The following is a 144,179-nucleotide window of genomic DNA, read 5'->3' on the forward strand; positions in this document are numbered from 1 at the left end:
AGCCAGACTACAGTTTGCAACTGCACATGGGGACAAAGATCGATCTTTTTGGAGAAATGTCCTATGGTCTGATGAAACAAAAATAGAACTGTTTGGCCTTAATGACCATCATTATGTTTGGAGGAAAAAGGGGGAGGCTTGCAAGCCAAAGAACAGCATCCCAACCGTGAAGCACAGGGGTGGCAGCATCATGTTGTGGGTGTGCTTTGCTGCAGGAGGGACTGGTGCACCTCACAAAATAGATGGCATCATGAGGGTGGAAAATGATGTGGATATATTGAAGCAACATCTTAAGACATCAGTCAGGAAGTTAAAGCTTGGTCGCAAATGGGTCTTCCAAGTGGACAATGACCCCAAGCATACTTCCAAAGTTGTGGCAAAATAGCTTAAGGACAACAAAGTCAAGGTATTGGAGTGGCCATCACAAAGCCCTGACCTCATTCCTATAGAAAATGTGTGGGCAGAACTGGAAAAGCATGTGCGAGCAAGGAGGCCTACAAACCTGACTCAGTTACACCAGCTCTGTCAGGAGGAATGAGCCAAAATTCACCTAACTTATTGTGGGAAGCTTGTGGAAGGATACCCAAAACGTTTGACCCAAGTCAAACAATTTAAAGGCAATGCTAACAAATACTAGTTCAGTGTATGTAAAGTTCTGACCCACTGGGAATGTGATGGAAGAAATAAAAGCTGAAATAAATCATTTTCTCTGCTATTATTCTGACATTTCACATTCTTAAAATAAAGTGGTGATCCTAACTGACCTAAGACAGGGAATTTTTACTATGATTAAATGTTAGGAATTGTGAAAAACTGAATGTAAATGTATTTGGCTAAGGTGTATGTAAACTTCCGATTTCAACTGTATGTATTTTTATACAGTTGAAGTTCTATGTGTTTCCATCCCATTTGTAACTCTGTCAATTGATTTGGCACAAAAAGATAAGAGCGAGATCATTTTTATTTGTCAATTGACAGCCAAGCAACGATCATCATGCCACACCCATATATTTAAGACCCTCGATATTTATTGGGAAGGAGCATCAAGCTCATACAGATGTCATAACTTATTTAATCTGCAGCCTAATAAACTTTGCATGCTTTTCGAAGTCGTAGTAGGAGGACCACACAACATATCATCGTGTGACTACAAGTTTACTGTGACATGATGGTTATTCTATCAACATTCGCAACAAAGCGTTTCCACTGCCATTTGTTGAATGATCTATTTCACCTACAAAAAATATCCACCCCTGTCTAGGGTATTATGTTCTGTCGATATTTGGAAAGTTTACAGGCAATTGTACTGTTTCCATTAAGCCTGTCGTGATTTTTTTATCCGACAGGTACTTGCAGAAAGATGGTTGAATGTAAATATGGTTAGGCTACTAATACCCTGTGTGATACGCAGTTACAGTTCTGGCCCAGATTGGTCTGTACATCACAAGGAGGGTCTTATCGCAAAAAAAAAACTTCATTGCAACCATATGGCACTCCCATATATTATATATGGTACATGCACGCAGTCATGCACGAATGCACTCACGCACACACACACACTGCGATGAAGGTACGCACATAAACACACCAAGGTAAACACACGGTCACTCATGTATATTCATACACACAGATGCACACACACAGGCAGGCACACACACAGGCAGGCACACGCACACACACACACACACGTGAAAGGTCATTACCTGGCCTCAGCCACAGTACAGCAGTAGCTGCCACTCCGTGAGCCCCTCCCCCCCATCTCGTCATGTGACTTGCGACGGTTAAATTAGTCTGTAAGTTTCCCAAAACTCGCCATCCTCACCTCCCAGTACCCCTGCCTTTGTTCGTTTTTCTGCAGCCACACTCCTCTGAGAGGTGGCTGCAAGCTGCAGTCTACCTGGGATCTACCTGTACAGTTGTTAGGTCCGAGTCTACAGCTACATCCTCTCCCTCATCCTCTCAGACGGAAAAAATTATGCACAGCAGAAGTAGCCAAACACTCCTCTCTCTCTCCTCTCAGTGCTCCTGCACTCAGTGCAGCGAACACACACACACTTAATCCTTTTCTAAATAGCAGCGTTTGTAACTGGCTGCCAATCACCACAGCAGCTGGGAGTACCCTTGCTGTTAGCCTCTGCAGTGGAGAGAGAGAGAGAGAGAGAGCGAGGGATGGAGGGAGAGAGAGAAGGGAATGGAGGGAGAGACAGAGAGAGAGATGGAGAAGAGAGAGATGTGGGTGCTGCGTTCATTTGGCTATGGATGCTTCTCTCTCTCTCTGTTTTTAGAGCGCCCAGAACTATAGCAGCATCTATCTGAGCTGCCTTGTACCCTCTCTCTCGCTCTCTCTCTCTCCCCCCTCTCCCCCCTTTCTCTCTTGCTCTCTCAGTAACCACTCACACAAACATTCACACACTCCCTCTTTAATTACCACGCATGTACACATGTATCATCTTCCCCATCTAAAATATTTGATGGCTGGATGGATTTAAAGAGCCAGAGAAATGGTATGGTGGGTGGTGTTGTTAGGGACAGATCGACATTTTGTGTGTATTTTTATTGGGCACAGGGGAGGGTTGTGCGTTTTTTTCCCTGGTTTACATTCACTGTTTTGTAGGTTTTACCAGTGTTGTAGTACTTGAGACCGAGTCCTGTCTCGAGACCACATTTAGAGTGTCTCGTTCTTGTCTCAGATACATTTGTACTAGGTCACAACTTGGTCTCGGACAGTGAGGACTCTTAATTTCTTCCCAATACCAGCAGAGTAAAAAACTCATAATTATCAGCTTCCGTTCAGTCAGTGCATAAAACCGCTTTGCCAGGCCAAGTATATTTCCTCCTTTCTTGAAAAATTATCTTAATAGCCTTTATATCTATTATGTTTGCACATTGGCAAACCTATAGGCCTTCAGTGTGTGACAGGTTCGTGATTCTGAATGGACTGCAACCGTAATACCAGCGCACTCATGTAGGAGAGTGCACTTTTGTAAAACACAAAGGGCCAGTGGTGTAGTGGAGCGGATACGCAGGTATAAGCCGTATACCCACTTTTTTTTTCAGTGGGCATTGCCTATACTCACTTCTTAATCCCTACTGCTGGATATCAAAGTAGTGTATGGAGGTATACAACATATCAATTATTTACATTTAAGTCATTTAGCAGACGCTCTTATCCAGAGCGACTTACAAATTGGTGCATTCACCTTATAATATCCAGTGGAACAACCACTTTACAATAGTGCATCTAAATCTTTTAAGGGGGGGTTAGAAGGATTACTTTATCCTATCCCAGGTATTCCTTAAAGAGGTGGGGTTTCAGGTGTCTCCGGAAGGTGGTGATTGACTCCGCTGTCCTGGCGTCGTGAGGGAGCTTGTTCCACCATTGGGGTGCCAGAGCAGCGAACAGTTTTGACTGGGCTGAGCGGGAACTGTGCTTCCTCAGAGGTAGGGAGGCGAGCAGGCCAGAGGTGGATGAACACAGTGCCCTTGTTTGGGTGTAGGGCCTGGTCAGAGCCTGAAGGTACGGAGGTTCCCCCCACAGCTCCGTAGGCAAGCACCATGGTCTTGTAGCGGAATGTAGTACAATAGAGAAATCATGTGCAATGTAGCCCAGCAAACACACCCAGGTTGGCACCGTAGGGGTCCACTTTGGGCTGTAATAAAGGCCCGCCTTGGGCTACATGCACTGTGTCCTTGGGTTTTTGCTCAAGGGCAAATAGTTGACCCCTAATTGCTGGCCCTGTGCTGGCAGCCCTTATTCAGCCCCAAGTAAGTGTGGGCAGCCCAGTACCAGCCCACAAGAAGCCCTTATGTTATTTGGCCTACCCTCGTGGGGCCCATTACGGTCCAAATGAAAGTTTATTGATGGCCTAGTGATAAATTACCAAGTATTACCCGCATTCTACCCAAACAGCTGCAGTAAACCTGTTAATTCTACAGGTATAAAATATATATTTTAGTCCCAAAAATGTAATAAACATGAATTAAATACCACAACATGTTCAAATTCAATAGATTTTATTGTCAATATTAAATAACACTTAAGTACCACAGGGTCTGAATGGATTCTTAGGTTAATATCCAGTAAATATAATACAATTATAAGGGCAAGATTTTCTAACAATTGGCTAATATAATAAAATGTATGTAAATATACAATCGTTTTTTAGATAAATAACAAGCATAACATTCTGAATATTTAAGTAGAAAGACTTGAATGGAGTCTTTAGCTGAAAAGTACAATCAAATATTAATTAAGAAAGTGTGCTTTCAAAGTGAGTTTACAACTTCAACATGCACAACATTGACATTACATGAACATAACATGAACATTTCATGGTTTAAATATACAGAGACACACCACAGACAATTACAAACACATCAGCTGCTGGACAGAGTATACAGAACGTATGATTCTCATGTATACCCTGTCCAGCAGCTGTGAGAGCTGACAGACAGTTTCTCAGGCTGTGTTCACATCAGAAAAAGCTGAGTTTGACTGTAGGGCTAAAATGTAAATACCATCCCCATTTTGACCTTGAGCTTGGGTCCAGCAACCAAACGTTTAGACGTGAACCTCAAGGACTAGGCTGAAACTGGGCTGTGGTCCAGCAACCAAACGTTTAGACGTGAACCTCAAGGACTAGGCTGATACTGGGCTGTGGTCCAGCAACCAAACGTTTAGACGTGAACCTCAAGGACTAGGCTGATACTGGGCTGTTACGTATTTGTACACAGACAGCCTCCGAGACAAAGTAGTTCCAGTGTGTTCTCTCTCCATGTTTCTGCCCCTACTGTTTCTCCTTTGACCTCTAATGTGTAGCAACATCTCAGCTTTGACTGTGCTCCCCTTGCTTTCTCTCTCAGACAATCTTAATCCAGTATTGACGCTTTTCTTGTTTGATGGTTCGTCTGAGGGCATAGCGGGATTTCTTATAAGCATCCAGATTAGTGTCCCGCTCCTTGAAAGTGGCAGCTCTAGCCTTTAGCTCGATGCGGATGTTGCCTGTTATCCATGGCTTCTGGTTGGGATATGTACATACGGTCACTGTGGGGACGATGTCGTCGATGCACTTATTGATGAAGCCAATGACTGAGGTGGCATACTCCTCAATGCCATTGGATGAATCCCGGAACATATTCCGGTCTGTGCTAGCAAAACAGTCCTGTAGCGTAGCATCCGCGTCATCTGACCACTTCCATATTGAGCGAGTCACTGGTACTTCCTGCTTTAGTTTTTGCATGTAAGCAAGAATCAGGAGGATATAATTATGGTTAGATTTGCCAAATGGAGGGCAGAGGAGAGCTTTGTATGCATCTCAACAACTACAGACCAGTATCCCTTCTTTCTTTTCTCTCCAAAACTCTTGAACGTGCCATCCTTGGCCAGCTCTCCTGCTATCTCTCTCAGAATGACCTTCTTGATCCTAATCAGTCAGGTTTCAAGACTGGGCATTCAACTGAGACTGCTCTTCTCTGTGTCACGGAGGCTCTCCGCACTGCTAAAGCTAACTCTCTCTCCTCTGCTCTCATCCTTCTAGACCTATCTGCTGCCTTTGATACTGTGAACCATCAGATCCTCCTCTCCACCCTCTCCGAGTTGGGCATCTCCGGCGCGGCCCACGCTTGGATTGCGTCCTACCTGACAGGTCGCTCCTACCAGGTGGCGTGGCGAGAATCTGTCTCCGCACCATGCGCTCTCACCACTGGTGTCCCCCAGGGCTCTGTTCTAGGCCCTCTCCTATTCTCGCTATACACCAAGTCACTTGGCTCTGTCATATCCTCACATGGTCTCTCCTATCATTGCTATGCAGACGACACACAATTAATCTTCTCCTTTCCCCCTTCTGATAACCAGGCGGCGAATCGCATCTCTGCATGTCTGTCAGACATATCAGTGTGGATGACGGATCACCAGCTCAAGCTGAACCTCGGCAAGACGGAGCTGCTCTTCCTCCCGGGGAAGGACTGCCCGTTCCATGATCTCGCCATCACGGTTGACAACTCCCTTGTGTCCTCCTCCCAGAGTGCTAAGAACCTTGGCGTGATCCTGGACAACACCCTGTCGTTCTCCACTAACATCAAGGCGGTGACCCGATCCTGTAGGTTCATGCTCTACAACATTCGCAGAGTACGACCCTGCCTCACACAGGAAACGGCGCAGGTCCTAATCCAGGCACTTGTCATCTCCCGTCTGGATTACTGCAACTCGCTGTTGGCTGGGCTCCCTGCCTGTGCCATTAAACCCCTACAACTCATCCAGAACGCCGCAGCCCGTCTGGTGTTCAACCTTCCCAAGTTCTCTCACGTCACCCCGCTCCTCCGCTCTCTCCACTGGCTTCCAGTTGAAGCTCGCATCCGCTACAAGACCATGGTGATTGCCTACGGAGCTGTGAAGGGAACGTCACCTCCATACCTTCAGGCTCTGATCAGGCCCTACACCCAAACAAGGGCACTGCGTTCATCCACCACTGGCCTGCTGGCCCCCCTACCTCTGAGGAAGCACAGTTCCCGCTCAGCCCAGTCAAAACTGTTCGCTTCTCTGGCACCCCAATGGTGGAACAAGCTCCCTCACGACGCCAGGACAGCGGAGTCAATCACCACCTTCCGGAGACACCTGAAACCCCACCTCTTTAACCTCTTGGGGCTAGGTGGGACGCTAGCGTGCCACCTGTGGTGCACTCCATCAACAGCAGGTGCATTTCAAGAGCGGCAAATTTGAATCCAAATAAATGTCAAAATTCAAATTTTTCAAAAATACAACTATGTTACACCATTTGAAAGATAAACATCTCCTTAATCTAACCACGTTTTACGATTTCAAAAAGGTTTTACGGCGAAAGCATAAATTTAGAGTATGTTAGGACAGTACATTTACAAGAGTTGTGTGTAATGTTTTGTCAAGTCAAAGACAGGGTCACCAAAACCATAAAACCAGCTAAAATGATACACTAACCTTTTACAATCTCCATCAGATGACACTCCTAGGACATTATGTTAGACAATGCATGCATTTTTAGTTCTATCAAGTTCATATTTATATACAAAAACAGCGTTTTACTATGGCATTGATGTTGAGGAAATCGTTTCCCTCCAATAACCGGCAGTCAAGTCAGCGTCAGAAATTAAATAATTAAAATTAGAAAACATTGGTAAAATATTATATTGTCATTTAAAGAATTATAGATTTACATCTTTTGAACGCAATCAACTTGCCAGATTTAAAAATAACCTTACTGGGAAATCACACTTTGCAATAATCTGAGCACTGTGCCCAGAAAAATACGCGTTGCGATACAGACTAGACGTCATGTTGGGGAGATCTAAAATCGAAAATACTATGTAAATAATCCATTACCTTTGATTCTCTTCATCAGATGTCACTTCCAGGTATCACAGGTCCATAACGAATGTAGTTTTGTTCAAAAAAGCTCATCATTTATGTCCAAAAATCTCCGTCTCGTTAGCACATGATGTAAGCCAGCCGGACTTCTCGTCATGAACGAGGGGAAAAAATATATTTCCGTTCGTTCAAACATGTCAAACGTTGTATAGCATAAATCATTAGGGCCTTTTTTAACCAGAACATGAATAATATTCAAGGTGGACGAATGCATAGCCTTTTATAACGTATTGGAACGAGGGTACCCAACATGAAGTAGCGCGCCAGGTGTCTAATGGGACATCACCGTTCCATGGCTCTTGTTCGGTCAGATCTCCCTCCAGAAGACTCAAAACACTTTGTAAAGGCTGGTGACATCTAGTGGAAGCAATAGGAAGTGCCAAAATATTCCTAAACCCCTGTGTTTTTCAATGGGAGAGGTTTAAACTCAATACAACACATCAGGTATCCACTTCCTGTCAGAAAATGTCTCAGGGTTTTGCCTGCCAAATGAGTTCTGTTATACTCACAGACACCATTCAAACAGTTTTGGAAACTTTAGAGTGTTTTCTATCCATATATAATAAGTATATGCATATTCTAGTTACTGGGTAGGATTAGTAACCAGATTAAATCGGGTACATTTTTTTTATCCAGACGTGCAAATGCTGCCCCCTAGACCCAACAGGTTAAGGAATACCTAGGATAGGATAAAGTAATCCTTCTAACCCCCCCCCTTAAAAGATTTAGATGCACTATTGTAAAGTGGTTGTTCCACTGGATATCATAAGGTGAATGCACCATTTTGTAAGTCGCTCTGGATAAGAGCGTCTGCTAAATGACTTAAATGTAATGTAATATAATGTAAATCTCTGTTTGTGGAGTAAAGGTGGTCTAGATTTTTTTTTCCTCTGGTTGCACATGTGGCATGCTGGTAAAAAGTTTATCTGCATTATAGTACTGTTGTGGAAAATTGCAAGATTATGTTATAATGCTTGTATTGTATTATAATGGTTGTTTTATTCGACAGAATAGAGTATTCTGTTAACTATTGTGTGTGTGTTTTACTGAGGATGTGGCTCTATGAGATAGCACTGACAGAGGAGATTTACGATGTCTTTGGGTAATAAAGCCTAAAGAGCATTTCAGAGAACATGAGCTAATGGTTCTGTTCTATACCGTACCAGGGAGAGACGGTTCCAGTTTAGAGTAGGAGGACCAGACACTGGTCTATGCAATGAAAACTGTTGACACAGCAGTTGCTGTCTGCTATGTTTTATAGATATCTTTCATACAAATCTTAACCTTGTGACCATTCTATGTATCTGTTGTTCGTCATGTAGGTTGAGAGGGGTGTATCTTGGCTATAAAAGATCTTTGTACTTTTGTGTTGTCACTTTCAATGGCGCATCATTGAAAGTCAAAGGGCTTTTGCAAAGCTCTTATTATTAAAGATGTAGTTTAAGTATAACTCTGACTGGTGTGTGAAGTTTGTAACTCTCCTCATTTGGTAATGCAGAAATTAGCCACCACAGTACACAGCCACTAGAAGCGCCGCTTCTGGATGAGCATTTTCTTGTTTGCTTATGGCCTTATAGAGTTGGTTGAGTGCGGTCTTAGTGCCAGCATCGGTCTGTGGTGGTAAATAGACGGCTACGAATAATATAGATGAGAACTCTCTAGGTAGATAGTGTGGTCTACAGCTTATCATAAGGTACTCAGGCGAGCAATACCTCGAGACTTCTTGAATATTAGACATCACGCACCAGCTGTTATTGACAAAAAGACACACACTCCCACCCCTCGTCTTACCAGATTTAGCTTAATTCTCTGTTCTGCTGGTGCATGGAAAATCCCACCAGCTCTATATTTTCCGTGTTGTCGTTCATGCACGACTCGGTGAAACATAAGATATTACAGTTTTTAATGTCCCGTTGGTAGGATAATTGTAATTGTAGGTCATCAATTTTATTTTCCAATGATTGCACGTTAGGCAGTAGAACGGATGGCAGTGGGAGTTTACTCGCTAGCCTATGGATTCTCAGAAGGCAGCCCGACCTGCGCCCCCTTTTCCTCCGTATTTTCTTCATGAAAATTACGGGGATTTGGGCCTGTCCCCAGGAAAGCAGTATATCCTTCTCGTCTGACTCGGTAAAGGAAAAGGCTTCTTCTAGTTCATGGTGAGTAATCGCTGTTCTGATGTCCAGAAGTTATTTTCAGTCATAAGAGACGGTAGCAGCAACATTATGTACAAATAAATAAATAAAATAAGTTCCAAACAATGCAAAAAAAAAGAACAAAATGGCACATTTGGTTAGGAGCATGTCAGCCATTCACTTCAGCACCATCTTATCCCCATGCTCCCTTCACTTTCTCATCTCAGATAACAGTCAACACATACAGATCATAAAGAACCGTTCAAGCGGAAAGAACCACAAAGGCTCTTTATTAAAAATGTGTTGTTCACAACATTTGCATTCATTTTAGACCTTATAGCTGGAGTGGTGTTTAACCACAAAATAAATGTCATGCTATCCAAATACAGTGGCAAGAAAAAGTATGTGAACCCCATGGAATTACCTGGATTTCAGCATAAATTTGACCTGATCTTCATCTAAGTCACAACAATAGACAAACATAGCGTGCATAAACTAATAACACACACGATTGTATTGTTCTTGTCTATGTTGAATACATCATTTAAACATTCACAGTGTAGGTTGGAAAAAGTATGTGAACTCTGTGGTGGTTAATTTCTTTACTATCAAATGAGGAGAGACAAACTTATCACACAAGTCAGAGTTATACTTAAACTACATCTTTAATCACTTATTAATAAGGGAGCAGGTCAATACAACGCACACATATAAAATGAATCGATTGAGTGCTCTATGATAATGATGGCTGGTCATGGCTGGTCGACAATTCACGCTCAGATGATTTGTTGAGAGCCCCGAGACAAAAGTACAAAGGTATTTTATAGCCAAGATACACCCCTTTCAACCTACATGACGAACAACAGATATATAGAATGTGTCACAAGGTTAAGATTTGTATGAAAGATACCATTAATACATAGCAGACAGTATCTGCTGTGTCAACAGTTTTCATTGTGTAGAGACCAGTGTCTGGCCCTCCAACTCCAAATTGGAGCCATCTCTCCCTGGTACGGTATAGAACAGAAACATTAACTCATGCTCTGGAATGCTCTTTAGGTTTTATCACCCAAAAGACATCGTAAATCTCCTCTGTCTCCTCTGTCTGGCCCATCCTCAGTAGAACACACACACAACAGTTATACGAATACTCTATTCTGTTACATAAAACAACTATTTGATGCAATAAAAGTATTATAACATAATCTTGCAATTTTCCACCATAACCACTAGGCTAATGACTTCTCCAAAGGCTAATTGTCCAATCAATGAGACGAGATTGGAGATGTTGGTTAAAGCTGCCTTGCCCTATAAAAAACACTCAAACAATTTGAGTTTCCTATTCATGATGTGAACCATGCCTCGAACAAAAGAGATCTCAGAAGACCTAAGATTAAGAATTGTTGACTTGCATAAAGCTGGAATGGGTTACAAAAGTATCTCTAAAAATGGAGAAAGTTCAACACTGTTGGTTCTCTCCATAGGAGTGGCCGTCCTATAAAGATCACTGCAAGAGCACAGCGCAGAATGCTCAATGAGGTTAAGAAGAATCCTAGAGTGTCAGCTAAAGACTTACAGAAATCTCTGGAACATGCTAGCATCTCTGTTGACCAGTCTACGATACGTAAAACACTTAACCTCTTGGGGCTAGGTGGGACGCTAGCGTGCCACCCGTGGTGCACTCCATCAACAGCAGGTGCATTTCAAGAGCGGCAAATTTGAATCCAAATAAATGTCAAAATTCAAATTTTTCAAAAATACAACTATGTTACACCATTTGAAAGATAAACATCTCCTTAATCTAACCACGTTTTACGATTTCAAAAAGGTTTTACGGCGAAAGCATAAATTTAGAGTATGTTAGGACAGTACATTTACAAGAGTTGTGTGTAATGTTTTGTCAAGTCAAAGACAGGGTCACCAAAACCATAAAACCAGCTAAAATGATGCACTAACCTTTTACAATCTCCATCAGATGACACTCCTAGGACATTATGTTAGACAATGCATGCATTTTTAGTTCTATCAAGTTCATATTTATATCCAAAAACAGCGTTTTACTATGGCATTGATGTTGAGGAAATCGTTTCCCTCCAATAACCGGCAGTCAAGTCAGCGTCACAAATTAAATAATTAAAATTAGAAAACATTGGTAAAATATTATATTGTCATTTAAAGAATTATAGATTTACATCTTTTGAACGCAATCAACTTGCCAGATTTAAAAATAACCTTACTGGGAAATCACACTTTGCAATAATCTGAGCACTGCGCCCAGAAAAATACGCGTTGCGATACAGACTAGACGTCATGTTGGGGAGATCTAAAATCGAAAATACTATGTAAATAATCCATTACCTTTGATTCTCTTCATCAGATGTCACTTCCAGGTATCACAGGTCCATAACGAATGTAGTTTTGTTCAAAAAAGCTCATCATTTATGTCCAAAAATCTCCGTCTCGTTAGCACATGATGTAAGCCAGCCGGACTTCTCGTCATGAACGAGGGGAAAAAATATATTTCCGTTCGTTCAAACATGTCAAACGTTGTATAGCATAAATCATTAGGGCCTTTTTTAACCAGAACATGAATAATATTCAAGGTGGACGAATGCATACTCTTTTATAACGTATTGGAACGAGGGTACCCAACATGAACTAGCGCGCCAGGTGTCTAATGGGACATCAACGTTCCATGGCTCTTGTTCGGTCAGATCTCCCTCCAGAAGACTCAAAACACTTTGTAAAGGCTGGTGACATCTAGTGGAAGCAATAGGAAGTGCCAAAATATTCCTAAACCCCTGTGTTTTTCAATGGGATAGGTTTAAAGTCAATACAACACATCAGGTATCCACTTCCTGTCAGAAAATGTCTCAGGGTTTTGCCTGCCAAATGAGTTCTGTTATACTCACAGACACCATTCAAACAGTTTTGGAAACTTTAGAGTGTTTTCTATCCATATATAATAAGTATATGCATATTGTAGTTACTGGGTAGGATTAGTAACCAGATTAAATCGGGTACATTTTTTTTATCCAGACGTGCAAATGCTGCCCCCTAGACCCAACAGGTTAACAAGAATGGTGTTCATGGGAGGACACCACGGAAGAAGCCACTGCTGTCCAAAAAAACCATTGCTGCATGTCTGAAGTTTGCAAAAGTGCACCTGGATGTGCCGCAGCGCTACTGGCAAAATATTCTGTGGACAGATGAAACTTCAGTTGCGTTGTTTGGATGGAACATATAACACTATGTGTGGAGAAAAAAAGGCACAGCAAATCAACATCAAAACCTCATCACAACTGTAAAGTATGGTTTGGGGCTGCTTTGCTGCCTCAGGGCCTGGACAGCTTGCTATCATCGACGGAAAATGAATTCCCAAGTTTATCAAGACATTTTTGCAGGAGAATGTTAGGCTATCTGTCCGCCAATTGAAGCTCAACAGAAGTTGGGTGATGCAACAGGACAATGGCCAAAAACACAGAAGTAAATCAACAACAGAACAGCTTCAACAGAAGAAAATACGCTTTCTGGAGTGGCCAGGTCAGAGTCCTGACCTCAACCCAATTTGAGATGCTGTGGCATGACCTCAAGAGAGAAGTTCACAGCAGACATCCCAAGAATATTGCTGAACTGAAACAGTTTTGTAAAGAGGAATGGTCCAAAATTCCTCCTGACCGTTGTGCAGGTCTGATCCGCAACTACAGAAAATGTTTGGTTGAGGTTATTGCTGCCAAAGGAGGGTCAACCAGCTATTAAATCCAAGGGTTCCCATACTTTTCCCACCCTGCACTGTGAATGTTTACACGGTGTGTTCAATAAAGACATGGAAATGTATAATTGTTTGTGTGTTAATAAGGGACAATAACACTAAACTGACTCCATGCGAATCCTTATCTATAGACATGCTATTGGCCATGCTATTGATAATTTGAAGCAGAGCCGGTGCTGGTTACAGACACAGACTGTGTCCAAAATGGCACCTTATTCCCTACAAAGTGCACTGGTGAAAAGTTGAACACACTTACTATACATGTCAGACTTCATTTGACCCCTTTTGAAAATGCCTCTGAATGCACTATTTGGAATCAACCAAGTCATATGATAGCATAAAAGCACATAGAAGATCTCAACAAGGGGACCAGTTTGGGGGCGATTGAATTGAGTTCAGTGGACCCAGATGATAGAAAAGGTTTTCCAACACAAAATTAAAATTCACACATTGGACAGGTTCCTAAACAATCTTCCTCAGTTTCAACCAGTTTTTCCTTGTTTCATGCCTAATACGTCACCCCGCTCCTCCGCTCTCTCCACTGGCTTCCAGTCGAAGCTCGCATCCGCTACAAGACCATGGTGCTTGCCTACGGAGCTGTGAGGGGAACGGCACCCCCGTACCTTCAGGCTCTGATCAGGCCCTACACCCAAACAAGGGCACTCCGTTCATCCACCTCTGGCCTGCTCGCCTCTCTACCTCTGAGGAAGCACAGTTCCCGCTCAGCCCAGTCAAAACTGTTCGCTGCTCTGGCACCCCAATGGTGGAACAAGCTCCCTCACGACGCCGGGACAGCGGAGTCAATCACCACCTTCCGGAGACACCTGAAACCCCACCTCTTCAAGGAATACCTGGGATAGGATAAAGTAATCTTTCTAACCCCCCCTTAAAAGATTTAGATGGACTTTTGTAAAGTGGTTGTTCCACTGGATACTATAAGGTGAATGCACCAATTTGTAAGTCGCTCTGGATAAGAGCGTCTGCTAAATGACTTAAATGTAAATGTAAATGTAATATCATAAGGTGAATGCACCAATTTGTAAGTCGCTCTGGATAAGAGCGTCTGCTAAATGACTTAAATGTTAAATGTAATTCATATCCTGTTTGTAACTGTTGCAGTCAGATTGGATACAGGTCTAAACCGTAACAATGATAAAATCATTTTATGAAGGACAAAGGAAAGCCTCTTGTGAAATGGCATCCCCTCAGGGTAGTCCATAGCCCTGTAATCTCAGCGAACCTCCCACGAACACAAACGGTTTCTTTACTGAAGACACACTGCCACAATGACATACAAACATGGTCCACCCACACAGACAGTGTTGTGAAGAAGGCGCAACAGTGCCTCTTCCACCTCAAGACAGTGAAGAAATTGGGCTTGGCCCCTAAGACACTCACAAACTTTTACAGATGCACCATTAAGATCATCCTGTCAGGCTGTATCACGCCTGGAAGGCAGTCCAGAGGGTTCTGCGGTCAGCCCAACGCATCACTGGGAGCTAGCTGACTGCCCTTCAGTACATCTACAGCATCCGGTGTCACATGAAGGCCAAGAAGATCATCAGGGACCTCAGCCACCCGAGCCACAGCCTGTTCACCCCGCTATCATCCAGAAGGCAAGGTTATTACAGGTGCATCAAAGCTGAGCGAGAGACTGAAAAACAGCTTCTATCGCAAGGCCATCACACTGTTAGTCATCACTAGCCGGCCTCCACTGTCATGTCCTGACCCTGGTATGAGGTCATTTTCCCTAGTAGATTGGTCAGGGCGTGACAGGGGGGTGTTTTGTCTATGTGTTTTGGGTTTCCTGTTTTCTATGTGGGTTGTCTAGAGTTTCATTCTATGTTGTCATTTTCTATGTTGTGGCCAGGTATGGTTTCCAATCAGAGGCAGCTGTCTATCGTTGTCTCTGATTGGAAGCCATACTTAGGCAGCCTGTTTTTCATGGGGTTTTGTGGGTGGTTGTTTCCATTTAGTCTAGTGTACCTGACGGGACTGTTGTTGGTCATTTTGTTGTTTTGTTGCTAAAGTGTATTTATTAAAGACAAAGAATGAGCACTACACACGCTGCGCCTTGGTCTCCATTCAATGACCCCTGTGACATCCACCCAGTACCCTGCCCTGAACTTAGTCACTGTCACTAGCCAGGTACCACCCCGTTACTCATACCTGCACTTTAGAGGCTGCTGCATTCAAAACGTATTCAGACCCCTTGACTTTTTCCAGATTTTGTTACAGTAGAGCTTTATTCTAAAATGTATTAAATCGTTTTTTTCCATTCATCAATCAACACACAATACCCCATAACGACAAAGCAAAAACTTTTTTTTGCTAATTTATTACAACAAAACTGATATATCATATTTACATAAGTATTCAGACCATTTACTCAGAACTTTGTTGAAACACCTTTGGCAGCGATTAGAGCATTGAGTCTTCTTGGGTTTGACGCTAAAAGCTTGGCACACCTGTATTTGGAGAGTTTCTCCCATTCTTCTCTGCAGATCCTCTCAAGCCTTGTCAGGTTGGATGGGGAGCATCGCTGCACAGTTATTTGCAAGTCTCTCTCTCTCTCTCGATGTTCAAGTCCGGGCTCTGCCTTGGCCACTCAAGGACATTCAAAGACTTGCCTTGGCCACTCAAGGACATTCAAAGACTTGTGCTGAAGCCACTCCTGTGTTGTCTTGGCTGTGTGCTTAGGGTTGTTGTCCTCTTGGAAGGTGAACCTTCGCCCCAGTCTGAGGTCCTGAGCACTCGAGAGCAGGTTTTCATCAAGGATCCTCTGTACTTTGCTCCATTCATCTTTCCCTCGATCTTGACTAGTCTTCCAGTGACTGCCGCTGAAAAACATCCCCACAGCATGATGCTGCCACCACCATGCTTCAATGTAGGCATGGTTCCAGGTGTCCTCCAGATGTGACGCTTGGCATTCAGGCCAAAGAGCTCAATTTCGGTTTCCTCAGACCAGAGAATATTGTTTCTCATGGTCTGCGTCCTTTAGGTGCCTTTTGGCAAACTCCAAGCGGGCTGGCATGTGCCTTTTACTGAGGAGTGGCTTCCCTCTGGCCATTCTACCATGAAGGCCTGATTGGTGGAGTGCTTTGGGGTTGGTTGTCCTTCTGGAAGGTTCTCCCATCTCCACAAAAGAACTCTGAAGCTCTGTCAGAGTGACCATCAGGTTCTTGGTCATCTCCCTGACCAAGGCCCTTCTCTCCCGATTGCTCAGTTTGGCCGGGAGGCCAGCTCTAGGAAGAGTCTTGGTGGTTCCAAACTTCTTCCATTTAGCAATGATGGAGGCCCCTGTGTTCTTGGGAAGCTTCAATGCTGTAGACATTTTTTGGTACCCTTCCCCAGATATGTGCCTTGACAGAATCCTGTCTCGGAGCTCTACAGACAATTCCTTTGACCTCATGGCTTGGTTTTTGCTCTGACATGCACTGTCAACTGTGGGACCTTATATAGACAGTGTGTGCCTTTCCAAATCATGCCCAATCAATTGAATTTACCACAAATGGACTCCAAATCAAGTTGTAGAAACATCTCAAGGATGATAAATGGTAACAGGATGCCCCTGAGCTCAATTTTGAGTCTCGTAGCAGAGTCTGAATTCTTTTGTAAATAAGGTATTTCAGTTTTTTTTATAAATTTGCAAACATTTATAAAAACCTGTTTTCGCTTAGTCATTGTGGGGTATTATTGTAACGAGTGCGCTGAGAGTCGGGAAGCAAGTTCAGGGAGTGAGTGTTTTAATAAATAAAAGAAACAATGAACACAAAACACAAACAACGCACCGACATGAAAACAGAGTCAATAACACCTGAGGAAAGAACCAAGGGGAGTGACAGATATAGGGAAGATAATCAAGGAGGTGATGGAGTCCAGGTGAGTGTCATGAGGCGGTGGTGTGCGAGACGATGGTGACAGGTGTGCGGGATAATCAGTAGCCTGATAACCTAGAGGCCGGAGAGGGAGTATACGTGACAGTACCCCCTCCCCGATGCGCGGCTCCAGATGCAGGACTCCGTCAAAGGGCACGAGCCCGGGGATCAGGAGCGGACCGGTCACCCCTGCTGATGCGCGAGAACCTGTCACACCAGCTGAGGCACGGGAACCTTTCGAGTCAGCTGGGGAGTGGGAACATGACAGATTGGTTGAGGCAGGGGAGCCTGGCTATCTGAATGAGGCATGAAAAGCTGATGAGCCGGTGGAAGCAGGGGAGCCCGGAGATCCAGTGGAGGCATGAAATCATGACGAGCCGACTGAGGCAGGGGAGCCTGGTGATCCGGCTAAGGCACGAGAGCTGACGTGCCGGCTGAGGCAGGGAAGCCTGGCAATCTGGTTGAGGCATGAGAGCCTGTAGCAGTTCCCGGACCCGATGTCATTACTCTGACACCAAAAAAATTATGAAAGAAACACTCCCTGATGCTTCCCTTAGATGAGGTGTTATTCTGTAACGAGTGCGCTGAGAGTCGGGAAAATAAACAATGAACACAAAACACAAACAATGCACCGACATGAAAACAGAGTCAATAACAATTTCATAATTTTAGACGTCACAGCAGTATGCCCACATACTTCAGTATAGCTGCGGGGCTTACACAAGTCTGAATCCTTATAACCTAACCTTTCCTAGACATCAATGTATAGCAACATTTTTAGATGACACTGAAGAACACCAGCCACATGCATATGCACACATACTCAGCTGTGGGGCTTACAAGACCTTTTTAAAGCCTCCCACAATTACTCTCCCCATGTCAAGTCCATTTAACTCATGAGATTCCATTTCTTGCTAAAAGCCATGAGCGGGCCTGTGGCTGTGACGTTTGCCTCCTCCTAATATTAAATTATTAAATTACTGTGGAAATGACTGTATTAAATTACTGTGGATTCCACCCACTCTGTTACTAGTTTAATCCCTCCTGTTGTTTCTAGACCTAAGCTTACTACCTTTTGCATGTTGTACAGCCCAACTCTGAATTTCGCATGACAAGCCAGGGGTTATACGTTTGCTTGTTCTTGAACTGCAAATTGCACATGCTCCTTGCACTTCGTCGGTGGATGCATTGCCCCCCTCCCCCCAGTTCCCCGTCTCCTGCTGAGTGTGAATCTGCTAGTGGAAGTGGCGGTGATGATGCTGAACTGGCGGGATTAGCATCTTTGCTAGCTAAGTCATCGCCATCAAGAACAGTTTGCCCCTCACTCCTCTCCTCTGGCACTGACAGATCTCTGGCTCATTCTGGGTTCGATTCACCATCTTTCTCGGGATTTTTTTATTTTTATCCAAATCGATTGCCTTTTCTTATCCATTTTTAATGTGACTTTCCCACAATTCAAATTCAATTGGGAGACGACTAGCCTGGGCTATGTGACGTGATTAAGTAGGGATCTCTTCACTAGCTGTCAACCACTACCAAGACCTGTGTCAAGATCAGTTACTTACCCCACCGGCCCTCCCCATAACCTCTATATACAAATAAGAGAGCAGGTCTGGAATCAGTGTGGCAGGATAGGATGATTACACAGAAGGATCATCTCGCTTTTACATGATGGTCTTTCTGGGGGGCGGGAGAAAGAACGAGGAGGTAACTTGATTTAATGCTGATCGCTTTTATTCGAATGTCTACAGTGCAAACAGTTAAACAATTAATAAATCATGCTGCGAGAGGTACCGGATCCGGGCAAATAGGTGCCGGAACAAACAAAGTCAAATCTGAGAGGTGCCGTATCCTGCCGGCTCAAATGAAGCACTGGCGGCAGGGACTAGGAGACTAGTCAGGATCGAGGCAAAGATGAACGGAGCAAAGTACATAGAGATCCTTGATGAAAACCTGCTCCAGAGTGCTCAGGACCTCAGACTGGGGCGAAGGTTCACCATCCAACAGGATGACAACCCTAAGCACACAGCCAAGACAATGCAGGAGTCTCTGAATTTCCTTGAGTGGCCCAGCTAGAGCCCGGACTTGAACCCAGCTGTGTAGCAACGCTCCCCATCCAACCTGATAGAGCTTGAGAGGATCTGCAAAGAAGAATGGGAGAAACTCTCCAAATACAAGTGTGCCAAGCTCGTAGTGTCATACCCAAGAAGACTCGAGGCTGTAATCGCTGCCAAAGGTGCTTCAACAAAGTACTGAGTAAAGGGTCTGAATTTATGTAAATGTGATATTTCAGTTTTTATTTGTAATGTATTTGCAAACATTTCTAAAAACCTATTTGTGCTTAGTCATTATGGCTATGTAGATTGATGAGGGGAAAAAACGATTTAATACATTTTAGAATAAGGCTGTAATGTAACAACATTTGGAAAAGGTCAAGGGGTCTGAATAATTTCCGAATGCACTGTGTGTGTGTGTGTGTGTGTGTGTGTGTGTGTGTGTGTGTGTGTGTGTGTGTGTGTGTGTGTGTGTGTGTGTGTGTGTGTGTGGTGTACAATACCAGTCAAAAGTTTGGACACACTTACTCATTCCAGGGTTATTCTTTATTTTTTATTACTTTCTACATTGTAGAATATCAGTGAAGTTATCAAAACTATGAAATAACACATATGAAATCATGTAGTAACCAAAAAAGTGTTCATTTAAGACTGTTGGAAAAGCATTCCAGGTGAAGCTGGTTGAGAGAATGCCAAGTGTGTGCAAAGCTGTCATCAAGGCAAAGCGTGGCTACTTTGAATAATCTGAAATATAACATATATTTTGATTTGTTAGACTTTTTTTTGGTTACTACATGATTCCATTTGTGTTATTTCATAGTTTTGATGTCTTCACTATTATTCTACAATGTAGAAAATGGTAAAAACAAAGAAAAACTCTAGAATGAGTAGGTGTGTCCAAACTTTTGACTGGTACTGTATTTTTTTTTTTTATACTCCGTACTCGGACACTACTCACCCGAATATTTCTATACTTTTACTTTTAGATTTGTTTGTATTGTTAGATATTACTGCACTGTTGGAAGTAGGAACATAAGCATTTCGCTACACCAGCAATAAAATCTGCTAAATATGTGTATGCGACCAATTTGATTTGATTTGAAACTCAGAGACACACACACACACACACACACACACACGCGCGCAAACAGACCCCTGGATTTCCTTTTTCCTCCAAGCAACTAGCCTAAATTCTTTCCTGGAATTATTGTAGAGGCTGTCACTTCCACGTGTGCTGGCTATTAACAAGAAGATAATGTCAGACTAAAAGCATCCCTTTGCTGACTAGCGGGGTCACAAGCTGTCCCCAGTCCCACGTAAACCCAAAATAACATTCATATGTAAAATATTTGGCTTCATGAACCATGCCATTCTAGACTTCATAGCCAATGTAAGTAGCGCTATTTTGTAGTGAGAATGGACTTCTAAACTGTCTGTAGTAGAATAGTTTAATATAAGTTCCACGCAGGAGCGCCTAACCTATTTGCCATGCGCTTTTTCCCGTAGCATTGTCATGACAACAGTGTGCACCTGGAGCTGCTGGCCTTTGAAGACGATACACACACTAAAATCCGAAATAAATGATTGCTGTGTTTCGTTGTTTGGTCTAAAAAAACATTGGAGCAATGGCTACTATTTAAATGTATGAAAAGTGAAGCATAGCTATAGCTCTGGATTGTCAAACAAAGGCAGAACAAGTGCACTGTCTTTCCAAGTGACAAGCACAATAAAGAACGACCAAATCCGATTTCATCACATACCTTCTTTACAAAGAGGTCTTCCAATCCAAGTAGATAACTCCAGACCGTTTTGGAATGTTCGTTTATGTAGGCTACTTTACAGAAGCCGAATGATTCTAGGACTATTATTCAAAAGACTGTACAAGTCAAATAAATATCCACTGTAGAACAGCTGTCATATTAGTCCCAAAAAGTACATTTAACATAACCGACGTGTGAAAATCAACAGTCTAACTCAACAGTATATCCCGCTATTCTTGATCCCACGTTTCACCTCTGAACGGGTTGCTCGCCCCGCCTCACTCACTTCACTGGAAATCCTACTAAACAACGATGTTTAATCCCCACCGCTCAGGGTCACCATATGCACATTATCTCAAACCCTTATTTAAATGTTTTAATTGCCTTGCCCAGTTGACCACGGTGCCATTCTAGTATTGAGAGAGGGTTAAGAGATGTACGTCAGATTATTCATAGTTCAAAATGCACAATTAATGTAGAATTAATATTATAGCCCCTGTTCAATCTCTCATGATACACTTCAAAGTCCTAACTCTGACGAACATAAATAATTATTTGAACACTCCATGGTTCAAACACACCGAGTGACATGTCAATGCAAAAGCTCTGTGCAGTAGTTTATGCAAGGCATTTCTTTGGTATATGATGATAGCTTAGAAAACCCCTGCATTATTGATGTATATAAACTGTTTATGTTAGTTATCCTCTAATATATTGTAAAAACAAATACATAATATGAAAAATGTGGCACTGTAATAAAGTATAAGCTACACCCACAAACAATAAGTCTACCCAAGCCTACCCCACTGTTTGCATATTTTGCATTACTCATCTCATGTGTATATACTGTATTCTATACTATTCTACTGTATCTTAGTCTATGCCGCTCTGACATTGCTCATCCAAATACTCATATATTCTTAATTCCATTAATTTACTTTAGATTGTGTGTATTCTTAGATATTACTTGTTAGATTTTACTGCACGTTGGAGCTAGAAACACAAGCATTTCGTGCAATAACATCTGCTAAACGCGTGTATGTGACAAATACAATTTGATTTGATTTGAAAAATATGACGCTAAGAAATTCATACTTAAAAGTTAAGCTCTGTTTATGTTTTTCTTGTAGAGGCTACATGTTCATCTTGCTGTTACATGTTTGGCTACCTAATCCGAATGCCAGAACTGAAGTCCCTTCTGGGGGGAGAAAAAGTTGTTCTATTGTATTCTATATGCATTTACTGAGTTGGGAAAAGCGTATTTCTTAAATCTAATGTCCTTTACCCAGATCAGTTGGTTTTCTCGAAAGGTGCACGTTTGCGTAGTGCCGCTAGATGACAGCAGATGTCTGCAAAATAATAAGATTAGGCGGGACAGTTTATTTTGGCGTTGTTTCTGCGACGCTGTGATATTCATATAACATAAAATAAATGGAATAGAAACAATGGAAAATAAAATAAATTCTACATTTGACTGGTATTCGTAAAACGTGTGTATGTGAGTTTTTGTTTGTTTTTGATGTTTTGTGTGACTATTGATAGGTTGTGTAAACTGTTGTTGCTTAATAAATTAGATGTAGGCTACCTGTATCAATAGTCATAATAAAATAAATTGTAAAACAAGAATAAGTGATATCAGTATGCATAATGTGCTTAATACAATAATAGAAAAACATATTTTTGAGATCTAACCTTCATATACAGTGATATTTAAAAAAAATAAAAGGTTGTCAAATTCAACTAACAAATTGTGTAAAACAATTACAATAGATTTGCAATGCACCGTGGGAAACGTAGTTCTTATGGCCATATTCCCGAATGAATTATACGCATACTGAACTTGCTTTGGCCCCTTGGAGATTCCCTTCCTGGGGTGTTTGATGTAACGTAGGCTACATGATGACTGTATTCAGTACCTAACCTAACTCAATGAATGATAAATGAGAGCTAGTAAAACAAATAGCTCAAGGATACACTGGAGTGAGAAGGTAATATTGAACAGTGTACTGTTGTTGGCAGCTAACGCTCGTCAAAGTGCAATTTCTGAGATAACTTCTCATTTGGCTAATACAGAAAAGTAAACACGTTCGAAAATCAAGAAAGGACCAGCTTGTCCTCAACCTTACATCACCAGCTACGCGTTTTGAGGTAAGAATCCTTTAGACATTGATTGTAGAATCAAAAATAGAAAACCTGTGACAATATCGATTATTTCAATATATATTCGCGGTATACGGTTGTCTTTGTTTACAATTGTCACCCGGCTTCCTTGTCTCCCGCTGTCCCGCATCATCCCAGTATGGGATTTATTGCTGCTACATTGTAGCTAAACTGACAAACTCGTGCTGCTTTCCTGTGAAACTTTGTTGCGAGTTGTTTTATTTTGCCGCGGTAGGAACATGATGACAGTTGAACTAGCCATTGCTCTCTAGCTAACCCTCATGGCTGTGAGCAACATAGGATATGGTTAGACTGTCTGTCTGTCTGCCCTGTATGATTAGTCTAGCATGCCATAGAGAAGAGTAGAATAGACTAGCCTATAATTCATTCCTAAATGCTAAATGGAACTAAAATGTGACATGGCCTATGGAAGAAACGTTGTCAAATAAATGACTGTAATGCTTTCCCAATATGTATGTGTCTTGCACTTTAAAACTGATGTTTAAAGACTGCACTGTAGCCATAATACTTTGTCTACTGAAAGCAGCTTTCTGGTTGTGTGCTTGGGAGATGAGGATTAAAAGCACTCCTTGATTTAGGGAACATGAAAATTACTCCTATGACAAAGCTTGTGTTATACTTCACAGTCAGGACAATATTCCATGCTGGCAACCTAAATGTAAATCATATTGATGCCATTTGCCTCACTGGGTGGGGACAGATTGTGCTTTCGTTTGTGACTACTGAATGAACCAAATCTCTCGCTGGTACTGACTCTCTCTCAAATGCACACTCTCTCTGTGTCTTTTGCTCTGTCTTGCTCTGTCTCTGTCTGAGACCCAGCTGGTCTGCCTCACTGACAGGTGTCTACAGGAACAGGTGCATTGTAAGAAAGGGTTACAGTTATGGCTGTGTGTTTGGTAGTGGGGTGGGGGGGGGGGGGAGAAAGAACATGCTGGGTGTGTTTTTTTCTTTCTTCTTCTAATCAGCAATGCTGTAGATAAACCGCAGGGTATTCGATTGTTGGCTACTTGTCATCTGTTAAGTGTCAATGTAATGTTGCAACAGCCTACAAGGCTTACTAATGCCAATGCAATGTGTTCTCAGTTTATCTTTGTGCAATTGGGGAAGTGTGTTGTGTAGGCTATAGCTTTTGATCGACACAAATGTCAGTATCATGTTTTACATTTTCATACAGTTGGGCTTTGCTATGTAAATGATCCAGTATTTGACAAGTCGGACTAGTTTGGGTTCTTCTTTCAACACGTGGCAACAGGAAGAGGTCTTCCACAGAGGCCCACACACACAGAGAGAGAGAGAATTACTGTCAGCATCAGACAATTATGGGCAAGCCGAGTCACCACTCCCTGTTCTACTAAACCAAAAATATAATATTAGGATGAGCAATGTCAGAGTCCAGAGTATATGTATGTATATTGTCACGTCCTGACCATAGAAAGCTGTTATTTTCTATGGTAGAGTAGGTCAGGCCGTGACAGTCTTCTAGTTTAGTTTTTCTATGTTGTCATGTTCTAGTTTTGTATTTCTATGTTGGGTTTTGTTTGGGATGATCTCCAATTAGAGGCAGCTGGTCCTCGTCTCTAATTGGAGATCATACTTAAGTCGTTTTTTTTTTGTACCTGGGTTTGTGGGAGATTAATTTTGAGTAGTGTGTTTCACCTCTGCGTCACGGTTTGTTGTTTTGTCATTCAGTTTATTTATGTATTGCATAGTTTCACAGTATAAATAAAATGTGGAACAACACACACACTGCACTTTGGTCCGCTCCGTCCTACGACATCCGTGACATATATATATATAATATATTTTACTTATTTATACCCCAGACTCCAACATTGCTTGTCCAAATATTATATATTGCTTAATTCCATTATTTTACTTTTAGATTTCTGAGTATTGTTGTGAATTGATAGATATTGATAGATAAGTATTTCACTACACCCGCAATAACATCTGCTAAATATGTGTATGTGACCAATAGGATTTGATTTGAAACTATGAAGAAGAAAAAAACATGTGTATATATATATACACAATACCAGTCAAAGGTTTGGACACACCTACTCATTCAAGGGTTTTTCTTTATTTTTACTATTTTCTACATTGTAGAATAATAGTGAAGACAACACTATGAAATAACACATATGGAATCATGTAGTAACCAAAAAAGTGTTGAACAAATCAAAATATTTTAGATTCTTCAAAGTAGACACCCTTTGCCTTGACAGCTTTGCACACTCTTTGCATTCTCCCAACCAGCTTCATGAGGTAGTCACCTGGAATGCATTTTAATTAACAGGTGTGCCTTGTTAAAAGTTCATTTGTGGAATTTCTTTCCTTCTTAATGCGTTTGAGCCAATCAGTTGTGTTTTTTTCTTAAACTATGAATTAACACATATGGAATCATCTATTATGTCTTCACTAGTATTCTACAATGTAGAAAATAGTAAAAATGTAGAACAAACCCTTGAATGAGTAGGTGTGTCCAAACTTTGGACTGGTATGTGATGCATAGACATTATGGACAGTATGTGGATAGAATATTTAGTATATCTGTAGAATACATAAAATATACAGCAATAGTTGAATAGCACATAGTATATACATATGAAATGAGTAAAACTGTGTGTAAACATTATTAAAGTGACCAGTGATTCCATGTACATAGGGCGGCAGCCTCTAAGTTGCAGGGTTGAGTAACCGGGTGGAAGCCGGCTAGTGACAGTGACTAAGTTCAGGGCAGAAGCCAGTTAGTGATGCCTATTTAACAGTCTGATGGCCTTGTGATATAAGCTGTTTTTCAGTCTTCCTGTCCCAGCTTTGATGCACCTGTACTGACCTCTTCTTCTGGATGATAGCGGAGTGAACATGCCATGGTGGTTGATGTCCTTGATGATCATTTTGGCCTTCCTGTGACATCGGGTGCTGTATTTTTTTATTTTTCCTTTATTTAACTAGGCCAATCAGTTATGAACAAATTCTTATTTGCAATGACAGCCTAGGAACAGTGGGTTAACTGCCTTGTTCAGGGGCAGAACGACAGATTTTTACCTTGTCAGCACGGGGATTCGATATCCTTGAGGGCAGGCAGTGTGCCTCCGGTGATGCGTTAGGCAGACCGCCAGTCATGAGTAGCCTAGCCTACTGCAATTTACTTATAACAATACAAATAGGATACAGTATTTGTATAGTATTTATCCGTTTTGATCTCTTGAATGCAGCCCTTCGCGTTCTCTGCCCAACATACCAATGCGCATGCGCACTGCTGACTCGCTGTAATCCTCTTTTAGGCAGAGATTGCATCTGCATCACTGCATTTATCAGAGAGGGAGAATTAAACCCCATGGGGAAAAATATATAAATATAATGGAAAACAGCCCCCGGTGCAAAGACATTCTGTGGGCCCAGGATAGAGCATTGCAGTATGGGTAGTCATTTATTTCTGAAGCGACAACGGGGCCGAAACGAGGATCAGCGTCATAAAACACCGGAATTATGAGATGAGCACACGAGAATGGACCAGGAGGAAGAGAGTGGAATTTGCGTTTAATATCCATTCTGGATGAGACTGTTTAATTCAAATGTCACGTTTTTAATAACCTGTTATGTCGGCTCAGTCCCTTCCCTCAATACCATTTAGTCAGCTCCTGAGTTAGTCACTGGAAACTGGCAGCTTTCTACAATTTTAGCCTACATGGTTTATTCTGAATTCGCCCGTTTTGCAGCTCTGGCACCGACGGTAATTCGATACATTGTTAAATGTTTCTGCACGCATTTGTAGGCAAAGCTTTACCACATTGTAGTTCGCTACATTTTAATAAGCAAGGCTGTATTGGCATAAACAAAATATGTGTCATTATCAATATTGGCGCGGCTCATCTGATAGGGACGGGTAGCCTATAACTATGAGCCATTGTAGAGACTTGAGCTTTTTTATGGCGATAATTAATATAAGGGAGATTGAATAATAGAAGTGAAGTAGCCTATTGTAATATTTACGCGTGTTAGAGGCACCAGGCAGCCAACGGTTGTTGTCTTTGGAATAAAACATGCATGTGCATATAATTAGACTTCACGCCTTCGTTGGACTCCTCACCCGGAATGCACCATCGTAGTTCCCCATACCTACTCGCTATGACAGGTTGGCACACACAAAGCCTACTGTACACACAGATGAACCACCAGACCGGCCGTATCATCAACGGGATCATCAGACTGAAGTAAAGCTCCGAATAGGCTACCCGACATCTCCCGTGTTGTAACAGGGCCGCACCGGCAAAGGACTGCAGACCATAAGAAGGTTGCACTTGTCGAATATTTATTAGAACTTCTCTGTCAGTTGGGACTGGGAGCAGTAGCCTATTCCAATTTTCATTGTGGTCCGTTCGTGTTCTACACTGCACTCTATCGCAGACACGTTGTCTTTGGGTTGTGTTCAATTTCGAAGTTCATGTTTGTTTTAATGTTAAAGTAGCTAGCTATTCGGGACATTGTTTCAATCAGAGTTGCCAGTTGTGAATAGTACGACGTTTCAACCACCAAGAAATGGTGGTTCGAGTATTCTGCTGTAGTAGCTGTAGGCAAGTGTCAAAATTTGAAGGATGAGCCTTGGATATTCGATTCAGAGCTTCAGTCAGTGTGGCAGCAGTGCCTGCACACAGAATCACTCACAATCTGAGACTGCTTCTCAGATAAACATTACAGTAAAAAACAATACAAAACGAAATTATTTTTTAATTTTGGTGTATTGAGTTAAAAGCTTATTTAAAGCCATATTAAAAGTATGAAAGTATTTGAAAATAGCAAAACAAATCTAGATTATCCATGTCATGGTTTGGTCTGAATTTGACAAACTCATTCTGGCTCAAGTGCTAAAAAAGAAACGCCCCAGACATCTGCCAGTCACTTTTCAGTTCCTATTTGGTTCTGTTTTTTTATTCCTGTTTTGTCCAGCACAACAAAAACAGTCGAGTGCCTCAACTGTGCCATATTATCTCAGAGATGTTGATTGACGGAGGACTACGTCATCTCTGTGTGTGTCACACATGGACACAGGAAGTGGCAAAGGGTTCAAGCATGCTGGACCAGGTATGAGACTGCACATGCCACGGAGGAACACTGCAGGTTGTGCAGACAACATGGCCCTCATAGTTAGTTAAGAAGGCTATGACAGAGAGAATTAGTACACACTTCAGAGAAGAGAGGAGTATGTGAGTTATTTTCAGTGCCACATTGGAATCAATGCTCGGGGCAACCAATTACAGTTTTGATTGAACACTTCTTCCTGCTCGCTGTGGGAAATCCACCCTGATCTGGACTTTGAGACTTCCACTTGTTTTTTTGATTACTCCTGATATCCTCGTTATTGCCTTTTCCATTCGATATTTTTGGATATAGCCATCTTCAAGCACATTTGGAGTCACATAACAGGAAAAAATAGGGGTTGTTTCGAATCGTGCCAGTTGGAAGTTTGGCAGGACTAAGAACACATGAACAGGGTTTTCATCGTGCCTAGACTACCTTTTTCTCCTATCCCCACCCTCAAACTGTAATCCTGAGACTGAGACATAAGGCACTGTCACTCCTCTACTCCCTGTCCCACGCACTTTGCGGGTTCAAAGGGTGAGAACCCCAGTAGACTGAAAAAGTTGTCGCCGTGGTGATGGGGAGTTCTGCCTCCTCTCTCACCGCAGAGACCGAGTCGGACCACGGGTTCCGGAGCACCCCGTACCCGTCGTCGCCTCCTATGGGCTGGCTTAGGAACAGCCATAGCAGCCCAGTGTGGGGCACCACCTTCATTACGCGCCAGCAGCAGCCACCACTTCCATACAGAGAGCGCAGGTAAGAGCCAACACCTTAGTCCACTGCACCTGGGCGACAGGGCCAGACTGGTCAGGCCTGTTGATGGCCAGCAAGCAGAGAAATGGGCCATGCTCTGCAACACTAGGGGTTGTATTACACAGGGATTGATGTCACTGGGAGCAGTTAGAGCGAGCATAAAGGACAGATGGCTTTGTTGTGCAGATCGCGATATTGTGATAGGTGTTGTGTGTTTTATTTGAGTGGTATCCTAAGGGTGTTTTGACATTTTTAGTGTGGCAATTCTCAGAGCTCTCAGATCCACTTTAAATCGGACACCAGCCGCTGCCTTAGACACGATCTACTGTAGACTATTATGTCATATTCAAGCCTTTTCAATAAAATCGCTTTATATGCACTGACAATATTAGGGTATCATTAAATCTTACAAAATATTATTAAATCAAAAGTATTATTCCAAATTTGATCTAAACAAAGTTCCACTTTGATATTTTGATATCCAATATCATATCCAAAATCCACTTGTGCTGGATTTGTCATCTGACAATCTCACCTCTTAGTACCTCCTACAGCTCTATGTGCCGAATTGGATTGGTGTACCAAGTTGATTCCACCCATGGAGTGACCTAGGCACGAGCGACCCAGGCACAAACTCTCTCGCTGGGTTGATTGGGGAGCTTGTATCATGGCAAATACTTTGGAGGGCGACCAGACCAGAAGACTTTTGATTCCATGCCATCGTCTTCGCTTGAGAACACGATGGCCGCCACTGTGCAGATGGCAGAGTCCTACCTGCAAACTGACTGACCACCTAGTGTAATTAATAGTGTTGTAGTCTATAAAACCTTGGAGGATTCTCCAATCTCATTCCACATTCCGTTAGCTTAGGGGGGAAGAGGCCTGGTCATTTTCTGAGAAGGACGTGAATGTGAAACCGGGCGACGCATTTCTAGGTGTGAAATAGGTTTGTATGTCAGTTCTCCAGGAAGGAGAACAGTGGAGCTGCTATCGGCTTCCTCCTCCGATGTATTGAGGTTATTGCTGAGTCACTACAGGCATCAAGTCCAGTTGTTAGGTATTGAGTTTCAGAAAGCCTATCAAATATCCTTACAATGGATGTCATTGTTTATTCAGCGTGGGCCTCCTCTATCTCTCATCTCTTGCTACTCTTGTCTGTGCTTGTCAATACTTTGCAATTGCCCCTCAGTTAACAGTCAAACTTTAGAATCTCTTGGAGAGGTCTTGTAGGGTTCCGATTTAACTGTGCATAAGGTAGGTTGTGCCTGCTTGGGCTGAAGGAAGTGCCTGTCTTTATTATTAGTAGGCCTATTTTATACGAGTAATGATAGAAAGTCTAGTTTCCTCTGCCAGTATCGGTTTGCATCATCATACACTGACCTCCTTTATTGTTTTGGGAGACCCTCTTCCACGGTGTTCATGTGCATCCCCATAGCAACAAGCCTCTGTCTCCATCACCAATCAGACTCCAGCCTCAGTCAGCTGAGCTCATAATACATGAATGCACATCTCACCACACGTACAACCACTCGATGCGTCACGCGATGCCTGCGCCCCTGCCACCTCTTCTTTCTCCCGAAAGCCAGGGCTTATTGCCCCATCCGTCCCTGCATGGTTCTCTGTCTCTGCAACACTTTATCTGCTGAAACCCAGTCGGACAGTTTCCTCTGTTTAAAGATTCAAACGTCTGCAGCTGTCTTCCCCACTGACAGATTCACCCATCAAATATGAGCGCCGGTCATGAAATATTCAGAGGGTACAGCCAGAGGTCAGGTGCTTTTTTTCTCACAATGTTGTGTTCGAAAAACCACAGATTCCCGTCCAGCTCGTAAAGCTCTCATCCGGCAAGAACATGCTCAGGCCTTGCTACTCTGCAAGGTTGCTGTTCTATCTAGTGTTTGCACTACACCAAATACCCTAGTTTCAGACTCCTAATTATCCTTACACCTCTGAAGACTAGCCACTTCCATGCCAGTCAGAAGAACATAGGTGTTTTATCTCTGAACACTCAAAAGCTGGTTTCTACACCGACTGTTGGATAAGGGGAACCATGGAGTGTTAACAACACTCGTGGAGACTAGAGGTCCAGGCTGCCGATGTGTCCAGCCAGAGACATGCCATGTACAGTGTACTGTATGTGAACCCTTTGGATAGAGCACCCCCGTATCCACTTCGACAGAGCATTAGTGGATAAGGTGGAAGGTTTTAAGCTCCTCGATGTACATATCACCGGCAAACTGAAAAGGTCCACGCACACACAGTGTGGCGAAGAAGGCGCAACAGCGCCTCTTCAACCTCAGGAGGCTGAAGAAAATGTGGCTTGTCACCGAAAATACTTTTACAGATGCACAATCAAGAGCATCCTGTCGGGCTGTATCACCACCTGGTACGGCAACTGCACCGCCCACAACTGCAGGGCTCTCCAGAGGGTAGTGTGGTCTGCACAACGCATCACCAGGGGCAAACTACCTGCCCTCCAGGATACCTACAGCACCCAATGTCACAGGAAGGCAAAAAAGATCATCAAGGACAATAACCACCCGAGCCACTGCCTGGTCACCCCGCTTCCATCTAGAAGGCAAGGTCAGTACAGGTGCATCAAAGCTGGGACAGAGAGATTGAAAAACAGCTTTGATCTCAAGGCCATCAGATTGTTAAACAGCCATCACTAGCACAGAGAGGTGGCTGCCTACCTACAGACTTGATATCATTTGGCCACTTTAATAAATGGAACACTAGTCACTTTAATAATGTCACTTTAAGAATGTTTACATATCTCGCATTACTCATCTCATATGTATATAATGTATACTGTATCCTTTACTATCTATTGCATCTTAGCCGTTCTGTCACTGCTCATCCATATATTTTATACTGATATATTCTTATTCCTTTACTAGATTGTGTGTATTAGGTTTTGTTGTGGAATTTGTTAGATATTACCTGTTATATACTGCTGAACTGTCGGATCTAGAAGCATAAGAATTTCACTACACTCGCAATAACATCTGCTAACCATGTGTATGTGACCAATAACATTTGATTTGATTTGTTAGGGGAGAGACATTTTGAATCAAGGCACTGCAGATAGTGCTGATGACTGGGAACTTGCCCACAGTGATGAACTGTTCCGTCCGAACCACGCATGAACAAGATAATCTATATTTGGAGAGCCTGTTCCTGTCCTGCCCTTGACTTTGGTGCAGGGCATGTGATGTCCATAGCCTCTTCGTCGCAAAACTCCCGGATCTTCTCAAAAAGAAACGTTTGTCTAGCTGTGTCCCATCCAGGTGGTGCTTGTACAGGCAGACCATCTATGGGAGGAAGGATGTCAGCATTGTGCAGCAGCTGAAACCTGGTCCCGACTGAGTCGGAACACTCCTTGGTGACAATACCAGGCTCCAGAGCATCGAAGCTGTAAAACAGGAAATACATTTTTTTTTTCTTCTGTGAGATCAATAAAAGTAGTGCCAATAATGTTGGAGGTAAATTAAATAATCAAAAACGTGTTTATGCTTTACATACCAAGTGTTGTCATCGATTCCTTAAAAAGATGCCACACCGCTGCTTTTGTCACATGGGATGGCAGCATGTTTCCATCAAAGTGTTTGTGTCCTGGGTGACGTCCTGGTATTACTATTGCATTATCCTCTGCGTAGTTGTTGATGAAGTTCACAACTCGCTGCAAGACCTCATGCTTCAGATGTAACCTGTGTTGGGCCAGCTCTCTTTTTGATGGGCGGCATTAGACCATTCTCCTTGTATGACTGGTGGAGGAAAGTCGGGCGTGTTCTACTGATGCTGAAAGACAAATTCCAGATACAAATATTTTGGCATTATTATACAATAGATGGCCGTAATCACCGTCAGACAGACCTGGCTAACTTTATAGATCATGTAATCATCTGGCAAAGTGGAGTCTTTTGTTTAGACATGCTAGCTAAACAATTAACCATAATCCTAATCCATAGTGTACTAGTAATACAAACCGATTGTCATAGCTAGCTAAAGTTAACCAAATAGGTTCAATGTTATCGAGTTAGCTAGCTAACATTAGGCTATAGCTAGCAATGCAAATGGGATTCTGAGAACATTACTACACACAGATCATAAACGTAATGTTAGCTAGCAAGCCAGCCATCTAACGTCAGCTAGCTAGCTAACAGTAAGCAATGAAAACAACTTTCTGACAAAATTAGAAACGCATAATATCTGAAACTGTAGCTAGACTCTTACCCGTATACATGGATGAACGCTTCATGACAGACTGCAACCCCTTTCATTAAATAAGACCTCCTGTGTTGTTTTGTTTGTATAGCTTGCTTGACTCGTTGTTGGCTCGTGGTTCACACTGACTGTGTGCAATGCCATAATAATCATAAGCTTTAGCCCCCACCCAAACTCTGACCATTTTACTCGCCCTAGCAGAGCTGGTTAGGCTGTTTTCATGTCATCCAGAGCGTTGGTGACTGTAACTGCATCTGGCAACAATTGAATTACGCTTTTTTTTTGTTGCCTTAACCAACTAGGCTCCTAATTTAACCATTTTATTCATATTTACAGATGGCATACAAGTTTGTTATTAAGGCACATGAAAGTTCACGTGTTTGAGATGGCATTTCTGCCAAAAAACACATTTTGATAAAAAAAAAATAGTTTATGTTCAAACGGCTCTCCTGTGAAGTAGTGACCCGCGACATATGCCTAGTTTCCTGAAACGTGTCCCATATTTCATGTCTATAGACATGGCTGTAGTGGACCCAATGCATAATCTTTTACTGGGGACAGCAAAACACGTATTTACCATCTGGAAGAATATTGGTGTGCTGGATGAATACTGGAATACTAAGAAATATTAAGCTTAGCATGCAAACCTCACCGGCCACATTTGTCAACCAGCCTTTTTAGCTTGTTCTTTAATCAATGACACCTTTTGTGTTTTATGTTTTTTGATAACATTTGATCTATTTTATTGCCGTGCTTGTTTTTTCCTTTTATTGTTTTAAGTGTGTTGCTATTTTAAATGCACTTCAAGCAAAGCTTGAATTGAGGTTTGATTTGATATTGGATCTTTAAATGATGATTGAATGAATATAGACTGCATTAACTTTGTAGTTTATTATTCTTATTATTAACTTCTTATGGCTCAAATCCCGTTAACGGGATCGATTTGACAACATTCGGTGAAATGGCAGAGCGCCAAATTCCAAAACAATTATTAAAAATATTTAACTTTAATACATTCACAAGTGCAATACACCAAATTAAAGCTGAACTTCTTGTTAATCTAGCCACCGTGTCAGATTTCAAAAAGGCTTTACGGCGAAGGCAAACCATGCTGTTATCTGAGGATAGAACCCCATCAAACACAGACAATCATATTTCATCCCACCAGGGGCGACACAAAAGTCAGAAATAACGATTTAATTCATGCCTTACATTTGAAGAACTTCTTCTGTTGGCACTCCAATATGTCCCATAAACATCACAAATGGTCCTTTTGTTCGATTAATTCCGTCGTTATATCTCCAAAATATTCATTTATTTGGCGCGTTTGATAAAAAAAACACCGGTTCCAACTCGCGCAACATGACTACAAAATATCTTAAGTTACCTGTAATCTTGATCCAAACATTTCAAACAACTTTCCTAATACAACTTTCGGTATTTTTACGTAAATAATCAATAAAATTTAAGATGGGATAAACTGTGTTCAATACCGGAGGAAAACAAAGTGGCGCGTTCCAGGTCGTGCGCATCAAAACATTAGAGAGCCCTAGGCTGGACCCTCGTTCTGGACAGCCGTACTTCTTCATTTCTCTAAAGAAAAACATCAACCAATTTCTAAAGACTGTTGACATCTAGTGGAAGCTATAAGAACTGCAAGCATATTTCTATTAAAACAGGTTTACCATAGAAAACCAATGGAAAACAGATTGACCTAAAAAAAAAATGTCCCTGGATGGATTGTGCTCGGGTTTTCACCTGCCAAATCAGTTCTGTTATACTCACAGACATTATTCAAACAGTTTTAGAAACGTTAGTGTTTTCTATCTAAATCTACCAATTATATGCATATCCTAGCTTCTGGACCTGAGTAGCAGGCAGTTTAGTTTGGACACACTTTTCATCTGGACGTGAAAATAGCGCCCCCAAGCCTAGAGAAGTTTTAAGCCATTTTTTGAATGTATGAACTAGGTTATAGGCCTACTAAATAGATGTTTGGAGTAGGTTTCCTGCTGAGCTGAACTGGGTGTGATATGGGGATAATAGACACGGTCTTAGGGGCTATTATTATGTGTAAAGATCCATGGCCTTCCAGAGCTGACTGGTCAAGTTCTGTTTTTATTCTAACTTCTCAATACTAAGCTTCTACTTCTTATCATTAAAGATATTCTGACTTTCATGTACAGACGCGGAAACAGGCCATTTTTACGAAGTGTTGGATTATTTATTCATCTGCATATAGGGCAAGAGCTGATGAGTTTTGCCTGTATAATATCACCAGAGGCCATGGGTTACGTTATACTGAAATAAATCCAGCTGTGTACACCTAGACAAAGAAAACAAACAGATCTAGGCCTTGATATGCTATTAATTCTCTCATATGACCTGGTGTTCTCACACAGCCCTATTTGTTTTTGACACTTACCACATTGCCCTCTTTAGAAGAAATGAATGGGCCATTATTATGAAGTGCAGGATACTTCTGTCTTCTTCTGTTACCACACAGTCAGTCTTGTGGTTTTGAGTGTTTTCACGTCTAAGCATACATGTTGAAAAACCTCGTGAATGTCTTCACTTCTTTTACTCTTAAAGCTTTAGTCTTTATCACTTAGTCAAATTGTCACAAAAGCTTAGGTGTCTTATCCCGAAAACTGCAGTTTCTTTTCATTCCTCAAACTTATCACCAAAGTGTCTCTTACTACTGACCAAGGTCTCAATGTCACCAAACTCTCTGTTATCATGTAACCAAAGTTCAGTGTGCCACACCTGACGTTTTGTCTACTATCACTGAAGTACTCAATATCTAAAGCTTCATTCCTCTGATCATACTGTAGTAGAGAGATGTCTGCCATCACTAGTGCTGGCTGTAGAATCAGATGAGTAAAGTAGAGAAAATGTACTTTTATGTCCCTATCTTTCTTTTACTCAGCTCTGAGTCATCAGTCTTTGCCTCACTCATCAGGGAGTGGAAGGGTGGGAATGAGTAACGCTGTTAAAAATAAAATAAAAAAGTAAAAATATATACAGGACCAGTTTGGACAAACCTACTTGGCATTCTCTCAACCAGCTTCATGAGGAATTAGTCTTGAAGGAGTTCCCACATGCTGAGCAATTGTTGGCTGCTTTTTCTTCATTCTGCCGTCCAACTCATCCCAAACCATCTCAATTGGGTCCAGGTCAGGTGATTGTGGAGGCCAGGTCATCTGATGCAGCACTCCATCACTCTCCTTGGTTAAATAGCCCTTACACAGCCTGGAAGTGTGTTTTGGGTCATTGTCCTGTTGAAAAACAAATGATAGTCCCACTAAGCGCAAACCAGATGGGATGGCGTATCGCTGCAGAATGCTGTGGTGTGACCTTAGTGTCTCCTCCAGAGGAGGCTACGCTAAGCAAAGGTAACTCGGGCTAATTACCTGCTGAAGCGCCAGTCTTATCTGGGCACAGCTCACCATGACTAGGCCGCCGCTGTCCGACTTAGCCCCAGTGGGCACCAGAAAAAAGGCCTGTGTCATTTCTGAAATATATTGTGCCCACCAATGCTAAAGTGCCATACTAAAGTAGTATCTAGCATGCTGATAGACTGAAGGAATAGAAACCGAAGTCATTCCTGCTGTCTTCAGAGATGATGTAGCCTAGTATGCCTCTATTTGTTCTAGCTGACTACCTCCAAGGCATTGTAATAAACCTCTTATTTTGCTTCTACGTCGTTGTCCCACCTCATCCCTGATTCTACATTTCACAAAAACAATCCCCAACACCAGGATCCTTGATGTCAGACCCCGGGGCTGTATGGATTACCTGCATTATTAGTAGCAGCTAGCCCCCCAGGTGAGTGAGGCTGGAAACAACACACCACCATATCCACCCAATGATCGGGCCAGGTAGAATTGTAGCTAGCCACAGGGGAACCTAGGAGGAAACTCTTTTAGCAGTGCAGTGGTCACACAATCTTTTCTCTACTGAGTTAAAAAATAAAAAATGTAACCCCTCCACCCCTTTTCGGAGGACAAATATCTTTGTTTTTTTACAGCTTTTTTGCTACATATACATTTTACATACATGGTACTTTTATACAGTTGAAGTCGGAAGTTTACATAAACTTAACTCGTTTTTCAACCACTTGACAAATTTCTAGTTAACAAACTGTAGTTTTGGCAAGTCTGTTAGGACATCTACTTTGTGCATGACAAGTAATTTTTCCAGCAATTGTTTACAGACAGATTATTTAACTTATCACAATTCCAGTGGGTCAGAAGTTTACATAAACTAAGTTGACTGTGCCTTTAAACAGCTTAGAAAATTCCAGAAAATGATGTCATGGGGTCTGAAGCTTCTGATAGGCTAAATGACATCATTTGAGTCAATTGGAGGTGTACCTGTGGATGAATTTCAAGGCCTAACTTCAAACTCTGCCTCTTTGCTTGACATCATGGGAAAATAAGACCTCAGAAAATAAATTGTAGACCTCCACAAGTTTGGTTCATCCTCATCTGTACAAACAATAGTACGCAAGTATATACACCATGGGACCACGCAGCCGTCATACCGTTCAGGAAGGAGATGCACTCTGTCTCCTAGAGATGGACGTACTTTGGTGTGAAAATGCAAATCAATACCAGAACAACAGCAAAGGACCTTGTGAGGATGCTGGAGGAAACAGGTACAAAGTATCTATATACACAGTAAAATGAGTCCTATATCGACATAACCTGAATGGCAGCTCAGCAAGGAAGAAGCCACTGCTCCAAAACCGCCATAAAAAAGCCAGACTACGGTTTGCAACTACACATGGGGACAAAGATTGTACTTTTTGGAGAAATGTCCTCTGGTCTGATGAAACAAAAATAGAACTGTTTGGCCATAATGACCATCGTTATGTTTGTAGGGAAAAGGGGGATGCTTGCAAGCCGAAGAACACCATCCCAACCGTGAAGCACGGGGGTGGCACCATCATGTGGTGGGGGTGCTTTGCTGCAGGAGGGACTGGTGCACTTCACAAAATAGATGGCATCATGAGGAAGGGAAATTATGTGGATATATTGAAGCAACATTTCAAGACATCAGTCAGGAAGTTAAAGCTTGGTTGCAAATGGGTCTTCCAAATGGACAGTGACCCCAAGCATACTTCCAAAGTTGTGGCAAAATGGCTTAGGACAACAAGTCAAGGTATGGGAGTAGCCATCACAAAGCCCTGACCTCAATCCTATAGAACATTTGTAGGCAGAACTGAAAAAGCTTGTGCGAGCAAGGAGGCCTACAAACCTGACTCAGTTACACCAGCTCTGTCAGGAGGAATGGGCCAAAATTCACCCAACTTATTGTGGGAAGCTTGTGGAAGGCTATCCAAAACGTTTGACTCAAGTTAAACAATGTAAAGGCAATGCTACCAAATACTAATTGAGTGTATGTAAACTTCTGACCCACTGGGAATGTGATGAAAGAAATAAAAGCTGAAGTAAATCATTCTCTCTGCTATTATTCTGACATCTCACATTCTTAAAATAAAGTGAGATAACTGACCTAAAACAGTGAATTTTTACGAGGATTAAATGTCAGGAATTGTGAAAAACTGAGTTTAAATGTATTTGGCTAAGGTGTATGTAAACTTCCGACTTCAACTGTATATAACAACAATACATTACCAAACAAACTCTTTAATACCAACCCTCTGCCACTCTCAGCCCATCCCACCTATCACCATAGACCGCCCTTGTTTTGGTTTCTCTACTGAGCTTTCTCCACTGCTAATTAGGACTAGCACGTATAGGCTAAGTGGATTTGCATCCTGCAAGATTAGCAACATGTTCACCATGCCAACCAGACCGCTGTTTCTCTAGGATTAGGCCTAGATGTTCGTTTTATTCTCAAGTGTTATTGTAGTAGAAGCCTATGTCATTATTTTTTAAGACTGTAATGTCAAATGAACTGTCAAGTGGCGCTAGTTAAAGGAAACCTCCTTGACGATTATGTAAGAGATGATTCACAACAGAGGAGATCCGTGTCGTCTGAAGAGCGACTCTATTAGCTTTGTGTCCCAGGTGAGGGCTCTCAGAACAAGACAGCTTTTTTCCCCAAGCTTTATTCTTTCATGATAAACACAAGCCTCGGAAGAATGACTGCCTTCTCCCTGTTATTGTTTGCCTGGTCTTCCTTCTCTTTGTGTCTGATAATATTTTTTTGCAGCAAGTGGAACCTGTAAAACTGGAGAGGAGGCTTATACTGCTGTGCATATTAACTTTGAAATTGCGTCTGTGATTTCTCCATCTCTTTCTTCTTTGTTTCGTAGAATAATAGAGGCTTGGAGAATTGACGGCAGAAACTGACTACGCTCTCCCTTTCTTCCAGAATATAGTACATGGAGCTAGCTATTTAAGAAGCGTTATCCAATTTAATTTATGTTTCATCCAGTATAAAAGGGTGGGAAAGTATATATTGATTGAGAACCTGAAAATAACCATCTCTCTGGAAGATGTGAGTATGAAGACGTTACAAAAACTAACTTTAAATTCTAAGAAGTAAAGTAAATAAATACACTACATGACCAAAAGTATGTGGACACCTGCTCGTCGAACATCTTATTCCACAATCATAGGCATTAATACGATATTGGTCCACCGCCTTTGCTGCTATAACAGCCTCCACTCTTCTGTGAAGGCTTTCCACTAGATGTTAGAACATTGCAGCGGGGACTTGCTTCCATTCAGCCACGAGCATTAGTGAGGTCGGGCACTGATGTTGGGCGATTAGGCCTGGCTCGCAGACAGCGTTCCAATTCATCCCGAAGGTGTTCGATTGGGTTGAGGTCAGGGCTGTGAGCAGGCCAGTCAAGTTCTTCCACACCGATTTAGACAAACCATTTCTGTATGGACCTTGCTTTGTGCATGGGGGCATTGTAATGCTGAAACAGGAAAGGGCCTTCCCCAAAACTTTTTGGTACCCTTCCCCAAATCTCTGCCTTGACACAATCCTGCCTCAGAGCTCTACGGACAATTCCTTCGACCTCATGGCTTAGTTTTTGCTCTGACATGCACTGTCAACTGTGGGACCTTAAAATAGACAGGTGTGTGCCTTTCCAAATCATGTCAAATCAATTGAAATTACCACAGGTGGACTCCAATCAAGTTGTAGAAACATCTCAAGGATGATCAATGGAAACAGGATGCACCTGAGCTCAATTTCGAGTCTCATAGCAAAGTGTCTGAATACTTATGTTGAAGAGGGGGACATTATATGCTGAAGTATGTGAGAAATACTTTGCAAACAGTTCTCTATCTAGGGCTAGGCCTAGGGTAAGCATACATATTAAGCCCTCTTCCATTTTTGGATTTAAGTGTGTGTGTGTGTGTGTGTGTGTGTGTGTGTGTGTGTACACACTACCATTCAAAAGTTTGGGGTCACTTAGAAATTAGCTTGTTTTTCGAAAAAAAAATAAAAAAATTGTCCATTTTTAAAATAACATCAAATTGATCAGAAATACAGTGTAGACATTGTTAATGTTGTAAATTACTATTGTAGCTGGAAACGGCTGATTTGTTATGGAATATCTACATAGGCGTACAGAGGCCCATTATCAGCAACCATCACTCCTGTGTTCCAATGGCACGTTGTGTTAGCCTTTTAAAATGATAAACGTGGATTAGCTAATTGACCATTAAAAAACCCTTTTGCAATTGTGTTAGCACAGCTGAAAACTGGCCTTCTTTAGACTAGTTGAGTATCTGGAGCATCAGCATTTGTGGGTTTGATTACAGGCTCATAATGGCCAGAAACAAAGACTTTCTTCTGAAACTCGTCAGTCTATTCTTGTTCTGAGAAATGAAGGCTATTCCATGCGAGAAATTGCCAAGAAACTGAGGATGTCGTACAACGCTGTGTTTATACTCCCTTCACAGAACAGCGCAAACTGGGCCATTGTCCTGTTTTTGTCTTTCATTCATCCAGTTGATTAAGTTTTTTGGCCCACCACCTGTACCTTTGTAATACAACAGTAGAGATGGAGATTTTTAACCGTCAGCTAGGCTTTAGGAGAACAAGTTTAACTAATTAGTTTAACTAATTAACCAGAATAGCAGTACAGCAAATGTGACTCTGCTATCAGATCATTCATTGAAACTTGTGTGTGTTATGGTCTTTGTGCATGGCCTCTTATCCACGGAGGGATAACCAAGCAATAACACACCTGATTTAACTAATCATGTCTTGATTGAAGTCTATGATTAGTTGATTTGTTCAATCAGGTGTGGTAACCTAGTGTTTAGAGCTTTGAGCCAGTAACCGAAAGTAACTGAAACTTTGCATAACATTGTCTTTTGTGTATTTTTATAACCCAAACCATTGGGTTACAAATGCAGAAGACACATTTCAGTTGAAGTCATTCTGTTGTACAACTAACTAGGTACCCCCCTTTCCTTACAAACAATAAGGGAAAACAACAAAGAAGGCAAAGCGAGCACCAGAAAGAAAATGTTCCAATTCTTGCAAGACCACAAATATCTGCATACTTGATCTGCACAAACATTAGTGAAGCGCGTGGGCTCTCCTCGAAGAGAGAAGTTTGTCCTGCTCAGTAAAGCCTCAAACATAAATTGTCCACAACGCTGAAATGTGCTACTTCTATGTGAATTAATGAGGAGGCGGAACACACCTCAATTCAAACTCTTTTTAGAAAACACAACTTGTTAGAAAATAATTAGAAATTGACAAGTGGAAACACAGCCTATAGATAATAAGCAGGCAGTGTGTGTTAACTGTCCTGTTCCGTAATAGTCACATTTTGGAACAGTGAGTGCATTCTGACATCAAACAACTACTGCTGGGGCAACCATTAGAGATATTTAGAACTCACGTATGACAAGGTTGAAGGGTACATTCGGTACCAATTAAGCCCAGTCCGGACTTTTCACGTATTTTATCAAATGTTTTTATCTTATAACACATTTTTGTAAGTAAAGTCCTAAAACTTCACATGAGAGATTACTCTTTCATTTTATCTTACAGAAATAAGGATAGTATATGTTAGAAATGTCTAAACTTAGATTTTGGTAGGCTTAGTAGGTACACTTACCCTATGCCTTTTTTTCTGACATGGCAAAGATAGTATGATTAGCCCAGTCCTTCGGTGTGAGTAGTGGTGTTTGTCGCTTTATGTTGTGAATAATAAAAACAAATAGTGCCCCCGGTGGCTATGGGAGGTAATATCGCTCCCAAGGCTGATGCACTGGGCTGTGGGCCAACCTTGGAAAGGCAGCACTAATGACTGTCACACAAAGGCCAAATGTCTAACGGCGAGGCGGGGGAAGCCGGCGGCGGCTTGGCTCACGGCTTGACTCTCACACCGGCGCTCAGAATGTGGAGCACAGCCAGCCGGCCATGGTGGCATACTCCATCATCACTGCCTGCAGCACTGACCATACCGCCTCTAACTTGGCCCTCTGTCCTTTAACCGTTGCCCTCTTATCTGCTCTCCTCTTTGTTCCTCCCTTTATTCATAGTGTTCACTACCTTTTCTGGATATAGTCACCCCCCCCCCCTGCTATTCCTTATGCTTCCTTCCTCTGTTCACCTACTCCTAACCAGTAACCCTAAGCTCTCAATCTATTTACCTTTCCCTCTCTTCATAACAGGAGGGGAGCCCTCTGCTCTTTGACTTTCCTAGTTCACTTTTGTGCTCAGTGATTGGTTAAGGTGATACAGTAGCATCCTCTCCTCAGGGCTACAGTGAATGAAGATGAGGAGGAGTATAATGGGCAGCTTGGCTGCAGGGTGTCTAGTGGAAACAAATGTGAATGCAGCAGGGTTTTGTGCAGGAAAGTGGTTATCTTGCATTTCATTGCCACTGAGAGCTCTTGGCCCCAAGCCTAGGTCTGCCACACTAAGAAGCTGAAGTGGGCCCTTTTTGAGCAGCTCCACAGAACACAAGGCCAAGGACAGAAGAAGGTGGGTGGGTGGATGGGGGTTCCCGCAAGCATACAGGAAAGAAGTGATAGTTGGTACCACAGGCTATGCCAGATCATGATCTCTTCATTAGTTAGATGTAATAATGCTTCAATGCAAAAACTTTTACTATTATGCATACCGAAACGGATTACTGTTTAAAAAATGTAATAAAATAAAATGTTATGTCACATGCGACAAATGTATTTATTTATTTATATATATATATATATTTTTTTTTCTTTAACCTTTTTAACGAGGCAAATCAGTTAAGAACAAATTCTTATTTACAATGACGGCCTACCCCGGCCAAACCCGGAAGACGGTGGGCCAATTGTGCACCGCCCTATGGGACTCCCAATCACCGCCAGATGTGATACAGCCTGGTACAACAGGTGTAGACCTTACCGTGAAACGCTTACTTACAAGCCCTTAACCAACAATGCAGATCAAGAAATAGAGTTAAGAAAATATTTATTAAATAAACTAAAGTAAAACATTTAATACAAATTAACAGAATAAAATAACAATCAATACAAATCCCTCAATGGCTGCTACAGACCAGTAACATTGAATGAGTTCATCATGTTGCTCCAGCGAGCACCAAAACAATATATTTTACAGTGGCCTTCCTTTGCCAACAGTTTGGGTTTTACTTTTGGTGATGAAGAAGGAGGTCTGAAAGTTATTAAAATAACTGCCGGGGAAATTCTGTTTGAAAAACATGAAGTGTCCCTTTGTTGTTGTTGTCTTGTCATCCTCAGAGTGGAAGCATACAGGGCTGTGGAGAGGTGTCTGTCTGTAAGGTAAATCCATTCAAATTCAATCACTTTTTGAGAACATCCCTTTTGATTAAAAAAAAACTTCCAATACATGTTTGCCCATTTGAAGAAATGGTCAGAAAGTGACTTTTTGGACCTGAATGCCAAAACATTCAGGAGATAAAGGTGCTCAAAGTTGATCCATTTTGCATACCCCACCATACCATGAGACATCCATGTCTTCATCACTGGAAAAGATAAACGGTTGAGTGTGATATCATTTATAAGTTTACAAACAGGGTTGTCAAACTACATAATAACATTTTCACAGCCAAAAAATGTTTTAATAAAAATTAAGACATTTTTCTGCCCTTAATGTCAGTTATCAAAAAATGTGTAAACGACTATTTTTTTCATATTCACATATGTTGTAGATTAGACCCTACTTTACATAATCTGAGGTTATATTGTGTTGTGCTCGCCATCGGTTGTGGCACAACATGCTCTTGAATAAATGGTGGGTGTCATTTCAATCAAGAAATATAATTAATAGAATGGAACTATCCCTTCAGACCACTGCAATTTAGCTGGTACACCATTGAAATGTACATTTTTACTTGAAATTACTAACCCACCCTATGTCGATTTGTCAATTTACAGTGCCTTCAGAAAGTTGAATGGCTGTGATAGGAGAAAACTGACAATAGATCAACAATGTTGTAGTTAAGCCACAATACTAACCTGAATGTCAGGGTGAAAAGAAGCCTGTACAGAATAAAAATATTACAAAACATGCATCCTGTTTGCCATAACGTGATTCTAACATGTGTAGGCGGGTGATGATACATTTTTTTTGATTTAGTCCATTTTGGATTCAGGCTGTAACACAACAAAATGTGGAGTAAGTCAAGGGGTATGAATACTTTCTGAAAGAGGATTGACAGTATAATTTAATACAACAGATGTTCCCATTCAAGTCAATATTCTCTGTGTGGACCTCCAACTGTAAAAAAATGTGCCAAAGAAACGTACTTTATGTCCTGAATACAAAGTGTTATGTTTGCGGCAAATCCAACACAACACGTTAATGAGTACCAGTCTTCATATTTTCAAGCATGGTGGTGGCTGTATCATGTTATGGGTATGCTTGTCATCGGCAAGGACTAGGGAGTTTTTTTAGGATAAAAAGAAACAGAATAGAGCTAAGCACAGACAAAATCCTAGAGGATTGGTTCGGTCTGCTTTCCAACAGACACTGGGAGACAAATTCACCTTTCAGCAGGAAAATAACCAAAAACACAAGGCCAAATATACACTGGAGTTGCTTACCAAGACGGCACTGAATGTTCCTGAGTGGCCAAGTTAAAGTTTTGACTTAAATTGCCTGTCTAGTAATGATCAACAACCAACTTCACAGAGCAAAAAAAAATGTACAATCCAGGTGTGCAAAGCTCTTAGACTTACCCAGAGCTGTAATTGCTGCAAAACGTGATTCTAACGTGTGTAGATGGGTGATAATTTTTTTTTATTTAGTCCATTTTGAATGCATGCTGTAACACAACAAAATGTGGAGTAAGTCAAGGGGTATGAATACTTTCTGAAGGAGGATTGACAGTATAATTTAATATAACAGATATTCCCATTCAAGTCAACATTCTCTGATGTGTGGACCTCAAACCATCTTTGTGGTACCATTTGAAAGTAGAAATGTACATTTTATACCCATTTTAGTAGGCTACCTTTTATCAGCCAACATGTATTCAAGAGCATGTTGTGTCTCAGCCGATGACGAGCACAACACAAAAACCTCATTATGTTAATTAGGGACTAAGCTACAACATGCGAATATGATTTATTTAGTTGTTTAATGTGTTTTTTTTAATCATTGACACTAAGGGCAAAAATGATTCTTAATTTTCATTAGAACATTTTTGGGGGTGAAAATGTTAATATAGTTTGACAACCCTATATGGATACACTGAGTATACACAACATTAAGAACACCAGCTCATTCAATGACATAGCTTTCACCTGGTCAGTCTATGATCCCTTATTGATGTCACTTGTTAAATCCACTTCAATCAGTGTAGATGAAGGGGAGGAGACAGGTTAAAGAAGGATCTTTAAGCCTTGAGACAAGGATTGTGTACGTGTGGCAGGCAGAGGGTGAATGGGCAAGGCAAAACATGGAAGTGCCTTTGAACAGTGTATGTTTGTAGTCACGTCGTAGCCTCTACAGGCACAATTCTCACATGCACACATTGACTCGAGTGGCCCTGTTGCCACAGTAACCTTAAAGGGGCTGCTGAAAATTTGTCTCATCTGTGATATTTAGCTTAAATTAGTAATATACCACATTGCATCTTAATAGTAATACATTCCTTGTTTTAGAATACATTATCAATTTTTTGTTGTTGTTGTGTAATCAATTAATTAATTAATTAATTAATGCAACCAAAATATTTTGATTGGTAGAAAATCTGAGTGGTAGGCACTGCCTTTATCTCTTGAATGTTTTGGCATTCAATAAAAAAAAAAGTCAATTTCTGAGCACTTATACAATAAGCAAATATGTATGGACGGTTTTGTTCAAATCAAAAGGTGTGCTGTCGAAATTGATTGAAATCAAATAGATGTACCCTTTTGACTGTGTGTGTGTGTGAACATGGTCTTTCTCCCTAGCAGTGGGCTGCTCCACTAAGCCATAGAGAATTGAGTGAACAGCAGAGTACCGTGGGAAATGCACTTCACTTCAAATTGCAAGTGTAACGGTAGGGTCGTGTGAGGACAGTTTCTGCTGTCATTGTTTTAGGGAGAAGTGCCCTGATCACAGTTTCTGTCTTCGTTGGAGTTGGACTATGAGTTAGCAAAGTGGTTTTAGAGATGGACCTAATCCCCAGACCTCTTGTTTTTTAGTAATGGATACTTATTTCTGATTCATTTTATGCGTTTGAAAGATGAATACTGTGAATGTTCAAGTACTTACTGCCTGATTGTTAGTGTTTTGAGGTTTCTTAACCAGGCTCTCTGTTACTCTTCTCTAAGGGTAGCTTTTTCCTAACTTCTCTGTGTTAGTGTTGGAGTGTTAACTACTGGACAGTAGCTAAGTCCATTCCCAGTTGGAGAGTTTATCACTAATGGCTTCTGAAAGCAATGGGACTTCCTTTCCCTCTCACTACCCTGGGCTACTAGTGGGTACACTCACATGGCCACGATCACACACAGAGACACACCAGGGTTCTATACAAAATTTTACACCGGTGCCACAAACTTTTTCAGATGTTTGACAGCAGCGCCTCTCTCTGACTGACAGATTATATTTAGGCTGTAAACTGAAATAAAAGATCCTAGAATGTTTCATACTCACAAATTTCTCTCAAATGTTGTGCACAAATTTCTGTACATCCCTGTTATTGAGCATTTCTCCTTTCGCCAAGATAATCCATCCACCTGACATGTGTGGCATATCAAGAAGCTGATTAAACAGCATACTCATTACACAGGTGCACCTTGTGCTGTGGACAATAAAAGGCCAGTCTAAAATGTGACTCACCACCTGGATTAGGTCTTATATAGCAAAATGTTTTTTCTACACTGGATAAAAGTAGAGACTCGGAGCTACGAAATGGCATATCATACACTACATTTGAGGATCAATGGGAAAGTAAATCTGCTTTGAAAGTTGATCAACTTGTAAACTCGCTTTTGAGAGAATTGCATTTGAATGTTTTGGTAGCTAGTGAAGAGCTCTTCTTTATCTACACCCATTCAGCATCGTTCACACTCTCTTAAGCTTTAGCCCCACCCATCTCGTTTCACACTCGGAGCGCACACCTGATGCTCTGGCCGATGATTTGTTTACCTATGGATAACATGAAAACAGCCTAAACAGCTCTGCTGGCAACAATTTCATTACGCTTTTTTGCAGACGTTTACTGACACTTACCATATTCAACTGGTGTTGTACACATGTCATGTAATGTTAGCTAATGAGCCAGCCAGCTCACGTTAGCTACGTTAACAATGAACAAAGTTCCAACAATGCCTAACATTAGGCTCCAACTAGAAAAGCAAACTTTTTTCAGTTGCTCGTAATTTAACAATTGTATTTGTGTTTACAGAGGGCATACAAGTTTGTTATTAAGGCACATGAAAGTTCACATGTTCGAGAAGGCATTTATGCCCAAAAAATGCATTTTGATTAAAAAAAAAAGTTTTATGTTCAAACAGCTCTCCTGTGAAGTCGTGACTTGCGACATACGCCTAGTTTCCTGATTCGAGTCACAAGTGCACCTTTGTCACACAACGCAATGCCACAGATGTCTCAAGTTGAGGGAGCGTGCAATTGGCATGCTGACTGCAGAGCTGTTGCCAGAGAATTTAGTATTTATATCTACCATATGCCACCTCCAACGTCGTTTTAGAGAATTTGGTAGCATGTCCAACTGGCCTCACAATCGCAGACCACGTGTAACCCTGCCAGCCCAAGACCTCCACATCCGACTTCTTCACCTGCAGGATCAGCCACCCAGACAGCCACCCGGACAGCTGATGAAACTGTGGGTTGTGCAACCGAATCATTTCTCAGAGAAGCTCATCTGCGTGCTCGTCATCCTCAAAAGGGTCTTGACCTGAATGCAGTTCGGTGTTGTAACTGACTTAATGGGCAAAGGCTCACCTTTGATGGCCACTGGCATGCTGGAGAAGTGTGCTCTTCAAGGATGAATCCCGGTTTTAACTGTACTGGCAGATGGCAGACCGCGTGTATGGCGTTGTGTGGGTGAGCGGTTTGCCGATGTCAACATTTTGAACAGAGTGCCCCATTGTGGCAGTATGCTTATGGTATGGACATGCATAAGCTACAGACAATGAACACAATTGCATTTTGTCGATTTTAATGCACAGATATACCGTGACAAGATGAGAGGCCGATTGTCATTCCATTCATCTGTCACCATCACCTCATGTTTCAGCATGGTAATGCACTGCCCCATGTTGGAAGGATCTGTACATAATTCCTGTAAGTTGAAAATTTCCCAGTTCTTCCATAGCCTGCATACTCACCAGACTTGACACCCATTGAACATGTTTGGGATGCTCTGGATCCACTTGGACGAAAGCGTGTTCCAGTTCCCGCCAATATCCAGCAACTTCGCACAGCCATTGAAGAAGTGGGACAACATTCTACAGGCCACAATCAACAGCCTGATCAACTCTATGCGAAGGAGATGTGTTGCGCTGCATGAGGCAAATGGGGGTCACACCAGATACTGACTGGTTTTCTGATCCACACTCATACCTTTTTATTTTTAAGGTATCAGTGACCAACAGATGAATATCTGTATTCCCAGTCATGTAAAATTCATAGATTAGGGCCTAATGAATTCATTTTAATTTACTGATTTTCCTTATATGAACTATATAAAAATTGTTGCCTGTTGCATTTATATTTTTGTTCAGTGTGTGTGTGTGTGTGTGTGTGTGTGTGTGTGTGTGTGTATAGTGTATATATACACACACACATACACACACACTCACGCACCCTTGCACTTTGTTCAAATAATGCAGCATTTCTTCCAGAAAACTGTTGAAATTTTGGTGTCCACATATGTATGTTTTCAGTGTCTGAATAATTTTACTAAATCTTAGTTAATTCCACAAAGAAATCCAAAAATGGCCCAGACAATATTATTTGCACCATCTAGAAGTATTTAGAAATAACTAGATTTCAAGCAGGTGATTCTCATTTACTTTGGAATTGAACTCACCTGTGGTGAGTTGAAGGTGCCTGCAGTATAAACATCACATATTCAACCAGTTTAAATAGAGAAAAGGACTCATTCTCCTGTTTTGTGGCACTGTTTGTACCACAATGAGCATGGACAAAAGAAAGAACCAGAGAATTATCTGAGGATGTTAGACACAAGATTGTAGCCAAGCATGGACAATCTCAAGGCTACAAGTCCATCTCCAGAGACCTTGATGTTCCTGTTTCCACCGTACGTAATGTTATCAAGAAATGTAAGGCTCATGCCACTGTAGCCAACCTCACTGGACGTGGCCACAAGAGGAAACTTGATGGAATATTGCAGCGAAGGATTGTTTGAGTGGTGGAGAGAGCACCTCGGTCAACTGCCACACAGATTCAACCTGACCTTCAGACACAAGGTACTACAGTTTCAACTCGCACCATCCATTGCCAACTCAATGAAAGGGGGTTATATGGTAGGAGACCCAGGAGGACCCCACTGCTGAGAGAAAGACATAAAGCCCGACTGCAATTTGCCAAAACACACTTGAACATGCCAAAATCCTTCTGGGAAAATGTCCTGTGGACAGATAAGACCAAATTAGAGCTTTTTGGTAAAGTACACCATTTCTATGTTTTGGGGTTGCTTTGCTGCCCCTGGGTGCCTTGAACATGTGCATGACATCATGAAATCAGGAGAATACCAAGGTATTTTGGAGCGCAATGTCATACCCAGTGTCAGAAAGCTGGGTCTCTCTTCCAGCAGGACAGTAACCCCAACACACCCAGAAGTGGTCAGCAAAAAAGCACCCTTCTAATCTGGGAGAACTGGAGCAGTTTGCACAAGAGGAGTAAGCCAAACTGCCAGTACAGAGGTGCAGGAAGCTCATTGATGGTTATATGAAGCCCTTGGTTGCAGTTATTTTGACCAAAGGCTGTTCTACTAAGGCTGTGCTGTGCTGTGCTGCTATTAAGTCTAGGGTGTCAATGCCACTTGTTTATTTTATGATTTAAATGGATATATTAACTTCTGAATCAAAAACAAAGGTTCTGTGAAATAAAGAATTGTGGAGACAATACTTTGTTCAATTTCAACTTTTTATGGAAAATTGTGAGTTACTTGAAAAAAGTGCAAGGTTGCCAATATTTTTGGCCACGACTGTGTATGTATATATTGTGAAAGGCTGTACCTATTCACTGACAAAATCCTAAGCGGGACAGCACGAAATGAAATGCAGAGACGTTACTTCAACAAAAAGAAGGAATAGTCTCCGGCTCATAGGAATAGTCTCACTCTCCCCCCTCAGTCAGGCACAAACAATAATCAGTCAATTGGCCTTAGGTGAGCTCATCAGTAGTGGCTGTACTGCGGCCCACATCCAGGGGAGGGTGCAGTCGGACCACTTCATCCGGCTGATCACTCACAATTCCCTCACTATATATATATATATATATATATATATATATATATATATATATATACAGTACCAGTCAAAGGTTTGGACACACCTACTCATTCAAGGGTTTTGTGTGAAGACATCAAAACTATGAAATAACACATGGAATCATGTAGTAACCAAAGGGTTAAACAAATCAAAATATATTTGAGATTCTTCAAAGTAGCCAACCTTTGTATTGACAGCTTTGCACACTCTTGGCATTCTCTCAACCAGCTTCATAAGGAATGCTTTTCCAGCATTCTTGACGGAGTTCCCACATATGCTAAGCACTTGTTGGCTGCTTTTCTTTCACTCTGTGCTCCAACTCATTACAAAACATCTCAGTTGGGTTTAGGTTGGGTGATTGTGGAGGACAGGTCATCTGATACAGCACTCCATCACTCTCCTTGGTTAAATAGCCCTTACACAGCCCGGAAGTGTGTTTTGGGTCATTGTCCTGTTGAAAAACAAATTATAGTCCAACTAAGCTCAAACCAGATGTGATGGCCTATCGCTGCAGAATGCTGTAGTAGCCGTGTTGGCTAAGTGTGCCTTAGATTCTAAATAAATGATAGACAGTGTCACCAGCAAAGCACCATCACACCTCCTCCTCCATGCTTCACGGTGGGAACCACACATGCAGAGATCATCCGTTCACCTGCTCTGCATCTCACAAAGACACAGCGATTGGAACCAAAAATTGCACATTTGGACTCATCAGACCAAATTACAGATTTCCACCGGTCTAATGTCCATTGCTCGTGTTTCTTGACCCAAGCAAGTCTCTTCTTATTGGTGTCCTTTACTAGTGGTTTCTTTGCAGCAATTTGACCATGAAGGTCTGATTTCACACAGTCTCCTCTGAACAGTTGATGTTGAGATGTGTCTGTTACTTGAACTCTGTGAAGAATTTATTTGGGCTGCAATCTGAGGTGCAGTTAACTCTAATGAACTTATCCTCTGCAGCAGAGGTAACCATGGGTCTTCCTTGCCTGTGGGGGTCCTCATGAGAGCCAGTTTCATCATAGCGCTTGATGTTTTTTTTTGCGACTGCACTTGAAGAAACTTTCAAAGTTATTGAAATGTTCCAGATTGACTGACCTTAATGTTTTAAATTTTTGATGGACTTTTGTCTTCTATATACCACCCCTACCTTGTCACGACACAACTGATTGGCTCAAACGCATTAAGAAGGAATGAAATTCCACCAATTAACTTTTAACAAGGCACACCTGTTGATTGAAATGCATTCCATGTGACTTCCTCATGAAGCTGGTTGAGAGAATGCCAAGAGTGTGCAAAGCTGTCATTAAGGCAAAGGTTGGCTATTTGAAGAATCTTAAATATAAAATATATTTTTATTTGTTTAACACTTTTTGGTTTACTACATGATTCCATATGTGTTATTTCATAGTTTTGATGTCTTCGCTATTATTCTACAATGTAGAAAATAGTAAAAATAAAGAAAAACCCTTGAATGAGTAGGTGTTCTAAAACTTTTGACAGGTAGTGTAGCTTAATGCTATTTTGTAAGATGCAGGTGTTGGTATCACGACATGTCAGTCTGACATTAAATGGTAGGCGACAGGATACGATGTAGGCGTCATGCAGGCGTTTAGTCAGGCGGTGGTATCACAACATGTCAGTCAGATGTTCAATGGTAGGCGACAGTAGCTCATTATTGACTCTTTTCTCTACCTGCTGTATCGCTCTCTTTCTCTCTCAATCTCACACACACATACATAGCACTACAGCAACATTTGCACTCCTCCCTCTTGTCACTCCTCCTCTCTCACCTCCTCCGCAGCTCAAAGTGACCCTTCTCTCCACCTCTGGGACCCATGGGTAGAACAGGAGCAGAGAGATATGTCTTGGTCTATTAAAGGACCTCTTCGGTTGTAGCTGTGCTCTTGCCTGAAAGGGTTTAATGGAGTTGAACTAAGGGCAATTAGCTGGCCAGGACACATGGTGCTCCAGTGGAGCTGTAGTGGAGCAGTGGGACTTACCCGGGCCAGTCCAATCGCCGTCAATCTTAGAGAGAAGGCTTCTCATATTCCCCGTACTACATAAAAGCACACAGTACAAGGCATAAGGAATATAGACTCACAATGCTTTTCAAAAGAGTGCACAGAATCATATTAAAAGGGAGATACACACCTCTTTGGATGTAGTCTACAGTCAGTTCTGCTTCATATGCCTTTACAATGAACTGAATGGACATACTCTGTCTACCACCACTCTTAAAACTAGGCTACATTTCATCAGAATTGCGAAAGAATGTAGAATCCAGTCAATTCTACTACACTTTTACACGGACAAAGACCGAGATGGATGTATTTCCTACTGTGTAGCACCACTGTAACACACATTGAAATTGTATAACGCTCTATTATTAATAGTGACAGATGTACCCTGGCTAGTGAGTGCCGGAGTCGGTGCTAGTGGTGCTAGCTCTTAGCACCTGATCCATTTCTCTCCCCATGTCTGTGTTCACACATGAGTGCTTTGATTGACGATGACATTTATGGGCTCCGCTTGAACAACACCCCGTGTCGAGTGTCCCCAGGGGCATCCCGATCCCTCGCCTCCATCAGCCTGGCACACTCTGGAGTTGGTCAACCGTGCCAGTCCCCGTGGATGGGCCGTATGAACACATCTAGTTAGAACAAATCCTAGTTAAAAACACATCCTAGCTTGATTTGTTTTCAGTTGGAACACACATCCTGTTCCTAGTTGGAACACACACATCCTATTCCTAGTTGGAACACACACATCCTATTCCTAGTTGGAACACACACATCCTGTTCCTAGTTGGAACGCACACATCCTGTTCCTAGTTGGAACGCACACATCCTGTTCCTAGTTGGAACACACATCCTGTTCCTAGTTGGAACACAAACATCCTGTTCCTAGTTGGAACACACATCCTGTTCCTAGTTGGAACACACACATCCTGTTCCTAGTTGGAACACACACATCCTGTTCCTAGTTGGAACACACACATCCTGTTCCTAGTTGGAACACACACATCCTGTTCCTAGTTGGAACACAAACATCCTGTTCCTAGTTGGAACACACACATCCTGTTCCTAGTTGGAACACACACATCCTGTTCCTAGTTGGAACACACCCATCCTGTTCCTAGTTGGAACACACCCATCCTGTTCCTAGTTGGAACACACACATCCTCTTCCTAGTTGGAACACACACATCCTCTTCCTAGTTGGAACACACACTTCCTATTCCTAGTTGGAACACACACTTCCTATTCCTAGTTGGAACACACACTTCCTATTCCTAGTTGGAACACATCCTAGTTAGAACACATGCTAGTTATTCTAGTTCTAGAATTCCATTCTAGAAATGGCCTAAACACACCAGCAAGGCCAAAGCCCCAATCCAAGATGAAAACACAACAGTCAGTGCCTATTTAAATAAATGTAGTGCTTTGATTCTAACTCACTCTATTTGGCCCTCCCCTTCTGTCTTCTCCATTAGAATTTGCCAGAGGGAGGACGATAGAAGTTGTTAGATTAGATGGTCCCGGTGTTTCACCATTCCAATAAGTGTCAGTCAGGTGGATGGTTGTGAGAGGGTTGTATATGGTTGTGAGAGGATTCACTCTGTATTCTCCTGCAATAGAAGCAGCAGCTTCTTCTGCTGTCTCTGTCTGTCTGGTTCCTTTCATCACAGGGGCATTGTGTATGGATTTACTGCCCTCAATGCCCCCAGGGGGAGATTTGATTCCACTGCACTGGCTAATCTCTGTCTCCTCTCTCTTCCCCTCTTTATCTCTCTCGCTCTCTCTCTCTCTTTCCATCATTCTCTCTTTACTCTCTCTTCTTTTTTTCTACTACTTATCTCAAATCTTCTTTTTACTGTCTGCTCCTTATATCTCCCCCCCCCCCACCTTCATACAGCCACTCTCACTCCCCGGGCTCCATGGCGGCGGCGGTGCAAGGCAGCGAATGGTCTTGCGGCCGATGCACCTTCCTGAACGCAGGGGCGGCTCCGCGCTGCTCCATCTGTGAGGCACCTCGCCAGAAGCCTGACCTAAACCAGATCCTGAGGCTGAGCAGCACCGAAGAGCAGCAACGCTGGGCCTGCCCCCGCTGCACCCTCAACAACCCCCAGGGCTCCGGCGCCTGCACCATCTGTGGCTTTGGACCCTCGCCAAGCACCCCCACGCCGACCACAACCATGGCCACCATCGCCAATGGCCTCGTGCCGCCGGAGACTCCCACGCCTGTCATGACTCCCACGGTTCTCCTGGAGCCACGCGGGCAGCAGCCGTCCAAGGAGGAGGCACTGAGGAGGTCAGAGAGCAACGGGGAGGTGGGGGGCCTGAGTGGCCCGGGTGGACCCGAGGGGCAGCAACACCACCACTTGGGCTGGGCGTGCCCGCGATGCACACTTCATAATACTCCTGTTGCACTGTCGTGTTCGGCCTGCGGGGGACCAAGGAAACTGTCGCTGCCCAAGATCCCCCCCTGAGGCGTTGGTGGTGCCCGAAGTGCGCACACCCGTGCTAGGGTTTCCCGTCCACGTGGCCCCTGCCCCCCCGCTCCTCATTGACTTGACGGATGACTCACCCACTGCTGCCGCCCCCTGCGAACCCCAGGAGCCCCCCCACAGCCACTTGCCCCCACCGCCACGCTCCTCGCCTTTCATGCCCTTCTCTTCTCTGCAGAACAACCCGGTGCCCCGCAGCAGGAGAGAGGTGCCCCCACCGGGGCGTCCGCCCAACCCTAACCCCAATGCCCCAAGCCCAACTTCTCCCTCCACGGCCTGCGTGCTGCCCCAGCACTGCCCTGCCCTCTGCCCTGCCAAGCCCAAGCACGCCCAGCCCCAAGAGCCCTCCTTCCCCAGCAAGCGCCACAGCATCCTGGAGGAAGAGGACGGCACCCACCCCCCTTCCTTATCACACCTCCCACACCCCCGTCACATCGCCACCCACCTGGAAGTGCCATGGATGCTCCCTGCCCAACCTGAGCGACTCGTCCAAGTGTGAGGCATGCCACTCGTCGCGGGCCGGCACCGACCTCATCGACCTGGTGGGCTGCGATTTGGTGCGCTTCACACCAGCAAACCCCTCCAGTCCGGACTCCAGCACCTGGGCCTGCTCCAAGTGTACCCTACGCAACCCCACCGGGATGACCAAGTGCTCGGCCTGCTGCTCCTCCAAGCCGCACGGCTTCCAAGAGCCTAGTTCTCACTGCTGCCTGCACTGCAGGCTCCCCGGCCCCTGCTACTGCTCCTCAGCCTCCTCCACATTATCTTCTGGACACAAAGCCAGAAAACAGGCCCGGGTCTACCCCTCGCCCTCGGCCACCAACACCTCCTCCTCCTCATCCTCGTCCTTCTCTTCCTCGTGCACACTGCTGCAGGAGAAGCAGTGGGCCTGTCCGGCGTGTACGCTACTCAACGACATCAAGTCGAAGAACTGCGCAGCATGCCACACACCTCAGCAGTACCTGACACTGCGCAAGGTGGCCAAGCCGCTTAAGAGGAGGGAGAGCATGCATGTGGAGGCGAGGCGGCGCAACGACGAGGGCGAAGCCAAGGAACTCTGGGAGAACATCACTACCTTCTGTCGAGAGGTAAGCCATCTGGAAACATGACTTTGGGAAATTGATTGTGTTTATGATTTTCAACAGCTAATAGTTTTCTTAATAAAGAGCATGGGTCAAGACAACTGACATAATATGCTAGCAACTTAAATCAGTTTCCATGTACAGAACACAATTTTTTTCCTGCTGGGTGGTGCCTGGTAGCCATTTTGTTTCTTAAGAGCTCACCACTGACACGTCAGCATCTCTTTCAATGGAGATGAATAGTCAACAAGGTACCCAAACAGCATATTTCATTGTGCCATGAAGAGTGAATCCATTAGGGTTATTTTACATGCGTCACACTGCAACACTGAAATGCCATACAGCACAGTACAGGGTTTTCTCTGGATGGAAAAGGGGCTTAGGTGGTGGGCGTGACAGTAATTAAGGAACGAGCCTTGGCTTGTGCGAGCTGGAACAGGCTCCTGCACTGTGAGCTATCTCCTTTTTCTGTGAGCGTGAGGCAGGTTGATGTACAAGTACAGAGAATTTCGCAGTTTTAAAGATGGTTTCCTGCAATTATTATTTGCATTTTTCCATGGATAATGCTGTGTTCTTTTGCTCAAACATAATAACAAAATGAATACTACTAAATTAATTGTTTTTGGCATTTTCAATTATCCCTAAGTGTTTTGCTTTTATTATGGTGATTGTTAGTTCTCAAAGGTTATATTATTACAAAATATATAGGTCCATTATCTTTTCTACATACTTTATTTCTGTTTTTACTCATTTAAGTTTACACTGAAAGCATTTTTCCATACAGAAAATAAAAACTACCAGTCGTTTTCAGTCTTTAGTTCACACAATGAGACATGAATCATCATTTATTTTTAACTTAGGCGACCCGAAAAAACGCTTAGGCGGCTCGCCTAAGGATTACAATGGCAGAAAAATACTGCTTTCTAATACCCCGGCTTCTTTACCATGCTTCCAGCGATTAACCCGCTACTGCGATCAGCCTCATTTTTAAAGATGCTACCAAGAGACCCTACTAGGCTGATGTTGTTGTTGCTTCTGTTTGCGCTCCTCTGCTCGTTAGTACATTTCTAAGGGGGAACTGGGGTCTCTGTTTATCCCAAGTAATCCCTCCCGTCAGAGGGAAGTAATTCCGAAACCAGAAAAAAGCTCCAAGTCAGATGAGCTTGCTCGTCTCATAATGGATTCCAATTATTAGTTGTTTGTCCTAAAAATCCCCCGAAGGGAAGGTGTTCTGTTTGTCGATGAGGAAGTTACTAGCAAGCCCAGAGTCTGTGTGTATCATATTTATTGTTGCAATAAGTGCATATAGGCTACTGCTGCAACAACATAACATTGAGATGAGGGGGTTATAAAGCCCATAAAGATCTGTCGATCACGTCCAGGCTGGTGTTTAAGTGAGCTACCCAAATGTAAGCCCATTTAGCCTAATTTAGTCAGACTTCATCTGTGTCCTGTTACTGATGTTGACCTAAGTTAGAGTAGCACTTACCTACACTGTCCTAACTTCCTACCCTGTGCTAGGGTGAAGTTTCCTCTAGGTCAGCATCTAGGAGCAACTTCAACCTATTACACCATGCTGCCCCTGGTACACTTTCTGATCCGCATAAGACTTTATGTCTCTCTGACTCTACTTTCTGTCACATAGACACTACCAGTCGGTTTCAGTCTTCAATTCACACAAGGAAACATGAATCATAATTTGTTTTTAATTAAGAGGTGATAAATTGAAACCACGAAATTAGGTTTCTATAATGGTGAGATGGTGGCATGCAAGTCAACCTTGGTCAGTACAATTGCATTTCAATTTCAATGTATCTAACTAAACTTTGATATAACATGTTTAATTAACTATTACAGGAGGGTTGACCGTTTATCAAGGGGTCAACATAAATTAATCAAGGTATTTTCTTAATGGAGAAAACCTAATTACAACCTAATCTCCAGATTAAAATACCTAATGTAGAATGACGTCCCTTTTCCCCTCCACTCGTTAAATAAACTGAGGGGTTCTGATTTCTTAACCTTTGAAATCATGAAATTATGGAGAAAGGTTAATGTATAACATTTACATTATGTCAGGATATGTTATTGTTAGCCATCAGGGATCCTATGAGAGGAGAAGAGACACAGTCTGATACAAGTAACCATGACAGCCGTGAGTTGGGGAGGAGTGAGGAATTTGGGCAGAAGTGAGGAAGAACATATATCACTAATCTTCTGGATAGCAACAGAGGGGTATTGGCTGTTCAGATGTGTAAGGAGGGGCTCAGCATATGAGAAAGGTTTAAATATCAGTGCGTGTGTGAATATGTTCTTTGTCTGTTCAGCTGTTTGATCCTTTGGGTGAATGAACTTGGTTGGAGCTTTTATAGTGTCTGTCAAATGTCTTACTCTGTTATTTAGAACCTAACAATACTGAACAAAAATATAAACAGAACATGCAACAATATCAATGATTTTACTGAATTATATGAGGAAATCAGTCAATTGAAATCAATTCATTAGGCCCAAAACTATAGAATTCACATGACTGGGAAAACAGATATGCATCTGTTGGTCACAGATACCTTTAAAAAAACGTAGGGGGAGGCCTCCCAGGTGGCGCAGCGGTCTAAGGCACTACATTGCGGTGCTTGAGGCGTCATTACAAACCCGGGTTCGATCCCAGGCTGTGTCACAACCGACCGTGAGTCCCTTAGGGCTGCGCACAATTGGCCCAGTGTCGTCCGGCTTAGGGGAGGGTTTGGCCGGGGGGCTTTACTTGGCTCATCGTGCTCTAGCGACTCCTTGTGGCGGGCCGGGTGCCCGCAGGCTGACTGCGATCGTCAGTTGAATGGTGTTTCCTCCGACACATTGGTGCAGCTGGCTTCCGAGTTAAGTGGGTGGGTGTTAAGCAGCCTGGTTTGGCGGGTCATGTTTCGCACGACACATTACTCGACCTTCGCCTCTCCCGAGCCTGTTGGGGAGTTGCAGAGATGAGATGATCGAAATTGGGAGAAAAAGGGGGTAACATTTTTTTAATAAAGGTAGGGGTGTGGATCAGAGAACCAGTCAGTATCTGGTGTGACTAAATCTGACCAATCAAAGTGCTTATGCATGAGCACTGACCCAAAACGACTCGTTGGGTCATTTAGTATAAATGCAACATGTAAAGTGTTGGTCTCATGTTTCATGAGCTGAAATAAAAGATACCAGAAATGTTCCATAACCACAAAAAGCAAATTTTTCTCAAATGTTGTGCACAAATTTGTTTACATCCCTGTTAGTGAGCATTTCTCCTTTGCCAAGATAATCCATCCATCTGACAGGTGTGGCATATCAAGAAGCTGATTAAACAGCATGGTCATTGCACAGGTGCACCTTGTGCTGGGGACAATAAAAGGCAACTCTAAGATGTGCAGTTTTATAACACAACACAATGCCACAGATGTCTCAAGTTTTGAGGGAGTGTGCAATTGGCATTCTGACTGCAGGAATGTCCACCAGAGCTATTGCCAGAGATTTTAATTTTAATTTCTCTACCATAACCCACCTCCAACGTCGTTTTAGAGAATGTGGCAGTGCCTCCAACTGGACTCACACCCGCAGACCACATGTAACCACGTCATCCCAGGACCTCCACCTGTGGAATCGTCTGAGACCAGTCACCCGGACAGCTAATGAAACTGTTGGTTTGCACAATCAAATAATTTCTACACAAACTGTCAGAAACCGTCTCAAGGAAGCTCATCTGTGTGGTCACTGTCCTCACCAGGGTCTTGACCTGACTGCAGTTCGGCTTTGTAACCTACTTCAGTGGGCAAAAGCTCACCTTTGATGGCCACTGGTACACTGGAGGAGTTTGCTCTTCACGGATGAATCCCGGTTACAACTTTACCAGGAAGATGACAGACGTATGGCGTCGTGTGGGCGAGTGGTTTGCTGATGTCAACGATGTGAACAGAGTGCCCCATTGTGGCAGTGGGGTTATGGTATGAGCAGGCATAAGCTACGGACGACGAACACAATTGCATTTTATCAATGACAATTTGAATGCACAGAGATACCGTGACAAGATCCTGAGGCACATTGTTGTGCCATTCATCTGCCACCATCACCTCATGTTTCAGCATGATAATACACGGCTCCATGTCACAAGGAGCTGTACACACTTCCTGGAAACTGAAAATGTCCCAGTTCTTCCATGGCCTGCATACTCACCAGATTATCTGGATCAACATATACAGCAGCGTGTACCAGTTCCCGCGAATATCCAGCAACTTCCATGCCCCTAGTATCGTTCTAGGGAGTTTTTCCATAGCCACCATGCTTCTACACCTGCATTGCTTGCTGTTTGGGGTTTTAGGCTGGGTTTCTGTACAGCACTTTGTAATATCAACTGATGTAAGAAGGGCTTTATAAATACATTTGATTGATTGATCTGTGACCAACAGATGCATATCTGTATTCCCAGTCATGTGAAATTCATAGATTAGGGCCTAATGATTTTTTTCAATTGACTGATATCCTTATATGAACTGTAACTCAGTAAAGTCATTGAAATTGTTGCATGTTGCATTTATATTTATGTTCAGTGTAATTGATTGCAGACATTTTTTTAAATGTATAGGATTCATAATTTTCAATAAATATAGTGCCTAACATATAATTTGGCCCAATTTTTTTTTTTACAATAAGTTGGACATGAGGAATCCAAAGAAATGGTAAAAAGCGACTCACGGACCCCCACACCCCACGCCAAACCCACCCCAACAACAAGTATATAGTATCTATTCTCTGTCTGACCACTAGATCGTGGTGTTCCTGCAATTTTGTGATTTATTTTAAATAATCAAAAACAAAATATCATATTGGCTTAAGCAGTCTATGAACAAGGTATGACAGCAATCCATGCTTTGGTTTTGTTGTCCACTTTTTCAATTACAAACGTTTTAGCAGTCAATGGAACCTATATTAGCATTTTGACACTTCATGTCCAAACCGTCCTAAAGGAGTGGTATTGGAACTTTTTCAGTGGGCACCCCATTTTTTTCCTCCTTAATTTCTGGGCACCCGATTTTATTTTATTATTATTATTATTTAAATTTTTTCCTATAATTTCTCGCAACCACACGCCAAATCTAATGACACAAACTTAATTTTCAAATCAATAAATAACCTTCAATTCATTGCAACCAATAAATACATTTACTCAATAAAATTGTATTTTTCAAATGATCTTTCTCAAACTTTTGTATATTGTCCCATACAATATATACTTTTTTTTTTTGGGGGGGGGGGGTGTGTGACTTTACTTTCCTAAAGTATCTAAAAAAAAAGTATTGTTACTTATCGATGATTTGGATGTGAAGCGTAAAAATACTAATATAGGTTCCATCTTTGGATGGGTTGCTGTCATACCTGGTCCATAAACTGCTTACAGGCTAAGGAAACCAATTTGGCATTATGTAATTTGGGTGAACTATCCCTCGAAAATTGAGGGGAGGGGAGGATCATTTAAAAAGAAAAAGACCTAATAGCAGGAACAGCCCCATCTAGTGGTCAGAACCCGGTAATATCAGGATGTAAACTGTCTTTCAAAGATAATTCTGCATTTTTGCATTTTGCAAAAATGCAAATAACCACAGATTTTCATTGTAACTGTTGCCCATGCTTGTTCAATGAACCATAAACAATTAATGAACATGCACCTGTGGAACAGTCGTTAAGACACTAACCGCTTACAGACATTAGGAAATTAAGGTCACATTTATGAAAACTTAGGACACTAAAGTGGCCTTTCTACTGACTCTGAAAAACACCAAAAGAAAGATGCCCAGGGTCCCTGCTCATCTGCGTGAACGTGCCTTAGGCATGCTGCAAGGAGGCATGAGGACTGCAGATGTAGCCAGGGCAATAAATTGCAATGTCCGTACTGTGAGACGCCTAAGACAGCGCTACAGGGAGACAGGACGAACAGCTGATCATCCTCGCAGTGGCAGAACACGTGTAACAACACCTGCACAGGATCGGTACATCCGAACATCACACCAGCAGGACAGGTACAGGGTGTCAACAACAACTGCCCGAGTTAGACCAGGAATGCACAATCCCTCCATCAGTGCTCAGACTGTCCACAATAGGCTGAGAGAGGCTGGACTGAGGGCTTGTTGGCCTGTTGTAAGGCAGGTCCTCACCAGACATCACCGGCAACAACGTCGCCTCTGGGCACAAACCCACCGTCGCTGGACCAGACAGGACTGGCAAAAAGTGCTCTTCACTGACGAGTCACAGTTTTTTCTCACCAGGGGTGATGGTCGGATTCGCGTTTATCGTCGAAGGAATGAGCGTTACACCGAGGCCTGTACTCTGGAGTGGGATCGATTCTGAGGTGGAGGGTTCGTCATGGTCTGGGCCGGTGTGTCACAGCATCATCGGACTGAGCTTGTTGTCATTGCAGGCAATCTCAATGATGTGCGTTACAGAGAAGACAGGAATGTCAGTGTTCTGCCATGGCCAGCGAAGAGCCAGGATCTCAATCACATTGAGCAATTCTGGGATCTGTTGGATCGGAGGAAGCACAGGGGTGGCATCATCATGTTGTGAGGGTGCTTTGCTGCAGGAGGGACTGGTGCACTTCACAAAATACATGGCACCATGAGGAGGGAAAATGATGTGGACATCCGTCAGGAAGTTAAAGCTTGGTTGCAAATGGGTCTTCCAAATGGACAATGACCCCAAGCATACTTCCAAAGCTGTGGCAAAATGGCACAACAAATGGCACAAGAACAACAAAGTCAAGGTATTGGATTGGCCATCACAAAGCCCTGACCTCAATCCTATAGAAAATTTGTGGGCAGAACTGAAAAAGTGTGTGCGAGCAAGGAGGCCTACAAACCTGACTCAGTTACACCAGCTCTGTCAGGAGGAACGGGCCAAAATTCACCCAACTTATTGTGAAAAGCTTGTGGAAGTCTACCCGAAATGTTTGACCCAAGTTAAACAATTTAAAGGCAATGCTACCAAATACTAATTGAGTGTATGTAAACTTCTGACCCACTGGGAATGTGATGAAAGAAATAAAAACTGAAATTAATCATTCTCTCTACTATTATTCTGACATTTCACATTCTTAAAATAAAGTGGTGATCCTAACTGACCTAAGACAGGGAATTTTTACTAGGATTAAATGTCAGGAATTGTGAAAAACTGAGTTTAAATGTATTTGGCTAAGGTGTGTGTAAACTTCCGACTTCAACTATATTCCTTCATATGTTCTTTCTCATCCCTCACTCCCAATATCATAACCCTCCTCTTCTTCCTCTCACTTCTATCCCCCCGTGCACCATAACACCCCCCCCCTTTTCTCTGTGGCTGTGGCACTACCCATGTGCACACAGGTGAACACGGGCCATTCTATTTTTAGAAATGGGGGAGTAGAGTAACAGCAATTATCCACATCCCTAAAGCGAATGTAATCAGCGAGAGCATCGAGCGGCACATCCCAGTTGATGCAGGGTGACGTCGGCTAAGCACACTCTGTCCCCCCCATGCAGTGCATCTATCTCCCCTAGGGTGCCTCATGACTGCCTCAGCCTAACATAAGATGATAAAATATTTCCTCCGGTATATAAGCGATAGGGCTAACACTCAGAGTTGGCATGCACAGAGCGCCACAGACCACTCCAAAGCCACTCTATAGATACACAATGTAACTGTTCGTCTTGGATTTCCTGATGTGGTCTTGTGTCCTTCTTGGTCAAAGATAAGAGAGCTTAGATGAATACAATGTTGTGGAGGCATATCTCCTATCTAGCCATTTCAGTCACAGACAAGGAGATCAAGAACGGAAGCTATATGAGAGTGCAGCAAAGATGGTATTTAGATAGATTGTCCTTAAACTAAGGCAACAATCCACATAGACAATATCCCTCCATGGCCTACTACTTGAGGTTTTAAGCAATAAAGAAATAGCCACAAGTGTGCCCATCCCCTGTACGATTTAATACAGGGGAACGACACTGATGCAGGTTGGCATTCTTTCTAACCTGTAAAGCCCTGTATGGTGAAAACATTGTTTCTCGGCTACCACCAAAAACCATTGGAGCATGCAGAGTAAACTGAACATAGGAATTGTTTCCTGTTGACAACATCATATGTTCCTCTTGTCCCTTCTATTTTCCATTAGCCCAGGCTGTATAACAGCACAATTCACACAGTAGGCCTACATGTGAATTTGAACTGAAAGCAACAGCGACAAGGCAAACCACCACTTTCCACTTGGACAAATTTCAACCGCCACACGATTTAACTGGTCATAGCGGCTCGTGTTTTACAATAAGCCACTGTAAGTGACGCCGTTATCGGTGCTCTTTTTATGTGATGGCGGTGTGCCACTGTCACATCGGCTCAATAGCCATCCATCACTACTGTTACCATGATCAATAGGTTGGCTGTAGCGTCGAACTGGGTTGCAGTGAGTGCCAGTCACTCCTTCTCTGCATTCAAACGTCCCAGTATTGATTCAGGTTTCTATAGAGACTCAGACAGCTGGAGTGCTGTTTGTTTTGTTAGCCGGAAAAGTCTAGCCATGAACAGTGAGTGCTCTCATGCATTGGCCCAGCCTTGAGAATTACCCAACACAGTTCCATCGGAAACAGTCAGTCAGTCAGACCAGCACTGTGTTACGCTTTCGCCCTCACAACAGGCCTCAGACAGCTTGACCTGGCGAGAATAGGTGAAGGGACTCTAACGCTGCATGTGACTGTTTGTGTCTTGTCTGTCTGGCTTGCTGTGGCAGTCTGTCCTATTTTTACACGGGTCATGATGACTCATGTGCTTCGTCCTCATTTACCTTTGATTTCGACATGTGCAGAAAGTGGACACGCTCCTCATACATGTTTATCCAATTTCTTATACCCTACCGTCTCTGTGAGGTCCTGAGCTGTCGGCGAGTGGTTTTTGGAACTAAAGTAAAAAAGGCCTCTCTATTTGCAGGTCTGTAGGGTCAAAGCTGAAAGCTCTCTCAACTGCTGTGAAGCAAAGAAAACTTTATCGGTTGCTGGCTAAGCCCAACAACAAACAGGGCGGTGTATACCTCTGAACTACAGAGCCACTGAGCCAGTGAGTCACTGACAGCCCCCGGGGGGGGGGCTAAATCTGCTGGAGCATGATGGGAAATGGGGACAGGGGCCAAAGTGCTGCTGCCGATGTCTGGCACAGTGTCGAGGGCGACAGAAGTGGCTTTTGTGTAGGGTGACGAATGAATTTTCCTCCACCGACTGTGCGACGCCGGGGTGCTTACAGTACTTTCCACTGGTTTAGGATGCGGGATCCAACTGCTGCCACCAGTGAGCAGAGGAAATAGGATAGACTAGTCTTTGTATGTGTGCTCTCAGGTTTGTCGAGCAGGGTTTTGGCAGTGACATAGTGTGACACATAGGGTGTGTACTGTAGGTCAGTTAGCCTAAATGCAAACTGTTCTGTTGAACAGGGATCACTTACGTTTATGTTGAAGTAGACATTTTTGTGTGTTTCAGCGAAGTAATGTTTAGCCTGAGTGAGCGCTTGAAAGTTCTTCACGGGGTGCGCGAGTCTGTGTTTAGAAGCGTCACGGTGTAATTCAGTGTGCCGTCTTCTTGATCGCGGGAGATGCGTTTTGATATATGTTAGCACAGCACATTTCATGCTGCGTGTGCATCTTTATGTGTAAGCAGCAGGGGGAGGCTCCTTTAGCCACATGAACACTCAGTGCCGGTGGTTGTCCTTGTGCTTGTCTCAGCATCCCGTGACTCCTACAGTGGCCTGCAGGGCTCCAAATGAATCATCATTCGTTTAACACAGACATCAGACAGAAAACTGTAGGCTAGGGTATGCAATGGCTTATAGGCCTAACCTTAGATCCCTGATAGTGTCATATTTAGGCTATTTGACGTGTTGTATTTCCAATATATTGTGGGATTTCCAGAGTGCAGCCAACATACACGTTTTCTCTCAGTGTGGTGACTTAGTCTTGTCTCGACTAGTCTTGATGTTACACTTGTTCAGCCTTCTCCTCTCCAAGCAAATGTTTCATGCCAGGGCAGTAACTTACTTCATCAGACACGACTGATCTTTGAGTGTTTCTCAGCTGGACTGTTATGAATCCTCTGTCTCAGAGTTTTATATCTCTCGTTCTTTTAGAACGTGGTGAACTTCGTGGACGACAGCTTCCCCCCAGGCCCGTGTTCCGTGGGCTTCCCCGAGGGTGACAGCGTCCAGCAGCGAATCAAAAAATGGCTCCGCCCCCACGAGATCAACTGCAACAACTTCAAGGACCGGGGCGTCAAATGGTCCGTCTTCCGCACCCCGCGGCCTTCGGACATCCTGCAAGGCCTGCTGGGAAACTGTTGGTGAGTTGTCGTCACTGAACGTGTGCAGTGTCGTAGTATCTGTAGCTCAGCTATGTGTGCGTGCATCCGCGTGCATGTGTCTGTGTGGGTACCAAACCGTGTACAACCTACCTTAAGCAGCGTGTGTTCATGCTTGTGTGTCTGTGGCTTGTGTGTAGAAGTGTATCCACGTGGCATGCGTGTTCAGTGTGCCTGCTGTGCTTCTTAGACACAGTGTTGTCTCCGTCCTCCCTGAACTATTCCTAATGTGTTTCTGAATTAATAAACCAACTCCACTCTGCATATGAGAGGTGATCTCTCATCGCTTGTCTTAAGGGTAAGGTGGAATAACAGCAAGAATGAACAAGCACATTGGTGGCCCGTGTAGTTTATCATTGAGCAGTGACTATAGATGTACTCTCTGGGCCTAAAGCAGATAGAGAAGGGAGAAAGTGGGAGGGGGGGAGAGAGAGGTAAAGAGGGAGAGGGAAAGGGGGAGTTTAACCCTCTAGAGTCTAAGCCGGGTGGGGAATTGTTTTAAGATGGGCATACCAAGGATCATTTGATTAAACATTTTAAGACCCTAAGGTATTTTTTGGGGATGAAACATTGAATTTGGCTTTATGGCTATTAGCCAATAGAAATGCATTGAATAACACAGTCTCCAAAAAAATCTAAGGGAAGTTTGTTCTGAAGTGTCTGCACTATATCTGAGATACAGTATAAGAAAGGTCAGGAAACAGTTTTCTTTGTTTGTTTTACATGTATTTATCCCCTTATTTTAGGCACTGACTATCTCCATAAATACTTTCATAATTTAAAAAAATTGGTACCAGGGACCTTCAGATGAGTCTTGTGTGTGTCCTAGTGAAAAACGGAGAGCAAAACCATTGTGTTCATGAGAGTCTCAGTGAGAGTGGTCACAATAGTTTGTAGGCCAAACCATTCGGACGCTACAGACATTTTTGTGAGAAGACCGAATTTCGGGATGTGTCATTGTCTGACAAACATCCCTCTAGCTCTGCCACCTTTCACCGCATATGCAAAAGGGGGCTATATTGGCGGATGTGGTGGATTGAGACGCAGCCAATGCAAAAAAAAACACATCAATATCAAATCAAAGTGTATTTGTTACGTGCGCCGAATACAACATGTGTAGACCTTACAGTGAAATGCTTACTTACAGGCTCTAACCAATAGTGCAAAAAAGGTATTAGATAAACAATAGGTAAGTAAAGAAATAAAAGCAACAGTAAAAAGACAGTGAAAAATAACAGCAGCAAAGCCATATACAGTAGCGCGGCTATAAAAGTAGCGACGCTACATACAGACACAGGTTAATCGGGCTGATTGAGGTAGTATGTACATGTAGATATGGTTAAAGTGACTATGCATATATGATAAACAGAGAGTAGCAGTAACGTAAAAGAGGGAGTGGTGGGTGGCGGGACACAATGCTGATAGACAAGTTAGCCAATATGCGGGAGCACTGGTTGGTCGGGCCAATTGAGGTAGTATGTACATTAATGTATAGTTAAAGTGACTATGCATATATGATAAACAGAGAGTAGCAGCAGCGTAAAACAGGGATTGGGGGGGGGTACACAATGCAGATAGTCCGGGTAGCCATTTGATTACCTATTCAGTAGTCTTATGACTTGGGGGTTAAAACTGTTGAGAAGCCTTTTTGTCTGAGACTTGGCACTCCGGTACCGCTTGCCATGCGTTAGTAGAGAGAACAGTCTATGACTGGGGTGGCTGCGGTCTTTGACAATTTTTAGGGCCTTCCTCTGACACCGCCTGGTGTAGAAGTCCTGGATGGCAGGCAGCTTTGCCCCAGTGATGTACTGGGCCGTACGCACTACCCTCTGTAGTACCTTGTGGTCGGAGGCCGAGCAATTGCCGTACCAGGCAGTGATGCAACCAGTCAGGATGCTCTCGATGTTGCAGCTGTAGAACCTTTTGAGGATCTCAGGACCCATGCCAAATATTTTTAGTTTCCTGAGGGGGAATAGGCTTTGTCGTGCCCTCTTCACGACTGTCTTGGTGTGTTTGGACCATTCTAGTTTGTTGGTGATGTGGACACCAAGGAACCTGAAGCTCTCAACCTGCTCCACTACAGCCCCGTCGATGAGAATGGGGGGCATGCTCGGGCCTCCTTTTCCTGTAGTCCACAATCATCTCCTTAGTCTTGGTTACGTTGAGGGATAGGTTGTTATTCTGGCACCTCATGGCCAGGTCTCTGACCTCCCTATAGGCTTGTCTCGTCGTTGTCTGTGATCAGGCCTACCACTGTTGTGTCGTCTGCAAACTTAATGATGGTGTTGGAGTCGTGCCTGGCCATACAGTCGTGGGTGAACAGGGAGTACAGGAGGGGACTGAGCACTCACTCCTTGGGGGCTCCAGTGTTGAGGATCAGCGTGGCAGATGTGTTGCTACCTACCCTCGCCACCTGGGGGCTGCCCGTCAGGAAGTCCAGGATCCAGTTGCAGAGGGAGGCGTTTAGTCCCATGATCCTTAGCTTAGTGATGAGCTTTGAGGGTACTATGGTGTTGAACGCTGAGCTGTAGTCAATGAATAGCATTCTCAAATAGGTGGGAAAGGGCAGTGTGGAGTGCAATAGAGATTGCATCATCTGTGGATCTGTTTGGGCGGTATGCAAATTGGAGTGGGTCTAGGGTTTCTGGGATAATGGTGTTGATGTGAGCCATTACCAGCCTTTCAAAGCACTTCATGGCTACGGACATGAGTGCTACGGGTCTGTAGTCATTTAGGCAGGTTGCCTTTGTGTTCTTGGGCACAGGGACTATGGTGGTCTGCTTGTAACATGTTGGTATTACAGACTCAATCGGGGACATGTTGAAAATATCAGTGAAGACACCTGCCAGTTGGTCAGCACATGATCTGAGCACACGTCCTGGTAATCCGTCTGGCCCCACAGCCTTGTGTATGTTGACCTGTTTAAAGGTCTTACTCACGTCGGCTACGGAGAGCGTGATTACACAGTCGTCCGGAACAGCTGGTGTTCTCATGCATGCCTCAGTGTTGCTTGCCTCGAAGCGAGCATAGAAGTGATTTAGCTCGTCTGTTAGGCTCGTCTCACTGGGCAGCTCGCGGCTGTGCTTCCCTTTGTAGTCTGTAATAGTTTGCAAGCTCTGCCACATAAGACGAGCGTCGGAGCTGGTGTTGTATGATTCAATCTTAGCCCTGTATTGATGATTTGCCTGTTTGATGGTTCGTCGCAGCGCATAGCCGGATTTCTTATAAGCTTCCGGGTTAGAGTCCCGCACCTTGAAAGCGGCAGCTCTCCCCTTTAGCTCAGTGCGAATGTTGCCTGTAATCCATGGCTTCTGGTTGGGGTATGTAAGTACAGTCACTGTGTGGACGACGTCCTCGATGCACTTATTGATAAAGCCAGTGACTGATGTGGAGCATTCCTCAAAGAATCCCGGAACATGTTCCAGTCTGTGATAGCAAAACAGTCCTGTAGTTTAACATCTGCTTCATCTGACCACTTTTTTTATAGGCTGAGTCACTGGTGCTTCCTGCTTTAATTTTTGCTTGTAAGCAGAAATGAGGAGGATAGAGTTGTGGTCGGATTTACCAAATGGAGGGCGAGGGAGAGCTTTGTACGCGTCTCTGTGTGTGGAATACAGGTGATCTACAATTTTTTTCCCCTCTGGTTGCACATTTAACATGTTGATAGAAATTTGGTAGAACTGATTGAAGTTTCCCTGCATTAAAGTCTCCGGCCACTAGGAGCGCCGCCTCTAGGTGAGTGGTTTCCTGTTTGCTTATTTCCTTATACAGCTGACTGATTGCGGTCTTAGTGCCAGCATCTGTCTGTGGTGGTAAATAAACAGCCACGAAAAGTATAGCTGAAAACTCTCTAGGCAAGCCTTCCCTGTAGCTCAGTTGGTAGAGCATGGTGTTTGCAACGCCAGGGTTGTGGGTTCGATCCCCACGGGGGGCCAGCACAGAAAAAAATGTATGAAATGTATGCATTCACTACTGTAAGTTGCTCTGGATAAGAGCGTCTGCTAAAATGACTAAAATGTAAAAAAAAAATGCAAGTAGTGTGGCCTGCAATTTATCACAATATACTCTACTTCAGGTGAGCAAAGTCTAGAGACTTCCTAAGATTTCGTGCACCAGCTGTTACAAATATGCACAGACTGCCCCCCCTCGTCTTACCGGAGTGTGCTGTTCCATCTTGCCAGTGCAACGTATATCCCGCTGGCTGAATATTCATGTCATCATTCAGCCACGATTCCGTGAAACATAGGATATTACAGTTTTTGATGTCCCGTTGGTAGGATATTCGTGATCGTACCTCGTCTAATTTATTGTCCAATAATTGCATGTTGGCGAGTAATATTGACGGTAACGGCAGCTTTCCCACTCGCCTTCTGCGGATCCTCACGAGGCATCCCACTCTGTGTCCTCTGTACCTGCGTACGGCGTCTAGTTTAAAAAGACAGATTTTTATGGGGATTTTTGTATTATGTTAATTAGATTTCCGTGGGGCATGACCATTGTAGTCCAAGGTTTAAGAGATAGATAGATAGATAGACAGACAGACAGACAGACAGACAGACAGACAGACAGACAGACAGATACAGAGAGAGAGAGTAAACCAAGAAGGAACTGGGGAGAGAAATAAAGAGAGAGAGGAGGGGTGAGGCGGCCAGATGTACTGATACATCACCTGACTGGGGAATTATTCAGAGGAATGTAGGTCTGGACACAGACAGTTTTCTCCATGTACTTGTTTTGGGTGTCCTTGGGCCTTGTCGTCATCCCCCCCCCCCCCCACACACACACACACACACACACACACACACACACACACACACACACACACACACACACACACGGCCGCTTATCAAAAATAACCCTCCACAGAGCCCCCTCCACACACCCTTTCTCTCACACTACAGGAGGTAAACCAATTCCCATCCTGAATCACACCCCAGTCACATTTACAGTCCACGTTACACATACCCAGCCACGCAACCACATGTCCAATCACATCTTCCCTCTCTCGCTCACCCTCGAGTGGCCGGAGAGGCTAGAAACACGACCCGTCATAGTCCAGCGTTCCCATCGCTGCGCCCAAAGTAATTGGATTTGTATTTTATTCTTTTTTTTATCTGATTTGCATTGATTTGATTTACATTGGGTTGGCCCTGCTTGTCTAGCACTAGCGCCAGAGCAGACGGGGGGATTGAGTTATTATTGAAAACGTCTCGTTGAGATGATACTAGAAAATCATGCAGAACCTCTCTCTTGAGACAGATTCTCTATCTCGAGAACACACGAAGGCATGCACGCATGCTCACACACACACACACACACACACACACACACACACACACACACACACACACACACACACACACACACACACACACACACACACTCACACAAACATCTCAAGAGGTCATGTGGCGAGGTGCTTGTTCAGTAAGGCGTTGAGTAAGGCCTCAAATAAATGGAGCTTTGCACAAGGAAGGAGAGATTTGCAAAGAGATTTTCTGCTTCCCCTAACCTCCCTCTAGAACAGGCAATTATTTTCCATGGAGGGCCACATTAGAATATATTTTTGCCATCGTGGGCCAGAATCATATTACAGGATTATACATCATGTGTATGACGGTGCTGACAGATATATCTACTGTAAATCACGTCCAGATATGCTACTTATTTTACTTTTTTAACATGCACAGAAATAAACCACATCCATGTTCTCCTTTTGGTAGGTATTTTCATTATTAAACATGCAATGAACTTCACGGAGGGAAAAGTCTCTGTGTGTGGAATACAGGTGAATACATGGCTCATTTTCAGAACACATTTACAGAGCACCTCCTGATGAATAATGCAATGCAGGAAAATAATGGCTCAGCTCAGCTACTTGATCTTGTATTCTTTTCAAAGGGCCAATGTTTTTTCCTGTCAAAACTCAGTCCCAGCTTTGCCACACACTTATTAACCTCCTCCAATAAATCTTTCCCTGTGGTTGTGCTCTTCATTGACTGCACTGAAGCAAGCTCCTCTGTAATTTCAAAGTTTGGGGTTATGACTCGTAAGAATATCAACAACTGCGTCGTGTCATGTGCATCACTGCTCTCATCCAGGGCCAAGGAGAAATAGGTGAAATCCTTTACCTTGTCTTTTAACTGTTGTTCCATATTCTCTGTGATGTCCTCAACACGCCGTGTCCCTGTTCGTCTTGACAGGGAAACATTTTCAAACAGCTCTTTCTTGTCGGGGCAAAGTATTGCTGCAGAATCAATTAAACATTCTTTAATGAATTCGCCCTCAGCGAATGGCTTGCTATGTTTAGCAATTTTGTGGGACAGCACATAGCTAGGTCTCGCAATTCCGCCGTTTGCTGAATGCAGTTTTGTGAAAAGTCCTTGCTGCTTTTGCAACTGATAAAGAAATTCTTCCGATGCACTTGCCCTCTGCTCAGAATACATAATCCGATATTTCTCTGCATGTTTCGTCTGGAAGTGTCGGGACAAGTTGTAGTCTTTCAAGACAGCGATGCTCTCTTTGCACACTAAGCACACAGCTTTCCCTGATGCCTCAATAAATAAATGTTTCGATGTCCACTCTTGCTGGAACACCCTACATTTATTGTCTACTTTCCTTTTTGAAATCTTTGAAAAACTAATTTTTGCGCTTTTTCTAGCTAGATACTATTTGTAACTGTGACGTGTGTGTCAGCCTGTCAGTCACTGGCTGTCCTCGTGCAGTTGTCATTTACACATGCCTTCTAAATAAATGTCACACAAGCGGTGGTAGTTAAATCATTACACAAAGGCGAGTACTCAGTGGGCTTTTAATTTTAATAACAAATACGTTTAAAAAAACTTTACTATCACAAATTCTTTATGTGATCTGAGTTTGATTCCGCGGGCCGCATTGAATCAGGTCGCGGGCCGGCCGGCCTTTGCCCAGGCCTGCTCTAGAGTCTGCTTCCTCAGAATGTTGTCTTCCGACATGTAGAGTTTTTTTTCTGGCTGTTGTTGCCTCCACTTGCCCTTTACAGTTGCTGTTAAGTCCACCATCAGTACCACATGACTAGACCATAAAAGGTCAGTGGTTCTGTCACGGCAGGACTCAGGGAAGGTGATGTACAGAAGCTATGACCAGCTTACCTCCACTACAAATTTCTATGAATACAATTCGCAGAATTACTTGTTATTTATGAACTTTCTAACTGATTAATTTAATAATTGAATGACTGACTGATTGATTGATTGATTGTAGGGCTGGGAATTTGCCAGGAACCTCGCCATATGATATTATCACGACATGATATGCATTGCGATTGTATACATTCTGATTTATATATGTATTGCAAACATATTGCTCACTATATATATGCTGCAGAGGGACCATAGAGAGCCATGAGAAAACTAGTTTTGATCAGTCATGAAAAGAAAAGTGCTGAAAACATGTTGGCTCACCATTTGAGAAGAAGATGGAGAACCAGCTATAGAAGGAGAAATATTGGAGTTTTGGCGCAAGTACAGCCGACTAGTGCTTTTTAACATTAAATGGAGTCATAGAATCGATTTATAATATCGGGAAAAAAAATATTGCGATACTGTATAGATTTTTTTCCCCCTTCACCTAGTTAATTGACTGTCTATCTTATTGCCCACCCTGTAGGTTCCTTAGTGCATTGGCGGTGCTGGCAGAGCGTCCAGAGCTGGTGGAGAGGGTGATGATCACCAGGGGCATCTGCCAGGAGGGGGCTTACCAGGTCAGGCTGTGTAAGGATGGTACCTGGATCACCGTCCTAGTGGACGACATGCTGCCCTGCGACGAGTATGGATACCTGCTCTTCTCCCAGGTGAGGCCGGGGGGGGACACCACACCACACCACACACACATGCGTATGGATATAGTATGCACGCAGACACACTGTTTACACACACATAACTATATCTAGTCTAGTCACTCACTCTCTCTGTCTCTCTCAAACTCACATACATGCATGCGTATACACAGTGTACACAATACACACACAAACAAATGATCATGCAGTGAACTGTCATGCAGTGACTATAGCAACCTAATACTTTTATGGTTGAGTGAAAACATACACACACACACACAGATTTTCAAACACTGTCATTAGTCATACACACGCACACTGAAATGCAGTGAATATAGCAACCTGATATTCCAACTGGTGAGTAAACACACACGCACACACTCATTCAGTTCATTCCAAGGTTTTCAAATATCAGCTGTGGTGGAGACAGAGGTTCTCAGAATTGTCATAGAGGAAATAATGAAGAGAGGGGAAACCCTACCTCTTCAAAGAGTATCTTAAATAATCCCACGGCACCCCCCTCGTAAACTAATACTCGCACTTTACTTTTTTCCCCCTTACTTGCTCTGACTTTGCTGATAGTACGTAATTATTTCTTCAATAAAGTAGCTACGCTACCGTTCAAAAGTTTGGGGTCACTAACAAATGTCCTCGTTTTTGAAAGAAAAGCACATTTTTTAGTCCATTAAAATAAAATAAAATTGATCAGAAATACAGTGTAGACATTGTTAATGTTGTAAATGACTATTGTAGCTGGAAACGGCTGATTTCTTATGGAATATCTACATAGGCATTTATTGCTTCTTTAATCAGTTTTATTGCTTCTTTAATCAGAACAACAGTTATCAGCTGTGCTAACATAATTGCAGTAGGGTTTTCTAATGCTCAATTAGCCTTTTTAAAATGATAAACTTGGATTAGCTAACACAACGTGCCATTGGAACACATGAGTGATGGTTGCTGATAATGGGCCTCTGTACGCCTATGTAGATATTCCATAACAAATCAGCCGTTTCCAGCTACAATAGTCATTTACAACATTAACAATGTCTACACTGTATTTCTGATCAATTTTATGTTATTTTAATGGACCATTTTTTTTAGCTTTTCTTTCAAAAACAAGGGTATTTCTAAATGACCCCAAACTTTTGAACGATAGTGTATGACTGAGCTTGATGGGATAACCACCTATCAATCTTAAAATGAATGCACTCTGGATAGGAGCGTCTGCTAAATGACTAAAATGTAAATGTAGGGGCACTTAATTAACCAAAAGCACTGAAGGTCTTATTATTGTTATTGGAGAAGATCTGTATTTAATTACATTTTAACAGTTTTTCAGGACCTAAGGCTACAAAAATGAAATAGTCCTTCACTGCTTTTGTGAACTCTGAATGTTTTCTTCCCTGTATGTTCATTCATTACGCATAAATTTGACCTCTTTCCTTTCTTTCTTTCTCTTTCTCTCACTCGCTCTCTCTCTATCCCCTTCCCACCCTTTCTCCATCCTACTCTCTCCTTCTATCCCAATCCTTCCTTCTATCTATCCTTCTCTCTCTCCCTCTCTTGCTCTCTCTGTTTCTCTCGCTCTCCCTCTATCTTCTCTCTCCTTCTGTCTATCCTACTGTTCTGTCCCTCCCTTTCTCCATCATGCACTTCCCTCTATTCCCTTCACTACCTTTCTCCCTCCCTTTCTCCACACTCCCTCTATCACCTTACTTTCTCCATCCCCCTTCCCTCCCTCCTTTCTCTCTCCCTTCCCAGGCCCAGCGTAAGCAACTCTGGGTGGCCCTGATAGAGAAGGCCCTTGCCAAGCTCCACGGCTCCTACTTTGCCCTGCAGGCAGGGCGTGCCATCGAGGGCCTGGCCACGCTGACAGGGGCACCGTGCGACTCCCTCATGCTGCAGGTCAGCTCCACCAACCCCCGCGAGGAGCCCATCGACACGGACCTCATCTGGGCCAAGATGCTCAGTTCCAAGGAGGCCGGGTGAGTGGAATAGAGGAGATTTGTCTTTGGAGAAAGTCAATAATTCTCTGAGATGTATCATGATGTGCACAAATGGGACAAGGAAAGAAGTAATTACTTGGAACTTATCATGGGGGAGCTGCAGTGGCTCGTGTGTCTGTGTACCCATATCCGTGCTCCCCCTCATGGAGAGAAAAATTATGCCGTTTTAAAGCAAATTTCCTGAAATTCTACACATTTTGCCATAGGATGGAGGCAAATGTTTGCAGTTTTTTTATGTAACTGATTATCAATGACACGACACATCCAAGTGTATCTGACCAAATTATGAAAGATAAGCATTGTACTTTTGAATTACGTAAAGTGAGTGTGGAAGAGCTGAACAAATGATTGTTATTATCAACAATGACAAGACACAGGGGTCTGACAACCTGGATCGAAAATTACAAGGGATAATAGTTGACGAAATTGCCACTCCTATTTTCCATATCTTCAATTTAAGCCTAATAGAAAGTGTGTGCCCTCAGGCCTGGAGGGAAGCAAAAGTCATTCCGCTACCCAAGAATAGTAAAGCCCCCTTTACTGGCTCAAATAGTGGACCAATCAGTTACCAGTAGGGAAGGACGTTCAAAAAGCACAGCACTTAGACAAATGACTGATGATTGGCTTAGAGAAATTGATGATAAAAAGATTGTCAGGGCAGTTTTGTTAGACTTAGTCTGCTGGAACTTAGATCGTAGACTTAGATCGTAGTCTGCTGCTGAAAAAACGTATGTATTATGGCTTTACACCCTCTGCTATTTTGTGGATAAAGAGTTACCTGTCTAACAGAACACAGAGGGTGTTCTTTAATGGAAGCCTCTACAACATAATCCAAGTAGAATCAGGAATTCCCCAGGGCAGCTGTCTAGGCCCCCTACTTTTTTTCAATCTTAACTAACGACATGCCTTGAGTAAAGCCTTTGAGTAAAGCCAGTGTGTCTATGTGTGCGGATGACAGGGCTCCGGGCAGCCGAGCGGAAATGAGGGAAAAACGCCTCCCTGCGGACCTGGCATCCTTTCACTCCCTCCTCTCTACATTTTCATCTTCTGTCTCTGCTGCTAAAGCCACTTTCTACCACTCTAAATTCCAAGCATCTGCCTCTAACCCTAGGAAGCTCTTTGCCACCTTCTCCTCCCTCCTGAATCCTCCTCCCCCTCCCCCCCTCCTCCCTCTCTGCGGATGACTTCATCAACCATTTTGAAAAGAAAGTCGACGACATCCGATCCTCGTTTGCTAAGTCAAACGACACCGCTGGTCCTGCTCATACAGCCCTACCCTGTGCTTTGACCTCTTTCTCCCCTCTCTCTCCAGATGAAATCTCGCGTCTTGTGACGGCCGGCCGCCCAACAACCTGTCCGCTTGACCCTATCCCCTCCTCTCTTCTCCAGACCATTTCCGGAGACCTTCTCCCTTACCTCACCTCGCTCATCAACTCATCCTTGACCGCTGGCTATGTCCCTTCCGTCTTCAAGAGAGCGAGAGTTGCACCCCTTCTGAAAAAACCTACACTCGATCCCTCCGATGTCAACAACTACAGACCAGTATCCCTTCTTTCTTTTCTCTCCAAAACTCTTGAGCGTGCCGTCCTTGGCCAGCTCTCCTGCTATCTCTCTCAGAATGACCTTCTTGATCCAAATCAGTCAGGTTTCAAGACTGGTCATTCAACTGAGACTGCTCTTCTCTGTGTCACGGAGGCTCTCCGCACTGCTAAAGCTAACTCTCTCTCCTCTTCTCTCATCCTCCTAGACCTATCTGCTGCCTTTGATACGGTGAACCATCAGATCCTCCTCTCCACCCTCTCCGAGTTGGGCATCTCCGGCGCGGCCCACGCTTGGATTGCGTCCTACCTGACAGGTCGCTCCTACCAGGTGGCGTGGCGAGAATCTGTCTCCGCACCACGTGCTCTCACCACTGGTGTCCCGCAGGGCTCTGTTCTAGGCCCTCTCCTATTCTCGCTATACACCAAGTCACTTGGCTCTGTCATATCCTCACATGGTCTCTCCTACCATTGCTATGCAGACGACACACAATTAATCTTCTCCTTTCCCCCTTCTGATAACCAGGTGGCGAATCGCATCTCTGCATGTCTGGCAGACATATCAGTGTGAATGACGGATCACCACCTCAAGCTGAACCTCGGCAAGACGGAGCTGCTCTTCCTCCCGGGGAAGGACTGCCCGTTCCATGATCTCGCCATCACGGTTGACAACTCCATTGTGTCCTCCTCCCAGAGTGCTAAGAACCTTGGAGTGACCCTGGACAACACCCTGTCGTTCTCTACTAACATCAAGGCGGTGACCCGATCCTGTAGGTTCATGCTCTACAACATTCGCAGAGTACGACCCTGCCTCACACAGGAAGCAGCGCAGGTCCTAATCCAGGCACTTGTCATCTCCCGTCTGGATTACTGCAACTCGCTGTTGGCTGGGCTCCCTGCCTGTGCCATTAAACCCCTACAACCTTCCCAAGTTCTCTCACGTCACCCCGCTCCTCCACTCTCTCCACTGGCTTCCTGTTGAAGCTGGCATCCGCTACAAGACCATGGTGCTTGCCTACGGAGCTGTGAGGGGAACGGCACCTCCGTACCTTCAGGCTCTGATCAGGCCCTACACCCAAACAAGGGCACTGCGTTCATCCACCTCTGGCCTGCTCGCCTCCCTACCTCTGAGGAAGCACAGTTCCCGCTCAGCCCAGTCAAAACTGTTCGCTGCTCTGGCACCCCAATGGTGGAACAAGCTCCCTCACGACGCCAGGACAGTGGAGTCAATCACCACCTTCCGGAGACACCTGAAACCCCACCTCTTTAAGGAATACCTAGGATAGGATAAAGTAATCCTTCTAACCCCCCCCCCCTAAAAGATTTAGATGCACTATTGTAAAGTGGTTGTTCCACTGGATATCATAAGGTGAATCCACCAATTTGTAAGTCGCTCTTGATAAGAGCGTCTGCTAAATGACTTAAATGTAAAAATGTAAATGTAATGACTCAACACTACACGTCAGCTTCTACAGCGACTGAAATGACTGCAATGGGTGGGAAAGAATAAGTTAGTCCTAAATATTTCAAAAACTAAAAGCATTTTATTTGGGACAAATCATTCACTAAACCCTAAACCTCAACTAAATATTGTAATGAATAATGTGGAAATTGAGCAAGTTGAGGTGACTAAACTGCTTGGTGTCAAAACATATTGATACAACAGTAGCTATGATGGGGAGAAGTCAGTCCATAGGGAGAAGTCTGTCCATAATAAAGCACTGCTCTGCCTTCTTAACAACACTATCAACAAGGCAGGTCCTACAGGTCCTAGTTTTGTTGCACCTGGACTACTGTTCAGTCGTGTGATCATTGGCTCAGAACAGGGCAGCACGGCTGGCCCTTAAAAGTACACGGGGAGCTAACATTAATGATATGCATGTCAATCTCTCATGGCTCAAAGTGGAAGAGAGATTGACTTCATCACTACTTGTTTTTTTAAGAAGTGTTGACAAGCTGAATGTACCGAGCTGTCTGTTTAAACTACTAGCACACGGCTCGGACACCCATGCCCCACAGAAAATGCCAACAGAGGTCTCTTTATCAGACTATGGGAGGCGCACAGTACTACATAGAGCCATGACTACATGGAACTCTATTCCACATCAGGTAACTGATGCAAGCAGTAGAATCAGATAAAAAAACAGGAAAAAATACACCTGAAGAGACACACAAAGGTACAGACACACGCATACGCACACAACTGCTAACACATACATTTTACACACACGTACATTGTAATATTGTTGTATGGTGGTATTATACATTTTGTACTGTAGATATGTAGTGGTGTAATAATGTTATATGATGTACTGTTTTATCTTTTGTTTTATATGTAATGTAAGTGCCTTAATGTGTTTGCACCCCAGGAAGAGTAAGTGCTGCCTTGGCAACAGCTAATGGGGATCCCTAATAAATACGAATTATTATACAAATGGGCCCCAAGCCGGTCGGTGTTTTATTGGTCCGCGTGCCTATTAAAGAGTTGCCCATCCCTGGTCTCGGTCAATAACAAATCATTCATTTGAAAAGACATGAAGAGGCTTATTGAATGGGCCCTGATTAAGCTTACTCCTTGACTAACAAGCATGTTCAATGGGAGAATCCTTTTTTAGTCCAAGAGTAGGCTTATATCTGGGTCCACTTTGGCAACTGCCCCAAGTTTAAGGTGATGGAAATGGACTCTAACTTCTTCTAATGCGTCTCTATCTATGTTGTGTGGTGGATAGGTTTCTGATGGGGGCATCATGCGGAGGAGGGAACATGAAGGTGGATGATGTGGTGTATGAGTCGTTGGGCCTCCGCCCTCGCCATGCCTACTCTATCCTGGACGTACGGGACGTACAGGGCTACAGGTAAGAGCTGATTGGGTTATTAGTGGGACGGGGTGTGGCTAATTGGTCACACGTGATAAGGGGGTGTGGCTAATACGTTATTGTTGAAAAGGGCCATGTATCTTTCTTTTTCGGGAAATCCCGTCATTGTTATCCTTTACGTTTTTATCTATTTTTATTTATTTAGTTGTAAGAACCTTATCAAACCCTGATAAGAGTCCTTCCGTCCTTCCCAATTGCTTTTAAATAATCCTTTTAATTGCTTCAGCTAATGACATGCTCTCTCTCTCCCTCTCAGACTTCTGCGGTTGAGGAACCCGTGGGGTCGCTTCTCGTGGAACGGCAGCTGGTCAGACGAGTGGCCTGATTGGCCGCAGCTCCTCCGCCACGAGCTCATGGCCCACGGCAGCAGCGAGGGCGTCTTCTGGATGGAGTATGGAGACTTCATCAAGTAGGTCCCGTCTTAATGTGCCAATCACCCAAGGACCTAGGACTAGTTCAGGGATGGGTGACTACGATGTTGGAGACCCACTGGGTGTGCTCTCACTAAAACCAACAAGTGCCAAGTAATTGACTAATTGGTAGTTAACCTCTATGGGCTAGGTGGGACGCTAGCATCCCCCCCGTGGTGCACTCCATCAACAGCAGGTGCATTTCAAGAGCGGCAAATTTGAATCCAAATAAATGTCAAAATTCTAATTTTTAAAACATACAACTATTTTACACCCTTTGAAAGATAAACATCTCCTTAATCTAACCACGTTTTACGATTTCAAAAAGGTTTTACGGCGAAAGCATACATTTAGAGTATGTTAGGACAGTACATTTACAAGAGTTGTGTGTAATGTTTTGTCAATTCAAAGACAGGGTCACCAAAACCATAAAACCAGCTAAAATGATGCACTAACCTTTTACAATCTCCATCAGATGACACTCCTAGGACATTATGTTAGACAATGCATGCATTTTTAGTTCTATCAAGTTCATATTTATATCCAAAAACAGCGTTTTACTATGGCATTGATGTTGAGGAAATCGTTTCCCTCCAATAACCGGCAGTCAAGTCAACACCACAAATTAAATAATTAAAATTAGAAAACATTGGTAAAATATTATATTGTCATTTAAAGAATTATAGATTTACATCTCTTGAACGCAATCAACTTGCCAGATTTAAAAATAACCTTACTGGGAAATCACACTTTGCAATAATCTGAGCACTGCGCCCAGAAAAATACGGCGTTGCGATACAGACTAGACGTCATGTTGGGGAGATCTAAAATCGAAAATACTATGTAAATAATCCATTACCTTTGATTCTCTTCATCAGATGTCACTTCCAGGTATCACAGGTCCATAACGAATGTAGTTTTGTTCAAAAAAGCTCATCATTTATGTCCAAAAATCTCCGTCTTGTTAGCACATGATCTAAGCCAGCCGGACTTCTCGTCATGAACGAGGGGGAAAAAATATATTTACGTTCGTTCAAACATGTCAAACGTTGTATAGCATAAATCATTAGGGCCTTTTTAACCAGAACATGAATAATATTCAAGGTGGACGAATGCATACTCTTTTATAACGTATTGGAACGAGGGTACCCAACATGAACTCGCGCGCCAGGTGTCTAATGGGCCATCATCGTTCCATGGCTCTTGTTCGGTCAGATCTCCCTCCAGAAGACTCAAAACACTTTGTAAAGGCTGGTGACATCTAGTGGAAGCAATAGGAAGTGCCAAAATATTCCTCAGCCCCTGTGTTTTTCAATGGGATAGGTTTAAAGGTAATACAACACATCAGGTATCCACTTCCTGTCAGAAAATGTCTCAGGGTTTTGCCTGCCAAATGAGTTCTGTTATACTCACAGACACCATTCAAACAGTTTTAGAAACTTTAGAGTGTTTTCTATCCATATATAATAAGTATATGCATATTCTAGTTACTGGGTAGGATTAGTAACCAGATTAAATCGGGTAAAAAAAATTATCCAGCCGTGCAAATACTGCCCCCTAGCCCTAACAGGTTAATTAGCTGACTCAGCAGATAATCATCAGTGTGTAAGACTTAAACTGAGAGGCACTGACCCACTTCTGTCCTGCTTGCCTTGTTAATGCCAAGTGTTTTTGTTTTATTTGGTTGGTTGATTTGTTTTTTTGGTGTGGTTGCTAGCTTGTTGAGTAGCATGAATTAAACTTAAAGTGCCTGGCAGTCCAATAAGTGAATGCTAGGCTGTGAATCAGACTCTGAGAGTGCATTGCAACAAGGATGCACCTCCCTTCCTGACTGTCAGCTTGTTTTGCTTTCTGTCAATTAAGTGAACGTTGCAATGTAGGGTACAAGGCCCAATGCTCTGTGCAGTCTGTCTGTCTGCCTGTCTTTGTTAAAATCCATCTTCTCCGTCAATTAAATGAGCAATAGAATCTAGAGTCTGTCTGTCTATATACTGTATCTGAAAGAAGAGAGAGAACCCAGTAACTCTGCTCAGCATACAGCAAGGTAAAGAGTACTTGACAGACAAATAAATGGTAGACAAGCAAGGTGAAGTCCTCGCAGCGTTTAACTCAATGAGTCCCACCTCGACACCGGCGCAATTTGGACTTCTAACCCCTTTTAAACACATTGTACCACTGGATTCATCTTTTTCTTCTGCGTCTGTTGGTACCAATCATTCGTCTGTGTGATTAACGGGAGCTGAGGTAGATAAGTGTTTGTGAGACGAGGGCAGATCCCAAAGGGCCTCAGGCTGGGTCTTTTTACAAAAAAGTCTGTAGAGTCCGAATAATTTGAGCTAGAAACTTTTACAAGCCATATATGAAAAGCTGAGACTCACGAACACGCACATGTAACATGACGCTCACAAGCTACACAAAAGTAATTTGAAGGTAAGGGGTTCTTCAACATAGAAGATAATAGGAAATCCAAGGACATAAAATCAAATCAAATTTTATTGGTCACATGCACATATTTAGCAGATGTTATTGTGGGTGTAGCGAAATGCTTGTGTTCCTAGCTCCATAGACTCTATAATACTGTAATAAACACACATAGTTGCTGTCACAAACTCCAAACTCTGCACAGTTGTCACTGACTAGTTGGATAATAATTTCCCACTGAGCAAACAGTTTCTGTACTTACAGCATTCATATAAATTCATTTTTATCAGGGATTTGCTTTGTCAATAAAACTCATCAATGAACTGTTCATGTGAAATTGTTTTGTGTTTTACTTGGCCCTGGTCATGAAAAGAAAATGATAAAACATTTAATTGTCAGGCTAAATGTATTTTATTATTATTTTATTTCACCTTTATTTAACCAGGTAGGCCAAGTTCTCATTTGCAACTGCGACCTGGCCAAGATAAAGCAAAACAGTTTGACACATACAACAACACAGAGTTACACATGGAATAAACAAACATACAATCAATAATACAGTAGAAAAATCTATATACAACATGTGCAAATGAGGGTATGATAAAAGAGAGGTAAATATACAGTTGAAGTCGGAAGTTTACATGCACCTTAGCCAAATGCATTTAAACTCAGTTTTTCACAAATCCTGACATTTAATCCAAGTAAAACGTCCCTGTATTAGGTCAGTTAGGATCACCACTTTATTTTAAGAATGTGAAATGTCAGAATAATAGTAGAGAGAATTATTTATTTTAGCTTTTATTTCTTTCATCACATTCCGAGTGGGTCAGAAGTTTACATACACTCAATTAGTACTTGGTAGCATTGCCTTTAAATTGTTTAACTTGTGTCAAACATTTCAGGTAGCCTTCCACAAGCTTCCCACAATAAGTTGGGTGAATTTTGGCCTATTCCTCCTGACAGAGCTGGTGTAACTGAGTCAGGTTTGTAGGCCTCCTTGCTCACACACGTTTTTCCAGTTTTGCCCACACATGTTCTATAGGTTTGAAGTCAGGGCTTTGTGATGGCCACTCCAATACCTTGACTTTGTTGTCCTTAAGCCATTTTGCCACAACTTTGGAAGTATGCTTGGGGTTATTGTCCATTTGGAAGACCCATTTGCGACCAAGCTTTAACTTTCTGACTGAAGTCTCGTGCTGTCGCTTCAATATATCCACAAAATTTTCCTCCCTCATGATGCCATCTATTTTGTGAAGTGCAACAGCCCCTCCTGCAGCAAAGTACCCCCACAACATGATGCTGCCACCCCCGTGCTTCACGGTTGGGATGGTGTTCTTCGGCTTGCAAGCCTCCCCCTTTTTCCTCCAATCATAACAATGGTCATTATGGCCAAGCAGTTATATTTTTGTTTCATCAGACTAGAGGACATTCCTCCAAGATGTACGATCTTTGTCCCCGTGTGCAGTTGCAAACCGTAGTCTGGCTTTTTTTAATGGCGGTTTTGGAGCAGTGGCTTCTTCCTTGCTGAGCGGCCTTTCAGGTTATGTCGAGATAGGACTCGCTTTTTGTACACTTTTTTTCCTCCAGCATCTTCACAGGGTCCTTTGCTGTTGTTCTGGGATTGATTTGCACAAAAGTACATTAATCTCTAAGAGACAGAATGCGTCTCCATCATGAGCGGTATGATGGCTGTGAGGTCCCATGGTGTTTATACTTGCGTACTATTGTTTGTACAGATGAACGTGGTACCTTGTGGAGGTCTACAATTTATTTTCTGAGGTCTTGGCTGATTTCTTTTGATTTTCCCATGATGTCAAGCAAAGAGGCACTGAGTTTGAAGGTAGGCCTTGAAATACATCCACAGGTACACCTCCAATTGACTCAAATGATGTGAATTAGCCTATCAGAAGCTTCTAAAGACATTACATAATTGTCTGGAATTTTCCAAGCTGTTAAAAGGCACAGTCAACTTAGTGAATGAAAACTTCTAACCCACTGGAATTGTGATACAGTGAATTAAGTGAAATAATCTGTCTGTAAACAATTGTTGGTAAAATTACGTGTCATGGACAATGTAGATGTCCTAACCGACTTGCCAAAACTATAGTTTGCTATCAAGAAATTTGTGGAGTGGTTGAAAATGAGTTTCAATGACTCCATCCTAAGTGTATGTAAACTTCCGACTTCAACTGTAAGGGCTGGACATGCAGATAAATGAAAACCCGGTTTTTGCTGGGCTCTCGGGACTGATAGGATTAACCCTTGTGTTGTCTTAAGGGTAAAAAATGACCCACCACTATGTTTAACAGCAGAGAAAACCCTAAATTATATTTTTTCAACTTGAAATTTAACAACTTTTCCTAGAGTGACCCCAACATTAGAAAAAGTGAAACATTGCCTTTGTTAATGTTTCCATGAAAGCTGTACACCACCAGGGTACAAAGATTGTCTTAGGGTCATTTTTGACCCGGCAGTTATAAAATCATTTACACACCACAAAGACACACACACACACACACACAATGATAAATTGAGATTGTGTGTGCTACTGATTGAACTCTGACAAAACTAAAACGTTCTTGTGCACGTGCAGCATCTCCCCTCCATGACCCCACACATGACTCAAGTTCACAGACAAAATAAACAAAATTTCAGACAAAATACATTTTTCTTATTTACTAATGGAGAATGCAGTCAAAGGCTATGATGTTGCAGATGACAGTACCCCCAGTTCTCTCTTTGCTGAAGCCATGAGTGCACGTTTCAGTGACCAACAGGTCATACATCAGATCTTTTCAGATGTCCAGGAGGAACAAGAGAACAATGATTTAGAAGAGGAGGAGGTATCTCTCCCTATTTTCCTCTTAGACAGTCATCTGTCTGCTTTTCTTTTTCATTTTCCCAGAAGAAGTGAGGGATAAGAGGGAAGGAGGTGAAAGAGATTGAAATTTCTCCACATGTGCCCTTGCGCTTACTTTCATCTTTGAAACCAGAGAGAGGGAAAGACACACACCACCACCCCTCATCTTACCAGACGTAGCTGTTTTGTCCTGCCGATGCACGGAAAACCCAGCCAACTGTACATTATCCGTGTCGTCATTCAGCCACGACTCTGTGAAACTTAAGATATTAAAAAAATGTATGTCCCGTTGGCAGGATAGTCTTGAACAGAGTTCATCCAGTTTATTCTCCAGTGATTGCACTTTGGCCAATAGAACGGATGGTAGACGCAGGTTACCCACGCGCCAATGAATTCTCACAAGGGACCCGGATCTGCGCCCACTGTACCTCCGTCTTTTCTTCATGCGAGTGATTTGGGCCTGGTCCGGGAGAAACAGTATATCCTTTGCATCAGACTCATTAAAGGAAAAATCTTTGTCGCTGTTCTGATGTCCAGAAGCTCTTTTCGGTAATAAGACACGGCAGCAGCAACATTATGTACAAAACAAAATAAGTTACAAACAATGCGGGGGAAAAAAACACAAAATAGCACAATTGGTTAGGAGCCAGTAAAACGGCAGCCATCCCCTCCGGCGTCATTAACAACAGCGCAATTGGCTTTGAGCGACGAGTGTGTGCATAAGGTTGTAAGATCACGTCCTGGTCAGGATTGAACTGACTCTGTTACACAGTCAGAGATTCTAATCTTGTATAACAGTGTATTTTTTTGTTTCTCCCCACAGGTACTTTGACTCGGTGGACATCTGTAAGATCCATTCGGATTGGCAGGAGGTGCGGTTACAGGGCTGTTTCCCTAGCAGAGCCTTTGGTCCTGTTACGGTCACTGCCCTGACCGTGCTGGAGAGGACCGCGCTGGAGTTCGCCCTCTTCCAGGAGGGCAGCAGGTACTCTCGCTCTCTCTACTCGCTCTCTCTTTTTCGACAGGCACCTGTTGGAATGAAAAATACATATTTTAAACTTCTGAATTTCTATTTCCCTCCTTCCTCTAGGCGGTCGGACACAGCAGACAGCCACCTGTTGGACCTGTGTATCATGGTGTTCAGAGCATCGTTTGGCAGTGGTAACAAGTTGACCCTGGGCCGGCTGCTGGCCCACAGCAAGCGGGCCGTTAAGAAGTTTGTGGGCTGTGAAGTGATGTTGGAGCCGGGCGAGTACGCCATGGTGTGCTGCGCCTTTAACCACTGGCAGATGAACTTCAGCGGAGTGGGGCTGCCCACACCAGGTACGCACACATACATACATACATACATACATACAGTCATACATACATACATACATACATACAGTATATCCCTCTACAGATTAGCATGAATGGATGGTGGAGGAGTACTGCCCACACTAGGTTCACACACATATGTTCAAATAAACCTACCATTAAAATTATAGACTGATCCTTTCTTTATCAGTGGGCAAACGTACAAAATCAGCAGGGGATCAAATACTTTTTTCCCCACTGTACGTACAGACATACATACAGTAGGGGAAAAAAGTATTTGATACCTTGCTGATTTTGTACATTTGCCCACTGATAAAGAAAGGATCAGTCTATAATTTTAATGGTAGGTTTATTTGAACAGTGAGAGACAGAATAACAACAACAAAAAAATCCAGAAAAACACGTCAAAAATGTTATAAATTGATTTGCATTTTAATGAGGGAAATAAGTATTTGACCCCCTCTCAATCAGAAAGATTTCTGGCTCCCAGGTGTCTTTTATACAGGTAACGAGCTGAGATTAGGAGCACACTCTTGTTACCTGTAAAAAAGACACCTATCCACAGAAGCAATCAATCAATCAGATTCTAAACTCTCCACCATGGAACAGACCAACGAGCTCTCCAAGGATGTCAGAGACAAGATTGTAGACCTACACAAGGCTGGAATGGGCTACAAGACCATCGCCAAGCAGCCTGGTGAGAAGGTGACAACATTTGGTGCAATTATTATAAGAAACACAAAAGAACTGTCAATATCCCTTGGCCTGGGGCTCCATGCAAGATCTCACCTCATGGGGTTGCAATGATCATGAGAACGGTGAGGAATCAGCCCAGAACTACACGGGAGGATCTTGTCAATGATCTCAAGGCAGCTGGGACCATAGTCACCAAGAAAACAATTGGTAACACACTACGCCGTGAAGGACTGAAATCCTGCAGCACCCGCAAGGTCCCCCTGCTCAAGAATACATATACATGCCCGTCTGAAGTTTGCCAAGGAACATCTGAATGATTCTGAGGACAACTGGTGAAAGTGTTGTGGTCAGATGAGACCAAAATGGAGCTCTTTGGCATCAACTCAACTCGCTGTGTTTGGAGGAGGAGGAATGCTGCCTATGACCCCAAGAACACCATCTCCACCGTCAAACATGGAGGTTGAAACATTATGCTTTGGGGGTGTTTTTCTGCTAAGGGGACAGGACAACTTCACTGCATCAAAGGGACGATGGACGGGACTATGTACCGCCAAATCTTGGGTGAGAACCTCCTTCCCTCAGCCAGGGCATTGAAAATGGGTCGTGGATGGGTATTCCAGCATGACAATGACCCAAAACACACGGCCAAGGCAACAAAGGAGTGGCTCAAGAAGAAGCACATTAAGGTCCTGGAGTGGCCTAGCCAGTCTCCAGACCTTAATCCCATAGAAAATCTGTGGAGGGAGCTGAAGGTTCGAGTTGCCAAATGTCAGCCTCGAAACCTTCATGACTTGGAGAAGATCTGCAAAGAGGAGTGGGACAAAATCCCTCCTGAGATGTGTGCAAACCTGGTGGCCAACTACAAGAAACGTCTGACCTCTGATTGCCAACAAGGGTTTTGCCACCAAGTACTAAGTCATGTTTTGCAGAGGGGTCGAATACTTATTTCCCTCATTAAAATGCAAATCATTTTATAACATTTTTGACGTGTTTTTTCTGGATTTTTTTGTTGTTTTGTCTCTCACTGTTCAAATACACCTACCATTAAAATTATAGACTGATCATTTCTTTGTAAGTGGGCAAGCGTACAAAATCAGCAGGGGATCAAATACTTTTTTCCCCCACTGTACATACACACATACAGTATATCCCTCTACAGATTAGCATGAATGGATGGTGGAGGAGTACTGCCCACACCAGGTACACATACATACATACATACATACAAACTGTGAGCGGACCAAGTCATTTGGTGTCACTCTAAAGCGGAAAGGTGGAATAAACTAGTCCAGAGTAGGTTTTCTTGATTCAACACAGTTCTCTATTGAGGGATTTCTGACAATACAAACACTCCAACACAGTCAATGAGAATCTCCAAAGGAACAACATACATCTTCTTCTTTAGATGACACAGGATCACATTACGATTATCTTCAAACTATAACAACAATCACATATTCGTCACCGTCTTAATGGATCTTCTTGGATAGCACCTCTCTCTCCGTAGCCATTCTCCAGAGATAGTTTATCTTCCCCCCTTCTCTTGCTGGTTCCATCCTCTCTCTTGTAGGGGAAAGAGAATATCTCATTAGTACCGTCAGCTGTGCTTAATTGACTCTGGTTACCTTGTCTCACATGCCTTGTAGGGCTACTATCCGTGAGCCCAGCCTGCCCTCTGGTGGTCCTTCCACAATACATACATACATACATACATACATACATACATACATACATACAGTATATCCCTCTACAGATTAGCATGAATGGATGGTGGATGAGTACTGCCCACACCAGGTATACATACATACATACATACATACATACATACATACATACATACATACATACATACATACATACATACAGTATATCCCTCTACAGATTAGCATGAATGGATGGTGGAGGAGTACTGCCCACACTAGGTTCACACAAGCTAACACACACACACAAGTTTGTGTTCTCGTATACATTTCCATGTTCACATACACAAACATTCACACACACATATTCAAAAACAACAAAGACATTCCGAACCGGCAAAGCATTCAATAGGGAGAATATGCCTATGGACTATTCATCTATTATAGACTCCCAAGGACCATGTATTGTCAAAAACTAGCTATGTTGTCAATTCCATAAGTGCTAATGCCTACACCTTTAGTTAACCTGCTAGCTTGTGGATTGAACCTAGCCAATCACAATGGAAACAAAATGGAATCTTCTCTTGTCTTCTTTTAGTGTCGAGCCCCACAAGTGCACAGCGTCCCAGCCAAGACTTCCCAGGGTACATTCTGGCCATCTACAGCTCCCGTCAGGTGATGGTGGAGCAGGTGGAGGCTACCGCTACCACGCTGGCCGACGCCATCATCCTACTGACCGAGAACAAGGGAGAGAGACACGAGGTGAGGAGGGAGTAGCGTACACCACATACACATACTCTGTAACAGACACACACTCGCACAGCGACGGCAAAGAGAGCATTTCACTACTGGAGACGAAACACATCCAGTTATAGAAATCAGAAACAGGCATTACCTAAACATAGTAGGTAGATTGAATAGAGAGAGACTGTGTCACAGGCATATGTGGAAGTCAAATGGCATCTTATGTATGTACTATTTACAATGTATTTGTGTCTGTCTGTTTGTGTTTCTGTCCGTATCTTTGTTTCTGTCTGTCTGCATTTTTTTGTGTGTCTGTCTCTGTATGTCTCTGCAGGGTCGCGAGGGCATGACGTGTTACTACCTGACCCACGGCTGGGCGGGACTGATCGTGGTGGTGGAGAACCGCCACCCCAAGTACTACCTCCACGTGTCATGTGACTGTACAGACAGCTTCAATGTAGTGTCCACCCGCGGCAGCCTCAAGACCATCGACAGTGTACCGCCTCTACACAGGTACTACTGTACACCACACAGTACATTGTTTATATAGGCATTTTTAGAATGTAAGCTTACACAGGTGCTAGTAGGCAGAGGTGGGACCAAGTCACTATTTTTCGAGTCACAAGCAAGTCTCAAGTCACAAGTTTTTTTCAAGTCAAGTTAAAAAAAACTATTGGCTACAGGCAATGACTTATTCAACTACAAATCTTTGTCAATGTATTGAGGCTACCAGACGGCCCTTTTCATTATTTTGTCTACATCACATTTTGATTATATAATAATACATTTTAACAACAAATTAAAAATGCAAGCATCATAAGTAAATGATCAATTTCAAGCAATTTTGACATACCAAAAGATCAGTAGGCCTAGGCTAGTAATTGTTGCTTGATGGCCCATGGCTGGTGAACTAGCAAAGTAAACAGTTCATATTCTTGATCACCAAACAATTTTTGGAGCTGCATATTCATTTATGGCAATCCTCTCTCCCTAAAATGTGATGTTTGCACTGCATCTGATCCTATAGCTGTACAGCAAATCTGCAATCTGGTCACTAGCTCAGTGGTTTTCACACTTTCTGACCCGCAACCCCCAAAAAGGAGTGGTTCAAAGCTTGCGACCCCCGCACATGTACGAAGGGCGAGCACGCGCATGAAATCGCTGCCCAAATGTAGCAGCCATAAACGGTAAAGCATTTTCAAAACGCAAGATAGAGAAAAATAACTGCGTTTTACACCTGCATTTTGAGCAGAAAGTCATTGATGTTAGCAGTCAATTTCAACAAGGAATGTCATGTCACATTGTCAGTCCAGAGCAAACAGGATCATATACCAGTAGGCCTATGCAGCGGAGGTTGCAGGATCGGATGGAAAGCATGATCTGTCTGTAGCCTTTTTCTTCCTCACAAATATCGCAATTCATTCGCCAGAATGTTACATCTTCATCCCATAAGTATTGAAGGTTGTGCAATGTTACAGCTTGCCATCTTTAGACATATAGCCAGTATCACCACTGAAGTATATAATTTTAACTCACCCAAACTAGGCCTATCTGAAATATGAAAAGGATCAATGAAATCAGAAGCGTCCCCAAAACATGCGTGCACCAGTTTTCACACAAAAGTTGGCATTTATAAAAAACTAACTTGACGTGAGAATGTGTTTATCCTCCCGCAAACTTTAGACTATGCGTACGCCGTTTCTACTGGTTGAAGTATTGCATTGCAAGAAGGCAAAAAAAAGTGTCCTTGTGTAAATGGGGAATATATGATGACACTCTTATTCATAACAAAAGAACAGGTAGGACTAGCTAAATTACAAGATTCAATCATTCGTCATTATTGAGAAAAGCAAATCGATTTATCTTTGCATTCTAAAATAATTTGAAATAGGCATATTTCCTATTATTTATTTTATTTCCATGATCATTGCAGAATAAATTCCTCACCTTTTCGGACTGTGATGGTTTCATAGGCTATTCGCAAAATAGCCTATAGGCCTACAACAAGTTAGGATAGGTTGCCATTCGTCCCATCTCTCAATTGACCCACTTCACAGTAGTAAATAGATAAGCTATATCAAGTAGTCTATTTTGCTCTATGCGATCTGATCCTAAGCGCAGTTTATAGGCTACATATGAGTACTATTCTGGCCATGAGTTTATATTCCCATAGTAGCCATACACCAAATTACCATGCGCATCTCTCAATTAATTGGTACTATTAGTTAGGCTATTATATTTTCAAGTTTTTGCTCTATGCATCCGACAGGGAGCACAGTTTATAACATACAGTAGAATTTAGCAGGTGAACAGACAGTTGATATTTTTCATTGAAGTGTGTAGGCTACCACTGTAAGTAGGTCTACTGTAGGTTTCATTTTTTTTCGAGTAGACAATGTTTCAGAATTCGCGGGCAGTGAAGGATATTAAGGTTCGGGAAAAAGTGGATGCAAAACATTCAAACAATCTGTTTACAGGTCCACAACAATTTGCAATTGTTTTTGTCTTTCAGAAACGGTCACTACAAAATAAAACATTCTGCCATGACCTCCAAAGACATTTGATCAAGTTTTCCATTGCTATTTCCTTTAGATACTGTCTTGGTCTAATTCCAATACTTTCAGACTATACACCATAAAAGGTGAATGATGGGCGTTTTCAGGCGGAGTTCTAATGCCCGTTCACGCATGCAGGTCTAATTCATAATGGGTACATGGGGTATGTACTGTATGGGGTTCGCCAAGTTTATAAATCTGATATTTTTGTGCGTGTGCAGTGTTTTCAGAAATGGTGCACGCGGATATTTAGTGTTAAATGTATGGTTATAAATGAGGCCCCAGGTAGACCTTCTTTCCCGACAGAGATCATTGCGGTGTTGTCGGCATTGTTCACGGTGCGGTTGGGAGCGGGCGGTCAGATCAGACAATTTTGAGATGAAAATATTTGAGTTGTCCTGCAGATTATTTGGTAACAGTCATCTTTCTGCTTTGTATGCATTAGCCTACAGTGAGGGAAAAAAGTATTTGACCCCCTGCTGATTTTGTACGTTTGCCACTGACAAAGAAATGATCAGTCTATAATTTCAATGGTAGTTTTATTTGAACAGTGAGAGACAGAATAACAACAAAAAAATCCAGAAAAACGCATGTCAAAAATGTTATAAAATGATTTGCATTTTAATGAGGGAAATAAGTATTTGACCCCTCTGCAAAACATGACTTAGTACTTGGTGGCAAAACCCTTGTTGGCAATCACAGAGGTCAGACGTTTCTTGTAGTTGGCCACCAGGTTTGCACACATCTCAGGAGGGATTTTGTCCCACTCCTCTTTGCAGATCTTCTCCAAGTCATTAAGGTTTCGAGGCTGACGTTTGGCAACTCGAACCTTCAGCTCCCTCCACAGATTTTCTATGGGATTAAGGTCTGGAGACTGGCTATGCCACTCCAGGACCTTAATGTGCTTCTTCTTGAGCCACTCCTTTGTTGCCTTGGCCGTGTGTTTTGGGTCATTGTCATGCTGGAATACCCATCCACGACCCATTTTCAATACCCTGGCTGAGGGAAAGAGGTTCTCACCCAAGATTTGGCGGTACATGGTCCCGTCCATTGTCCCTTTGATGCAGTGAAGTTGTCCTGTCCCCTTAGCAGAAAAACACCCCCAAAGCATAATGTTTCCACCTCCATGTTTGACGGTGGAGATGGTGTTCTTGGGGTCATAGGCAGCATTCCTCCTCCTCCAAACACGGCGAGTTGAGTTGATGCCAAAGAGCTCTATTTTGGTCTCATCTGACCACAACACTTTCACCCAGTTGTCCTCTGAATCATTCAGATGTTCATTAGCTTCAAACGGGCATGTATATGTGCTTTCTTGAGCAGGGGGACCTTGCGGGCGCTGCAGGATTTCAGTCCTTCACGGCGTAGTGTGTTACCAATTGTTTTCTTGGTGACTATGGTCCCAGCTGCCTTGAGATCATTGACAAGATCCTCCCGTGTAGTTCTGGGCTGATTCCTCACCATTCTCATGATCATTGCAACTCCACGAGGTGAGATCTTGCATGGAGCCCCAGGCCGAGGGAGATTGACAGTTCTTTTGAGTTTCTTCCATTTGCGAATAATCGCACCAACTGTTGTCACCTTCTCACCAAGCTGCTTGGCGATGGTCTTGTAGTCCATTCCAGCCTTGTGTAGGTCTACAATCTTGTCCCTGACATCCTTGGAGAGCTCTTTGGTCTTGGCCATGGTGGAGAGTTTGGAATCTGATTGATTGATTGCTTCTGTTGACAGGTGTCTTTTATACAGGTAACAAACTGAGATTAGGAGCACTCCCTAAGTGCTCCTAATTAGGAGTGCTCCTAATCTCAGTTCGTTACCTGTATAAAAGACACCTGGGAGCCAGAAATCTTTCTGATTGAGAGAGAGTCAAATACTTATTTCCCTCAATAAAATGCAAATCAATTTATAACATTTTTGACATGCGTTTTTCTGGATTTTTTGTTGTTGTTATTCTGTCTCTCACTGTTCAAATAAACCTACCATTAAAATTATAGACTGATCATTTCTTTGTCAGTGGGCAAACGTATGAAATCAGCAAGGGATCAAATACTTTTTTCCCTCACTGTACCTATTGTATTAAAAGCACATTTTTGTCACATTCACACACCCAGAATTCACTGCTTCAAGTTAAGTAGCCTACCTCTCCTCTCTTAGTTGGGCGTGTGACATCAAGTACGCCTAGTATATGTGTAGTCTCAATGAAATAGAGTAGGCTGGCTATGCATGGGCGGAGAAGCACGAGGCAGTTATCTTTCCAAAGAACTGTACCTCCTAAATATGAATAGGCTATAGTTTTCTACATTGCCTAGAAATACATTTTTAGAATCCATACTTCGTTATATACCACCTCACTGTTCACGGAATGATTACAATGTTTTCTGGCAATGTTCTCTCCCGGTCATATTCTCCACTATTCATATACCACATCTTTCTGTTGAGGACGGTGCATGGCCATGCATGACAATGTTTCCTGACAGTGTTTTCTGACTGTGTCTCCCCCTGCAGGCAGGTGCTGGTGGTGCTATCCCAGTTGGAGGGCAACGCAGGCTTCTCTATCACCCACCGGCTGGCCCACCGCAAGGCCGCACAGGCCTCACTAGGGGACTGGACCCCCACCAAGGCCAACCACAGCCCCCAGCTCACCCCCGACATTGACGGCCTGCACCGGCCACGACCCCTATGACCACGGCCCCCCCCCTCACACACACATACACAAGCTAATGACACACACGCGTACGTGAACACATACGTGCGGAAAGAGGGGGCTGTATCAAGCTGAAATACACACATAACTTTTGGAGAGAGGGGGTAATTGTGGAGACATGCATGGGGAGGATGACTGGACAGAGTACAGGAGGATTTCCTCCTCCACCTTTTCCTCTAATTCCTCGATCCCTGAAGGATGAGGACTCAATCCTGCCAAACGCACCTGGATCCAGTTGGGAATTAGGAGAAGGGGGTGGATTGATGTGCCATTTTGGATGTGATGAGGGACACCTCCCAGGTTAAATCAGCATTTCAGGGTGACTAGAGGGGTCCTGAGCCTGAGATCCTTCAACCTCCAACCAACAATGAAGAATTATCTAGCCTTGTCAACTACAATGCTGTACTGTATGTCTGACAATGGACCAGTTACAGTTGAAGTCGGAAGTTTACATACACCTTAGCCAAATACATTTAAACTCAGTTTTTCACAATTCCTGACATTTAATCCTAGTAAAAATTCCCTGTCTTAGGTCAGTTAGGATCACCACTTTATTTTAAGAATGTGAAATGTCAGAATAATAGTTGAGAGAATTATTTATTTCAGCTTTTATTTCACCTTCCCAGTGGGTCAGAAGTTTACATACATTCAATTAGTATTTGGTAGCATTGTCTTTAAATTGTTTAACTTGGGTCAAATGTTTTGTCTAGCCTTCCACAAGCTTCCCACAATAAGTTGGGGGAATTTTGGCCCATTCCTCCTGACAGAGCTGATGTAACTGAGTCAGGTTTGTAGGCCTCCTTGCTCGCAAACGCTTTTTCAGTTCTGCCCACACATTTTCTATAGGATTGAGGTCAGGGCTTTGTGATGGCCACTTCAATACCTTGACTTTGTTGTCCTTAAGACATTTTGCCACATCTTTGGAAGTATGCTTGGGGTCATTGTCCATTTGGAAGACCCATTTGCGACCAAGCTTTAACTTCCTGACTGATGTCTTGAGCTGTTGCTTCAATATATCCACATAATTTTCCTCCCTCATGATGCCATCTATTTTGTGAAGTGCACCAGTCCCTCCTGCAGCAAAGCACCCCCACAATATGATGCTGCCACCCCCGTGCTTCACATGTTTGGGATGGTGTTCTTCGGCTTGCAAGCCTCCCTCTTTTTCCTCCAAACATGACGATGGTCATTATGGCCAAACAGTTCTATTTTTGTTTCATCAGACCAGAGGACATTTTTCCTAAAAGTTGCAAACCGTAGTCTTGGCCGATTTCTTTTGATTTTCCCATGATGTCAAGCAAAGAGGCACTGAGTTTGAAGGTAGGCCTTGAAATACATCCATAGGTACACCTCCAATTGACTCAAATGACGTCAATTAGCCTATCAGATGCTTCTAAAGCCATGACAATGTCAAGCTGTTTAAAGGCACAGTCAACTTAGTGTATGTAAACTTCTGACCCACTGGAATTGTGATACAATGAATTATAAGTGAAATAATCGGTCTGTAACAATTGTTGGAAAAATTACTTGTTCCATGCACAAAGATGTCCTAACCGACTTGCCAAAACTATAGTTTGTTAACAAGAAATTTGAGGAGTGGTTGAAAAAACGAGTTTTTTGATTCCAACCTAAGTGTATGTAAATTTCTGACTTCAACTGTATATTACACAGACAGACACCCTAATCAGAACAGAACTGCGCCTGTTCCTTCCCTAACCCCCCAACAGATGTCAACGAATGCCGAGGAAGACTGACTGTTGACCCCGCATCTCAAAGGTTAAAGGTCATTCAGAGGTCAGGGTGGAGTGCTGTAACTACTGAGCCACCTTGGGGCTGTTCCCCCATTGAGCCAATCCGCTACGCGACCTGACCACCTGAACTCACTGTTCTTGGTCTATGGACCCAACTCACCATACTCAAGGTAGAAGTTGCCTTGAGCTGATCTAGGATCAGATTCCCCTCCTTATAGCCTAACCTTTACCATTGGCGGAAGAACTGCAAAAATGTACCTTAGATCAGCGTCTAGGCCTAGGGGAAACGTTGTCCTACTCCCAATAGGCTCTGCTGTGTGAGGTTTGGTGAGGGAGGGAGGGAGGGAGGGGGTTAAGTGCTCTCTCCCCCAGGCTCCTGTCCTGCCTCCTGCACCCTGCACCTGTGGAGCTGTCAACTATCAACAGGATGGGGAGGGGGTACAATTCTGATCCTCTATTCTACACTCTGGTACTACGTGAGCCAAACCCGACTACCAATTTTACCACAATCATTTATATTTTTTAGAAGCCATGTTGTCGTTGCCAGTCTCTTTTTTTATTTTTATTTTTATCAGCATTCTTTGGTCTGTATTTTGTATGTGTGCTTGAATTGTTTAACAAGCCATCTAGTGTCCCATCTCTCTGTTTCCCGTCAGTCTGTCTGTCTGACGGTCATCTGTCCAAGCCCTCCCCAGTTTCTCTGCTGTTGAAATGCTGCGTTATTATTTCTCAAATGCAAGGCAAATCCTATCCACTTCATATAAAAGCTGGACTTTGATTCTGTAAAATGTAAAATCAATGTGTTTCATATAGCATAGCTGGAATCTTCAAGTTGTTAGACCTCGCTATTTTAACTCAACATACTGTTGTTCATTATCCATGCTATCCGTCACTCCGGATGAGGCGACAGGTTTGGGAAGGTAGCTGCTTTTCATCCATGTTAGCTGTTTGTTTTGAGTACAAGGGAAGAGAGGTAGAGAAAGAGCTTATGGTACAGATCAGCAAATTGAGTCTATCTGGGTGTGGTGAAAAAGAGGAAATGTAACCTCTTAGCCTCTATTTTCTCTCTTTCTTCCTTGTCTTATTTTCTCCCTCAGTTAAGCAATCAATGTCGAAGGAGGCAAGAAAAATGTTCCAATCACCTGCTCTGTCTCCCTGAGGTTGATTGACTTTGCACATTCAGTCAGCCTGTCTGCTCACATTTGGCACATGTACATCAAGTCTCGCTCCAGCATTAACATCAACTCTTCAGATACACAAAGCTAGTTAAAGTCGTGCTGGGAAAATACAACTGTGGAGGTCAATGGATCATTGTCATAATAAAGTCTCCATTGTAGGTCTTCCTGAATTGTTAGTAGTCTCCATTTTAAGAAGACAGACTAACTAAGGGAGTACTTGGGGAAGCCATGATTGTTTGGACAGTGAGTTTAGTTTAGTACATATTTATTAGGCATCAGATGGAAGAAAATGGACTGAAACGGGGAGGGACTACCTAGACGTTAATTTCCGTTTTTCATTGCCCGTTCTAATGAACAGGATCTTGAAGAGCAAGTGAGTTTGTTTTAGCGTTGGAGGAGCATTTAGTTAGGTTGGTGCGTCAACCTCCAAAAACAGAGCATCTGCACTGCTGTCCCTAAGAGACGCGCCAACACATTAGAGAACAAATTCTGCTTTTTAATAACAAATTAGATGTTTTATTGGACATGCACACACACACACACAAGCACAGACGCACACTTTCTCTCTCTCTCTCTCTCACACACACATACACTGAAGAGGGCCCTGCAAAATTGTGATGCAATGGCGGAATGTAGTGTTTTCTTCCCTCTCCGGCAATCTTGGTGCGTTGTGTGCCATAGTTCCCAGGATGCACAGGGAGCAGTGAGGGATGTGAGACTGTGATGTCACAACTATTATTCATGTTTTACGCCGTAGCCATCACACTTCTAGCCTGTTTGACACTGTACAGTGTTCAGTCTGGTTTAACCAGCCTATCAGACTTCACAACACAAATCCCAAATGTTAAGCTGAAACAAAGCTGAAACAATTTGTTCCTTCTCCTGCCAGAGTTGACAGAGGATAAATTCTTAAACTCGGGGGGGGAACGATTTCTATAAACTTTGCATGTGTTCGAATGTAATGTCCCAGGAAATAATGGAATTATGGAATACGATCTTGAGCTGACCAAGTGTTCACGATGATTTAATAATATGGCTGTTTTGACACCAGTCATGGCAAATAAATAGCCTGACAATGTCATCATGATACATGCTGTCTCGTGCAATAAAACTACTTCTAACTTGTTGCATAGCCAACTAGTTGCCTCAATAGCATACTCATGACAGTGTCAGTACTGTAGGCATTATGACCATAATATAGTTCAAGTAGTCCACTGTTTTAGTCAAATTCTAACATGTACCAGAACACTTTCAGGAGAATGTCGGTTTGCTCTCTGTTTTCAGCCAAGTAGATTTCCATTCTGTGTGTTAATTTATTATAGTAAAAAGGATTTGATCAAAGCACAAGAGAACCTGCTGTATCGCAAATGTAAAACGTCTGCAAGTAAGATGTGATGCATACTGTACATGTATGAGTGTGTAATCTGTGGATATGATGAGTACAGCCATTGATTGATTGATAGGTGACAGAAAAATGAATGTTTATATATTTTAGCCGAGTGGGACTGGCTTTTGTCAGAAACTGAAACCTGCACTGAAAAATACCTGAAATCAAAGGCACCTCAAATGTCAGCGTCATGAGGCTCTGTTACTTCACTTTACATGTTGTGTGCTTACATGTTTTTGTTGTTGATAAATGTTTTTATTGTTCATGTTCTCTCACTTTTTCTCTCTCTGTCTCTGTGTTGTTCCATTCGATCGTTCTATTCACCTTGTGTTGAGTTGTGGTGGTAGTGACTCTTCCTTGCAGAAGGGGTGACCCTGATGTTTTCTATAGGCTATGGTCAGTGGTGTGGACTATGTGGAAATCCCGACCCTTTGACTATTCACAGTCTCTGTCTATCTATCTGGTTCTTTCTTTGTAAACTGTACAGACTTCAATGCTATAATCCACCCCAACTGATACAGTGAACCAACCGTTTTAATCCAACATATTGCTGTAACAAAAAATGGAACTCTTCTTATTTGGGCAGGAATGTTATATACTGTATAGAGTATTTTATTGATTTTGGGGAGAAATCTATATAAAAAAATAAAGAAAGATATATGTTTAATTTTTCATCTCAGGTTCCGATGGACCAAATAAATAAAAACTATTTTAAAAAATACAACTGTTAGTTTGTTAATATGTCCTCTACTTATGTACCTGCTTTCTCTTCTAACTCCTCTACTGTTCAGTCAGAGAGTACAGGTAGTCAACATGTCTGCATGCATTGTACAATTGGCTACAGTACGTTTATAGCATATAGCATAATATGTCAATATTATTCTCTGTTTTTACTGGCCACAGTTCGAAGATATGTGCACTTTGCTCTTCAGAATCAGCTGCCCTACTCTTCTTCCTTTGTCCACTAGAAAGCACCTCAGCATGTGAGGCTGGGGCAGAGGAATGTGCCTTGACATCCATGAACATGAGGTCATATGTCACCCAGAACTCCTTCCCAAACCACTTAACCCCCTAACAACCCTCTTACCGTCTACCCCTCCCAACCTCCGCCCCTGTTTATCATTGAACCTCAAAGCTCAGGCTTCAGCGCTTTGCCTTGCCCCCAGCCCAGCTCGGAGGGGAATAGGTTTTCACTACCGGCCCCACTGTTTGGTGGTATCGTTGCACAACCACCACCTAACCTGAGGAGCTGTCATTCACCCTCACCATCCCTCACTGGGAAGTCTCGAGTGAGGAAGAGACTAGAAGGAGACCAAGTGAAGAAGAAAAGTCTAGACCACATTCCTCTGAAACAGACCTGACAAGGTATTGTACATTTTGGTTGGTTTACAAGTTTACCAGCATTGTTATAATTTGTCTGCATAGTGGTTCAGTACAGTAATGTGTTTGGTGATTTAGAATGGACAGCCTGTCTGTAGTGATTTTAGACTATGGTACCAACTTCGTGGTCAGAGTCTCTTGAGAAATAAAACTTATTGTGGGAAATGTAATATGCTTTGCTCTCGTTGTGCCCTGTAGATATGAAAAATACTTATATACTGTAGTTATTTCAATTTGGCTCAATTAAAGATAGGACCAAGGTTTTTTCAGGGTGGAAATTTTTCTGTCACGCCCTGATCTGTTTCACCTGTTCCTGTTATTGTCTTCACCCCCTCCAGATGTCGCTTATTTTCCCCTGTGTATTTATCCCTATGTTTCCTGTCTCTCTGTTCCAGTTCATCTTGTATGTTTCCAAGTCAACCAGCATTTTTCCCGTTCTCCTGCTTTTTGCATTCTCTTTTTTCTAGTCCTCCCGGTTTTGACCCTTGCCTGTTTTTGGACTTTGTATCCGCCTGCCTGACCATTCTGGCTGCCTTAACCACGAGCCTCTCTGCCACTCTGTACCTCCTAGACTCTGATCTGGTTTTGACCTTTTTGCCTGTCCACGACCATTCTCTTGCCTACCCCTTTGGATTATTAAACATGGTAAGACTCCAACCATCTGCCTCCTGTGTCTGCATCTGGTTCTCGCCTTGTGTCATGATAGTACGAACTGGCCATGACAGACCAGCAGACTTGGACCAGCTCCGCCACGCTGTCTCTCTGCAGGGAGCCACCATTAGGAGACATCAGGAGTTGCTACAGGGCCTTTTGGAAGGGCTCAGTTCCTTGACGGAACGCCATGACCATGGGTTAAAGGCTATTATGGAGAAAATCAGGGAGTTAGCTCAGAGACAGTCTGCCACCTCTGAAAAACCCCAATCACCCAGTAATTTTTTTCCCTCTCTGTGGTGTTTGTTCAGCCTATCCCGACTCCCCGTGAACCCCGCTTACCTCCTCCAGAGCGATATTCATGGAATCCTGATATTCAGGGAATCCTGGTACCTGCCGGGATTTTCTTTCTCAGTGCTCGCTTATTTTTGAGCTACAGCCATCTTTGTTTTCTTCAGACGAATGAAAATAGCATATATAATTACACTAATGTCGGGAAGGGTGCTCTCCTGGGCTACGGTAGTTTGGGAACAACAATCTGCCATTTGCGGTCATTTGGAGGAATTCATGGCAGAGGTGAGAAAAGTTTTTGAGTCTCCATTATCCGGGAGAAAGGCGGCCAGCAAACTGCTTGACTTACGTCAAAACTCCCATAGTGTGGCAGACTACGCGGTGGACTTTCACACGTTGGCCACCGAGAGTGCCTGGAATCCGGAGTCTCTTTTCAATACTTTTCTGCACGGATTATCTGAGGAGGTAAAGGATGAGCTAGCTGCTTGGGAACTGCCGGGAGACATCGATTCTCTTATCGCCTTAACCATTAAAATTAATGGACCCATAAGGGAACGCAAGAGTGAGAGGAGGTCTGGTCTCGGGCACACTCGTGCACCTGATATGGCGCATTCAGCTCCTATGGAATCCGGAAGTTTCCGAAGGCAGCCCTTCCGAGAGGAGTCGAAGTCACCCGTGCTCTCTCGTGAATCTACGACGGGTGAGTCGGATACTCCTGAGCCTATGCAGTTGGGAAGAACTAGGCTATCAGTTTGGGAGCGCTCACGGAGGATGAATAAAAACTGTTGTCTGTACTGTGGAGGGGCAGGACATTTTATAGCTACCTGCCCTATTAGGAAACCCTTGTCTCTAGTGGGTACCAGTACTATGGTGAGTCAGACTGGGAGAGAGAGCATGACCTATAATGACCTAGTAATCCAACTAGAAGTGTAAAACTTCTCACAGCCGTCCATAAAGAATGCCTGAAGCCTCTTGGCCTGTGCTGAATGTATTATAGGTATGTTGTGCTGCAAGCTCCCAACACCTTTTAGTTACTTCATTTTTTTTAGCCCCTTTTTGCTCGTGCAGTTGGGAGACCAATCTAAGTCTCTCCGAGTGCTCATTGACTCTGGGGCTGATGAATGTCTTATGGATGCCACGATAGCTTCGGAGCTTGGTATTCTCACTCAGCCTCTCTCTGTGCCCATGGATGCTGGGGCATTGGACGGCCGCTCTATAGGGGAAGTCGCCCATAGTGCTGTGCCCGTTCAATTACGGGTTTCTGGTAACCACAGTGAGACCATACAGTTCCTCCTCATTGCATCTCCCCATGTTCTGGTTATGTTGGGATTTTCCTGGCTACAAAAGCTGCAATGGTTTCTTGGGTTTGCAAACTTCTACCGCCGTTTCATTCGGGATTACAGCACCCTGGCGGCCCCCCTCTCGGCACTCACCTCCCCCAAGGTACCGTTCAAATGGTCTCCAGCTGTCGACAAAGCCTTTGTGGACCTGAAGCATCGGTTCACAACAGCACCCATCCTCATCCATCCGGAGCCCTCGCATCAATTTGTGGTGGAAGTGGATGCTTCAGATGTTGGAGTGGGGGCCATCCTGTCCCAGCGATCTGCCCAGGACCAGAAGCTTCATCCCTGTGCCTTCCTGTCCCATCGTCTCAATCCTGCTGAGAGGAACTACGATGTTGGCAACTGAGAACTCCTGGCGGTGAAGATGGTGTTGGAGGAGTGGAGTCACTGGCTGGAAGGAGCAGAACAGCCATTCCTGGTCTGGACCGACCATAAAAACTTGGAATATCTCCATCCAGCCAAGCGCCTCAACTCAAGGCAGGCCTGACCGACCCTCCTGTTTACCATATTCAACTTTACCATTTCCTTCGGCCCAGATGTTTGTCCGCCGCTGTCGAAGTACCTGGAGAAGAGCCAGGGCGGCTATTCTGAAGACCAACTCCAGGTATCGTCGACAAGCGGACCGTCGCCGGACCCCTGCTCCCCGCTACCGCATTGGGCAAAGGGTATGGCTTTCCCCTCGGGATCTGCCCCTTCGGGTAGAGTCCCGCAAGCTGTCTCCCCGGTTCATTGGTCCTTTTCCCATCTCCAGAGTCCTGAGTTCCACTGCTGTCCGTCTTGTGTTACCCTGTATCCTCAGTATTCACCCTACCTTCCATGTGTCTAGGATTAAGCCTGTGTCCTCACTGTCCTGTCTTCTGTCTTATCGGTGGCCAGCCAGCGTATACGGTGAGACGCCTCCTGAAGGTTCGACCATGAGGTAGGGATTTCCAGTACCTGGTTGACTGGGAGGGTTTTGGCCCGGAGAAGAGGTGCTGGGTTCCTGCTAAAGACATCTTGGCGCCGCCCTCATCACCGATTTCCACCTCTGACACCCCGTTCAGCCAGGTATGCGCCCAGGTAGGATGCCAGGTGGTGTCCCTGGGGGGGTACTGTCACGCCCTGATCTGTTTCACCTGTTCCTGTTATTGTCTCCACCCCCTCCAGGTGTCGCTTGTTTTCCCCTGTGTATTTATCCCTGTGTTTCCTGTCTCTTTGTGCCAGTTCGTCTTGTATGTTTCCAAGTCAACCAGCATTTTTCCCGTTCTCCTGCTTTTTGCATTCTCTTTTTTCTAGTCCTCCCGGTTTTGACCCTTGCCTGTTTCTGGACTTTGTACCCGCCTGCCTGACCATTCTGGCTGCCTTGACCACGAGCCTGTCTGCCACTCTGTACCTCCTAGACTCTGATCTGGTTTTGACCTTTTTGCCTGTCTACGACCATTCTCTTGCCTACCCCTTTGGATTAAATTAAGACTCCAACCATCTGCCTCCTGAGTCTGCATTTGGGTCTCGCCTTGTGCCTTGATAATTTTAAGTTAATTATACAATGCATTTTTTTGCCTTGCACATATGCCTTATTCTGACTAAGATACACTGTTTCACACTTCTTTGAAACTGTATGTAAAGTTCCAGTAATGAACTTCTGTACCTCTATACAGTTCAAAGTTATACAGGCCTACACGGTATAGCCAGTATGTGGGTATACGTATACTCCAGAGCATGTCAAATTAATTTTGCCTTTAATTCATTTCTGCAGTGCTTTTGGAGCCAGTCCTGTCAAATATAGAGTTTCAAGACATCTATCTCAGGGTGTACCCTCTCATGTTCACCAAGCTTCTCTAAGCCTTATTCTATATCAAACTTTTCTAAGAGCAATAAATATCAAAATATACAGTATATTGCACGGCATAATGTAAATGTATTTTCTAATACTGTGTAGAAAAATGATGTTCTTATTACAATGTGATTATTATAGGTAAAGGTGATTTGTATTTTACAGAATAACTTACAACATAAGTTTTATGCATGTTATGGACTCTGTAATAAATACTATATAGAATGCACTCCACAAAAACAAAATCCAAAATCTTTATAAATAAATGCTCTATATTTTTGGCATATCCCTGTAATTCTCTGTATAAATCTATGTATATACACTGCTCAAAAAAATAAAGGGAACACTTAAACAACACAATGTAACTCCAAGTCAATCACACTTCTGTGAAATCAAACTGTCCACTTAGGAAGCAACACTGATTGACAATAAATTTCACATGCTGTTGTGCAAATGGAATAGACAATAGGTGGAAATTATAGGCAATTAGCAAGACACCCCCAATAAAGGAGTGGTTCTGCAGGTGGGGACCACAGACCACTTCTCAGTTCCTATGCTTCCTGGCTGATGTTTTGGTCACTTTTGAATGAATGCTGGTGCTTTCACTCTAGTGGTAGCATGAGACGGAGTCTACAACCCACACAAGTGGCTCAGGTAGTGCAGCTCATCCAGGATGGCACATCAATGCGAGCTGTGGCAAGAAGGTTTGCTGTGTCTGTCAGCGTAGTGTTCAGAGCATGGAGGCGCTACCAGGAGACATGCCAGTACATCAGGAGATGTGGAGGAGGCCATAGGAGGGCAACAACCCAGCAGCAGGACCGCTACCTCCGCCTTTGTGCAATGAGGAGCAGGAGGAGCACTGCCAGAGCCCTGCAAAATGACCTCCAGCAGGCCACAAATGTGCATGTGTCCATGACTCCATGAGGGTGGTATTAGGGCCCGACGTCCACAGGTGGGGGTTGTGCTTACAGCCCAACACCGTGCAGGACGTTTGGCATTTGCCAGAGAACACCAAGATTGGCAAATTCGCCACTGGCGCCCTGTGCTCTTCACAAATGAAAGCAGGTTCACACTGAGCACATGTGACAGACGTGACAGTGTCTGGAGACGCTGTGGAGAACTTCTGCTGCCTGCAACATCCTCCAGCATGACCGGTTTGGCGGTGGCATTTCTTTGGGGGGCCGCACAGCCCTCCATGTGCTCGCCAGAGGTAGCCAGAGGTAGCCTGACTGCGGTTGGCCCTGGGTTCCTCCTAATGCAAGACAATGCTAGACCTCATGTGGCTGGAGTGTGTCAGCAGTTCCTGCAAGAGGAAGGCATTGATGCTATGGACTGGCCCGCCCGTTCCCCAGACCTGAATCCAATTGAGCACATCTGGGACATCATGTCTCGCTCCATCCACCAACGCCACGTTGCACCACAGACTGTCCAGGAGTTGGCGGATGCTTTAGTCCAGGTCTGGGAGGAGATCCCTCAGGAGACCATCCGCCACCTCATCAGGAGCATGCCCAGGCGTTGTAGGGAGGTCATACAGGCACGTGGAGGCCACACACACTACTGAGCCTCATTTTGACTTGTTTTAAGGACATTACATCAGAGTTGGATCAGCCTGTAGTGTGGTTTTCCACTTTAATTTTGAGTGTGACTCCAAATCCAGACCTCCATGGGTTGATAAATTGGATTTCCATTGATTATTTTTGTGTGATTTTGTTGTCAGCACATTCAACTATGTAAAGAAAAAAGTATTTAATAAGATGATTTCATTCATTCAGATCTAGGATGTGTTATTTTAGTGTTCCCTTTATTTTTTTGAACAGTATATTTAGTGTATAGATTGTTATACAGTCATGTAAACCTTTGCAGGTGGGTCTAGAGACTGACAATACACCCTTATATTGATATTGACAATACACACCCTGCAGTATGATACACACGCTAATGCAAGTGGCCACGGGGGGATTTACTCATTGTTGCAGTTGGGATTTGGCGTCAAGGGCCACAGGCTGGTCGCGTCATTTCTGAGGTATCTCCTGCTGTTCCCTAATGGAGCTCTGTTCTCCAGTGTTTCCATTACCAGGGTATTACCATCCTGTTAGGGGAACTCTATCATCAGTGCATCAGGATAGGAAAGGATAGGATAGGGGAGACCCAGTTACCCCCCTTCAGCTTACAGTGCCTTCAGAAAGTATTCCCACCCCTTGACTTTATCCACATTTTGTTGTGCTACAGCCTGAATTTAAAATAGATTATTTGAGATTTTGGGTCACTGGCATACACAAAATACTGCACAAAAACTGACACAGTAAAAGTGATCAAATCTGTATTTCAATATGACTATCTAAAAGTATGCAGTTACCAGTTTACAATATTGGCTAGCTATTATTTGGTTCAGAGCCTGACCTCTCTTGGCTCCCCCTCCTCAATCACAGCCCTCTTCCACAGTGACTGCCTTCCCTGTCTATTTTCACAATACCTCCCCCTTCCTCTGCCACTCTTTCCCAGTCATGCTGGTCTTCCAAGACCTCTTACTCTATTAAACCCCTCGTTGACTTAGCTATAATGCTCTTAGTTAAACCAAAGACGGTATAGCAAACAAAACCATATTTGGTTAAACCACAGGTTTTATCCAGTTAAACGTTACCTAGTTAGCTTCCTAGCTAGCTGAAATTAACCTAGCTTGCCCAATCAATAGCCTGCTTTTATAAATAACCACCTACTTCAATCTCAACTTTGAAATCATAGTTGATTAGCTAGCTAGTTGGTTGGTTTCGCTCTCTCTACTTAAACGCAATCGAACTTACCTCTTTATGGTCACAAATTCATAAACCCTGCCTATTTCTACAATTGATCTTCTTCAAATGTGATTCTAAACCTAACCTTAACCACACTGCCAACCTTATGCCTAACCTTAAAACCAAAAAGCAACTTTTGGTTTGAATGTTGTTGTTTTTTACGATATAGCCAACTGCCTTCCCATTATATTCATTGTTAGAACAGCCACTAGTATCTGGTCAATATAATGGATGTGATGATAGTCAGCAGTTGAGAGAGCAAGTTGGATTTTGGAGGGTTTTCACTAGATATCACAGCCACAAAGTAAAAAATGGCAACAACAAAAATGCTTTTTGGTCTTAATTTAAGGTTAGGATTAGGCATAATTTAGCAGTGTGTTTAAGGTTAGGATTACAATCTAATTTTAAGAAGAAATTGTAGAAATGGGCAGGGTTTAGCTACAAGTGGCTGTTTGAACTAGTGACAACCATTATGGAGAGCAAACTGAAAAATTGATGTGAGAGGGAGAAGAGACATCCGTGTGGGGACAAAGCATATTTGTGAGAGTGCAGTAATTTCTGAATTAATTTTACTGGCTACTAAAAACAATCCAATCCCGATTAGGAGGCAAATGAAGTTTAGCGTAATTAGAAGGCTAGTTTTACGACCAGAGTTGACGGGAAGTTGACGGGAAGGCTATTTGCCGAGCTAGCTAAGAGCACTGAGGTATGGAGCTGTACACCACTCATGTTTCCTGGTCTTCCACGCCGTATGATGAAAGGAGGTAGGTAGGTCAGTGTCATTCGGGGTTAGACCATCCAGTCAAAATCAAATCAAAATGTATTTGTCACATGTGCCGAATACAACAAGTGTAGACCTTAACGTGAAATGGTTACTTACAAGCCCTTAACCAACAATGCAGTTCAAAAAGAGTTAAGAAAATATTTACCAAAAAACGAAAGTAAAAGATTATGAAAACTAACACAATAAAATAACAATAACGAGGCTATATACAGGGGGTAACGATACTGAGTCAGTGTGCGGGGGTACATGTTAGTTGAGGTCATTTGTACATGTAGGTAGAGGTGAAGTGACTATATATAGATCATAAGCAGTGAGTAGCAGCAATGTACAAAACAAATGGAGGGGAGGGGTCAATGTAAATAGTCCGATGGCCATTTGATTAATAGTTCAGCATTTGTTTGGCTTGGGGGTTGAAGCTATTAAGGAGCCTTTTGGTCCTAGACTTGGCGCTCCGGTACCGCTTGCCGTGCGGTAGCAGAGAAAACAGTCTATGGCTTGGGTGACTGGAATCTCTGACAAGTTTTATGGGCTTTCCTCTGACACCGCCTATTATATATAGTTGAAGTCGGAAGTTTATATACACCTTAGCCAAATACATTTAAACTCAGTTTATCACAATTCCTGACATTCAAATCCTAGTAAAAATTCCCTTATGTCAGTTAAGATCACCACTTTATTTTAAGAATGTGAAATGTCAGAATAATAGAGAGAATTATTTATTTCCGCTTTTATTTCTTTCATCACATTCCCAGTGGGTCAGAAGTTTACATACACTCAATTCGTATTTGGTAGCATTGCCTTTAAATTGTTTAACTTGGGTCAAACGTTTCAGTTAGCCTTCCACAAGCTTCCCACTAATAAGTGGGGTGAATTTTGGCCCATTCCTCCTGACAGAGCTGGTGTAACTGAGTCAGGTTTATAGGCCCCCTTCCTCGCACACGCTTTTTCAGTTCTGCCCACACATTTTCTATAGGATTGAGGTCAGTACCTTGACTTTGTTGTCCTTAAGCCATTTTGCCAAAACATTAGAAGTATGCTTGGGGTTATTGTCCATTTGGAAGACCCATTTGCGACCAAGCTTTAACTTCCTGACTAATGTCTTGAGATGTTGTTTCAATATATCCACATAATTTTCCTCCCTCATGAGGCCATCTATTTTGTGAAGTGCACCAGTCCCTCCTGCAGCAAAGCACCCCCACAACATGATGCTCCCACCCCCGTGCTTCACACGGTTGGGGTGGTATTCTTCGGCTTGCAAGCGTCCTACTTTTAACTCCAAACATATCAAGGGTCATTATGGCCAGAGGACATTTTCCCGTGTGCAGTTGCAAACCGTAGTCTGGCTTTTTTATGGCAGTTTTGGAGCAGTGGCTTCTTCCTTGCTGAGCTGCCTTTCAGGTTATGTCGATAGGACTCACTTTACTGTGGATATAGATACTTTCGTACCGGTTTCCTCCAGCATCACACCAGAGGACATTTCTCAAAGAAGTACAATCTTTGTCCCCATGCGCAGTTGCAAACCGAGTTTGAAGGTAGGCTTTGAAATACATCCACAGGTACACCTCCAATTCACTGAAATTATGTCAATTAGCCTATCAGAAGCTTCTAAAGCCATGACATAATTTTCTGGAATTTTCCGAGCAGTCAGCTTAGTGTATGTAAACTTCTGATGCACTGGAATTGTGATACAGTGAATTATAAGTTAAATAATCTGTCTGTAAACAATTGTTGGAAAAAAGTAATTGTGTCTTGCACAAAGTAGATGTGTATGTAAAATTCCGACTTCAACTGTATGTCCTGGATGGCAGGAAGCTTGGCCACAGTGACGTACTGGGCCGTACGCACCACCGTCTGTAGCACCTTATGGTCAGATGCCGAGCAGTTAGCATAGCAGGCGGTGATGCAACCGGTCAGGATGCTCTCAATGGTGCAGCTGTAGAACTTTCTGAGGATCTGGGGACCCATGCCAAATCTTTTCAGTCTCCTGATGGGGAAAATGTTTTGTCGTGCCCCCTTCGCGACTGTCTTGGTGTGTTTGGACCATGATAGTTCGTTGGTTATGTGGACACCAAGGAACTTGAAACTCTCGACCCGCTCCACTACAGCCCGACAATGTTAATGGGGGCCTGTTCGGCCCGCCTTTTCCTGTAGTCCACGATCAGCTCCTTTGTCTTGATCACATTGAGGGAGAGGTTGTTGTCCTGGCACCGCACTGCCAGTTCTCTGACCTCCTCCCTATAGGCTGTCTCATCGTTGTTGGTGATCAGGCCTACCACTGTTGTGTCGTCAGCAAACTTAATGATGGGGTTGGAGTCATGTTTGGCCACGCAGTCGTGGGTGAATAGGGAGTACAGGAAGGGACTAAGTACACACACATGAGGGGCCACAGTGTTGAGGATCAGCATGGCAGACGTGCTGTTGCCTATCCTTACCACCTGGGGGCGGTCTGTCAGGAAGTCCAGGATCCAGTTGCAGAAGGAGGTGTTTTGTCCCAGTGTCCTTAGTTTAGTGATGATCTTCGTGAGCCCTATGGTGTTGAATGCTGAGCTGTAGTCAATGAACAGCATTGTCACATAGGTAACCCTTTTGTCCAGTTGGGAAAGGGCAGTGTGGAGTGCGATTGAGATTGCGTCATCTGTGGATCTGTTGGGGCGTTATGTGAATTGGAGTGGGTCTAGGGTATCCGGGAGGATGCTGTTGATGTGAGCCATGACCAGCCTTTCAAAGCTCTTCATAACTTGCTACGGGCGGTAATCATTTATGCAGGTTACCTTCGCTTCCTTGGGCACAGGGACTATGGTGTCTGCTTGAAACATGTAGGTAATACAGAGTCAGTCAGGGAGAGGTTGAAAATGTCAGTGTACACGTCCTGGTAATCCGTCTGTCCCCGAAGCTTTGTGAATGTTGACCTGTTTAAAGGTCTTGCTCACATCGGGTACAGAGAGCGTTATCACAGTCATCCAGAACAGCTGGTGCTCTCGTGCATGCTTCAGTGTTGCTTGCCTCGAAGCGAGCATAAAAGGCATTTAGCTCGTCTGGTTGGCTTACGTCATTGGGCAGCTTGCGTCTGGGTTTCCCTTTGTAGACTGTAATAGTTTTCAAACCCTGCCACATCCGACAAGCATCAGAGCTGGTGTAGTAGGATTCCATCTTAATCCTGTATTGACGCTTTCCTTGTTTGATGGTTCGTCTGAGGGCATAGCGGGATTTCTTATAAGCGTCCGGATTAGTGTCCCGCTCCTTGAAAGCAGCAGCTCTAGCCTTTTGCTCGATGTAGATGTTGCCTGTAATCCATGGCTTCTGGTTGGGATATGTTCTGTACGTATGGTCACTATGGGGATGATGTCGTCGATGCACTTGTTGATGAAGCCGATGACTGAGGTGGTATACTCCTCAATGCCATTGGATGAATCCTGGAACATATTCCAGTCTGTGCTAGCAAAACTGTCCTGTAGCGTAGCATCCGCATCATCTGACCACTTCCGAATTGAGCGAGTCACTGCTACTTCCTGCTTTAGTTTTTGCTTATAATCAGGAATCAGGAGAATGGAATTATGGTCAGATTTGCCAAATGGAGGGTGGGGGAGAGATTTTGTATATGTGGAGTAAAGGTGGTCTAGAGTTTTTCTCTTCATCTGGTTGCACATGTGACATGCTGGTAAAAATTTGTCAAAACTGATTTAAGTTTGCATTAAAGTCCCCGGCCACTAAGAGCGCCACTTCTGGATGAGCATTTTCTTACATTTACATATAAGTCATTTAGCAGACGCTCTTATCCAGAGCGATTTACAGTAGTGAATGCATACATTTCATACATTTCTTTCCGTACTGGTCCCCCGTGGGAATCAAACCCACAACCCTGGCGTTGCAAACACCATGCTCTACCAACTGAGCCACACGGGACTGACTGTGTGGTCTACAGCTTATCATAAGATACTCTACCTCTGGCGATCTATACCTCGAGACTTCTTGAATATTGGACATCGCGCACCAGCTGTTATTGACAAATAGACTCCCACTCCCACTCCCACCCCTCGTCTCACCAGACGTAACTTCTTCTCTGTTCTGCCGGTGCATGGAAAATCCCGCCTGCTCTATATGATCCGTGTAGTTGCCACGACTCGGTGAAACATAAGATATTACAGTTTTTAATGTCCCGTTGGTAGGATAATCGTAATCGTAGGTCATCAATTGTATTTTTAAATGATTGCATGCTAGCCAGTAGAACGGATGGCAGTGGGAGTTTACTCGTTCCCCTACGGATTCTCAGAAGGCAGCCCGACCTGCGCCCTCTTTTCCTCTGTCTTTTCTTCACTCAAATGACAGGGATTTGGGCTTGTTCCCAGGAAAGCAGTATATCCTTCTCGTCGGACTCGTTAAAGTAAAACACTTCTTCCAGTTCAAGGTGAGTAGTCGCTGTTCTAATGTCCAGAAGTGTTTTCCGGTCATAAGAGATGGTAGCAACAACTTTATGTACAAAATAAGTTTAAAAAATAAGTTACAAACAAGGCAAATAAAAAGCACAGTTGGTTAGGAGCATGTAAAATGTCAGCCATCCTCTTTGGCGCCATCAGTCTCTGCCTACTCCTCAGCAGCTCTCTGAACGAGCCATGTCGCCGGCAGATTTCCACCCATACATTTCTTGGAGGTCACCCCTCAGTGAGCCCTGCTCTCACAAGCCTGGCCAGCGAGCTGGCAGAGGTCACCCCTCTGGTCCCGATAAGTGGCTTGTGAAACAGTGGCTCCTCCATTATCCATGCTCCTGGCCGTGAAACGTCTCTGTAAACAGATAGTCTTGTTCCACATCCAAAGCACAGTGAGGTAGAACGGAGTAATGGTTGACATATCGACCTGCTACAGATCCAACCGGAAGAAGTGCCTGTTGTTCCCATGGTCCACTGCTCTCCCCAGAGAAAAATAGAGAGAGGTCAGGTTGACAGCTAATGAAGGAGTAAATAGTGACATCATCACGACAAAGATGGAGCCTGACGCAGAGACCCCACATAAAAATAAAATAATGGGGGAACAATGCCCCTGTTCCCATCTCATAGTGTTCATCTCCATTGTATCTTTTGTGTATGATAAACTAATGAAGCTCTGTACCTTTGTGGTGCCTGTGTATTTAGTTTTAATACTTAATCATTCACATTGTTTGCTATTAAAACCTACATGTTATTTGCGTCTGAATAGTGAAAGTGAAAACATTTATGCATGTTTTTTTATACTATAAACATCTTACACAAATAAGTGAACGTTCCAAAAGTGTGAAAATTGCCCATTATTATCTGAAGTTGAATTATGAATCATTCTGTGTCGAAACCGAGAAGTGCAGATGTGGTATCCATTCCATCACATTGACTTGATCTTGAATAGATCTACATCTCTCTCTAGTGGATTAAAATCGTAAATGCACTCTTGTATACAGTCAAAAATCCTATGTCTAATAAAGTACAATTTTAAAAGGGCTATTTTAAAAGGCTCACTAAGGGTATATAGGCCTATAGAAAAAAAAAATCTAAACTGGAGATTATCTAAAGCACATAAAAATCTTTCCAGGTACCTCAACTCCACGATGATTTAATCCACGGATTTGAGCGCAGATTCCAGTTTTGGAAATGAACCTCTGGCTCCTTCGAGTCACTAAGTAGTCGATACTTTAAAATGCACATTTTGATTAACCCTTACCATGTACCTATGTCTGTCCACTGTTGTTGCTTAACTTTCTTTGTTTGACGAAATCCATACTGTTTAATAAATCCTTAATCAAATGCAACCACCTGTTTCCTAATCAGCGCTAATACACGTGTCAACTGAATCTCAACAAGGAAACAGTCTGTGTTTGATTACATTTTTATTATAAAGTATGGATTTCAGCAAACGTAAGGCATGCAACAACAGAGAGCTAACATAGGTACACGTAAGGGTTTAAGAATGTACATTTTGAAGCATCAATAGTTGGGCGGCAGGTAGCCTAGTGGTTAGAGTGTTGGGCCAGTAACTGAAAGGTTGTTGAATTGAATCCCCGAGCAGACAAGGTAAAAACCTGTCATTCTGCCCCTGAACAAGGCAGTTAACCCACTGCTCCCTGGCAGGCCGTCATTGTAAATACGAATTTGTTCTTCACTGACTTGCCTAGTAAAATAAATATAAAAAAATTATAATCATAAAAAAAATGTAAAGCTGCATAGCGACTCAAAGGAGTCGGCTGTTAATTTCAAAAACTCAAGTCTGCGCCCAACTCTGTGGATGAAATCAGTGGAATGGGTTCCAGGGAAAGTTTCTATGCAAGAACTGCAACCACCTGACGAAACGGGAAGGGTCTGCAACTCAAGAAACTCTGCAAGAAGAGTCATTCAGCAACGTGTGTTTATACTTCAAGAGTTAGAATGACCAATACCAAGAGGTAATTGACTTTATTGATGGATAATTTATTGATAGATAATTACCTGGTAGCCTATCATGTGTCCATGGTCTCTCGCCTGCCTCGTGTTGATGTTATCCCAAAATGTATACACTGAATGTCCCCATGGGTTTTACAATGACTATTGCGGACCAGGACACGCTATGGCATTCAAATATGCACGGAGTGACTGATTCAGATGTGGTCAAGGCCATGATGATTTTATGTCTCATAACTCTATTGTCACAGTTAACATGATGTTTACTTATAGGCTATAATATTTGTCATACTAAAGGAATATGCCATTCCATTATGTGTATGCTTTTAAAAACCTCATCTGTTTCCAATAACATATCGAACAGAACTATATATTTTCTACTGATATTTCAAGTTGAATAAGTAGGCCTTATTCAAGGCTTTATTATATTAAATACATTGTAATGTGTGTTTCATGTGCCATGCTTCCTGAACCTCCCTGCCTCTGCCCCTCCCTCAACTCTCTCCATACATGGCAGGCCAAATGCTCCACTCTAAAAATAGGGGATGTGTGCCTCACAGTGGTCAGAAGTGGTCCTCAGATTGGGTAGCACAACAATGTAAAATTGCTGTACGACACGTTTCATTCAATCCATGAATTGACTTTGTTTGACATTGAATTTGATCCCATCTGATATGAATTGGGGTCTGATCCCTGGCTAATACATTTGCCTTTGATGTATTGACGCCCCTTTAAAGAAATGCTGTTATATTGGATCCCTTTTCAACACCTCCATGTCCAAACCCACCGGCCACACTTACCTTTTTCTAGACATCCCTGCATTGAGTGAAGGGTGTCATGTTTATATTACATACATTTCCAGTTAAATCTGTGGTTATTCATTCTCATTGTAAAGACATAGTTTGTAAAATGTGTGTAAAAATATATATTTCAGTTGAAGTGTGTTAGAAATAAAGGCCTACTTTTTATTCTCCCTGTCGAGTTCAAAATGTAAAAAAGCTTTCAGCATGGCAGGAAATGTTTTTATAGCAATATTGAAGAGGATGACGCTTTAAAATAATTATTTAAAAAAATGAAAATACTGTCTCTCTATCTACCTCTTCCTAGTGCCCCAGCCCCAGGGGGAAAGGCCATGGCCTCCATGTTTCAGAAAGAGATGTTTCAGAAAATGGAGGAAAGGTTCAAATTCTGAGCCAGTTGCAGAAAGCAGTCCGGTCTGGTTTCAGATGCACAAACACTTACACGCTGTGTGAGGTAATTATGAAAAAGACAATGAAATACATTTGGTTATTTTCTTAAACATGACACTTGTCATAAACTCCATTATGTATTGTACTGGTTCCATGAACCAAAAGGGTTCTCTGGTTAGAAGTGGGTGTACTGTCCTCACACGCTCTTTCCTTTCCCTTCCATCCACTCTCCTTCTGACTACCGAAGGTGTCTGAATGTCTACTACTGCATTACAGAGTTTCAGAAGGCTGATTGGCCTCAGCACAAGAAGGTCTGCTCAGAGTTGCGTCTAGTAGCCATTGACCGACTGGTGGAATGGCTCGTGTTCAAAGGTGAGAGAAAGAGAAGAGGAACGAGTCATGACATTGTCAACCAGAAGTGCCTTATCCTCTTGGGGCTATGTGGGACGCTAGCGTGCCACCCGTGGTGCACCCTATCAACAGCAGGTGCATTTCAAGAGCGGCAAATTTGAAACCAAATAAATGTCAAAATTCAAATTTTTCAAACATACAACTATCTTACACCCTTTGAAAGATAAACATCTCCTTAATCTAACCACGTTGTCCGATTTCAAAAAGGTTTTACGGCGAAAGCATAAAGTTAGATTATGTTAGGAGAGTACATTGACAATAGTTGTGTGTAATGTTTTGTCAATTCAAAGACAGGGTCACCAAAACCATAAAACCAGCTAAAATGATGCACTAACCTTTTACAATCTCCATCAGATGACACTCCTAGGACATTATGTTAGACAATGCATGCATTTTTAGTTCTATCAAGTTCATATTTATATCCAAAAACAGCGTTTTACTATGGCATTGATGTTGAGGAAATCGTTTCCCTCCAATAACCGGCAGTCAAGTCAGCACCACAAATTAAATAATTAAAATTAGAAAACATTGGTAAAATATTATATTGTCATTTAAAGAATTATAGATTTACATCTCTTTAACGCAATCAACTTGCCAGATTTAAAAATAACCTTACTGGGAAATCACACTTTGCAATAATCTGAGCACTGCGCCCAGAAAAATATGCTTTGCTATACAGACAAACGGCCATGTTGGAGAGATCGAAAATACTATGTAAATAATCCATTACCTTTGATTCTCTTCATCAGATGTCACTTCCCGGAATCCCAGGTCCATAACGAATGTAGTTTTGTTCAAAAAAGCTCATTTATATCCAAAAAGATCCGTGTTGTTAGCACATGATCTAAGCCAGCCGGACTTCTCGTCATGAACGAGGGGAAAAAATATATTTACGTTCGTTCAAACATGTCAAACGTTGTATGGCATAAATCATTAGGGCCTTTTTTAACCAGAACATGAATAATATTCAAGGTGGACGAATGCATTCTCTTTTAAAACGTTTTGGAACGAGGGTACCCAACATGACCTCGCGCGCCAGAGTCTAATCGGCCATCACCGTTCCAAGGCTCTTGTTCGGTCAGATCTCATAGTAGAAGATTCAAAACACTTTGTAAAGGCTGGTGACATCTAGTGGAAGCAATAGGAAGTGCCAAAACATTAATCAGCCCCTGTGTTTTTCAATGGCATAGGTTTAAAGGTAATACAACACATCAGGTATCCACTTCCTGTCAGAAAATGTCTCAGGGTTTTGCCTGCCAAATGAGTTCTGTTATACTCACAGACACCATTCAAACAGTTTTAGAAACTTTAGAGTGTTATCTATCCATATATAATAAGTATATGCATATTCTAGTTACTGGGTAGGATTAGTAACCAGATTAAATCGGGTACGTTTTTTTATCCAGCCGTGAAAATACTGCCCCCTAGCCCCAACAGGTTAAAATGGTGTCATGGGGCTGTTTCGAAGGGTTAAAAAGGTCAGATCATTCCACAACTTCATGTGTGTGATTAGGCAACCCCCGAACTGTAAATCAGTAATTTCTCCAAACCGATGTCAAAGAAAAGCTCACACACACAAAGGATGGAGTGACAAAGTGCGGTGCTTAACCTCTAGGATAGGGGGTAGTATTTTCACAACCAGATAAAAAAAACGTACCCGATTTAATCTGGTTACTACTCCTGCCCAGAAACTAGAATATGCATATAATTAGTAGATTTGGATAGAAAACTCTAAAGTTTCTAAAACTGTTTGAATGGTGTCTGAGTATAACAGAACTCATATGGCAGGCAAAAACCTGAGAAGATTCCATACAGGAAGTGCCCTGTCTGACAATTTGTTGTACTTCTGTTGCATCTCTATCTAAAACACAGCATCTGTGCTGTAACATGACATTTTCTAAGGCTTCCATTGGCTCTCAGAAGGCGCCAGAAAGTGGAATGGGGAGTCTGCTGTCTCTGGGCGAAGAACAGCAGGAGAATGTGAGTGGTCAGCCTGGGGACAGTGACACTGAGATGCACGGGCACGAGACTACTCCATTTTTTTTTTCAGCCTTTGAATGAATACAACTTCGCCCGGTTGGAATATTATCGCTATTTTACGACAAAAATAGCATAAAAATTGATTTTAAACAGCGTTTGACATGCTTCTAAGTACGGTAATGGAATATTTTGGTCACGAAATGCGCGTCACCCTTCGGATAGGGACCTGAACGCATGAACAAAACGGAGCTATTTGAATACAACTATGGATTATTTGGAACCAAAACAACATTTGTTGTTGAAGTAGAAGTACAGGGAGTGCATTCTGACAAAGAACAGCAAAGGTAATCCAATTTTTGTAATAGTAATTCTGAGTTTACAGAGCCTCGACGTTGGCGAGTGTCTGAATAGCTAGCCGTGATGGCCGAGCTATGTACTCAGAATATTGCAACATGTGCTTTTGCCGAAAAGCTATTTTAAAATCTGACACCGCGATTGTCACGTCCTGGCCAGTATAAGGGTTAATTGTTATTGTAGTTTGGTCAGGACGTGGCAGAGGGTATTTGGTTTATGTGGTTCGGGGTGGTGTTTTTTCTAAAAGGGCATTTGATTTAAGTATTCCGGGGTTTTTGGGCACTGTTCCTTGTTTACGTATTTCTATGTTGATCTAGCTGTTTGTATGTCTATGTTTGGTTAATTGGGGTGGACTTCCAATTGAAGGCAGCTGTGTGGTGTTGCCTTTGATTGGAAGTCCTATATTAGTTGGGTGTGTTTGTCTGTGTATTTGTGGGAGTGTTTCTTGTTTAGCGTGTGTGAGCCTAACAGGACTGTCTAGTAATCGTGAGTTCGTTTTTGTTATTTTTGTATGTTCATTTTTGAGTTTATTAAATGTTCAAAATGAACTCTCTCAACTCTGCTGCATATTGGTCCTCTTTTTCCGACGATGATTTCGCTATATCGTCTGACGACGAAGAAATCCCTGACAGCGATTGCATAAAGGAGTTCTGTATCTACAATTCTTGAAATAATTGTTATGTATTTTGTGAATGTTTATGCTGAGTAATTTAGTAAATTCACCGGAAGTTTTGGGTGGGTATGCTAGTTCTGAACATCACATGCTAATGTAAAAAGCTGTTTTTTGATACAAATATGATCTTGATTGAACAAAACATGCATGTATTGTATAACATCATGTCCTAGGAGTATCATCTGATGAAGATCAAAGGTTAGTTCTGCATTTAGCTGTGTTTAGTTTTTTTGACATATATGCATGCTTTGAAAATGGCTGTGTGATTATTTCTGGCTGGGTACTCTCCTGACATAATCTAACGTTTTGCTTTCGCTGTAAAGCCTTTTTGAAATCGGACAATGTGGTTAGATTAACGAGAGTCTTGTCTTTAAAATGGTGTAAAATAGTCATATGTTTGAGAAATTGAAGTTATAGCATTTGAGGTATTTGTATTTCGCGCCACACTCTACCATTGGATGTTGGTGAGGCGTTCCGCAGGCGGAACGTCTGTCCCTAACAAATTAAAATAGTCATATGTTTGAGAAATTGAAATGATTGAATTTGAGGTATTTGTATTTCGCACCATGCGACGCTGTTGGCTAGGGGTTCCGCTGGCGCTAGCGGAACGTCTAGATGCAAGAGGTTAAAGACACACAGAGCCTCAATGGCATTACCATTATCTCTAGGCTGTGCCGAGTTCAATGAGATGCCCCGCTTGACCGTAGCTCGCTCGGTCTAAGCGCAGCGACCGTGAGAAAAAGTAGGCCCAAAATGAAGCCTGGCCCTAAATTTCAAGAGCTTTTGGGTGACAGCGAGAGAACCGTTAGGGTTAGAAGCACAATTCGACCTCAGGAACGTTCATGAAGTCCTCCCGATCTGTGCAAGCCTAACCTTGACCATCTGGCATTAACCCTTAACAGTTAAAAGAAGGTGTTTTAATCTCACAGTTTGCAATGACTTCTCTCCCCATAGGAATACATTGCCTATTCCCCTAAATTCAAACTGAAGCCTATGTGGGTTATGAATGCCTTATGAACCTGTCTTCGATGACAATCCATCAGGCCACTATGAGGTCTACCTGTGTCAATTCTAAGCTTCCTGGAGCAACCAAAAGTTGTTAACCTCTATGGGCTAGGCGGGACGAATTCGTCCCACCTACGTAACAGCCACTTGAAGCCTGTGGCGCGATTTTCAAAACCTTAAAAATCCTATTACTTCAATTTCTCAAACATATGACTATTTTACAGCTATTTAAAGACAAGACTCTCGTTAACCTGTTAGGGCTAGGGGGCAGTATTTGCACGGCTGGATAAAAAAAATGTACCCGATTTAATCTGGTTACTAATCCTACCCAGTAACTAGAATATGCATATACTTATTATATATGGATAGAAAACACTCTAAAGTTTCTAAAACTGTTTGAATGGTGTCTGTGAGTATAACAGAACTAATTTGGCAGGCAAAACCCTGAGACATTTTCTGACAGGAAGTGGATACCTGATGTGTTGTATTACCTTTAAACCTATGCCATTGAAAAACACAGGGGCTGAGGAATATTTTGGCACTTCCTATTGCTTCCACTAGATGTCACCAGCCTTTACAAAGTGTTTTGAGTCTTCTGGAGGGAGATCTGACCGAACAAGAGCCATGGAACGATGATGGCCCATTAGACACCTGGCACGCGAGTTCATGTTGGGTACCTTCGTTCCAATACGTTATAAAAGAGAATGCATTCGTCCACCTTGAATATTATTCATGTTCTGGTTAAAAAAGGCCCTAATGATTTATGCTATACAACGTTTGACATGTTTGAACGAACGTAAATATATTTTTTCCCCTCGTTCATGACGAGAAGTCCGGCTGGCTTAGATCATGTGCTAACAAGACGGAGATTTTTGGACATAAATGAGCTTTTTTGAACAAAACTACATTCGTTATGGACCTGTGATACCTGGAAGTGACATCTGATGAAGAGAATCAAAGGTAATGGATTATTTACATAGTATTTTCGATTTTAGATCTCCCCAACATGACGGCTAGTCTGTATCGCAACGCGTATTTTTCTGGGCGCAGTGCTCAGATTATTGCAAAGTGTGATTTCCCAGTAAGGTTATTTTTAAATCTGGCAAGTTGATTGCGTTCAAGAGATGTAAATCTATAATTCTTTAAATGACAATATAATATTTTACCAATGTTTTCTAATTTTAATTATTTAATTTGTGGTGCTGACTTGACTGCCGGTTATTGGAGGGAAACGATTTCCTCAACATCAATGCCATAGTAAAACGCTGTTTTTGGATATAAATATGAACTTGATAGAACTAAAAATGTATGCATTGTCTAACATAATGTCCTAGGAGTGTCATCTGATGGAGATTGTAAAAGGTTAGTGCATCATTTTAGCTGGTTTTATGGTTTTGGTGACCCTGTCTTTGAATTGACAAAACATTACACACAACTCTTGTAAATGTACTGTCCTAACATACTCTAAATTTATGCTTTCGCCGTAAAACCTTTTTGAAATCGTAAAACGTGGTTAGATTAAGGAGATGTTTATCTTTCAAAGGGTGTAAAATAGTTGTATGTTTGAAAAATTTGAATTTTGACATTTATTTGGATTCAAATTTGCCGCTCTTGAAATGCACCTGCTGTTGATGGAGTGCACCACGGGTGGGACCTAACCCATAGAGGTTAATCTAACCACACTGTCCGATCGCCACGGTTGAAATTCTCCAAAAGACATTTCCTTTCAGTCTTGTTGTAATTTTATGATAGAAATTGCATAATGTTAATCACCAATGGTGGAAAACTGACCAAAAGGATATATTGTGAGTAAAATACACAAAATCGTGTCGACTATTATTGAAAAAGATCTCTCATTACAACAAGACTGAAAGGAAATGTCTTTTGGAGAATTTCAACCGTGGCGATATTTTCAATATTTGAGGCCATCAATTTGACGAATTTTAACAGCAAAACATAATTTCCAAAAGTGTTCCACCACTGGTCGTTAACATGATGTAACATGACTTGAGGCAATTTCTACTATAAAACAGATAAAGAACAGAATGGCAGTATAATTTGCAGAATTTCAACCATGAGAGATATTCTTCAATAATAGACACGATTTTGTGTATTTTATTCACAAAATATCCTTTTGTCAGTTTTACACAATTGGTGATTAACATTAGGCAATTTATATTATACAATTTAAAATATATATTTCACCTTTTTATTTAACCAGGTAGGCTAGTTGAGAACAAGTTCTCATTTACAACTGCGACCTGGCGAAGATAAAGCAAAGCAGTTAAACACATACAACAACACAGTTACACATGGAATAAACAAGAATACAGTCAATAATACAGTACAAAAAGTCTATATACAGTGCAAATGAGGTAGGATAAGGGAGGTAAGACAAATAGGCCATGGTGGCAAAGTAATTACAATATAGCAATGAAACACTGGAATGGTAGATGTGCAGAAGATGAATGTGCAAGTAGAGATGCTGGGGTGCAAAGGAGCAAGATAAATAAATACAGTATGACGATGAGGTAGTTTACAGATGGGCTGTTTATAGATGGGCTATGTACAGGTGCAGTGATCTGTGAGCTGCTCTGACAGCTGGTGCTTAAAGCTAGTGAGGGAGATATGAGTCTCCAGCTTCAGTGATTATTTTTTTTATTTTTTATTATTTTTTTTAATTTTTTTTTAAATTGTTTTATTTTTTTGCAGTTCGTTCCAATCATTGGCAGCAGAGAACTGGAAGGAAAGGCGGCCAAAGGAAGAATTGGCTTTGGGGGTGACCAGTGAGATATACCTGCTGGAGTGCGTGCTACGGGTGGGTGCTGCTATGGTGACCAGTGAGCTGAGATAAGGCGGGGCTATACCTAACAGAGACTTGTAGATAACCTGGAGCCAGTGGGTTTGGCGACGAGTATGAAGCGTGGACCAGCCAACGAGAGCATGCACGTTGCAGGTGTGGGTAGTATATGGGGCTTTGGTGACAAAATGGATGGCACTGTGATAGACTGCATCCAATTTGTTGAGTAGGGTATTGGAGGCTATTTTGTAAATGACATCGCCGAAGTCGAGGATCGGTAGGATGGTAAGTTTTACGAGGGTATGTTTGGCAGCATGAGTGAAGGATGCTTTGTTGCGAAATAGGAAGCTGATTCTAGATTTAATTTTGGATTGGAGATGCTTAATGAGTCTGGAAGGAGAGTTTAGTCTAACCAGACACCTAGGTATTTGTAGTTGTCCACATAATCTAAGTCAGAACCGTCCAGCGTAGTGATGCTGGACAGGCGGGCAGCAATCGGTTGAAGAGCATGCATTTAGTTTTACTTGCATTTAAGAGCAATTGGAGGACACGGAAGAAGAGTTGTAATGGCATTGAAGCTCATCTGGAGGTTAGTTAATTATCCAAAGAAGGGCCAGAGGTATACAGAATGGTGTCGTCTGCGTAGAGGTGGATCAGAGAATCACCAGCAGCAAGAGCGACATCATTGATGTGTACAGAGAAGAGTCGGCCCGAGAATTGAACCCTGTGGCATGCCCATAGACTGCCAGACGTCCAGACAACAGGCCCTCCGATTTGACACACTGAACTCTGAGAAGTAGTTGGTGAACCAGGCGAGGCAGTCAGTTGAGAAACCAAGGCTGTTGAGTCTGCCGATAGGAATGTGGTGATTGACAGAGTCGAAAGCCTTGGCCAGGTCGATGAATACGGCTGCACAGTATTGTCTCTTATCGATGGCGGTTATGATATCGTTTAGGACCTTGAGCGTAGCTGAGGTGCACCCATGACCAGATTGCAAAGCGGAGAAGGTATGGTGGGATTCGAAATGGTTGGAAATCTGTTTTTTAACTTGGCTTTTGATGACCTTAGAAAGGCAGGGTAGGATAGATATAGGTCTGTAGCAATTTGGGTGTAGTGTCTCCCACTTTGAAAAGGGGGATTACCGCGGCAGCTTTCCAATGTTTGGGAATCTCAGATGATACGAAAGAGAGGTGGATCAGGCTAGTAATAGGGGTTGCAACAATTTCGGCAGATAATTTTAGAAAGAGAGGGTCCAGATTGTCTAGCCCGGCTGATTTGTAGGGGTCCATATTTTGCAGCTCTTTCAGAACATCAGCTATCTGGATTTGGGTGAAGGAGAAATGGGGGAGGCTTGGACGAGTTGCTGTGGGGGGGTGCAGGGTTGTTGATCAGGGTAGGAGAAGCCAGATGGAAAGCATGGCCAGCCGTAGAGAAATGCTTATTGAAATTCTCAATTGTAGTAGATTTATCAGCGGTGACAGTGTTTCCTAGCCTCAGTGCAGTGGGCAGCTGGGAGGAGGTGCTCTTATTCTCCATGGACTTCACAGTGTCCCAGAACTTTTTGGAGTTTGTGGTACAGGATGCAAATTTCACTTGAAAAAGCTAGCCTTAGCTTTCCTAACTGCCTGTGTATATTGGTTCCTAACTTCCCTGAAAAGTTGCATATCACGGGGGCTATTTGATGCTAATGCAGAATGCCACAGGATGTTTTTGTGCTGGTCAATGTGCAGTCAGGTCTGGAGAGAACCAAGGGCTATATCTGTTCCTGGTTCTACATTTTTTTTTTTAACGGGGCATGCTTATTTAAGATGGTGAGGAAGACACTTTTAAAGAATAACCAGACATCCTCTACTGACGGGATGAGGTCAATATCCTTCCAAGATAACCGGGCCAGGTCGATTATAAAGACCTGCTCGCTGAAGTGTTTTAGGGAGTGTTTGACAGTGATGATGGGTGGCCGTTCGACCACAGACCCATTACGGATGCAGGCAATGAGGCAGTGATCGCTGAGATCTTGGTTGAAAACAGCAGAGGTGTATTTCGAGGGCAAGTTGGTTAGGATGATATCTATGAGGGTGCCCGTGTTTACGGATTTGGGGTTGTACCTGGAGGGTTCATTGATCATTTGTGTGAGATTGAGGGCATCAAGCTTAGATTGTAGGATGGCCGGGGTGTTAAGCATGTCCCAGTTTAGGTCACCTAGCAGCACGAGCTCTGAAGATAGATGGGGGGCAATCAATTCACATATGGTGTCCAAGGCACAGCTGGGGGCAGAGGGTGGTGTATAGCAAGCGGCAACGGTGAGAGACTTGTTTCTGGAAAGGTGGATTTTTAAAAGTAGAAGCTTGACTTGTTTGGGTACAGATAGTAAGACAGAACTCTGTTATAGTTAGGGATGGAAATTTCAGGGGTTTTGGTGGTCTTCCTAAGCCAGGATTCAGACACGGCTAGGACATCTGGGTTGGCAGAGTGTGCTAAAGCAGTGAATAAAACAAATGTTAACATGCACTGCAGGGCCTGGATTAACCTCTACATCACCAGAGGAAAAGAGGAGGAGTAGGATAAGGGTACGGCTAAAGGCTATCAGAACTGGTCGTCTAGTACTTTGGAACAGAGAGTAAAAGGAGCAGGTTTCTGGGCGCGATAGAATAGATTCAAGGCATAATGTACAGACATGGTAGGTAGGATGTGAGTACATTGGAGATAAACCTAGGCATTGAGTAATGATGAGAGAGATATTGTCTCTGGAGACGTTTACATTTACATTTACATTTTAGTCATTTAGCAGACGCTCTTATCCAGAGCGACTTACAGTAGTGAATGCATACATTTCATACATTTTTTTTCTTTCCATACTGGTTCCCCCGTGGGAATCAAACCCACAACCCTGGCGTTGCAAACACCATGCTCTACCAACTGAGCCACACGTGACCACACGGGACCATATTGCCACGGAAAGGGTTACATAGCCTTCATAAGGAAGCCAAACCTCAATCACCAGTGCCATTTTCTCATAACCACGGGGTACAGTACAAGGACGTTGGCAATTGTGCCAATAAACAGCTAATACTGTCTAATCATGGGTTGTAAATACAGTTAGACACTTTTGAAATAAACAATAGACTCACTAATACACACAAGACTGAATTGTGGTTAAATGGGCCATTGAGAAAATATTTGGACTGTGTTTTTGGGTACGTGCAGTAGCTCCAGTAGTCTAACGGTAAGGGGGGTGTGAGTATGTCACTGTCTAGGGCTGAGAGGGGAAAACATACCACTGGTTTAGCTGCCCGGGGTGTAAAGGCCTAACACCGCACAAAGTTCAAAACAGAGGATTTAGGTTTCAGTTTGTCAGGAACCGAAATGGGCCGAAGTTCATTCAACTTCAAAAGCTTACCATATCACATGACCTGGCCTCTATCTTGAAGAATTCTGAATGAGTGTGTATGTGAGATTTTTTTGTTGCATGTTTGCGTTTCTTCCCTCCCCTCCGCTAATACAACCGACGTACATAGTCTATGAAATCCCCCTTCCGGATCAAGGTACCAAGCGCACCTCACAACAGCATTTCACAACGTTTACGTATTGCTAGTGGAAGCAAGCCGAGAAATGTTTCCCTATACTTACGCCGTGTTAAACAGTCTGGCAAGCCTATTAAAATAATGTGTGCTGTCACGAATTGTTGCAAACGGAAATCCTGCTTACACACTACCTTACTTAAGGAATAACAAGTGTCTTTGTTGAGGAGACTTAATCCTCTCAGAGGTGATGGAAAACTACCAAACAACTTGGCCAGGCTGGCAACCCTCCACCATTTTGGAGACAAATAAATGATCTTTATTTTAATTCAACAACACATTATTACCATAGTGCCCTATTGACCAGGTTGTTTAAAGAATGGTTTCTCAAACATTGGTTGAAACGGAGAAATATTCAATTTGGGTTCCAGTCCAGGTGACTCCATGTCCAATAGGAGGATCTTACTGGAGTATACGTTCTCCTGATTGGAGGTCAGTGTTCCAGCCCCCCTCCCCCTTCTCCTCTGCGTCCGCCAGGCCTCTTCCACACTGCTTTAATAAGGACGATAAACCATAGCCTGCTTCATGGTCCATTCTTAGAATATTTGGAGAATAGAACCTGCAGTGTACCAAACCTAAAAAGCTTGGGCCGGTTACCTACTTGAGCCCCTAATGGTGTACACTCTCATAACCCAAGTTACAGACGGTACATTCCACCATAGACCAAGGTGTTAAGGGAAGGCTACCATAAACCCATCACGCTTCAGAGATTATTACATTTTTGCCAAAGGGGCAATGGGGTAACATGCTGGAACTGTAGCCAATTGTGAATGAGCAATATGGTTGGTAGGCAGCTTTCCTTCTCAACCAGTAAACCTGTTTTCAATGCATTTCTAGCATAATTCTAGAGTAATGAAATGGAACAGCTGGCGAGAGCACAGTGATATACTCATATGATCATCCAGATTCATTATGTTCAGAGGTACCAATGACCTTGACCTGTAGTTGTACTGTGGTTGACCAGTGTCAGCTCTTCACGTTGACATTATGGCCATAAACAAGGTCAATGGGGTTAAATCACCATGGCAGCAGGAACATGGCGACTTCCTCTTACACTGAACAAAAATATAAAAACGCAACATGCAACAATTTCAACGATTTTACTGAGTCACAGTTCATATAAGGAAATCAGTTAATTGAAATAAATTAGGCCCTAATCTATGTTGGTCACAGATACCTTTAAAAAAAGGTTGGGGTGTGGATCAGAAAACCAGTCAGTATCTGGTGTGACCACCATTTGCCTCATGCAGTGCGACACATCTCCTTCGCATAGAGTTGATCAGGCTGTTGATTGTGGCCTGTGGAATGTTGTCCTACTCCTCTTCAATGGCTGTGCAAAGTTGTTGGATATTGGCGGGAATTGGAACACGCCGCCATACCCATCGAGCCAGAGCATCCCAAACATGCTCAATGAGGGACGTCTTGTGTGTATGCAATTCAGCTTTCATGAATTGTGTACAGATCTTGGATACATGGGTCTGTGCATTATCATGCTGAAACATGAGATGATGGTGGCAGATGAATGGCATGACAATGGACCTCTGATTCTCGTTTAAACCAGGTAATGTCACCGCATATGTGGGAGGTGGAACTAAATGGCTGGTTAAGGCATATTGAGCAGGGCTAGAGTGAAATAAGACATGAATCACTAACCAGGACAGTAATGGACAAGGCATATTGATGTTATGGGGAGGCATGCGTAGCCAAGTGATGATTGGGGTCCAGTGAGTGGTTGGGCTGGCTGGCGACATGGCGATTCATACAGCTAGCAGGCCGGGGTTAGCAAGCTAGCAGAAGGGCCTTAGAGGGATGTCACGGCGGAGGAAAATGTTTTAGCCTCCGCGTGTGGTGACATCGATAGACCAGTCGTGATGGATTAGTAGGGTTCCGAGTAGCGGAGGGGTCCAAGTCCAATTGGCGAAATGGGTATAGGTGGCCCAAATAATTGGCCAATGGATCTATTCAGCTAACAGTCCAATATTCTCTAGAGAGCTAGCGGGCCGCGGCTAGCAGATGGGCATTCAGGGGACGTCGCGACGTAGTGGTCAGTTGAGTACCCCCTCGAGCAGATTACGTCGGTAGTCCAGTGGTGAAGGATCGGCGGGGTTCCGTGCCCCGTACCGGCAGTAGAAGGGGTCCGGGTATTGTAGTCCAGGAGTGGCTGATGGGCCTCTTCAGCTAGCCGGGAGAATGGGCCTAGCATGGGCTAGCTCCAGGCTAATTGGTGCTTGCTTCGGGACAGATGTTAGCCAGGAGTAGTCACTCGGATTGCAGCTAGCTAGCTGTGATGATCCAGGTGAAAAGGTTCAGAGCTTGCGGTAGGAATCCGGGGATATGGAGAGAAAATAGGTCCGGTATGCTCTGGTTTGAGTCGCATTGTACAAACTGGCGAGAGCTTTCCGAGCTAAAGGTTAGCGGATGACCGCTAGCAGTGGTTAGCTGACTACTAGCTAGTAGCTAGTGAGCTGGCTAGCTTCTGTTGGGGGATTCCGGTTCCAAGGTAAATAAAAATACTTTAGAAAAAACAGATCCACACCACATTGGGTGAGGCAGGTTGCAGGAGAGTATTTTGAAGTTGAGGTTTAGCAAAATATAAAAAAGATATATATATATATATACGAAGAAAAATATATAAAAAGATATATACACATGGGACACGACAAGACGAAGGACAAAGACGTCTGACTGCTACGCCATCTTGGAGAGACTTACAACAAGACTGAAAGGAAATGTCTTTTGGAGAATTTCAACCTCGGAGATCTTTTTCAATATTTGAGGACATCAATTTGACAAGTTTTAACAGCAAAACATAATTTCCAAAAGATTTCAACCACTTGTTAACATTATATAATATGACTTTTGAGGCAATTTCTACCATAAAACTACTAAAGGACAGAATGGCGGTATACGTTGGAGAATATCAACCATGAGGAATCTTTTTCAATTGTAGTAGACACGATTTTGTGTATTTTACTTACAAAATATCCTTTTAGTCAGTTTTCCACCATTGGTGATTAACATTATATAATATGACTTTTGAGGCAATTTCTACCATAACACCACTAAAGGGAAGTGATTGCATGTTAAATGGTAAAGATAACTTATAACCTTAGTTAAAAAAAAGTTACCTTAGTACAGACAAACATTTTCAGTCATTGTTGCAGTGTTGCCTGCCCCTTAGGATTTTACAGCTGCATTCTGCTTATTTGCAGTCTCAAAACATTTTCTGTGAGCTGCCTTTGCAAACATACAGTATATGCATTGGCCTATATGCCATACTTTTTCCATATGTAACACCATAGAAAATTTGCTTCTAGATTTGTATTTATTTAAATCATAGTATACCTGATATTATTGTAATAGTATTACCCATATTTTCATTATTATGATCCTCTTCATTCAGTTTGATGGCAGCAAGACGAACACTGACTGGCATTTACGCAGTGGTGTAAAGAACTTAAGTAAATGTCTTTAATGTACTACTTAAGTTGTTTTTTTGGGTTATCAACACTAGTATTTATGATATCTTTTACTCCACTACATTCCTAAAGAAAATGTCAATTTTACTCCATACATTTTGAGACCCAAAAGTACTTGTTGCATTTCAAATGCTTAGCAGGACAGGAAAATGGTCCAATTCACGCACTTATCAAGATTACCTTCCTGGTCATCCCTACTGCCTCTGATCTGGCAGACTCACTAAACAAATACTTTGTAAATTATGTCTGAGTGTTGAAGTGTGCCCCTGGCTATCTGTAAAATTGTATACAAGAAAACCGTGCTGTCTGGTTTGCTTAATGTAAGGAATGTGAAATTATTTATACTTTTGATACTTAAATAAAAGTAAAGATACTTGAGTCCTTTTTTCCTGCTGCGTCATTTAAGTTCATGATAAAAGACAGAAAAGGTACCGCTTGCATAATGCATTATTGAATTCCCCATTAGGTACTATTTGTTGTTGCACTTGCCTGCTAGGCACTTCAGTCCACTAGATGTCGCCATATACACAGACATGAATAAAACAATGTAGTAGGCCTGATGTGCATAACAATGTGGCTAGCTAACAAATTATGTTGTAATATCCCTAGAACCTCAGGTGCATTACCAAAGTACTTTAGAAGGCAAGCAACACCATGCTCAGCTCAACCAGGGCAATCTACCTCCACTGCTGGTGGAGGGAAGGACATTGTTACTGTTGGGGTGTATGTATCAACTATGACATATTGATAATAGATCTCATCACAGCAATATCTATTCAGATGTTCTGATTTGAAGATGCAAGTGTTTTCCAAGAGTATATGCTGCAATATGACACTTCTGTTCAACAATGTACTATTATACCATGAGATAAACAATGAGATAATTGAATGACATTTATTGCTCATTAAAGGTAGGTAACAAGAGAAACTTGAAAGACAATTGTTACTGGACACTTGATTTCTAATATTGATGAGACAACACTCAGTTGTTTCTTTAATATCTCCCTCTCGCTTACAGGTCGACACCATCATCATGACAGAGAAAAGATGTCCCCCCCCGTTGGAGAAAGGACATTGATGCCACCAGTCCAAAGAATTACCACATTCAACATGAAATTGTCAAAGGAGCTGAAAAGGAATAAGTCAACTTAAGGCCAGGATATCATCATATCTACAGTCAACAGAACAGATGACAAATTGTTGTTAGTGGTTGTCGCTTTTTGGAAAATGTTAATAGGGTAATGCTTAAGGTGGTGATTCTTCAGAGACCTAGGTTGTCAGCATCCTCTAAGACAAACGCCAGTCTAAAGCAGAGATTGTAATAAATATTATATATGGTATTTAAAATAGCATTTTTCAAGGACCCAAACTTGACACACACAAAGAAACCAAAACAAGGTGAAGGTGGTCAAGCTTAAACGGAAAAGAGTGATGTCAGTGTATGAATGAGTGAGCAGGGGTGTTTGCAGTCCTAAGATCCAACCCACTGGCTCCAAACCATTACCTTCACAAATAAAGTAAAAAATAGAGCAACGCTGGAGAAGGCCCAGTCACCAAAGCTCTCTAGTGCGGACCTAGGAGCAACAAGGTGGCCTGCTGTGGCAGAACGAAGTGAGTGTGGGAGTTGGTAGCCAAGAAAAAGGTCAGAGAGCTACGGAGGGGAATGGTGGTGAAGACCTTTGTAGGTCAGGAGGAGGATCTTGTAATCAATATGTTGGGAGACAGGGAACCAAAAGGTTTGATCTGAGGACTGCATTCTCCTTGGCCAGGATGGTAGTTGCTGCTGTGTCACTGCTAGGCAAAGTTCAGTGGGAACTACAATGCTTACTCTGTGGAAACACAAAATAGGTTTTATGGACAAATGGCATGACTTTGGTTTATATATACACAGTTGAAGTCGGAAGTTTACATACACCTGAGCCAAATACATTTAAACTCTGAAAAACGATTCGATATTTAATCCTAGTAAAAAATCCCTCTCTTAGGTCAGTTAGGATCAACACTATATTTTAAGAATTTGAAAATGTCAGAATAATAGTGTAGAGATTTTATTTCAGCTTTTATTTCTTTCAACACATTCCCAGTGGGTCAGAAGTTCACATACTCAATTAGTATATGGTAGATTTGCCTTTAAATTGTTTAACTTGGGTGAAATGTTTTGTTGCCTTCCACACGCGTCCCACAATAAGTTGGGTGAATTTTGGCCCCTTCCTCCTGACAGAGCAGGTGTAACTGAGTCAGGTTTGTAGGCCTCCTTGCTCACACATGCTTTTTCAGTTCTGCCCACAATTTTGCTGCCGCCCCCGTGCTTCACGGTTGGGATGGTGTTCTTCGGCTTGCAAGCAACCCCCTTTTCACTGCAAACATAACGATGGTCATTATGGCCAAAGAGTTCTATTTTTGTTTCATCAGACCAGAAGACATTTCTCCAAAAAGTACGATCTTTGTCCCCATGTGCAGTTGCAAACCGTAGTCTGGCTTTTTTATGGCGGTTTTGGAGCAGTGGCTTCTTCCTTGCTGAGCGGCCTTTCAGGTTATGTCGATATAGGACTCGTTTTACTGTGGATATAGATACTTTTGTACCTGTTTCCTCCAGCATCTCCACAAGGTCCTTTGCTGTTGTACTGGGATTGATTTGCACTTTTTGCACCAAAGTACGTTCATCTCTAGGAGACAGAATGCGTCTCCTTCCTGAGCGCTATGACGGCTGCGTGGTCCCATGGTGTTTATACTTGCGTACTATTGTTTGTACAGATGAACGTGGTACCTTCAGGCATTTGGAAATTGCTCCCAAGGATGAACCAGACCTGTGGAGGTCTACCATTTTTTTTCTGAGGTCTTGGCTGATTTCTTTTGATTTTCCCATGATGTCAAGCAAAGAGGCACTGAGTTTGAAGGTAGGCCTTGAAATACATCCACAGGTACACCTCCAATTGACTCAAATGATGTCAATTAGCCTATCAGAAGCTTCTAAAGCCATGACATCATTTTCTGGAATTTTCCAAGCTGTTTAAAGGCACAGTCAATTTAGTGTATGTTATTAACTTCTGACCCACTGGAATTGTGATACAGTGAAATAATCTGTCTAAACAATTGTTGGAAAAATTACTTGTGTCATGGACAAAGTAGATGTCCTAACTGACTTGCCAAAACTATAGTTTGTTAACAAGACATTTGTGGAGTGGTTGAAAAACGAGTTTTAATGACTCCAACCTAAGTGGATGTAAACTTCCGACTTCAACTGTATTTTGTTTTGTTAGAGGATTTAGACTGAGCTAGCAACTTTTCACAGAATGGACAATCAAAAAATGGTTGCATAGCAACCAGATACCAAAAGTGTTCTGTGGAGAGAAAATACTGTAAGTGAAAGAGTTCCAATATTTGCATAATTGTTGTGATTGGAGGATAGCTGTGAGGGTTATCGAATCAGGATCAAGTCCTCTGTTCTCTTAGAGCTCATTAATGATATGATGGCAAAAATGGCAGTGTCTTTGGCACATGACATGGACTACAGGGAGTGGAATGTTAGCTGAAAAGACTGGATCCAGGCTACAATGTATTGAATTATGTGTCAAATATATTGACACATCTTTTTGCATTGAATGCAATGTATTGACTTCTATGCGTCAATGTCCAGTCTGTGGAGATAACCACCAACAACTGCTCCCCGGGTGCCGATGTGGACACCCCCCCACCACACCTCTCTGATTCAGAGGGGTTGGGTTAAATGAGGAAGAGACATTTCTGTTGAATGCATTTAGTTGTGCAAATTACTAGGTATCCCATTTACCTGGAATGTCAGGAGGTTCTGTCATGGTCCCCAGATGTCCTTAGGACGTCACGTTTGCTGGGTATTCACATAAGCGTCATGTTCCTTGAAACCACTCTTTTTGATAAAACGTACCAGATTGATGCTTATCTGCTGATACCAGTCTGTCCGTTTTTCCTCCATCTGAAATGCTGAATTAACTGCTCAAATCTCAGTCAGTCTGCTTTATTTTTCATGCTAATAATAACTTTCATGAATAATAATGAAGAAAAAAAACATGTAAACTCAGCAAAAAAAGAAATGTCCCTTTTTCAGGACCATGTCTTTCAAAGATAATTTGTAAAAATCTAAATAACTTCACAGATCTTCATTTTAAAGGGTTTAAACACTGTTTCCCATGCTTGTTCAATGAACAATATACAATTAATGAACACGCACCTGTGGAACGGTCGATAAGACACTAACAGCTTATAGACGGAAAGAAATGAAGGTCACAGTTTTGAAAACTTTGGACACTAAAGAGGATTTTCTACTGACTCTGAAAAACACTAAAAGAAAGATGCCCAGGGTCCCTGCTCATCTGCGTGAACGTGCCTTAGGCATGCTGCAAGGAGGCATGAGGACTGCAGATGTGGACAGGGCAATAAATTGCAATGTCCATACTGTGAGACGCCTAAGACAGCGCTACAGGGAGACAGGACGGACAGCTGATCGTCCTCGCAGTGGCAGACCACATGTAACAGCACCTGCACAGGATCGGTACATCCGAACATCACACCTGCAGGACAGGTACAGGATGGCAACAACAACTGCCCAAGTTACACCAGGAACGCACAATCCCTCCATCAGTGCTCAGACTGTCCTCACTAGGCTGAGAGAGGCTAGACTGAGGGCTTTTAGGCCTGTTGTAAGGCAGGTCCTCACCAGACATCACCGGCAACAACGTCGCCTATGGGCACAAACCCACCGCCGCTGTACCAGACAGGACTGTCAAAAAGTGCTCTTCACTGACGAGTCAAGGTTTTGTCTCACCAGGGGTGATGGTCGGATTTGCATTTATCGTCAAAGGAATGAGCGTTACACTGAGGCCTGTACTCTGGAGCGGGATCGATTTGGAGGTGTAGGGTCTGTAATGGTCTGGGGCGTTGTGTCACAGCATCATCGGACTGAGCTTGTTGTCATTGCAGGCAATCTCAACGTTATGTGTTACAGGGAAGACATCCTCCTCCCTCATGTGGTACCCTTCCTGCAGGCTCATCCTGACATGACCCTCCAGCATGACAATGCCACCAACCATACTGCTCATTCTGTGCATGATTTCCTGCAAGACAGGAATGTCAGTGTTCTGCCATGGTCAGCGAAGAGCCCAGATCTCAATCCCATTGAGCACGTCTGGGACCTGTTGGATCGGAGGGTGAGGGCTAGGGCCATTCCCCGCAGAAATGTCCGGGAACTTGCAGGTGCCTTGGTGGAAGAGTGGGGTAACATTGCACAGCGAGAACTGGCACATCTGGTGCAGTCCATGAGAAGGAGATGCACTGCAGATGCCCTTTGTTCAGGGACACATTATTCCATTTCTTTTAGTCACATGTCTGTGGAACTTGTTCCATTTATGTCTCAGTTGTTGAATCTTGTTACGGTCATACAAATATTTACACGTGTTAAGTTTGCTGAAAATAAACGCAGTTGACAGTGAAAGGACGTTTCTTTTTTTGCTCAGTTTATAAACTATTATTAAGTATTTCATTATTTGTAAACATTTATCAGCATTGTATTTCATAAACGTTTATAATTAAAAGCATTTAAACATTTATACATTTTTCAAAAAATGTATAATGGCTAATTCATTAAATATATTATAAAGTGTTACCAGTTAAGTTATTAGAAAGTCTAACCAGCTAAGTTATTATACAGTGTAACCAGCTAAGTTCATTTAATATAAAGTGTAAACAGCTAAACAGCTGTGAGTTCATAGAGTTCCACCAGTGTGAAGGTTCTGAAAGAGCAATCCAGGAAGTTAACCTCGGGGCACACAAGCACGTGACAACATGGCTAACCTGCTCTTAGAAATCCAAACCAGAAATGGCAGATGGTGATCCTTGACCTTTTCTTCACCGTTCTATGGCCTTTGCTTGGCAAGCGGGGTCAAGTGGGAGGCTTGGCAAAAGTTTGAGCATATGTATGCAAACATTGGTCTTACCTTGAGTCTGTTTCACTTTCTGACCCTATCTATCTTTGTTAGTTTGAGGGTTTTTTTACCGGTTTGGTTTTGCCATCTAATCTATTTTAGAAATCTAAAAGAGATCACTGTGAGAGTTAGTGTGATGCCAAATGTTGGCTAAATGCTGGGGCAAGTCATGTGATATCAGCCAACTTGTGTCACACATCTTTAGGGTTGTTAAATGATGCACGTTGTTTTTGAAATGGCATTCTAGTCAACCTCAGTTTTACCATGGAAACCTGCGGTCGTTTGCTGAGGTGTCACCAGCAATGACACACAGCCGATGTGTCGGAGACTGAGGCACTGCAATACAATGTTGACTCTCCAGAGGGTGGTGCGGTCTGCAAAACGCATTCCCGGGGGCACCCTGCCTGCCCTCCAGGACACCTACAGCACCAGATGTCACAAGAAGGCCAAAAAGATCATCAAGGACATCAACCACCCGATGCGCTGTTCACCCCGCTATCATCCAGGAAGGTCCTAAAAATTGTCAAATACTCCAGCCACCCTAATCATAGACACTTCTCTCTGCTACCGCATGGCAAGCAGTACTGGAGCGCCAAGTCTAGGTCCAAAAAAGCTTCTTAACCTGTTAGGGCTAGGGGGCAGCATTTGCACGTCTGGATAAAAAAAATGTACCCGATTTAATCTGGTTACTAATCCTACCCAGTAACTAGAATATGCATATACTTATTATATATGGATAGAAAACTCCCTGAAGTTTCTAAAACTGTTTGAATGGTGTCTGTGAGTATAACAGAACTCATTTGGCAGGCAAAACCCTGAGAAAGATTCTGACAGTAAGTGGATACCTGATGTGTTGTATTACCTTTAAACCTATGCCATTGAAAAACACAGGGGCTGAGGAATATTTTGGCACTTCCTATTGTTTCCACTAGATGTCACCAGCCTTTACAAAGTGTTTTGAGTCTTCTGGAGGGAGATCTGACCGAACAAGAGCCATGGAACGATGATGGCCCATTAGACACCTGGCGCGCGAGTTCATGTTGGGTACCCTCGTTCCAATACGTTATAAAAGAGAATGCATTCGTCCACCTTGAATATTATTCATGTTCTGGTTAAAAAGGCCCTAATGATTTATGCTATACAACGTTTGACATGTTTGAACGAACGGAAATATATTTTTTCCCCTCGTTCATGACGAGAAGTCCGGCTGGCTTAGATCATGTGCGAACAAGACGGAGATTTTTGGACATAAATGATGAGCTTTTTTGAACAAAACTACATTCGTTATGGACCTGTGATACCTGGAAGTGACATCTGATGAAGAGAATCAAAGGTAATGGATTATTTACATAGTATTTTCGATTTTAGATCTCCCCAACATGACGTCTAGTCTGTATCGCAACGCGTATTTTTCTGGGCGCAGTGCTCAGATTATTGCAAAGTGTGATTTCCCAGTAAGGTTATTTTTAAATCTGGCAAGTTGATTGCGTTCAAGAGATGTAAATCTATAATTCTTTAAATGACAATATAATATTTTACCAATGTTTTCTAATTTTAATTATTTAATTTGTGACGCTGACTTGACTGCCGGTTATTGGAGGGAAACGATTTCCTCAACATCAATGCCATAGTAAAACGCTGTTTTTGGATATAAATATGAACTTGATAGAACTAAAAATGCATGCATTGTCTAACATAATGTCCTAGGAGTGTCATCTGATGGAGATTGTAAAAGGTTAGCGCATCATTTTAGCTGGTTTTATGGTTTTGGTGACCCTGTCTTTGACTTGACAAAACATTACACACAACTCTTGTAAATGTACTGTCCTAACATACTCTAAATTTATGCTTTCGCCGTAAAACCTTTTTGAAATCGTAAAACGTGGTTAGATTAAGGAGATGTTTATCTTTCAAATGGTGTAAAATAGTTGTATTTTTGAAAAATTTGAATTTTGACATTTATTTGGATTCAAATTTGCCGCTCTTGAAATGCACCTGCTGTTGATGGAGTGCACCACGGGTGGCACGCTAGCGTCCCACCTAGCCCATAGAGGATAACAGCTTCTACCCACAAGCCATAAGACTCCTGAACAGCTAATGAAATGGCTACGCAAACTATTTGCATTGTCCCACCACCCTCTTTTACGCTTCTGCTACTCTCTGTTTATTATCTATGCATAGTCACTTTAACTCTACCTCCATGTACATATTACCTCAACTAACCTGTGCCCCCTCACATTGACTCTGTACCGGTACCCCCTGTATATAGCCTCGCTACTGTTATTTTACTGCTGCCGTTTAATTGTTTGTTATTTTAAACTTTTGTTTTTTACTTTTCTACTTTTACTTAGCACTTTTCTTAACTGCATTGTTGGTTAAGGGCTTGTAAGTAAGCATTTCACTGTAAAGTCTACACCTGTTGTATTCAGCACGTGTGACAAATAAAATTAGATTTGATGTTGTTTGTTGACATCATTCAATGCATTCTGGTTGTCACGTAAACATCTGTCAGACCAAAGATGTTAAAACAAAACGAGGTGAATAGATGGTTTACTCAACTTACTTAGATTGTAACTATCATTACTCAGGGTTGCCAGCTCAGGCCACTCTTTCCAGGGGTTATTTATGTTGCTTATAAACTTCTCCTGTGTTTGCCCCCCCATTTATTGATAAATCCCTCCTCTTAGTAATATTTCCTGCATCATATTTCTCCATGATACCTTCCCCTATTTGTACCCCCCCATGAACTCACCCACAAATGAAATGAACCCCCCTCCAAAAAAACCCCAAATGTTTTCAACTAAATCTGGCAACTCTGTTTATCTTTCGCGCTACAGTTAGGCTAGGCAGTAGGCTTGTATTTGGGGTGATGATCTGTAAGGTGGTAACATTTTATTTGCTTTGTGATTTGTCAAAAAGTGTAAAATACTCGTCAAGTCATCTGCTCCGGTACATTGAGAATTTGTAATACGCTGAAAAGTGGCCAAACTAAATTCATATTTTTCAGGGCAATGGGCGCTGCGATCTTTGATTTCTTTTATTTGCGTCATACTGTGAATGGCATTCTGGGATTAGGGAGTTTTTGCTTGTCAAACATGGCTGCCATCATAAACAATTTAGCTGCTGTAAGCTTAGCTGACACCCATTTATTTTTTAAACAATATTACAAGTCTAGCTGTTAGGTCGCTACCTTATGTTTTGTTTTTTTGTCAGCGCAACCTGTTATTTAGACTGGTTTATGGAATGATTTTGGCTGTGGATGTGTTCCGTGTGATGCTTGATTCATGAAGTTCGCATGTATCTTTTACAATAAAACGTGAAATTGAGGAATAAGATTGTTTAGATGCTTTTCAGACAACAATGCTGTTTAGAAGCGTTTGTTTAATCACACGTTCTGTTGCTACTGTTCCAATCACATATTTGCGATGGTACACTGCAGGGACCACTCTACAATGATAACACATATGTGACTCATATCAGGAAACTAGGCGTATGTCGCACGTCACTATTATACAGGCGAGCCATTTGAACGTACATTTTTTTTATTTAATCAAATTGCTTTTGTTGGGCAGAAATGCCTTCTGGAACATATGAACTTTCATGTGGCTTAATAACAAACGTTTATACCATCTGTAAACATGTTAAATTACAAGCCTAGTTGGTTTAGCCACAGAAAAAGCCAACAACCTTCCCGCTAGCCATGATTGGCTGAAATAATGAGTGTGCTGGACATGCTGAGAGATGAGTTTGGATTGGTCTGCCATGTTGCAAGATTCTGTCTAATTAAGCTTGTTAGTATGTGTAGGTAATAATGTATAACGCAGCTTTTTAAAAATATATCACGTAGTAGAACTGTGTTACTCTCCCCTTTCTGGAGGACCGAGTTTTGAAATCAGTGGAATTAGAGTATGATTTTTATTTAACCTTTATTTAACTAGGCAAGTCATGATAGCTAAGGAGATTGAGAAAAAACACCTGTCTCCAGATTGCATCTTCAAACTAAGGTCAACCATGGCATCCGTGACAGAGAGTGAGAAGCGTCCATCCATTTATACAAGTAAGATTGTCTAGTTAGCAACATTTTCATACATTACACATTTCTAATTTTGTCAAAGTTGTTTTCGTTTGAAGTTAATGTGTACTGTTATCTAGCTAGCTAATGTTAGCTGGCTGGCTCACTAGCTAACGTTACGTGTATGATCTGTGTAGTAATATTATTCGTATCTCAGAGCCATTTGCTTTGCTAGTTATAGCCTACTGTTAGCTAGCTAACATTGAACTTGGTTGGTTAGTTACCTGCAAATTCATGCAGGGTAGTAACGTCATTCAACACCTGTTGAATATGGCCGGTGTCAGTAAACATTGGCAAAAAAGCGTAAATAGTTTTTTTTTTACATTTTTTTTATTTTATTGTTATTTTTATTGAATATCCCGAAAAATACTATATATTTGCAGTGAAGCCGCTCAACAACTACATCATACCAGTCATCCAACAGACCATTCAGAGTGACACACAGAAGCATCCAGAGTCAATGCCCTGCTCAAGGGCACGTTGATAGATCTCCCACTAGGCCAAAAAACGTGAACCCGAACCCTCCAAGATCCCCCCCCACAGTTCCCCAATAGCTGTCCCTCAACCATTCGAGACCCCTCCCACAGTCTCCCCAAGAAGAAAAATAAAAAATTATATTAATTCCATTCCCCAAATCCAAGAACCCCACAATGCACCAACAACCAAGAGAATGAAAGAGAAAAAAGAAAAAGAAAACAGCAAGCAACAATGAAAAAAAAAAAGTAAAATGAATAAATAAACAAAAACAAAAAGGACAACTAAAATCATAACAGCAATGCCAACTGTATATGTTTGTGTGCGTGTCTGGCACTATTACATGTATGTGTGTGTTCTTGTATGCGTTTATTTGAATGAGAGTGTGTGCATGTGTACAAACACCTGCAGGGCATCAGCCTCAGGCAAACCGACATTAGTTGAAACGACACTGCCCCTCAGTGTCATTCAAACTTCATTTTCATTATGTTTTATTTTGACTTTTTTTAAACTTTTATCTTTGACCATCATTCTATCTCCCGCACAGCAACTCCACTCCCACTTGTCTCCAATTCGACATCCCTATCCTCAGCTTCCATCAGCCATCCCACCTATCTCTGCTGGCCACCCTCTTCGGGTTTCTATGCAACACATATCTTTCAACTATGCTGTGATGTTTAACATACAATTTCAATCTTTCTAATTGAATAGAATCCACAGATTGTGAGTTGATGATAAATACTTTTACTAAGAGTATTAGTATATGAGGAATTGACTGACCCAGTCCCTCCAGATCTCCTAACAGTACTATTTCTAGGGTCAATTTTAGATCAATGCTATGCATTTTCAGCCATTCCTGAACCTCAGACCAGAAACAGGCTACCTGAGGGAAATACCAAAATAAATGGTCTATTGATTCAAAATCAAATCAAATTTTATTGGTCACATACACATGGTTAGCAGATGTTAATGCGAGTGTAGCGAAATGCTTGTGCTTCTAGTTCCGACCATGCAGTAATATCTAACAATTAATCTAACAATTTCACAAGTGTAAATGAATGAACAAGAATATTTACATATAAATATAAGGATGAGCGATGGCTGAACGGCATAGGCAAGATGCAGTAGATGGTATAGAGTACATTAATAACATATGAGATGAGTAATGTAGGGTATGTAAACATTATATAAAGTGGCATTGTTTAAAGTGACTAGTGATACATTTATTACCACGCTGTCTGTGTGGGTGGACCATTTCAGTTTGTCCATGATGTGTACGCCGAGGAACTTAAAACGTTCCAACTTCTCCACTACTATCCCGTCAATGTGGATAGGGGGGTGCTCCCTCTGCTGTTTCCTGAAGTCCACGATCATCTCCATTGTTTTGTTTTGTTGAGTGTAAGGTTATTTTCCTGACACCACACTCCGAGGGCCCTCACTTCCTCCCTGTAGGCCGTCTCGTCGTTGTTGGTAATCAAGCTTACCACTGTAGTGTCGTCTGCAAACTTCATGATTGAGTTGGAGGCGTGCATGGCCATGCAGTCATGGGTGAACAGTGAGTACAGGAGAGGGCTGAGAACACACCCTTGTGGGGCCCCATTGTTGAGGATCAGCGGGGTGGAGATGTTGTTTCCTACCCTCACTACCTGGGGGAGGCCCATCAGAAAGTCCAGGACCCAGTTGCACAGGGCGGGATCGAGACGCAGGGTCTCGAGCTTAATGACGTGTTTGGAGGGTACTATGGTGT

At 42.8% G+C, this 144,179-nt stretch overlaps 1 protein-coding gene across 1 annotated transcript; it reads left to right on the plus strand.

The window, feature by feature from the left end:
• The first annotated feature begins 28,807 nt into the window (after positions 1–28,807).
• Positions 28,808–97,278, plus strand: LOC106578335 (calpain-15). The gene is given in 14 exon segments (XM_045701996.1): positions 28,808–29,020; positions 55,047–55,611; positions 55,613–56,077; positions 56,079–56,726; positions 66,882–67,090; positions 74,756–74,939; positions 76,689–76,912; positions 81,201–81,326; positions 81,604–81,756; positions 87,862–88,023; positions 88,129–88,361; positions 91,290–91,453; positions 91,770–91,948; positions 96,493–97,278. Coding segments are annotated over 14 exon segments (3,669 nt in total). The 5' UTR covers positions 28,808–28,841; the 3' UTR covers positions 96,671–97,278.
• The last annotated feature ends 46,901 nt before the right edge of the window (positions 97,279–144,179 follow it).

Source organism: Salmo salar, chromosome ssa19 (assembly GCF_905237065.1).
Source record: "Salmo salar chromosome ssa19, Ssal_v3.1, whole genome shotgun sequence".
Classification (NCBI taxonomy): Eukaryota; Metazoa; Chordata; class Actinopteri; order Salmoniformes; family Salmonidae; genus Salmo; species Salmo salar.